Genomic DNA, 122,190 nt, shown 5'->3' with positions numbered 1-122,190 from the left:
CCGTCCCCAGCCCAACAGGTCCCCCTGAGGCCACCTCCCAAGGCGCCTGGCCTTCGGACCCACCAACTATCTCCTCCTTGTCACAGTCTCACTCCTTTTTTACTCACCGTTTTTCACACTCAGAGAAGACCTCTGTTTTCAGTTCTGGTCCTGGCCCTGTGTCACGCACGTTCCATCCCTCTCCAGGAGAAAGCAGCTTTCCATTTTCCTCAGTGCCCTCCCACTTTTTCCAGACAAGCTTGGCAACTATAGCAAGTTCCTCTTCGTTTCCTGCCTCCACCACATCTGCCAAGGTGCCCACTTCGGAACCCTCTTCAGATACAGCGGAAATCCTTCCTTCCACTTTCACAGCAGTTAACACTGCTCTGACCAAGAGTTCTGGATATGATCTCCCCTCTTCTTTCACAATCCTCTCTGAGCCGTCCACCCTCACATATTCAGCATTCACTGCCCCATTCATGGAAGAGACATTCATTTCCTCATCACCTCCTTCCTTCTCTGAGACTACAGCTTTTGAGAGAAAACTTCTTTCTCGTTTGACTCGTGGACAGAAGGAACCAAGCACAGCCCTGGACTCCAGCTCATCTACACCCGGAAAAACACTTTCTTCTCCTTTCCCCACTCATCTTTCAATGAATCCCAAGACTGATGCCACCTCTTCTCTGAAAATATCTGTCCCTTACCACCTTCCTTCTTTCCCGTATACTGAAATCCCCATGAAAACCGTCACCCACTTTTCTGCTTCTCTCCCCATTACAGGGTCCACTTCGGTGACCTCCTCCCCTTCTGTTCCTGTATCTGAAAGTGCTCATCACCTAAGCACAGATATGGTATCTTCCGCTGAGACGATTTTGGCCAACACATTGACACCTTCTCTGTCAGAGTCTATGGCTTCCTTTACCACACCTGGAGTTCCTCGTGCCAGCTCAGCTCCCTTCTCAGTCAGTTCATTTTTTAGGACAGTATCAGGTCTTGGGGATGTTACTATGTCCACCATTGCAGAGAGCCTACCTTCATCAGCTTCAACACCCTCCCCCTTTTCAACCTTCACTACCACTCACTCTTCAACTAGCCCAGTGCTCCATGAGATTACTTCCTCAACTGCTACCCCACCTACAGCGGACACCGACCCCGAGGCAGAGAGCAGTACTGCTGAAGGACCCTTGGTTATGGCCAGCACTTTGGAGACGTCTTCTCCGTCAGTCAGGACATCTTTATCACCCGTTATGGATACCAGAATGACAGAAAGTGTTGACTTGGCAATAGTGACAAGTTCTTCTCAGGTTCTTCCACACTCAACACAGTTGACAAGTAAGGACCCACAGCTCCTATACTCCCAATATTTGGGGCTCATAGGAAATGGTTCCTTTCCTGAGAGGTAAAAAATGAGTTAATTAGGGGTTTATTACTGCACCAGAAACTCTTTTAGCAAACATTTGTATATCTATCCTCAGTTCCAGGCACTGGAAGAGGTACTGGGGAGACAAAGATAAATAAGCAACCAGCTGAATAATTATGGTACCATGATAGATGTTCTAACATTACTAATAATGCTGCTGCTGATAATAATAATTATAACAAATGTTTACAGAGCACTTATTCTGTGTCAAGCACTGTCCTGTTATTTAATTCTCATTTGAATTCACTTGGAAGAAGGGACTCTTATGATCCCATTTCACAGATGAGTAAACTGATGCAGAGACGTTAACAGCAGCTCAAGATCACAAAGCTGGCAAGTGATAAGAACTCAGACCACGTGCCACTAGGAATCCATGTTCTTAACCATTAGTCTATGCAGTACTGCTCAGAGAGGTAGGAGAAAAAGCTAGAGATTCTGGAATCACAGAATCCATAGGAAGGGAGAGTTTTAGGAAGGAGGAATGGTCCGTTCTGTCAAATGCTACAGGACAGCCCGATTGAAATGAGTTGAGAAATTCTTTGACAACGTGTGGGTCCTCAGGGATGCTAATGAAGGGAATAGCAGTGAGCTGTAGAGGGCTAGAACAACACCTAAAATAATACAGAGATACAGGGGAGGGATTCCGCCTTTGAGTTGAGCTTGTTTCTATATTGAGAACAGTGTCAAAGGGAAGGGAAATATGAAAGAAAATGGTGTGCAAATGAAAATCAAGGGAACAAAGTCCTTTTGGACATGGGAGGGACCCAAGCCCAGGAGGAGAAAGGCCACCTCCAAGAGATCAGTAGATGAAGGAGGGATACTATTCTTCTGAAAAGTTAAATTTGATCCCCACTTTTATTCTGGACACTAGTCCAAAGAGACCCTCCAACTATTGCAGCTGCTTCACTAAATATCTGTAGGAGGATGACGTGATTCTCTCTCACACTAGTTTTAACAATTCACAGCAAAGTTAGACACATCGATGGCTATTGACTCATGTCTTCAAGCATGGCTCAGTAGTTGAGTCATGGATGTTTAGTAAGGAAGTCATGAGTTGGATGGTAAGAAGGTAGAAGTGTGGTTGGATGGGTGGAAGGATGAAAGGAAGAATGGAGAGATGGATAAATGAAAGAAGAAAGGCTGGATATATGGAAGGAAGAAGGGATGGATGTATAGAAGGAGGAAAGGATGAAAAGAAGGAGGGATGGGTGGAAGGGAGGATTCAAAGAAGTAAAGATTGAGGAAAAGAGTGATGAAAAGGTGAAAGGAAAGGAGAAAGGACACATAAAAGGACAGATGCATGGTAGGAAGAAAGGATGAAAAGAAAGATGGAACGAAGGAAGAATAGACGGGTAGATACAGGGATAGATGGATGAATCTATGGGTGGATGAATGGATCCATGGACAAATGTGGCCACTTATGGCATATAGCACTGGCTCAAGTCCATACAAATGGACTTGAGATGAATTGAGTTGTACAGTGAATTAAGTGGATCCATTTAGACAGTGCTGTCCTTCTGGATGAGATGAGTTACCGTAGGTTTCTTCCCCGCCCTCACCTGCAGGGACTGATGGCATCATAGAGCACATCACAAAGATACACAATGAAGCAGCACATGGAGGCACCACAGGACCAGTTTGTGTCCCTCCAGCATCGCATCATCTGCTAGTCTTAGAGATAGGTTCAAGTTCACTTACTTCCCAGTAATCCCACTTGTGGCCTATTTCCTATGTTAGAGAGACGAAAGGTTTGTTTATTTAAAGAAAGAATTGTGTGCAGTTGCCATGGGCTTCCCTGTCTTAGCTGGATCTTTGTCTAATGTTTACTAGGTAGATATTACCAATTTTCCTTTTCTCATAGCATGCTGAGTAAGTTTAGTTCAAGGTTAGATATGTCAACTTTACAAATTTGACCCAGTTTAACTTACTGAAAATAGTTATTAATAGCTTTCTGTGTGTTCAAAGAGAAAAATCTGGTGAAGTGCTTTGCCATTGCTCATCATCATCATCAAATACATATGAAGCTCTTTAGGATATCTGCTCTCAGAAATATGGTTTTTAGGATATTCTGAGCAACACAGGGACACTGCTTTATCATCAGAGTCAAAATCTCCTTCATTTTGTCCCTCCCCCTATGCCAATCTCCCGAAGACTCTGTGGTCTTTATAGAGAAGCTCCACGTACTTCTTCCTTCCTCCTGGGAACCATTTTCTGAAGCCCTGGTCAGTGCTTTCTGTCTCAGCCAATGCCACTTGACTCTTCTTCAAGGCTGAATTCCAGTCAGCTTTTGTATTTCCTGGCAAATTCAATGCAGTATAGGTTTATTTTGTAGTAGAAACACAAAAAGTAGAAGCAATAGTAACAGTAGTAATAATATGCAGCAGCAGTAGTAGCGGTAGCAATAACTCCAGTAACAGTCGGTAAGGGTAGCAGTAGTAACAGGAGTAATAACAACAGTGATAGGTGGTAAGAGTAGTAGTAACACCAGTAACGGTAGGTGGCAGCAGTGATAGTAGTAATAGTGGTAGTAGTTAGTAGCAGTGGTGGTAATAACAGTAGCAATAGCAGACAGCAGCAGTAGTAGCAGTAGCAATAACTCCAGTAACAGTCGGTAAGAGTAGTGGTAGTAACAGTAGTAATAACAACAGTGATAGGTGGTAAGAGTAGTAGTAACACCAGTAACGGTAGGTGGCAGAAGTGATAGTAGTAATAGTAGTAGTAGTAGCAGTGGTGGTAACAACAGTAGCAATAGCAGACAGCAGCAGTAGTAGCAGCACTGTCTTATTGTGAGCCACAAGGCACTTTGCTTGGTGCATTGTTATCAGCACACTGAGACGGCCACTGTACCTATCCCTACTTTATAAAAGAAAATGGATGTCGAGCAGGATTTGGTAACATCTATTCAGTGGTGGAGCCTGAATCTTAGTGCAAGACTACCTTATTCCAGACCTCCCCATTCTTAAGCACAATGATACATGATCACTCTTAAGTCAGAGGAGACCTGCCTGTGTATACATCCATCCATGTATTCATTCATTAATTCATTCACTCATTCATTCATTCAAAAAATAGTTGTTGAGAACGTAGTGTATGCCAAGCAGTCAGACATTAATAGCTATTACCAAGAAGACTGTGAGGGGTGGTACAGTACTGGTTCAGACAGTATGAAAAGGAAATATTGAGGAGAGACATATGAATTCTTACATGAATTTGTAAAGGTAAATTTCAGCTGGCATTTGAAAAGGGGCTGAACATAAGAAGTCTGATGAGAAATAGGCATGTCAGGCAGAGAAAACAGCTTGAACAAAGGCTCAGAGGCTGGAGGGGACCAGAGAGTGCTCAAGAATTCATGGGGGAGTTACAGCCTAAGATGAGGCAGGTAGGGCAGGGGAATGGCAATCACAATTCCTTTTCCCATTCCAGAAGCATCGCAGGCACATCCTGGGCGGAGACATTTCTCTCTCTTTCCTCATGTGGAGAAAAAATAAACTACTGCCAGTCCAGTAAGTGGTAATAATTTTGTCTAAATTGTGTGTCCATCCCACAATTCACAGGACTACCAACAGGAGGGACGGAGAGGGCAGAGACAACTGCTACAGCGCCTTTGACCGCCAGAGTCTCTACTCCCACTTTAAGAATGCTGACTTGTCTCATGACTTCCAGTAAAATGGCCAGCACAAGCACAACTGGAGTGACCATCACAACCCCAGATGTTACCCCTGATGTTCCTGAGATGACAACCTTGTTGGTCACCAGACCTAGAGCAGAGACCAGCACAGCAGCTCCCAGGACAATGCCACCTATTTTCAATAAAGGATCAGAGACCATGTCCTCACTGGCCCCTAGTTCTGGGAAAGAAATGAGTTCAGCTGTTCCAACTCTGATTGTTTCCCTTGCTGAGCCAGAGGCCACAACCTCATGGGCCATCTATCCTGCAGAGACCAGCTCAACTGTTTCCAGCACAACTCTGAATGTTTTCCATAGTGACTCAGACAGCACACCCTCAGCAGCTACCAGTTCTGGGGAAAAAGTGAGTTCAACTGTTGCAACTCCGACTGTCTCCCCTGATGTACCGGGGATGGTGACCTCACTGGTTACTAGTCCTGAGGCAGAGACGAGTATGGTTATTCCAACTCTGACTGATTCCCAAGATCAACAAGAGACCGAAGCCTCATGGGTCACCCATCCTGAAGCACAGAACAGCTCATCCATTCCAGCTCCAGCTGTCTTCTCTAGTGTGCCAGGGCTGGTGACTTCACTGGATACCAGCTCTGGGGCAGAGACCAGCCCAACTGATCAAACTCTAACTGTTTCTCCTGGTGAGCTAGATACAGTAGTCTCATGGGTTACCCATCCTGGAGCACAGACCAGTTCAGACATTCCAACGCTGGCTCTCTCCCCTGGTGAATCAAGGGTAGAAATCTCAGTAGTCACCAGTCCTCGGGAAGAGACTAATAGAACCTTTTCAACTGTGACTGATTCTCCACACAAACTAGACACAGCAGCCTCGTGGGTCACCCATCCTGGGACAGAAGCCAGTTCCATTGTTCCAACTTTGGCTGCCTCCCCTGGTGAGCCAGATACAACAGCCTCATGGGAGCATTCCTCAGAGACAAGGACACCTGTTTCCAGAACAACTTGGAGTTTTCCCCGTACCGAATTAGACACTACATCTTCAACAGCCACCAGCCTGGGAGTGGAAGCCAGTTCAGCCATTCCGACGATGACAGTCTCACCTGATGTACCAGCTTCAGTAACCTTAATGGTCACTAGTTCTGTGACAGACACCAGTACAACTTTTTCAACTCTGATTGAGTCCCTGAAAGAACCAGATACAACAATCTCCTTGGTCACCCATCCTGAAGAGTCCAGCCCAATTGTTCCCAGGACAATCCCCAATGTTTCCCATAGTGAATCAGACAGCACACCCTCGATGGCCACTAGCCTTGGGACGGCAGCCAATTCAGCCATTGCAACTCCAACTCTCCCCCCTGATGTATCAGATATGGTGACCTCAAAAGCCACTAGTTCTGGAACAGATGCCAGTATAGTTATTCCACCTCTGACTCTTTCTCCTGATGAATCAGAAAACACAGTATCATGGGTTACCCATTCTGGAGCACAGACCAGTTCAGCCATCCCAACTCCGACTGTCTCAGGGATGGTGACCTCGCTGGTCACCAGTTCTGGGGCAGAGGCCAGTACAACTTTTCCAACTCTGACTGATTCCTCACACGAACCAGAGACCACAGCCTCGTGGGTCACCCATTCTGGGACAAAAGTCGGGAAAGCTGTTACAATGCTGACTGTTTCCACTGGTGAGCCAGATGCAACAGCCTCATCGGTTACCCATCCTGCGTCACAGACAAGTTCAACCATTCCAACTTTGTCTGTTTCCCCTGGAGTATCAGGGGGGGAAATATCACTGGTCACCAGTCATGGGGCAGAGACCAGTACAACTTTTTCACCTCTGACTGATTCCCCACATAAACCAGAGACAACAGCCTCAGGGGTCACCCATTCTGGGACAGAAGCCAGTTCAGCTGTTCCAACTCTGACTGTTTCCTCTGGTGAGACAGATACAATAGCTTCATGGGTCACTCATTCCACAGAGACCAGCATACCTGTTTCCAGAACAACTCCAAATTTTTCCTATGGTGAATCAGATACCACACCCTCAATGGCCATCAGTCCTGGAGCAGAAGCAAGTTCACCTATTCCAACTACAACTGTTTCTTCTGGTTTACCAGATATGATGACCTCACTGGTCACCAGTTCTGGAGCAGAGACCAGTATAACTTTTACAACTATGACTGATTTCCTACATGAACTAGAGACCACAGCCTCATGGGTGACTCCTTCTGAGACAGAAGCCAGTTCAGCTGTTCCAACTCTGACTGTTTCTTCTGGGGAGCCAGATACAACAGTCTCATTGGTCACTCATCCTGAAAAGACCAGCCCAACTGTTCCCAAAACAACTCCCAATGTTTCCCATAGTGAATCAGACACCATGCCCTCAGCTGCCACAAGTTCTGAGGCAGAATCCAGTTCAGCTGTTCCAGCTACAACTGTCTCACTTGGTGTACTAGGGGTGGTGACCTCACAGGCCACTAGTTCTGGGGCAGAGACCAGTACAACTTTTCCAACTCTGACTGATTACTCACATGAACTAAAGACCACAGCCTCTTGGGTCACCCATTCTGGGACAGAAGTCAGTTCAGCTGTGACAACTCTGACTGTGTCCCCTGGGGAGCCAGAAACAACAGTCTCATTGGTCACCTATGCTGCAGAGACCAGCCCAACTGTTCCACAAACAATCCCCAGTGTTTCTCATAGTGAATCAAACTCGACACCCTCAATGGCCGCTAGCCTTGGTGCTGAAGTCAGTTCAGCTGTTGCAACTCCCACCATCTCCCCCAGTGTATCAGATATGGTGACCTCACAGGTCACTAGTTCTGAGGCAGATGCCAGTATGGCTATTCCAACTCTGACTCTTCCTCCTGGTGAACAAGTGACCACAGCCTTCTTGGTCACCCACCCCAGTGTAGAGACAAGCACAAATATTCCTGCTTCAACTGTTCTTCCTCATTCACCAGAGACCACCCCCTCACCATCCATCCAACCTGGGTTGGAGATTAGTGTAGCTCTTCCCACTCAGACTGTTTCCCTCAGTCCACCAGAAACAACATCCTTCACCACACCTGTGACCGAGACCAGCATAATTGACCTAGGTCCAACTGTCTCACTTGCTGTTCCTACGGAAACAGCCTCACTCTCCACCCATCCTGGGACAGACATCAGCACAACTATTTCAACTTCAGCTCTCTCCCCTGATTTACCAGAGACCACAGACTTATTGGTCACCATTCCTGCAGCAGAGGCCAGTACAAGTATCCCAACTCTGACTGTTTCCCCTGCTGTTCTCAGGCCTGCCAGTACCCCTGCAACAGCTGGTGAGCCTCACACTGTAACTTCATGGAGCACAGACACCTCACCACCTGCAACCTCAGTGGGACTCGAAGAATTTACCGAGACTGTGACAGGGGACACTGTGACCTTGATAGCATCACAGACCCCAACACCACCTAAGACCAGTCATGGAGAGGGATCAGGTTCTACTACTATCCTTAAAAGTACAACTGTTGAGACCACTAACTTAGCTTCCACAGGTTCAGGCCCCACAGTGGCCAAGACCGCAACCACCTTCAATACACTGGCTGGAAGCCCCTTTGTCCCTGTGACCACAACTGGGATGTCCACCTTGGCCCCTGTGAGTGTGACTTCAGGAACAAGTAAGAATAACTTTTTTTAAATTGTGGTTGTGTATATATTTAGATAATAATATTTGCCATTTTAAATGTACAATTCAGCAGCATTAATTACAGTCACACTTTGTGCAACCATCACCATTTCCAAAACATTTTTTTATCTAATGGGTAACAGGATCTGTGTACCCATTAGACAATGACTCCCCTTTCACCTCCCCATTCAGCCCCTAGTAATCTGTTTACTATCTCCATGAATGCACCTATTATAGATATCTCACGTAAGTGGAATCATATAATATATTTGTCCTTTTGTGTCTGGCTTATTTCATTTAGCATAATGTCTTCAAGGTTCATCCATATGGTGGTATATATCAAAACTTCATTCTTGTTTATGGATAAATAATATTCCATCTTATGGACATACCACATTTTATCTGTCCATTCATCTATTTATGGACACTTGGGCCATTTCCACCTTTTTACTACTGTGAATAATGCTGCTATGAACATGGGTGCACAAGTCTGTTTGAGTCCCTGTTTCCAATTCTTTTGGAATACCTAGAAAAGGCATTGTTGGGTTGTTTGGTGAATTAGTTTCTTAGGACTGCCATAACAAAGTATCACAGACTGAGTGGCTGAAGCAACAGAAATTTATTGTCTCACAGTTCTGGAGGCTGGAGGGAAGTCCTAGGAGAATGCATAGAACGTGCACCTTGGAGTCATTCCTTCTGGGAGATGAGGGAGCTAGAGTATTTATACACCAACTCCCACCAGTCATTGCCCAGCATGCTCCCTGGGCCTGTTAATTCCTCCACGACAAAGAGATTCAGGTGCTGGCATGAGCTGAAATGTTACCCTTATGAGCCAAAGGGATGTGGAAGTAGGGTGATCAACTCATCCCACTTTGCCCAGGACTGCCACACTTTTAAAACTGAAAATCTGCATACCAGAAACCCACATAGTCTTGGGCAAACTGGGATGGTTGGTCAACCTATGTGGGAGGGTCTTGGACAGTGACTACTCCACAAGGTGTCTCAAGTAGGACAGCCTAGGCCAGACCCCAACTCAGCACTGGAGTTATAGTGTGTCCTCAGAGCCTTATTACCCCCCTGACCCCAGGCCTGACTCAAGACTGGCTTCATTTTACTCTTCCCCACACCCTGCAGCTGCAATTCCTTTCTTGATGCCTTTTACCGTCAACTTCACCATCACCAACCTGCACTACACAGAGGACATGGGAAACTCGGGCTCTGAGATATTCAATGCCACTGAGAGACACCTGCAGCACCTGGTGAGAGAGTCCCCCACCAATGCCCATCTCTCCCCAATCCCACCACACCCTACTGTCTTGGTCCCTCCTGCTCATCTCCTTTTCATTCTCTTCCAGCTCGAGCCCTTGTTCAAGAACAGCAGCATTGGTTTCCTCTACACTGGCTGCAGACTGGCTCTGCTCAGGTGAGACCTCCTCCAAAGCATCTGCAGAAACCCCAGTTCTCTTCTTTCTTGATCCCCCACACCCTGGTCAACCACGGCTACTTGGGCCTTTGCTGAGAGACGGTATATAAGTGGATCCAAAGTGCCTATGTTTGAACCCCAGTTATCCCATTTGCTAGCTGTGTGACCTTGGGCGAGTCACATAACCACTCTGTTCTTCAATCATATTATCTATAAAATAACAACCGCACTTTACTCTTGGGGTTGTTAACCGTTCATCACAATGCCTGGTACATTGTGAGTGCTCAAATAATGGGATCTTGTATTACCAGCTGGTGTAGCATCTTTAACAACTGTGTCCCCAGAGTCCCTGACACTCTCCCTGCTCCAGCTCATCTCTACCCTATTGAGGACAGACTCTACACACTGCAGCTCTGCCCTTTATTCCCTAAAAGTAGGTAGGGACTTCCTTTCCCAAAGAAGTCTTACTGAACCAAAGAGAAAAGCAAACCAAATATTCAGTACAGGCAGTATATATTGCAATTTAAAAACTCAAATGGACCTTAACTCTGCAGAAATGGCCTGTCTTCTCCTCTCTGCCTCTGTCCATCCAGTGTCCTCTGAGGTCAGGGAGCTCAGGACCCTTTCCTTACACTTCATGGACCCTGCAGCCTCTATTTGGGGTCTTCCATCCAGCCAACTCAAGTTGTCCTGCCAGAGAGGGGGCTCCTCTACCCACATGGTTCCAGGAGGAGAGATTTTTGGAGTACTGTAGATAAAAATTGTCCTCAAAGGAGATGCACCACCACACCGGCCCTTATCACTCCATAAGATGGGGAAGCTGGGGGAATCAGTAATAATAATATTGCCCACACTACATGCTGCCTGATAATCTAAGTGGTTTACATGTTTTCATTCATTTCAGCCTCAGAACAACACGATTATTATCCCACCTGGCAGATGAGAACACTGAGGTTCAGAGTAGTCAAGCTGCTTGCTTGAGAGGAGCCAGGATTTGAACCAAGGTGTTCTGGCTCCAGAGTCCCTGCTTTTAGCTGAAATAGTAGCAGAAATCAAGCTTTCTGTGCTCAACAACATTTACATTCTTAGAAAAGTACTCAGAACTCCAAAGAGCCTTTGGACTTGGAGGTTATATCTGTCCAAATTTACTGTATTAGAAATTAAAACTGAGAAATTTTATAAATATTTATTCATTAATGATTAAAAATAACAAACCCATTACATGTTAACAGAAAGAACATATTTTTATGAGCAATAGCTATATTACCCCCCCCCAAAAAGCATAATGAGAAGAAGGCCATTGTTTATATTTTTGCAGATCTTTTTAATGTCTGGCTTAGTAGAAGACAACAGGATATCTACTTTTGCATTCAGTATTTTACAATATTCCACCTTGTGGCCTCTGGAAAAAATTTCACTGTATATTCCTGAGAGAATGAAAGTGAAAATAATGTTTTAGTATTATTTTGAAAATATATTTTACTTGGTGGATGCCCTGTAAAAGTTTTGTGAACAGGGTCCCTGGACCACACTTTGAGAACCTCTGCCCTACACTATATGGGCATAAAATGGGAATTCTTTGAATAGCATGGATAATAGCAAGCAGAATTCCCAGGCAAGAGAAGAAGGGGATCTTTCTCCGTACCTGTAAAGCCCTCGCTTTGGGTGAATCACTGTAGGATCAGCTCAAATTCAGGGTGAAGATATTTTTGAACCACACTGTCCGCTTGTTACTTCTTAACTCATTTTCTCTGTTTTTCCCCAAACTTGGTTGCCTGCCCATAATGTGTTCCCAAATTGTTGACCTCAGCCTTGAGATCCACCAACTTGAAATAAAGTCCCTGTTTCAGGCCCCATGATGGTTGTTGACAGCATCACAGCCAGTTGTGGAAGTGATTCACTCACCTTCCCCAAGGTCTCCAACCTTCCTGTTTTTTCCCTTCCACATGCTTCCTGGCCCCAGGATTCTCAGGATTTTCTTCACTGGGAGCTCCATATGCCCAACCCCATGGCCCAAGCAGGACTCACCTGTTACTGGAGTGGACACCATGTATATTTACTTTCATGAGTGGACAAGGAGCATTCTATGGGCTGGTAGTGGGAAGAATGAGCTTGAAACAATTAATAAAAAGAATGGGGAGCAGCAAAAGAAAGCTAGCTAAGGAATAGCCCTGGTGAACACTGCATTTAAGAAGATGAGGGGTCTGAATACCCACATGAGACAGAAAAGATGTGTTCAACAAAGCAGATGAGACCCAGGGAACAGCTCTGACATCGAAACCAAGGGCTACAATAGAGGAAGGAGTTGTCAAGAGTATCCAACTTTCTGATGTCTCTGCATGTCCCTATTCTCATGTCTCTCCTTCCTCAGGGCTGAAAAGGATGAAACAAGCACCAAAATGGACATGGTTTGCACTTACCGCTCAGATCCCACAGGCTTCAGGCTGGACAGAGAACGGCTGTACTGGGATCTAAGCGAGCAGACTCATGGTGTCACTCAGCTGGGCCCCTATACCTTGGACAGGAACAGTCTCTATGTCAATGGTGAGTAGTTATTCTGCAGCTTGGGTCTCCTCCTGTTTCCCAGATGGGGTCTTCTTGCAGTACAACTCCTCTTCACTCATGTTCATAGCTCTAGACCAACCTAAAATTTCCATGGGGGATCAGTTCTCTCTCTTCGTAACATCTAAAAAGCACCTTTCAAGTTCTGGAAATGAAGGTTTCCCCCATAGTCTTCTTCATTTCAATGGCCATTCACAGAATCCCCAGTAAAGCATGCAGACGTGAGAGAAGGAAGAGGGTAATGCATGCCCATGATGGCCATTGGGGTTAACTCTCCCACAAGAGGCAATGGGTTCCCAATGCAGTGACTGTTCCATTTCTTTATCTTCTTTATGGCAGCATGTGGTCCTGTACCCATTCTCCAAGGGCCAGCTGGAACCACATCCCACCTGAGAAACAAACAAAGCTGTTAGTAATTTTTTTTAGCAATAAATTCCTTTGCAACAATGCTCTTAGCAACAGCACCCACAGTAATACCTATACTGAAGACTAATATTTTTTGAGGGATTCCTATAGTCCAGAACATTATGTATATTATGCCTGACTAACCCTGCCCAACACTCTGAGGTATTATGTATATTTTCCAGAGGAGCAAACAAGGCTTAGGGAGGAAAATCCATTTCCCCAAGATTAGGCAGCTAATACATGTGGTAGAGTTGTGACTCGAACCCTCAATTGACTCTAAAATCTAGGCCCTCTAACTGCTAGGCTATACTGCAGACTAACCCAGCTAGAGCGAGCCTCAAATCTCAGGATGGGAAGTCATATCAAGGGACCTATAATGTACAATTTCAACTAAAGCTCAGTTAATTATCTCCACTATATCACATTGGACATTTTCTTTCTACCTGGATTAAAACTTGTTCTGTATTTCAACAGTCCTTGGCAATTACTTTAAAGCAGTAGTTACCACTGTGGGTTTTGGTGAATTACAGGTCTTCTTTAATTAAGCCCTAGTCTTGCCTTTTTATCCTATGTGGCCCTGAACAAGCCTTGCATCCTCTCTATGGTTTAGTGTCCATTTTCAGAATGGAATTTTTTAAAAAATCACCTGAGACTAGTGTGAGAGTCAGATGAGACAAAACCCAAATAACTCAATAGATCACAGAGTTCTACTTGGTCCAGCCTCAGATAAGACTTTCATTTCAAGAAACCCAGTCAGACCATCAAATATAAAGCAAGTCTAAGTTTTATTAGCATTACTTACATAGCATCAAAGACGATCCAGTCCATGATCCAGAACCATATTTATTCAAATACTCCTTTCCCCATTTTCTCTTATTCTCCAACTTTATAATCTCTGGCTGACCTCTGAGTCTTTCCCCTCTCCGTAAATCATTCCCTCCCTCTCCCTCTCCCTCTCTCTCTCTCTTTCTCTCTCTCTCTCTCATCCAATTCAACATTACAGAAGTCCAAGAACTACACTGTCACAGATCAAGCTGTCTTTGGAGAGTTGGGTGTGGGGAGAAACTCAGAGAGCAAGGACAAAATTATAGTCAATGGAAGAAAAATAAAACAAAAATAAGGCTGGAAAGACTCACGTAAAATTGTTGTCCTATTATCCATTTGATGAGGTTGATACCATTCCAAGCACCTAGTAAACCCCACGTGATTGAGAGTGCTATGATCATTATTGTCTTTGTGGTTAATGGTAATGAGGATGAAATACTGTGAGCATCAGAGAATGAGGCAGTTAACTCATATGGAGTAGCCATCATTATTTATTGATGAATCTCAGAGAAACACTCAGGAAGGTCTATGCAGTTGTGCTTCTAGTCCTACCTCATCACTCTTTTCTCAACCTTCTCCTATCATCTTACTCTTCCTCTCTGCCTCTCTCTGCAGGTTATAACCATCGATACTGGATTCCCACCACTAGCAGTAAGTAATGAGGGTGAATGTCTCTTCGCCCCTGGGGCCCTTGTTCCCTAAGCTTGCCCCCCTGGGAGGAAGTATCCCATATGCCCCAGGTTCGCAGTCCCAGATGCCCAAAGTCTCAGGCTAAGCCAAGCTAGAGATGCAAGTTCCCATGAACGGCTCTGCCATCTCATTGTTTCATGATAGGGTTCAACAATTTTTATACATGTTGAATTTTCTTTCAGCTCTGGTGACCTCCACATTCTCTCCAGGGCCCCCAGCATCTTTGACATCCACCCCCAGCTCTACAGGTAGGAATCTAATCTGTGAGTCCCATCAACTGCCATTCAGTGGCTGATGAATTCCTACATGGTCTGGACCCTGATGCCAACCCAGCCTCAGTCTGTCACACTGTCTACCTTGCTCCCTAATCTCTGGCCACACCAGCCTCATCTCTGTTCCTTCAGGGCTCAAACATCTCTCCATGCTCAGGGCCTTTGTACTTACTGTTCTTGAAACCCAGCTGTGCCTGCTTCCTCCTTGTCCTCCAAATCTCAGCTCAGCATGCTCTTACTCAGAAAACCTCCTATAAAGTAGCATTTCCTCATGTCTCACACAGAACTAATCTCTATGACCATTTCCCCCATGGAAATTACTACCCTTTGGATTTCTTGATTGCTCAAGTATTTGTGGTCCACGACCTGAGCCCAAAAGGTCTTGGTCCCTCTCTTCCCACCAAAATGTCCGTGACTTGTCAGCCTTTGGACACTCTTGGGTGAGACGGTTGAGGTTCCCTTTTAAGCTGACATCACACATCTAAAAACGAGGTCCCTTGTCCTCCCACAAGCAGCTGGCGAGGGAGGGATATCCTCAGTCGGATATCCCAGGCCTCACTTACTGGAGACTATGGACCAAGAGATGGCATTAGTCCCTTTCCCCAATATTCAGATCAGGCCTAACACTGTGATGGGTCTCCTCTCTCTCTCCCTCCAGCAGCAGATGTTGGTCCAGCCTTGGTGCTGTTTACCCTCAATTTCGCCATCATCAACCTGTTCTATACATCAGACATGGGGCACCCAGGCTCTGCAAAGTTCAATTCCACCGAGAAGGACCTGAATCACCTGGTAAGAGTCTGTCAGTGCCTATGCTGGCCTGCCTTACCCTTGTGCCACCCAGTCCCCTCAGCTCACCTCCCTCTCCCTCTTCCCCAGCTTGATCCTTTGTTCAAGAACACCAGTGTTGGCTCACTGTACTCTGGTTGCAGACTGACCTTGCTCAGGTAAGACCTCCCTCCCTCACAATATGAAGGGCTGTACTGTCACAGGCAAGCTCACTTGGAGGTGAGGATTTGAAGATGACAACTAGAAGGCAAGAATCATAAATGATTGGAGCCTTCCAGGAATTCAGATGTGGAAGGTTTCCCCTCCGGCTGAGTGCATCAGAGAGGGCTTCCTGAAAGATGTGGCTGTCAAAGGTCTTAAATTATTTGGATAAGCAGATTTGCAGAGCATTCATACTCATTGGTGAGAAAGGGCAGCAATGACTCATTCAGAAAACATTAAATGAGGCACTTTAGGCCATGTTCTGTGACAGGTGATAAGGGCACTGAGAAAATCAGTCATGGGCCCTTCTCTCAAAGTGCCCACAATGTAGAGAGAACAACAGCCATATGGACTTAAAGCCGTAATATGAAGAGGGTTAGTACAATAATACAGCACTACACAGGGGCCATAGGAGCCTAGAGAATGGACTTTGAGCTCAACCTGGGGGAGTGGAGTGGAGGCTGTCTGGAGAAAGTGATGCCTGAGCCAAGTTTTGACAATGAGGTGTGCATTAGCCAGAAGAAATGCTGCCAAAGATATTTTAAGGGGTGGCATATCTTAAGTAATAGGACAAATGTGAGAAATATCCCAATACATGAGAAAATTTCTATGAAATTGGAGTGTGGGGCAAACAGCAATTGAATGAAAGAAAGAGGGAGAGAGAAAGAGAGAGAGAAGGGAGGGAGGGAGAGAGGGAGGAAATGAGGCAGGGAGAGAGGGAAGGCAGGAAGGAAAGGAGAAAGGAAGGAGGGAAGGAAGGAAGGGATGGAGGAAGGAAAGAGAGATATAAAGGAAGGGAGAGAGGGAGGGAAGGAAGTTGGTTGGCTGGGGGACTGACTGAGTGATGGATGGGTGTATGGGCGTGTAGTTGCAAGAAAGGTGGATAAATTGTGGGATGACTTTGGAGTAGTAGATATCGCCAAGAGTTCAGTTGGAGCTGAGGTCAAAGGCCATACTAAGGAGTTTTCATAGTATTTTGCACAGCAAAATGTTAAGCATTAATGGTTACAAGGTCCACATGCGTGAAGTCACATCCCGTTTCTGTCACTAGCCATGTGATATTTGGTAAGTTCTATATGACTTTGTTTCCTCAACTATAAAGTGGGAATCGTATCAGCATCTATCTCATAGAGTTGCTGAAAAGATAAAAAGAGATAGCAAATGGAAGAGTAGGACATCTTGTACATGTCCCATGAATATTATCAACCAGTAGATGTTCCGTAAATATTAGTTATACTTATTCAGAGCTGTGGGAAATCATGGAGCTGTTGTAAGCAGAACCCTGATATGATATCATTTTAGGTAGAGTGCTGGTAGGTATGGGGATGGAAAAAATTAACATGATGATGGGACAGGATATGGGGAGACCTGTGAGATGTTGGACTGGACCTGGATATTGCTTAGGTTGGGGTATAATGGTTGGAGAAAGGTCCAGGAAGCCTACTACATCTCTGGCTCTGGCACTGATGTGGAAACATGGGAGGAGGAGCAGGTTCTGTGTTTTTAGGGGGGAAGGTGATGAGCTTAATTTGGGATATACAGAATGTGATAGATCTGCCAGAATCCCTGAGGCTGTCGGTCACATGGCACAGAGCTCAGGAGAGAAGTCTTGGATAGAGAGAGCAAGACTGGATCTCATGATAATAAAGGTGGCAGCTGAAACAATGAGTATGAACACAGGACCCAAGAATAATGAAGGGCAAAAGGATAAAAGTTGGCTGAGGATGAAGGAATGGAGATAAACCACTTTATGGAGTAGGAAGCTACCTAGATAAAGAGGACCCAGAAAAGAATGTGCCTGAGAAATCAGACAAGGCCCAGTAAAGAGAAATGTCATAAAACCGAGGGTCAATTTGAAGGAGAGAGTTGAACAAAGTATATAACTCTCCCACATCTCTGGATGCCCCTATTCCTATGTCCCTGCCACCCTAGGACTGAGAAGAATGGGGCAGCAACTGGAGTGGATGCCATCTGCACCTACCATCCTGATCCCGTGGGTCCTGGGCTGGACAGAGAAGAATTGTACGAAGAGCTGAGTCAGCTGACTCGTGGTGTCACCCGCCTGGGCACCTATACTCTGGACAGAGACAGTCTCTACGTCAATGGTGAGTGCCTGTGCTGCAGCTGGGTTCTCCTACAGTCCCATGTCTCCCTATACCAGTAGTTCTCAACTGTGGGAGATTCTGTACCCCAGGGGACATTTGACAATGTCTAGAGACATTTTCATGTCATTACTGGAGGGGTGCTAATGACATCTAGTGAGTAGAGGCCAGGAATGCTGCTAAACATCCCACAATGCACAAGGCAGCCCCCTACCATGAAGAATTGTCTAGACTAAAATATCAATAATGCTGAGTTTGAGAAATTGCTGTATACAGATTCATAGTTCTGGTACAAATCTAGAATTTCCTTGAGGACTTATTTTTGAATGCTTAACACACCATGGGAGGCCCATTTCCTTTCTCTTTTCACCTCTTCAGATGAAATGTTTCCTCTTCCATATTCCCACTGCTTCCCGTAGGAGTCCAACTGGAGTGTGCAGACTCTGGGGAAAGATGATGCAGGGCCCTGTGTTTGTCTTCCTGATGGGCAGTGGGTGCCAAGTTCAGCCCTCACTCTACTTCATTCTCTCCGTCATGACAACTTAGGGCAATTTTCGAAGTTTCCACAGGCAAGCTGGAATGACACTGACTTCCTGAAACACCACCACACTTAGCAAACACTCCATGAATAATAGCTGTTTACACAACACTGTTGGTGACAGTGCCCCTAACAGGAATGCTAACACTGTGACTAATAACTATAATAGTGGCTAATTCTTATCAAAAGGTTTTTATATGCCAGGAATTTTGATAAGGTCTTTGTTTGTATTATTTCATATTAATGTTACCCAAAACCCTGTGAAGTTATCATCCTCATTTTTACAGAAAGCTATTATTCATTCAGGCGGGAAATCATTTGCCCAAGATAATACAGCCATTATGCATGGCAGAGTCAAGACTCAAACCCAAGATTGAATCTAAACTCCAAAATCCTAACCACAAGGCAACACTGAAGACCATTCAGATAGAGAAAGCCTCAAATCTCAAGACAGGAAGGGGCATTGACGACCTCTAGCCAAGCAATCTAACCTAATGCTTGATTAGTTATTTCCCCTCCATATCAACTTAGAAACTTCCTTTATACATGGTTTGAAATATATATATTGCTTTGTGTTAACAATATCACATCCTATTTTGTGTCCATAGAAAGTTTAATTCAAGGATTGGGACTAACTTACAGCAGTAGTTAATGTATGGGGATTAATGAGCTGTTCTGTGTGATGCTGGACAAGCCATGTCATCTCTCTAGGTTTTAATATTCCATTTGTAGAATGGAATAAACATATATACCAGGCAGGATTGTCCTAATAATCAAAGGAGATAATTCAACAATAACCCAAGTAAATCACAGGGCTCCTTGGGTCTAGTCTTTACTCACATCTTTCACAGAGCATCAAAGGAGATGCAATCTAGGACCCAGAGAAACAGTCATGGAAAATTATCTTTTCCCTAATTCCTTTAAGGCTGAAATTTTTATATCATCACCTGACCTCTAAGTCTCATCTCTTTATTACTATCCAACCTCATCTCCAGATTTTCTCTGAGATTCCAAACCACATGTACATTTCCCTCTCTCCATCTCACTATATTTTCATTTCCACATACCTCATCTCTCAACCTGCCACAATTTTGTCAATTCTATATCACAAAGAAACAGAAACTAAACTAGAAAAATAAAATCACACAATAAAATTTTGTAAAGGGAGAGGAGCTGAGCGAGTAGGGATAAAATTATCTTTATGGATTGAGAGAACGTGGATAAAGATGGAACACAAAGTAATTCCTAAATTTTCCCCATTACCCTTATAACGTGTTCAGCATTATTTCTGCATGGTACATTCCCAATAAATAAGGGAAGCTATTATTATCATATTTTGAATTTGGCAATGTTAGCGATGATGTTCAACACTATTTTCAAAGGACAAGGGACATAAGAGGCACCACATAAAATGTAGCTGTTGTGGTTCCTTCATATTATTGATTGATAGTATTCATTATAGATATTATTCATTATTGAAATTGTTTTGAATCTCAGAAAGTTTGTTAATGACGCTCATTTCTAGGTCTACCATCCACCACTTCCTTGACTCTTACCCATCATAACAATCCTTCTTTACTCTTTTCTTCCTATTTACAGGTTATAATCGTCGGTACCGGACCCCTACCACCAGCAGTGAGTATTTAAAACTGTGAAACTTCAATGCCCACTGGACCTTTATTCCCCAGAATGCCTTCTTCAGGAGAGAAGCTACCAGTGCCCCCTCCCCAAGTGCTGGGCCGCAGCCGCAGAGCAGCTCCTAATCAACCCAAGGTCTTCCTCTGAGTCAAGAGAGAAGCCCAAGTTCCAATGAACAGCTTCTGCCCCACATTCCTTCAGGATGAGACTCAATCATGTTTCCTCTGTTTCTTCTTTCTCAGCTCCAGTGACTTCTACATTCTCTCCAGAATCTTCCACATCTCTCTCACCCATCCTCAGCTCTACAGGTAGGAACCTGCTCTCTGGGACCTATGCAACTTCAACACTGTATAGTCTGGTCTCTACTAACCCCCCGCCTCAGCCTGTCCTACTCACTCTCTCCCTTACTCACTAAACTTCGGTCACATCAGATACTGGTTTGTTCTTCTAGTGTCCTAACCTCTATCTGGCCTTTATACTAGCTCTTCCTGGAGGTCAGCTATGCCTGACGCCTTATTGCCTTTCAAATCTCAGCTCAACCATCACCTTCTCTGAAAGCCCTTCCTGACCACCTTGTATGAAGTAGCACCTCTGAATACGCACCTGGCCCACAGATTTTCTCTATCGTATCACCATGAGTATTTCTTTCATGGAATTTACTACTATTTGCTTTATTCAGTCTTTATGTATTTGTCTTTTTGGAGCTGAGCACCTAGTCCACATTCACTTTATATTTATTGCTTGAATGAATGGATGGATGTAGCAATCTCTGTTTTTGTCCACATTTGCAGATTCTATTTGAACACCCAGAAAATCATTGAGGGTCTTAGTCATGAGTTTGATTCTTGCCTTGTCTCCTCAACTTGTCCAGATGTGGATCTGAGGGCTCCTGAGTCTCTGGGAACATCATGCAGAAGCTTGATTTATGCCATAAAAGCTGGCTTGTGGCTAGCCCCGTGGTGTAGTGGTTAATTTTGGGACACTTTGCTTCAGCGGCCCAGGTTCGTGGGTTCAGATCCCAGGTGTGGACATACACCACTCATCAGCCATGCTGTGGTGGCATCCTGTATACAAAATAGAGGAAGATTGGCACAGGTGTTAGCTCAGGGCGAATATTCCTCAACAATAACAACAACAAAGCTGTCTTACCCATGCCCTTAAGATTTATTGTAAAAGCTGAGTCTATGGCTCTTTTTCATGCTAATATCATGACCCAGACTGGGCATCTCTGGCCCTTAACCCTGCCTTGTGAGTCTGGAGTTATGAGATACAAACTGGTGTTCTGTAATTAGAATTCTGCTTTCAAACATTCTGTGTTTTGTAAGTCAAGACACTGCACACTATCTATATGCTTTAGACAGGATGCACACTCCCCCTTCTGACTGCTCCACCCTGATCAATTCAACCATTTATGCAACATGACTGGCTCCTGTAGGCTTTTAAATATGTGACATGTGCTATAAACCAAATCATTCCATGACTGGTGATGTCTTTTTTCTCTAGATACTTTCACGACTTGTTTTTCATCTTTGGTTTTCAGCAGCTTGATTATAATGTGTCTGGGCATTGCTTTCTTTGAGTTTATCCTGTTTGGGATTTTCTAAGCTTCTTGAATCTGAAAATGCATGTTTTCAAGAAATTTGGGAAAGTTCCAGCCAGTATTTCTTCAACTTATTTTTCTACACCAATTTATTTCTCTTGTTCTGGTCCTCCAATGAAATGATATTGTCACATGAGTCCCTGAGGCTCTGTTTATTTTTTTTATCAATCTTCTTTTCTCTGTCCTTCAGATTTAATAATTTCTATTGATATATCTCTAAAATCACTGACCCTTTTCTCTATCATCTCTATTCTGCCCATCAAGTGAATTTTTTTTATCTCAGATACTGTATGTTTCAGTTCTAAAACTTCCATTTGTTTTTTTTTATTGAGGTCATAATAGTTTATATTGTGAAATTTCAGTTGTGCACTATTATTTGTCAGTCACCATATAAACATGCCCCTTCACCCTTGTGCCAACCCCTCAACCCCCATTTCCTCTGGTAACCATTTCATTCCTCTTTTATAGTTTCCATTTCTCTTCTGAGAACTTCTATCTTTACATTTATTTCAAGTGCGTTTACCTTTAGCTCATGAATCATGGTTACAACAGCTGCTTTAAAGTCTGTACATGACCATACCAACATCTGGTCACCCTGGAGTTTGCATCTGTCAGTTGTCTTTCCCTTGAAGACTGGATACATTTTTTTCTGGTTCTTAGTATGTCATGTAATTATGTCACAATATATTGTGAATATATATTGTGAACGTTATGTTTGTGTATACTCCAGTTTCTATTAGCAGGAATGTTTTTCTTGTTCTTGTTTGTTTGTTTTAACAAGTAATCATATCTCCTCTATGGCCCACAGGAACCCCATTTTCTAGTTCCATTTGGTCAGAAATACAGGGTTTCTAGGATAACTTTATCTATCTATTCCCTCATTCCCTCATACACAGTTCTATGCTAAGATCTGCCTTCCGAATAAACTTGTGAGAGAAAATAAGGATGAAAAGAGTAAAACTCACCCTTGTTCAAGTCACTTCAAGTTTTGACTGCCCTCCACAATTTGCCTGTTTTTATTTACTTTTCAGCATCCGGGGTAATTGATTTTTGTATTTTGTCTAAATGTTTTGATTGTGATCACTGTGGGTGATGGGCTGTAATGAGCTTATTCCACCTTGACCAGAATTTTAATTCATTTAGTCTTTGCCCAAACCCTAGCAGGAAGCTACTACCATTACCACTATTTTACAGAGGATGAAATTGAGGTACCGTGTTATTAAGTATTTGTCCAGTAAACCATCTAGTGAGTAGCAGAGCTGGCATTCAAATGCAGACAGTCAGGCTCCAAGGCCAAACTCCCAACCTTTACGTCATAGGGGAGATGTGGATTTTCTGGGGAAAATATATTGATTTTTTATGTATATTGTTGTTTCTTAAAATTTTTAATTGTGATAAAATACACATAACATAAAATTTACCATCTTAACCACTTTTCAGTGTATAGTTGAATAATGTTAAGTATATTTACACTGTGAAACCAATCTGTAGAGCCTTTTCATCTTGCAAAAATGAAACTCTATACCCATTAAACAGCAACCGCTATTCCTCTTTCCAAGCCCCTGGTACCCACCATTCTACTTTCTGTCTCTGTGAATTTGGCTATTCTAGATACTTCATATAATACTGTATGTGGAATGATACAGCGTTTGTCTTTTTGTGACTGGCTCATTTCACTTGGCATAATGTCTTCAAAGTTCATCCATGTTGTAGCATGTCAGAATTTTCCTCCTTTTTAGGGCTAAATAATATTCCACTTTATAGATGCATCATATTTTGTTTATCCATTCATCTGTTGATGGACACAGGGTTTGCTTCCACTTTTTGGCTGTTGTAAACAGTGCTTCTACGAACATACGTGCACAAATAGAAAGATACCTATTTTTGAGCCAAAAAGATATTGTAGCTGGGCCATTTCTTTGTCTTCGGGACTTCGGAAAATTTATTCTGTCTAATCTTCGTTTCCCTATTTGTAAAACAGAACTGGTAAGACTTACCTCTCATGACTGTGGTGAGGGTGAGCTGGCATCCTGTGGATGACGTGCCCAGTACAAAGGCTAGCACATAGTTAGTGCTCACACATGAAATATATGGAGGGTGCAATCACCCAGCTCAGACATTTGGCCTATTAATTCTTCATATTCTAACCCCAGGATGACCATTCAGGTTTGGTTTTGTTTTTCCATCTTGGGGTGCTTTTGAGACAAGAAGGGGGGTTGCAATGAATATTTGCCTGAGTGCAATGTGACAGTCCAGGGAAAATCAAGAGATGTGATCACTCTATCTAAAATCCACCTTCAAAGATGGTTAATAAAGCTGAGGCAGGGGCCATTCTTATGAGAGGAACAGGCTTGACCACTCAGCAGTTGCACATTTTCTCAAGGAGAAGCCAGAAGTCTAAGGGAGAACTCTGCCCCGGGGGCAGCAGAGTGACTTTGCTTCCATTCCTCCCACCAAATGTCTGCCAGTTGTTTGTCTTCACATATATTCAGCTGAAAAGAGTTGAGGTTCTTTTTCCAGCTAAAATTATCCATCCAGTGTGGAGGCCCCTCTCCCTCTTTAAGTTTGGCTGGATGCAAGGGGGACACAGGTGGGACATCTCAAACCTGATTCGCTGGACACTAAGTCTAAGGACAGCCTCAAACCCATTGCTTACAGCCATTCCAGCCAGAGATCATAATGAACTCCCTCTCTCCCTTTCCAGCTGCAGGCATGAGCCCTTCTCTGGTGCCCTTCACCCTGAACTTCACCATCACCAGCCTGCACTACACAGAGGACATGGGGCCCCTGGGATCTGAGCTATTCAAGACCATGGAAAGGATCTTGAATCGCCTGGTGAGAGCCCCTCCAGTGTCTGCTCTTGTCCTGCCCAGCACCTTGGTCCATCTACTCACCTCCATCTCTTTCATCCCCAGCTCAAACCCTTGTTCCAGAACAGCAGTATCGGTCCCCTCTATTCTGGCTGCAGATTGACCTTGCTCAGGTGAGACTAGACTTTCAGAGTAGACACAAAGGCAATGTATGGGGGAGGTTACCACAAACTGGGCCCTAACATCCTGCACCCACTATCCCAGGGACAGCTGACCACCAGCTCCCACTCTGCCTCACATTGTGTTCTGGACCAGAAGATGCAGAATCCTGTTAGTCTCTCCATCCTAGGAGATAAAGTTGAACTTTTCAGAGAGATCTTTTTTCTGGAACTCATCAAGAAAATAATTAGTCAGCCATGTCTGCTTCATCACAACAGAGCAGTAGTTTTCGATCAGGAGTGATTTCGCTCCCCAGGGGATATTTGGCAATAATATCTGGAGACATTTTTTGTTGTCACAACTCAAAGGTGGGTGTTGCTGGCAGTATCTAGTGACTGATGCCAGGGATGCTACTAAATATCCTAAAATGCACAGGATGGTCTCCCAGGGCCAAGAATTACGTGACCTGAAATGTCCGTGGTGCCAAGCCTGAGAAACCTTCCTCTAGAGGATTCATAATTCTCTCTCCAGCTTTTCCTAAATTTTGACGAATGATTGGCCTGTCTGTTATACCCAGCAAGCCCTCCCTTCTCCTACTATCCTCCAATAATGACCAAATCTTGCTTTCTGATCAAGCAGAGGTGGACTTGGGATGTCTGCCCACCCCTAGAAGGATTACTGAGCCATAAAGCACGGTGGTTATACGATTTTATTTGGAGTCTGACATGCCTATGTTCAAATCATAGCTCCCCTGCTTCAAGGCTGTGTGACTCTGACAGGTTACTGAACATCTCTGCACCTCAGCCTCCCCACCTATCAATTGGAGGGGCTCAGTTTGCTTTTCTGCATAACAAATTCAGCCCACAATTCTGCTGGATGGTGATTTGGGCCACATTCTACTGAGAGGTTCTCCTGCCTGGGCTGGCTCTGCTGATCTCAGATGAGGCTCCTTCATGTGTCTGCAGTCAGCTGCTGGCTGGGGGACCTTGGTTCTCCTCTACAGTCTCTCATCCTCCAGCAGGCTAGCTTCAGCTCTTTCACATGCTCAGAGTTCCAAGGGCAGCAAGTATTGGCAAGCCCTAGGGCACATGTGCTTTCCAAGCCTCTGCTTGCATCATGTTTGCTAATGTCCCTTGGTCAATGCCAGTCACCTGGCCAACCCCAGATTCAAGAGATGGGAAAATAGACTTCACTTCTGATTGGCACAAAGAATTTGTAGTCTTTTTGTGAACACAGTGAGGATTAAAATTAAATATGCTTAGCAATGACCTAACATATAGAGAACATGCAGTGAATTATTCACAGCCCTTCTTAGAGCCAGGTACTGAGAATGACTCCAGCATGTGGGAACCCCCACACGTGCACTTGGGTCACCTTACCCGTGTGATCTCTCCCAGTTATGGACCTTTTGTCTGAGGATGGAATGCCCCCAGAGCCAAAGATACTCACCAGTGTCCTCTAGCCATGTTGCTATGTTTTCCCGTTTCCACTGGCCCTGAGATGTTTCTGGCTCTGGAATACCACACAGCCCCATCCCCACCTCCACCCTAGGCTGCCTGCTGGCCTCAGTGTTGCCTTCAAAAAGCTGATCTCTCTCATTGCAAGGTCTATTCACACCAAGAATATTGGTCTTCTTAATACCTGATAAATATGACTCCGTTTTATTGAGGCTTACTAGTGCTGAGTGCTGTAAGATCTATACTGTTACCTCATTTGAGAGATGAAAAGATGAGCCACAGCGAGACTGAGAGACTTGCCCAGAGTCATCCAGCACTTGAGTAGCAGAGCTGGGCTTTAAGTAATTTGACGTTGTCTTCTTTCACCTTGTCAAATTCCCAGATTCCTTCCTTCCACCTGTCTGTCATGCTTCTGTTGTTAGGATGTGTGTAGCCTTGTGGCGATTGACATTTTAAAATTTGGCACAAATGTCAACATTTGGAGGTGCTACATCCTCTATGTTCAGGGACCTTGACTGTCCTATTCATTTCCAACTTTCCCCAGCACCAAGGCCATTCTAGGCTGCCCAGCAGGCCTCCTACTTTCTGTGTCTCTTCCCTCAGTGAGGCCTTTCAGGGCTCCTTCCAGAAGTCCCCACCTCCCCATCCCTGTGCTCCTCCCTGCCCAGGCCTGAGAAAAATGGAACAGCCACTGGAGTTGATGCTGTCTGCACTTACCATCCTGAACCTGTGGGCTCTAAGCTGGACAGAGAGAGGCTATACTGGGAGCTCAGCCACGAGACTCATGATGTCACCCAGCTGGGCTCCTTCACGCTGGACAAGGACAGCCTCTATGTCAATGGTGAGAATCCTTTTAGTAGGTACAAGTTGAAGCTCAGAATCTGCCCACAGAAAGGATGTGGACTCTCCAGTTTTCCCCAGGACCCATCCTATGTAGCATGTTCCACCTGAGCAATCTCCCTGATGACTCAAGGGCCCCCAAGGCCCTCCACTTTGCAAATCCCTCTCTTCCCTTTGCATCTCTGCATCCAGGGACATGATTTGTGCACTTGTCTGAGGAACTAAAGCCTTTCTCGAGACAGATAAAAGAGAATATCCCTCCGTCTGAAGCCAAAGGCAATTCAAGAATCTGACTATTCATCTTTCTCCCTGCCAACATTTCAAAATCCCCCTTAGATCCTGAGAAACACAGTTAGCAAACCCATGTTCTGGAAATGTTGGCATAGTTATCTTCTCAAGTAAATTGCAAGCCCATGAAAACAGGGACTGGATCTTTGATTTCTCAGATCTTTAGGAGCAAAATATAGTTGCTCCTAAATCATAATGATTGAACTATCTAGACTCAAAGTCTCAATTGGGGGTGGGGGCTAGTGGGTCTTGGGATGTGTCTTGGACATGCCTCCCCTGCTTGCATCCCAATTCTGTCCCCTTTTCTCATTGTAGGTTACACCCATCGGACCTCAGCCCCCACTCCCAGTGGTGAGTATTCAGGGCACTGATGACCATGCGCTCTGGGCCCTCTTGTGGACAGCAACCTATCCCCCGACTCCAGGGCCTCCATGGGAGAAGAAGCCAGAGCACCTGTCTGTCTTATTCAACCCCTCTACATTCAATGGCTCAGGCTGGACAGAAAAGATGCACACAGCAGCATCCATACCCCACTCAGAATCCCTATTCTCACTTCAGATCATTTCTCTTCAGCTACTGTGACCTCCGTGCTCTTCCCACGGACCTCAGTGGTGCCAGCGCACTTCTCCAGCTCCGCAGGTAGGTGACTTCTCTCTCCAACACAATCTAGGAAGTCAAGGTGCTCAGCCTCAAAACTAAGACCTGGGAGTTGCAGAGAGAGGCTGCCATGAGGGAACCTGGAGCTGCCACGGGCACCCTCTGCTCTGCTCTAATCTCCTCAAGAACAGGGGACAGGACCTCCTCATCTGTCCAGCTCTGTTGACCTTGGGCAATTTACTCACCCTCTCAGTGCCTCAGTTTCCTCACCTGCCAAGTGGGAATAATAATACTCCATAAAGTCATTGTGAAAGTTAAATGAAAACGTATGTAGCAACCCAGCACAGGGACTGCCAGGGAATTTAGCTTGACAGATATTTATTGGGCACATGTTCTGTGCTAGGCAGAGGGGACAAGATGTTAAGTCCGGTGTGTCCTTCCCCTCATCAAGTTTACAATGTATTGAGGGAGACTGAAATTGAAAGTGCAATTACAATGGATAATAATTTAAAAAGATACCCATGTCGTTTGGCACTTACTATGTGCCAGGCTGTGTGCCATTCTTTCTTTTTTAACTTTTTATTTTGAAATAAATATAGACTCACAGGAATTTGCAAAAAATAGTACAGCATTCCCTGTATCCTTCACCCAGTTTCTCCTCAATGGTTAACATCTTGCCTAACTGTAGTATAATATCAAAACCAGGAAGTTAATCGACGTTGTTAAAATCAAAGACTTCAGACCTCAGATTTCATCAGTTTTACATGTATTTGTGTATGTGCGTGTGTGTAGTTTTATGCCATTTTATCATATAGGCAAATTTTTTTGTAACCACTACTGCATTCCAGATACAGAACTGTTCCATTGCCACAAACATCTCCCTCATGCCGCTCTTTTATAAATCACACTCGCCCAGCCCAACCCCTGGCAACCGTTCATCTGTTCTCCATCTCTATAATTTTGTTATTTTGAGACTATCAATGGAATCACACAACATGTGACCTTTGGGGCTTGGGTTTTTTCACTCAGCACAATGCCTTTAATAAATAGTCCTTTAACCCTCATAATTTCCCTACAGAGTATGATTCTCCCCATTTTGCAGTTGAAGAAATGGAGGGAGAGACAGATTGAGGAACATATCCCTGGTCACATGGCTGGGGAGGGGGTGAGAGGGGATTTGAAACCACCATGGAATTTACCATTGTAACCATTATTAAATGTACATTCACAATGCTGTGCGACCATCACCACTATGCATTTCCAGGGCTTCTTTATCATCCTAAGCAGAGACTCTGTAGCCATTAAACACTAATTCACCTTAGCTCCCTCCCCCAGCCCCTGGTAACTTCTAATCTACTTTCTGTCTCTATGAATTTGTCTATTCTAGGTACCTCACATAAGGGGACTCATACAATATTTGTCCTTTTGTGTCTGGTTTATTTCACTTAGTATAATGTTTTCAAGGTTTATCCACGTCATATCACGTATCAAGAGTGCATTCCTTTTTATGGCCGAATACTATTTCATTGTATATACCAACTTTTGTTTATTCATTTATCTGTTGATGAACACTTAGGTTATTTCCACCTTTTGGTTAGTGTGAATGCTGCTGCTATGAACATTTGTCTTCAAGCATCTGAGCCCCTGTTTTCAATTCTTTGGGGTATTTACCTAGGAGCAAAATTGCTGGATCATATGGTAATCTTATGTTTAACCTTTTGAGGAACCACTAAACTGTTTTCCATTGCAACTCCACCAGCCTTCCCACCAACAATGCATAAGGGTTCCAATTTCTCTACACCTTTGCCAATACTGTTTATTTCCCTTTTTTTTTCAATAATACCTATCCTAATGGACATGCCCGCTACCGCACTTAATAGCATCTCACTTTGCTCCTTATCTTGCCTTCTGTCTTTGGTCCTAAGGTAGCCCACCTGCCTACTTTGAACCCCTGCTTCCTCAGATCTCGACCCTCCATCTCTACCCCCAGAAGTTGCCTTAGAGCCCAGCCCAGGTCTGACTCAGGCGTGGCCTCCTTTTTCCCTTCCCCCCTGCAGTTGCAATCCCTTTCTTGGTGCCGTTCACCCTCAATGTCACCATCACCAACCTGCACTACGAGAAGGACATGCAGCACCCAGGCTCCTGGAAATTCAACACCACAGATAGGATCCTGCAGGGTCTGGTGAGAGTCCCACCCACTGGTGTCAGCCCCACCCACTTCACTCATGACCCACCCACTAGCGCAAGCCCCACCCCCAGCTGTACCCCGCCCATACCACCTCCTCCTCATTCACCTCACCAATGCCCCAGCTTCTCCTGGCCTCCCTCGAGGGTTCCTTCTCACCTCGCTTCTCCTTTCTAATAGCTCAAACGCTTGTTCAAGAATAGCAGTCTGAGATTCCTCTATTCAGGCTGCAGACTAACCTCGCTCAGGTGAGACCCTCCCCAAGAACACAGCTAACAGGTGGGTGGATCCTAACCTATGGGCTCCCTGCCTTTGTCCATACTTAGAACAACTACTCCCCATGGATACCAAGCATCAACAGCAACAATAATACCAGCAGTGAACAATTATGGAGACTCAAAGCACTGTGCTATTACTTTGTATTTAATCTCATCAGTCCTCACAACAGCCTCATGATACAGGAAAAGAAGGTGAAATTAAGGCTCAGAGGGATTAAGTAGCTTGTTCAGGTCACACAGAACAACCTCAGAATTTTGGGTTCTAGATCCAAACTCCTAGCCCTCAAGCAGCGCTGCTGCTCTGCCCCCATCATGACCTTGCAGGGTGTGGAAAATACCAATCTGACAACTTCTCTAAAAGAACTTGCCAGAGAATCTAAGAGGGGAGGAAAAGCAAGTGTTAGGTGAGGTGAATGGGGCGGAGGTGGTGTGGGTGGAGCATGGGTGATATGGGCGGGCTGGGGCTAGTGGGTGGGGCTTGCATCAGTGGGCGGGGCCATAGGGAAGCTTTGAGGATTACATGCTTTGCTTTGAGGATGCTTTGAGGAATATAGCCCATAGGGGTGCTTTGAAGATTAAATGACCTGATCGTGAATACAAAGTGCAGGGCATATCACATAGTAAGTATTTGATATTGGTAGTTGTTATTATGGGAGGTGTTCCATCCGTGGCCCCAGGGCATGGGAGCCCCTTCTCTCCAAATAATAGTGTGTGACTAGGTGGATGGGTAGGCGGGTCGATGTCCTGTAGCTGGAGACGGGAGATGAGACACGGAGACTTTCCTTTGGACAAGTCATGCTTTCAGACACCCACCAAAAAGGCATCTCTCTCAAGCCATTTAGTCTCTTGAAGTCTCTTTCAAAATGTCCCAGCCCTGCTGGTACACAGGATCTAGAGAGGATGACTAGCTTTCTGACCCCACCATTTGAAAGCCCCAACTCTCTGCAGGAAAACGTCACCAGCCATGCCCTGGTCACATGTCATGGGACCACTGTCACCCATTACAGCATGACCCTAGGCACCTTGTTGTGTCCATCAAAACCTGTGACAGGATTTGGATGTCGTGGTTTCATTTGGCGTCTTCCAGGATTGTTCACCCCCCTCAATAGTACCTTCTCTGTATCTTTCATACACCCAGTGATTTCAGAGGCTTCTTGCCCAGGCATGCAGGAGGCTTGGAGTTCTGTGGTTTCCTAGTTATTTATGAAGGGCATCTCCCTGAAGGCAGCAGCTCCCTTGGAAACCAGGGCTTCCTAAGATTCTGCCTTAGGGACTGGCAGAGAGAGGGAGAGAAGGATGAATAGATGGAGAGATAGTTGGACCAACCATGTGGAGGTTTTTACCCAGGCCTGAGAAGCACGAGACAGCCACTAGAATGGATGCCATCTGCACATATCGCCATGACCCTGAAGGCCCTGAACTGGACAGAGAGCGGCTGTACTGGGAGCTAAGCCAGATGATGCATGGTGTCACCATGATGGGCCCCTACACCCTGGACAGGAACAGTCTCTATGTTAACGGTGAGCAGCTGTGATTTGGTCAGAGTCTTTTCCTCCTCACTGAGCAGCCTTTGCTCTCTAACTTGAGATCACACCCCATCTGGCTCTTAGCGGCCCAGCTGTGCTCTCTGGATGTGCTCATTCAGGTGTGGACCTTGTGGTTTCTTCTTCGTCTTGGGCTTACTTCATCCTCAGGGCCTTGTTTCATGACGTGAGGGTGCTGATGGAGAATCCCCCACAGCCTCTGTCTCGTGAAACCCCCTCCATTGCACCAGGGTAGCCCTGATCCCTATTTGGTCCCCCACCTCTCCCTTAACTCTCATCCACTATCATCCCTTCTTCTTGCTACAGGTTTCACCCATCTGAGTTCTGAACTCATCATCAGCAGTGAGTATCCCACTGATGCCTAGTGCCCTCCACCTCAGGCGGGGAAGGAGCGGACCCCTCCTCAGGCACAATTATGTCCTCTCCAGGAGAGAAAGAGTTCCTGGGAGGGTACAAGTTATTTACCCTCCCCTCTTCCCCAGTTCCAGAGAGAATTCCAGCTCAATCCCCACATACAGCAAGCCCAATACATAGTCTGTCCTTCTGGCATTTCTGCCATGTGATGCTTTTCTGTTTTCGCTGATGAGGGCTTTTCCTCAGCTCCTGGGACCTCTACAGTGGACCTGGGAACCTCTGGGACTCTAGCCCCCTTCTCCAGCCCCACAGGTGAGTACAGTCGATGGCACATCTGTTAGAGAGTGCCTGAGGAGTGTGAACATCTCTGACATTAATCTCTCAAATAAAGATGAAAAGCTGTAGTAAATCTAGTGATAATGAGTGAACCAACAACCTTTATTGAGCACCTACTCTGTGCTAGGCCATGGGGATATGGCAGGGAACATAGAACAGAAAAACATCGCTGTCCTCATTGAGCTTATATTATCGTGATGATGATAATAATGATGGTGGGGTTGATGATGAGGACGATGATGCTGGTGGTGGTGCTGGTGACTGATGAGGATTTTTAGCCTGGTTAATTTTAAAACTGCAGATGAGAAGCAGGCTCTGAGGAGTGGAATTTGCTTGCCCCTTTGTTGGGAAACATTTACATTTCTAAGGGAAACTTCCATCTGTAAAGATGCCTTCCTCTCTGTGCCAGGAAGAAGGGGGATGGCCTTATCTCTAGAAACTCTTAATCAATGCCAGAGGCAAGAACTTAAGTTGTTTACTGTCTGGCAACCTCATGTAACTGACCCCCCGCCCCAAATCCTCCTTTGTCTTTAGCTGAGGATAATATTCAAGCAGTGACTTCTGCCATTTACTTATTCCGGTTTGATTCTTAACTAAAAGTTGTGGGACCGCCCAATGGCCAGACCATATGGGCACTGATACCATTTTAACGTTTTTACATATTCTTTGTCTTGTAAAGAGATAACTCACATACCTATGCTTTAAATTTAGCTCTAATCCTCAATTTGGGGCAGCAGAAGCGGCAGCAGCAACATGCTGGCAGCAGCTCTGCCTGCCCATGGGTCCTGTCCCCATGCCAGCGGTGGCAGCAAGCAGCTCCCCATGCCAGCAGCATCTCTGACTGCCCATGGGTCCTGTCCCCATGCTATTCTATACTATTCTCTAAATAAAAGAGCACTACTGCCAGATCTTGAGAGTCTAAGAAATCTTTCGTTTGACTCCTCGGCTCACCGACCCCACATCAGTGATGATAATGATAGTTGTGTTGATGACATTAATGTTAATGATGATGGTGGTAGTGGTGATGGTGATGACAATAATCGTGGTAATGGTGACAATGATGATGATGGTGATTGTGAAGGTGATGATAGTGGTAGTGACAGTGATGATGATGGTGATCAGAAAGAAAACAGGCAATATCTCACATTATTGAATACTGCATACAAACCAAATGCTATGCTCAGCATCTAACTAGTATTATTAAATATGCTTTTTAAAAACTTTCTATCATTATAGACAAGGAAGCCGTGGAAACCTTTTATTTATCACTCACTTTAAATCCTGTTACTTATTTTTAAAAACAATTCTTACATTTATTAATAAGTACAGACTCTTAGATTTTTTTCTGCTTTTGAACATTTTGTTTTCTGTTGATCCCAATGTTAAGTAAACCTGCCACATGGAGCAACTGTGTCTTACTCCTCTGTGCTTCCTTAGTGTCTACCACAGTGCCCTGTGCATGGTAGGTCTACAAGAAATGTGTAGATTCTCCCAGGAAAGGAAGGAATGAATATGCTTTCTTGTAATGTGTGGTAACAGTCCATTCCTGTCCTGGTTCAAATGTTTAATGACTCTGTTAGATTCTAACCAGGACAAATGTATGGCATCTGTGCCACCACTCCTCTCATCCATGGCAAACGTCACTAATGATAATGGCATCCATTCCTTCTGAGCTCAAAACATCTCCAGAATCCTTACCAATAAAACACACCAGGCAGTCGCTACCAATTCAACTGAAGTTGTCACAGGATTCTGGGAAAGAATTCCAGGAAATTTGGTCCCTTGATGATGAGCAAAAGGCTCCTTGGTTTTCCTGGAAGGCATCTGTGAGTTGGAAGGCTCAACTCAGGCTCAGCTGGGTCATGACTGAGAACACCAGTTTGATCCAAGCTTGATCACACTAGCTAACTAACTTCCTATTAGGTTCAGCCAATAGGAGGCATTGGTAGGACAGTGGTGGGTGGGGCAGGAGAAGAGCCAGGATATTTCTTCACCTCTGTGAGCTTCATACAGCATCTCCAGCAGGGGCTGTGTCTCCTCCATGGTCTCAGCAATCTCAGTATGCCACTCTCTCATCCCTTTGTTCCCTCAGCCCCACAGGGCTAGAGGCTTCTTGATTTTGCTAATCTCTGTGTTACCTTTTCAGGGTTTTTTTTTATATTACATTATTCTTATTGAAATACCTGACATAAGTTCTATTTTCCTAACTAGAAATATATGTGCCCAGTGCCATGGTGATGCCTCACACATAGCTGGTGCTCAATAAATATTTATGCAACAAATGAATGAATGAACTCAAATTGTAACTAGGAACCTGAGGCCTGAGTCTGGTCACATGACTGGGCCAATATAGAGGAAGCCTGGGGGTCACATTAGGTACCGCAAAATCAGAGCTCCTGGGAGAAAAACCAACTCCGTATACTAAGAGCTGTTGGGCATGACTGAAATAGTGGTCCCTGGCTGCTTTGGATTAAGAACCAAGCTGGATGGAGCCCTCTGGTGGAGAGAATGAGAGCTCATGGGTGTGAGGGCCCAGGGAGGCTGGAAGAGGGACTGGACAGAGAGCCATAGCAAGCTCAGGACAGGTTCTCTTATCTGCCTCCCCTGCTGCAGCTACAAGCCCTACCCTGGTGCCATTTACCCTCAACTTTACCGTGATGAACGTGCAGTACATGCCAGACATGGGACATCCAGGATCTGCAAAGTTCAACATGACAGAGAAGGTCCTGCAGCACATTGTAAGAGCCCCGAGATGCCTGATGCCCACTCCTCCTCATCCCTTCAAGGCCCCGTCTCCTTCTCCTCCTTACCGCTCTCTCCTTCCTCCCCAGCTTGGTTCTTTGTTCAGGAGCACCAGTATCGGCCCATTGTATTCCAGCTGCAGACTGACATCACTCAGGTGAGACACCCAGGAGTGGATGCTCACATCCCATGCCTCTGTCAACTAAAAATCTAATTCTCCTGTTATTTTACCCTCAAATAAGTTTATTCAGGAATAGCCAAAGGGATTGCAACTAAGGATGTGCATGCTGTGATGAACCATAGGCAAATCCAGAGAACAAAGGAGGGATGCTGCCTTTATAGAGAATAACGGAGAGTAGAAAGGGGCTGTTCTAATAGAAAGTCCGTCCGGGGAAAAGTATCAGTTCATGGTGGTTTCTCATTGGCTGAGCTGTGTTTCTCATTAGCTGGGCTGTTGCCGGGTAAGGAGAGAAATCTTTCTACAGCAGCAAAATAGTTGCACTTGCCGTCAGAGGTGCAAGTGTTTGTCTTTTTCTGGTTGGAGTAATTGACAAGGTGTGTTGAGTGTGAGGGCTCCCCCTAGAGGCCTTCCCCACTCCAATTTAGTTGAGGTTTCCCTTACTCATTTCACACCTCCCAGATTCACTTCCTCTCCTCCACCGCATACATGTTCCCCACCTGCCCAGTGTAGCAGGCTCTGGGCACCTGTGATGCTGCATATACTGAGCCCTCTGCCAGTTCCTGTCTTCTTAGACTTCCTTAAAGTCCCAAACAAGGTATAGAACATCTCCCAGGAGTTAGTGCCTTGCAATTTCCAAAATTATTCTGTAATTTTTAAGGCAAAAATGAACAGTCCTTGGGGCATGCACATTTCTAAACCCACATTTAAGGTGTTCAAAAGAGATGCAAGATTTTGGGGTTGTGCCCACTTTTTTCTTTTTTTCCCCTTGGACCAATCTGAGTGGGATGGTAGGAGGCTGGTACGTGGATGATGAACAAACATTGTGCCAATCCGAGTCCTAATTCACCTTCTTCATCTACTGATCTTTTATAAATTCTAGATATTTTGTCTCCTTTTTTTTTTTTTTTGCCTTCCAAAGAAGGTGATTTCAACTTTGTGGCTTTTCCAGGTATTGTCATTCTTGCAAGTCGCCCTCATCATCAGTCCTGCATATGACCCCATCCCTGTGTTCCTCCCTCTCCAGGCCCGAGAAGGATGGATCAGCCACCAGAGTGGATGCCATCTGCACCTACCGCTCTGCGCCCACAAGCACTGGGATACACAGAGAGCAGCTGTACTGGGAGCTGAGCCGTGAGACCCACGGCATCACCCAGCTGGGCTCCTTCGCCCTGGACAAGAACAGCCTTTATGTTAATGGTGAGTGAAAGCGCTGCAGCCCCGGTCTTCTCCTGCTTCCCCGTGGGTCTCACTGCAGGCAGTGTGCTCTGGGTTCATGACTCACATTCTGGATCTCCTGTCCTCTCCGGTGTGGGGAGGATTTGAGCTTGTCCCAAACTGGCCTTCACCTCTAGTTCTTTCCCTCAGGAAAAGGCATACATTCACAGCTTTTCTGGAGATATATTGAGGGATCAGACACTCAGAGAAGGAGGAGGGGACAGATGGCAGAGGGATAGACCACGGATGACCTGATATAGAAATTCTTCCCTGTGCTCCAGTGACATTCTTTGGGGTTTGTGTATAGGATCTGCACTTTGAGGGTGTTGTATAAATATTACTTAAATAATAGATTCATAGAAACCCAAAGAGCCCCAGATTTTTGCCACTTCCTCCCATCCTGCATCCTTACAAGTTCTCATCCCCTCTCTCCATCTCTTTCTTCAGGTTACACCCATCAAGCCCTGACCTCCACTCCCAGCAGTGAGTAGTAATTTGGGTCCTAGTGTTGCGTTGCCTTGGGGCCCATTTCTCCTCTCTGCTGTCCCTACTCTGGTCTTTCCCCACCTTCACACCCTGGCTCAGAAAAGACAAGCCCAGCACAGACCTGAGGCTGAACAAGAAAATGGTCTTAAGGTCCCATGATGAGTCCTCTTTGGCTGAGGAAGCCCTCCCTTCTGCCATGTTTGTCTCACTTTGTTTTCTTCCCAGTTGCTATGGCCTCTACCATCTCCCCAGCATCTTCAGCGACCCCAGTCACCGTATCCACAGGTAGGAGCTTTCTTTCTGGGATTCCCTCCTGAAAGGTCTGCTGCACTTGGCCAGTGGGAGGTATCATGTGGAGAGCCACACTCATTCATTCATTCATTCATTCAATAAGTATTTATTTATCACTCACTGTATAAAAGTCCCTGCTCATGCAGCAGTAAACAGAATAGAAAGGGCCCTACTCTTTGATGAGCTTCCATCAAGAAAGACAGAGAATGAACTCTTGAGTGTACAAATAGGTATTGAATTACCATCAGCATGGTCTTAGGCTAAGTTTTGCAGATATGCATGGAGGGCTTCTCTCTCTCAGGTACTTAGTTTTCCTTTCCAGGAAAGAAGGGAACAGCATGAGCTACATATGTACCTAGAAAATGCCCTCTTACAGGTCCTGGTCAGAGACTTGAGCAGACTCTGATTGGACTAAGGGTCAGCTTCCCATTCCTGGCCTCCCACTGACCCATGGTTGATTTCCATACCACCCATCGACCCTGCTGAGGGTCCTAGATGAGCCATCATTACAGCTGTCTAACTGGAGTCTCTAGTCACTTATCCTCTAGGGCCTCCTGAGGGCATTCTGACCGCTGACCACTCAGGCCCAAATGAGCCGCCACTGTAGGTGGGACCTGCCCATGGTCCCAGGTGGAGGGTTAGTGGCACAGACTCTGGGACCACAATGCCTGGGTTCAAACTACGCTATGCCATTTATAGATTATGTGACTTGGGGTAAATTATTTAACCTTCCCTGGGCTCAGTTTTCACATCTGTAAAATGGGGATAAGAATATTATGTCCTTCTGAAGAGTTTGGTCCAAGGTTTAAATGTAAATGAAGCACTTAAAACAGGGGCTGACCCATAAAAATGCAATGTAAGCATTTCTTCAAAAATTTTAAAAATCAATAAAGAGGTGGATCTCAGAGAAACAATTGGATTAAAAAAAAAAAAGAAAAACCTCAGGAAAAGAGCATGCATGTATAGATTTTAGCCAGCCAGAGGGTCAGATATGCTTGATTCCTGCTTGATGATGCATTTACGCCCATAGTGCAATTTTCCATACTTAGCCCCAGTGCCCCTCAGTTAATGCTGATGTCTGGGATCTCCCTATGGAAACTGCTAGTCTTGGAGGAAGACCCTCCCAATGCACGTAGACAGGCATGTGAGATGCCCCACGCTTAGGCTCACTCAGCACACAGTAGGTTCAGTGGGCGTCTCTCTCCCACCCCTACTGCAGGCACTGGTCCTCCTCTGGCTCCCTTTACTCTCAACGTCACCATCACTAACTTGCACTTTGAGGAGGTCATGCATCGCCCTGGTTCCTGGAAGTTCAACACCACGGAGAGAGTCCTGCAGAACTTGGTGAGAGCCCCTCCCACAGGTGCACGCCCCGCCCACTTCTCTGCCACGCCTACCAAAGCAGAACTCACCTACCAGCCTTGTCCGCGTAGATGCAAGCCCCGCCCATTGATCCCAGCCCTACCCATCTCACTTCTGCCCTGCCCACAATCCATCAGACTTCTTACTCTCCCTCTTCTCCCTCCACCTCAGCTCCGATCTTTGTTCAAGAACACCAGTGTGGGCACCCTGTACTCCGGCTGCAGACTAACCCTGCTTAGGTGAGACATCGGAATAGCCTGCTAGGGCTCCTTCAAGTGCTCCCAGACCCGAAAGTTTGTTCCACTTCCTTCCTGCTCTTCTGCTTCCTTCCTTATTTCTCTGTCGAATCCTCAAGCAGAGGTGGAATTCAGGAGGCGCTGACTCCAAGACCAACGCCTCTTCTGATTATAGCCCTGCTAAGTGTCTCCGGATCCGGCGAAGCCCATCAGCAGGATTGGGCCTCTCCTCTGGTCATCCTTCTAAATTCCCTCCTCCCCTCCCTTTGACCAGTGAGGACATTTCCTTCACGTTTTCAGTTCTGTCCCCAGGATTTCCCTAAAGAAAAACGTGCCTTTTCCACTAGCTTTAATCCCAAATTCCAGCTCTTCACTTGTCTTAAATATGAGCTCTCCTACTCCTGTGCCTTGAGGAAGCAGCTTTCGAACTTGCAAATTAATAAAAATTATCCCACCTGCTTACTCTGCTCATGGTCTCAGGGTGCCTGGAAGTCAGGGCACTCAGAGGATCTAAGGCTGGCTTCTCACCTCTCTAGCAGCCTTCTCATTTCCTCTGGCCCCTTCCTGTCTTGCCCCTAGGGATCTCTGGACCCCTCCCTAGGGACTTTATTTATTGTTATCCCCCTCACCCTCCCTTCCCAGGCCAGAGAAGAATGGGAAAGCCACTGGAGTGGATGCTGTCTGCACTCACCGCCCTGACCCTTTGGGCCCCGGGCTGGACAGAGAGCAGCTGTACTGGGAGCTGAGCCAGCTGACACATGGTGTCACTCAGCTGGGCCCCTACACCCTGGACAAGGACAGTCTCTACATCAATGGTAAGGGATTGCCGTCTTTTTTTTGCATTTCAACACGTCCCCCATCCTCCCCCTCCAATCTTCCCTTTCTCTCCTCCTGCACCCCCTCACCTTATCTCCCTCTACCTGTGCAGGTTACACCCGCAAGACTCAGGCTACCACCCCCAGCAGTGAGTATTCTGAGGCTTCAGAAGTCTCTAACCCTGTAAGTCCCAGCACCTAGGAATGGAAGAGGCCAGGAGCCCACTGCCTCCACTTTGCACCCCTACTGCATCCTAGCCTTGGGTGAACAGGGACCCCACACCCAAGAAATCCCCAGGCACGGCCACCCCTCCCTGGTGTCTCCAAGGTGATGGTTCCCCACCCCAGGCTCTCAGGGTTTTTTCTCTCTCCAGCTTCTATGGTGGTCACAGTTTCTGCAGGGATGTCAACCGCCTTCTCCAGTTCCGCAGGTAGGCATTCTTTCTGAAGATGCTCCCAGTAACTCCAGTTGAGCTCTAAACACAGGATGTAGGAGGAAGGGTGGAGTATGTGGCATCTCTCGGAGCCTAAACCTGACTCTGAGGATCTGATGAGACCTACCCAAGTTCCTGGGAATTTTTTTAATACCAATCCCAGCCCCAGCACTCAGAGTCCTAAGCCATTCTCTGGAACCACGTTTCCAAAACTTGTAGGTGGCCCCTGATTTCCGAATCATCCAGCAACCCTTGGTAGAATGCAAAGCAGACCTATTCACTGAGAATAGATTTGTCCAGTGGCCAGGGTGCCAAAGCCAGCTCAGCAAATGATCAATTCCCCAGTTTACCCGATTAACCAATCCACCAACAGCTTGCTTTAAGGAATATTCTTCGTGAATATGCTGAATAGATATGACTTTATCCTTCTTTTAATGTCTTTATGAATATTTTCCTTGTGAACATATGTAGTCTGTCTTACTACAGTCAATGCATACAGCCATTTTATTTTAGTGGCATTTTAAGGAATGTTGGATCTCTCAGAGTCTAGAGACCATGGGCTCATTTCAGCATTTCATGAATATTTTGTGTGTCTGTGTTTTCCCCCCACTTTTTATTAAGAAAATTGTCAAAAATAGCAGAAACGTTGAAAGAATAGGGCAAGGAACATCCATCTGTCCACCACAGTCATTGACACTTTGTCTCATTTGCTTCCTGCACGTTGCAGTGCTGCTGTAACGTGACACAGGTGTTCCTAACATGTGCTGTGCAAAAATCACACAATGAAAACCACAGGGCTTATGAGAAAAGTGAGATTTGGAGTCAACCCTCAAAAACCTTGTCAGTGACATAAAAATTAGGCATCTAATAAAACAACAAAGTTTTGCATATGTTAAATGGTTAGGAAATACATAAATGCTACAATAAATATAGCATTTTACCCTGGCAGAGGCCTGACATTTGCTTGTGGAAGGATTGAAGCTTGTGAGTTATTGTGAAGAGGTTTGAAAGGAGGGTTACCTGAAAGCATACAGAAATTTAGAACCCAGCATGGATATGGGTATCCCTCATAACACCTGAGGGGCCCCTGATGGAGCTGGGAGATGTCTGAGCTGTGCGCATGCGTTTTGTGTATGCCTGTGTAGCTAGGTTCAGCTGGGTGCAGTTTTCTGCATTGACCTAGTGTTTCTCTTGTGTGCCTTGCAAAAGATTTTGCACATAAGCCAATATGAAATTTATATTATGTTCAAATTGTTCCCTAATGTATCAATGCCCCCGGAAAAGATCATGTTTTCAAAAGAGGCATTGTAGCAGAACTGACTGAGTATAGAAGTAGACATAATTTTTTTCTGAACCATTTAAGAGTTGCACATATCATGATGTTTCACCTTTAAATATTTCAGCAAGAATCACCAAACATCAGGACTTTGCCAATGCAACCGTAATTCCATTACCACGCTTCAGAAAATAAGGATACTTTGGGGGCTGGCCCTGTGGCTGAGTAGTTAAGTTCCAGTGCTCCACTTCGGCAGCCCAGGGTTTTGCTGGTTCGGATCCCAGGTGTGGACCCAGCCCCGCTCATCAAACCCGACTCACGACATGGCCTCTCCTCCACTTCCCCCCCTGCAGCTACTGGCCCTGCTCTGATGCCCTTCACCCTCAACTTTACCATCACCAGCCTGGGCTACACAGAGGACATGCAGCCGGGCTCTGCCAAGTTCAACTCCACAGAGGCAGTCCTACAACACCTGGTGAGAGGCCCCTCCTCCATATCCCTCCTTTCCAACTTCCTCCCCACCCTCTTGAGTCTCCGTGCTATGCTGTTGGAGGACACAGAGGGCTCAGGAGGCAGACAGGCCCAGATTCAAAACTTGGTGCTGCCACAGACAAGTGACTTGACTTTAGAGTAGTGATCTCGCCTTTTGCTACTGCTTCCTCGTCTGTAAACTGAGATAACAAAAGCGCTTATCCCAAAGGGTCCTTTTGAGATAAATGTGGGATGAGATGACTAGGGAGCTATTGTTTTATTCAAAAATACTGTGTCTTAAGTGATGAATAATTTTACATTTATTTTCCATTCACCCACTCTTTTCCCCTCAGCTCAAGTCCTTGTTCACCAGCAGCAGCATCGGTTCACTCTATACTGGCTGCAAACTGACCACGCTAAGGTGAGTCTTGCTCTTTGTCTTGCTTTTATTGGTATAGTAAGTGTGGGTGTGTTGGGTTGGCCAGGGCCCAGACTAGGGTGCGCAAACAAGGTGCCCAGGGCACAAAATTTATTTAAGGAGGTGCTAACTCTGTACTTGCACAGCCCTGAGACTGAGCACTCCTTAGAGGTTGTATCTAGGTCTTCGCTCACCTCGCTCGCGCTGTTCCCAGCTCTGGGGCTAGTCCTGCGCACTGCCCTCTGTAGCCCATCTTAAATGCAGTCAGACAGTCAGACTCTCCAGACCTGAGTAAGCCATCCATGATTTCAGTTTCACCTAGAAGGATATGGACAGAAAACGGCATACCAGCAGGACAGCACTGACATTTATTTTTTGCAAGAGCCTTCTGGGCAGCCCAAGGGCTATATTTTTGGCCTCCTGAGTGACAGTTCACGTGCAAGGAAATTAAATCTCAATGGATAGGTACTGAAGTCACCCTGGGTTAGATGCCCCATGTCCCAAAGAGGAACCAGTCCTTTATGAAAGAGCTGCCCAGTTATCAGGGTCACCACACATGCAAGGAATCCCAAAGCTATAGCTTCCTGCCAGGTATTGATGTCTATTTACAGTCTTTCCAGAAAAGATGTAGGTCCTCAACAAGGATCATTTTCAGCATAAGCAGCATCACTGGGCATAACAACTGACACTGTGCCCTCGTCAAGTCTCTAGGATGACAGAACTAGTGCGGAAGTAGCTCAAGGCTGCTTCCATCCCGCTGAGGTGCAAGAGACACTCCATTTCTCCACTATAATGCTCTCTGGCAGTGCCACCTGCTACATCTCCCAGGTTATCCCTTCAGGCCTCGTTTCTCCTGCTGCCCCAGAGAGCTGTTTCTGCAAGAGGCAGGTGGGCAGTGGGTGGGGATCTCTGCCATGCAGTATTTCATGCTCAGACGCTCAGATCCAAAGACTGGGTTGGATCATCTTTCTGAGAGCTGATGAGTCTCTTTTGAGAGCTGCTATCCAGTCTTGCCAGGCATTGTGGCTGCTCTGTAAACATTTGTTTAATTAAGCAAATAATTAATTAACGAGCACTTATCATGTACCTGGCACCAGGGCTGAGTATTTTATGTCAATAATTTCTGAATCCCATCACATTCCAACAAAGTGGTTACAGCATTATCCATGCTGCAAAGATGGGAGAACGGAGTCAGAGAAGCTTACGTGGATTAGTCAACAGGTGACAGAACTAAGGTTTGAACCAATGGTCACCTGACTGTAAACTCCACTCTGGTCTTTTGTGACTTGAAGATGCTCCTTTTCTTGTGAGCGGCTCATGCCTGGACCAGGAGAGCAGATAAGCAGGCGTCCACATACAAGTGGGCTGATGAAAGGATGTCCTACCAGACATGCCCTTCTGTCCTAGCCCAATACCCATGTCCTTCTCTCCCCAGGCCTGAAAATGGTGGAGCAGCCACGGGAGTTGATGCCATCTGCACCCACCGTCCTGACCCTGCAGGCCTCAGGCTGGACAGGGAGCGGCTCTACTGGGAGCTGAGCCACCAGACCCATGGTGTCACCCAGCTCGGTTCCTACATCCTGGACAGGGACAGTCTCTATGTCAACGGTAAGTGTCCGGTGGGGGCAGGGGTCTCCTCCTGTACCCCAGGTGGCTTCCTCTGTTGCTGCTCTGAGCTCTGACCAGAGGAGGCATCCATGTCTGCTTCTAGATTTCTCTCTCCTCAGTCTTTTCCTTGTGAGGTCCTCTTTCGCCACCAAGGCCTACATCACACACATAGAGAGATAGAAAGTCAGAGAAAGGTTATAGGAGGCACAACTCACTGTCTGGAAGAGACACAACCTCCTGATGGCATCCATTCTTCTGCCAATGGCCTAGCCCCTTCACCCCGTCCTTCAGCCTTTCAAACATCCCACCTCACTCTCACTCTTACCCACTCTCTGCAGGTTACACTAGACCAGCTTTGACCTCCACCCACAGTGGTAAGTGTTCAAACCCTAAGTGGCCCCATGCCCCTCCAACACCTTGTGGGGGCAGCTAGTCCCTCCTCCCCAAGTCCAGGGCCTCATGGAGGAAGGGTCCTGGTTACTCACTTACCCCCACCTCTGCCTTCTGTGACTCAGGCTGGGCATCAAGCCCTCTCTCTCTGGCATCTCCAAGGTGATGAGATGGCATCATTCTCATTTCTGGTGCTCTCTCCTCAGTTTCTGTGGCATCCACACCCTCCTTGAGAACATCCACGGCACCAATCTCCCTCTCCAGCTCTACAGGTGAGAACCTTCTCTCCATGTCTCCTTCCTTCCCACCTACTTGCCTCCATGTTTAGCAATGAGAAAGACAAGAAAGTACATACAGGCAGGTCAAAGCAAGGGGACAGGGTAGGGAGGATGAACCTTTGGGGCCACACCCTCCCCACAGACCAGTCCAAGGCCATCCCTGGGTTTGGAGAGCTCTGTGACTCCAGGTGTTCAATCCTAGACTGAAGGAGTGGCTCCTAGTAATCTTCTCTTGGCTTTCTGTTAAGGTTTTGTATCAGTTAGCTTGCTTACAAACAACATAACCAATGACTCCCAAATTTAATGGATTAAAACAATCATTTGCTGCTGCTCGCTAGTATATTGGTCAGCTGGGCACTCCTCTAGTCTGAACTAAGCTTCCTTATGTATCTACAATCACCTGCAGATTGCTAATGACTCTGCTTCTGGAGGATGCCTGACTGATGGTTAGGGTGCCGCAGTTCTCCTTCACATAACCTCTCATCATCCAACAGACTGGCTTTGGCTGGTTCAGATGGTGGTCATGGAGCCCCCAACACCGAGGAAGGGCAAGCCTCAGTGCACAAGCACTTTTCTCACCTCTGCTTGCATCACGTTTCTCTTGTCCCATTGGCCAAAGCAAGTCATGGCCAAGAAATAGACTCCCACGTCTTGGTGGAAGGGGCTGCAACACCACACTGAAGGGTGTAGATGCAGGGAGGTGAAGAATTTGTGGCTATTTTTACAATCTATTCCAGGTGACCTACCAGGGACCAGCTTGTGACCATGTTGGCCTTAAGGGACCTGGAGGGGTCAGTTAGTGAGAACAGACCCAGCAGTGCATTCTAAAACAATTCCCAAAGCTTCACCTTCTGCAACAACTGAATGGGAGTAGTCAAGGGTAAACCCAGAACTAATTCCCAAAGGGCAGAGACTAAAGGGGTCGGCAGAGAAAGTAGACACAATGGTAACAATGACAACAAAGCAATAACAGCAGCTTTCATTGTCACATAACCGAGGCTCTTCTTTACATGTATGACCTTCAACCCCTGCAGGTAGACACTGCTATTTCTCCATTGAAGAGAGGCATAGAGTGGTTCTTGGCAAGCTCAGTGATTTTCTGAGGTCACACAACCAATAGATGGGCAGGACTCAACTCTAAGTCATTCAAACACTAGAGTCAGAGCTTCTGCCCTAAAATAGCTGTGTGATGTTGGGGAAGTGATTTAACCTCTCTGAAGCTCATTTTCATCCTCTGTCAGTTGGGTATAGGTAACAGGACTCACCTCCAGGGGTTGGGTGAGGGGTGAGGAACACATGAGATCCTGGATGGAAAGTGCTACATAGCACAGAGTGTAGCATAAACTAAGCTCTTAACAAACATCAGCTGTTATTATTGCTGCTATTTTTATTGTCATTTTTATTATCATTACTATTAATAGAATAATAAAATAAAGCTTCCCATTCTTGGAGGAGACATTCTGAGCTCTTGCACCAGATGTGAGTGCACTGGGCAACTGAGATGTGGATCCAGACTCTCCTTGATGACCCCTAAATCTAGCTCAGGTGGTGACTCAGGGTGTGACTTCTCTCCTAACCTCACTGCAGTCTCTGGACCTGACCTGGTTCCCTTCACCCTTAACTTTACCATCATCAACCTGCGCTACATGGAGGACATGCAGCCTCCTGGCTCAGCGAAGTTCAACAAAATAGAGAAGGTTTTGCAGCGCCTGGTGAGAGTCCGCCTCTCCCCTGCCCCTCCCACCTCTCCCTGCCTCCCAACTGATGCTGGCCCTGCCCACCTCATCCTGGTCCTGCTCTTGTCCTATGCAGTCTTTCTACTCACCTCTCTCTCCTTCAACAGCTCAGACCCTTGTTCAAGAACACCAGTGTTGGTCCCATATACTTTGGCTGTAGACTAACTTCGCTCAGGTAAGACCTCCAGAGAAGACGGCCCGGTGACACATAGTGGAGATTCTTACCCACAGTCCTCTAGGGCTGGGGCCTCCCATTAGCCTCAGTCCTTTGCAACTCTCCACCTGGGACAGCTACTGTGCCTCAGGCTCCTGACCCCCAGGCCCTGCTCTGGACCTTCCCATCCTCTTGAGCCTCAAATCTCCCATGCATTATTGACTAGGAACAAAACGACAAAATGTAGCACCCCAAAAGTATGCACCAAATTCCTTCATAAAGGACACACCCACAGACTCCCGTGCCTCCAACCCCACACAGCATATAAACATTTCTGAAGGCTAACATACAGCGAGCACTTAGTATGTGTCAGACTTTGGGGTTCTTGACACACAGTCACTATTGACATTCTGGGTTAGATAAATAAAGTTGTGGATGGCTGTCCTCTTCACTCTAGGATATTCATCAGCATCTTGGCTTCTGCCCACTAGATGCCTCCAGCACTCCAGTTGCTCAAAGTTGTGACAACCAAAAATGTCTCCAGGCATTGCCAATTGTCCCCTGAGAGTGCAAATCCAAGGGGACAGCTATATGGTTCCCATACATCATCTCCCTGAACTCTTTTAACATCACTATTAATATCCTCATTTTACCGTGAAGCGTTAAGGCACAGAGATGTTAAGGAACTTTCCCAAAGCCAGTAGTTGCCCATTGGTAGAGCCAGGATTCCAACCCTGTCTCCTCAGAGCCCATGCTTTTTCTGCTAAGCTTTGCCTCTTTCCTTTTGGAAGAACCATAGGTTCACATCCCTTCCCCATGAGCCCAGCCTGCAATTCTCTGCTCCCTTCTGGTGCAGACTTGTGGAACTCCCTAGTTCAGCTAGTGATGGGGGTTCCAGAATATGAATAGCCAGCTCCATTCTGAGGTCTCTAGAAGGTTTAGCTTCAGTGGGCATCTCCCTGGAATTTTCTCCATGCCTCCAAAATTAGAATTTGAGAAAGGATTTCCTCCCTGAAGTGCTAGGAGAGAGAGAGATGGAAGGAAGTCATCTTTCTTAGAGCCTAGCCTAGGATGCTGATGCACCCACAGCAAAAGGGGCCTCCCCACTCCCCTGGCCTGGAGTTCCACAGATTTTCTTTCCTTGCACAGATGTTGCTTGAGCACCTGCTGTGTCCAAGCTCTGCTCAGCTCTGAAAACTCGATGGGGGCCAAAGCGTAGACTCTGCCCTCAAAAAGAGTGCATCATGTTAATGATCTATAAATGTATGCAAACATATGTATACATATTAACTAATAGTAAACATATAATTAATAGTAACAATAATGGAAAATAAAATAATAGCAGCAGACGCTCACTTAGCACTTAGGATGTACCAGATACTATTCTAAGCACATTACTTCTATCCATAGATTTAATCCTCACAAGATACACGTGGGTACCATGATTACACCCATTTTATAGATGAGAAACCAAGGTCCAGAGAGACTTGAAGTGCTGAGAGGTGAGGGAAGTATAGTGGATCTAGGAAGAACTGAGATGGGAGCTCATACCTGGAGAGCAGTAGGCGATGGCCAGGAGACACCACTCCATGCCGGGAGGAGTGTTTCAGGGAGAGGGAACACAGGTGGAGAAAGCAGTGGCTAAGGTAGAGAGAGCATGCAGGACAGAAATACTCAAAAGCAAGGGGAAGGCGGAGAGGTGAGCCGGGCAGGCCTGGATGCCGTGTTGTGCTTGTTGGGACGTTGGGCTTCACCCACAGCCAGTAAGGAGCCAAGGAAGGATTTCAGCAAATGTCTGTTGACAAGAGCCCCAGCACTTTCCAACTTTCCCTACGGTCCCCCCCACAACATTCTCAAGGACCTTCCACAGATGACTCCTCATTGTCTCTACCCCTGTATCCCTCCCTCCACAGACCTGAGAATGATGGAGCAGCCACTGGCGTGGATGCTGTCTGCACCCACCACCCTGACCCCGTGGGCCCAGGGCTGGACAGAGAGCAGCTGTACCGGGAGCTGAGCCAGTTGACCCAAGGCATCACCAAGTTGGGTCCCTACACCCTGGACCAGAACAGTCTCTATGTCAATGGTGAGCAGTGGCCACCTTTGCTTTGCTGAATTATTGAGCCTGCATTCTCACCCTCCATGCCTTCTTTATTCCTTCTCCACCTCCAGCACCTTCTCTCTCTCTTTCCCTCTCTCTCTGCAGGTTACACCAACCAGACTTCAGAAACTACTCCCGGTGGTGAGTACTCAGTGGTCTTCTGAAGGCCCCCACCAGGGAAGGAAGCAGCAAGGCCCTGTCCACATCTCCAGCTGTCAGGGAGGGAAAGAGTCCAGGACACAGGCTGGGAAATCATTTCAATGAGTCATCTGTGAATCACCTCTGTGTTATCTGCTGAACACAGAAAAGTGGCCACTAAATGTTGGTTGGGTGGATGGATGGAGGAAAGTAAGTGAACAATTGAACTGAATAAGAATGGTGGGTTGTAGACGGTCTCCTTTAAAGCTTCATAGCTTCCAAATCTTTCCCTCTTTCCCCTGAAGCATTTGATGGTCTAACATTGTCCATACTGGTTATTCTGGCATCACCCCAAGCACCCTCAGCCATCGCTGTGGTCTCCAGCGAGATGGCTGCGGTTCTCAGGGCTATGGTGCCAGGCCCTGCCCCCATTCAGCTGGACTCAGCATGGTCTCTCCTCTCCTTCCCCTGCTGCAGCCACAGAACCACCCCTGGTGCCTTTCACCATCAACTTCACCATCACCAACCTGCACTATTTGGAGGACATGTGGCTTCCAGGCTCTTTGAAATTCAACACCACAGAGAAGTCCCTGCAGTCCCTGGTGAGAGCCCTGCTCACTCCATCCAGCCCCACCCATTGATGCCAGCCCTGCCCGCCTCACCTCTGCCCCACCCATTGATGCCGGCCCCACCCAGGAAGCCAATTCCACCCACCTAACCTCCATCCTGCATACTGATGCCAGCCCTGCCCACTCATGACCACCTCTCAACTCCTGCCCCATCCCCTGGTGCTAGGCTCACCCGCTTCACTCTTGCCCCACTCATCAGATGACCATCTTGCCCTGGCTTTCAACCTATCTATTTGCTTCCCACTCCCTCATCCACAGCTTAGACCCTTGTTCAAGAACACCAGTGTGGGCCCCCTGTACTCCGGCTGCAGACTGACTCTGCTCAGGTGAGACCTTGGAATAACCAGCCAGGGCTGACTCCAGTGCTCTCAGACCTGAGGAGGAGTTTGGTTTGCTTCCTCCCTGACCTCTCTGTCAATGTCCTCCACAGAGGTGGAATTCAGGAGGCACTGACTCCAGGACCAACACCTCATCTGATTGTAACTCTCCCTGCTAAGTGTCCCCAGATTCTGCAAAGCCCATCAGCAGGATTGGGCCCTAGCCTGGTCATCCTTCTGAATTCCCTCCTCCTCTCCCTTTGACCAATAGGGGCATTTCCTTTAGGTCTTCAATTCTGTCCCCGGGATTTCTCCCAAGACAAGCATGGCTTTTCCACTGACTTTAATCTCAAATTCCAGCTTTTCACCTGTCTCAAGTATGAGCTCTCCTGTCCCCCTGCCCTGAGGAAGTAGGCTTCTGCCTTGCAATTTAATGGTAATTTTCCCACCTACTGACTCGGCTCACAGTTCCAGGCTTGCTGGAAGTCAGCGCACCCAGAGAATCTAAGTCTAATTTCTCACCTCTCTACTAGCCTTCTCATTTCCTCTGTCCCACCCCCAGGGATCTCAGGACTCCTCCCTAGGGACTGCATTTATTGTCATCCCCTTCACCCTCCCTTCCCAGGCCTGAGAAGAATGGGGCAGCCACTGGAGTGGATGCTGTCTGCACTCACCGCCCTGACCCCAAGGGCTGGAGCCTGGACAGAGAGCGGCTGTACTGGGAGCTGAGCCAGCTGACACATGGTGTCACTCAGCTGGGCTCCTACACCCTGGACCGGGACAGTCTCTACATCAACGGTGAGGGGCTGTCATCTTTCTTTGCATTTCAACAGGTCCCACATCCTCTGTCTCCATTCTTCCCTTTACCTCATCCCGCCCCCACCTCACCCAATGTCCCTCTATCTGTGCAGGTTACACCCACAAGATCAAGGCAGCCACCCCCAGCAGTGAGTATTCTGAGGCTTCAGAAGTCTCTACAACCCTCTGAGTGCCAGCCCTTAGGAATGGAAGAGGCCAGGAGCCCACTGCCTCCACTCCCCATCCCCACCTCACCTCCAGGCTCAGAAAACAAGGACCAATGCCCTTTAAAGCCCCAGACGTGGGCACCACCTTCTTGGCATCTCCAGGATGATGAGGTCCCCAACCCAAGTCCCTGGGCTATTTTCTCCCCAGCTTCTGTGATGATAGTGTCTTCATCAATGGTGAAGAGCTGTGTTGGGTGTGGGTCTCCTCCTCCACACTGAGTGGGCTGTGCTGCAACAGATTGCGTGCCAAGTTCACCTCTATGGGGGCCTCACATTTCAGAGTGCTTTGAGCAAGTCTTTAGCCTCTCCGAGGATGGGAGGGTGGATTTTCTCTCTTCTAGGTGAGCACTCTGTCTTCCTTTTAAGAAGCCACAGCTGTGATGGTCCAGCTGCCATCTCTCCAATGGCCGAGTTGCTTCTTCATTGTCTCTCCCTCCCACCTTCCTCAGCATCTCTCCCTCTATTTGCAGGTTACAGTCATCCAGCCTTAGCCACCACCCCAAATAGTGAGTATTTCAGACTTCTGTGCACCTGTGACCACTGTCCTGCCCCCAGAAATGGGAGCTGCTCAACCAGCCAACTCTTCCCCACTGTCATTCACCATCTGGACGGAAAGGAGTCCAGAGGACATGCATAGAAATGTGGGCTGAGAGGTAACAGGACTTATCTCCCACCTCCCACCTCACACAACCGAGGATGATATCCTAACTCCAGACTAAATGGTGCATAGAGAGAGGTGTACATTTTATAACGAGAGCCACCACCACTGCCACCATTTCCTTAAAGGTATAGCACACTTTGGATGCGATTCCTGATTTTTTTTTCCCTCAGCTGCTGTGACCTCCACATCCTTCCCAGTGTCCTTTCTGGCTCCATCCCCCGCATCCTGCTCACAGATAGGAAGGCTCTTACTGGTACCAAAATCATTCGTACAAAATCATTTGTACCAGATCACTTCTTCCCTCGTTGCTCACTCATCTGAGGTAACTCATCCATTTCTGTGGATTTCAGAGATCATCTAGCTGCTCTGAATCCAAACCCTGAGTCCAGCCCACACCACACAGCAGCTCCTGACCCTTGGTCCACCCACCTCCTGGACATCACCCAGTCTGTGGCCCTGGAGTCACCATCTTCTCCCAAACTTGCTCTATCTCCTGATCACCAAAGGCAGGGACATGGGCGCCAACCTGCACCCTCCCTCCCACTCACCTCCCTCATCCATCCATCACCAAATCATCTCTTCTCCCTTTGGGATCTCTCTCGAGTCCTTCCTTTCTCTGCATATGCATCACTCTGCCTTTATTCAGCCACTGCCATTTTTCACTAGGACGACTGCAGTAGCCTCCATTCTGGTTTCCTACAGTCCTCGACACGGCAGCTGCAGCGTCCCTGCCAGTGTACCTATGTCCATATGATTCCTGCCTGATTGACAATCTTTGGATGATTCCACCTGCTCTACAAATTGTTTTCAAACCCCTGTGCTGCATAGTCACTCCCTCCTCTTTTGGGACTCAGAGAATCCCTCCAGCCTCACATCTAGGCTTCCCTGTGACCATAACAAAAGGACTTCAAGTTCCTTGAGTTCACTTGCTCTGTAGTCCTGCTGGGCCTTTACCTAGGCTTGTCCTTTTGCTTGAGGTCTCTTACCACTTGCTCAGCTCCTGTGACCTAACTCTTACTCATGCTTTTGGTCACACCTGAAATGATGCTTTATCTGGGAAGCTTTCCTCAGTCACTGGTTGGCTGCTCCTCCTGGAACTGCCTAGCCCCCAGTTTCCACTGAAGCATAATGGTCTGGTCCACACAATTGAGAGATTATGCTCTATTTGTCCCATAAGAGCCCAGCACCGAGCCTCACATACATTAGGTGTTCAATAAATGCTCACTGAGTGAATGAGTGAAGGTTCTCGATATCTTTGGAATTCCATAATGTTCTCCTTCAGGTCCTGTAGCCCATGACTGTATTTAGTCCTCTGCTGCTGCCCCTTGGTTAGAGCCCCAGGCAACCCTGGTCATTATTATGGTCCCAAGTGGACACCTTTCTCTTCCTCCCCCACTGCAGCCCCTGGCCTCACCCTGGCGTCCTTCACCTTGAACTTCACCATCACCAACATGCATTACACAGAGGACATGGGGCGCCCAGCTTCCTCAAAGTTCAACGCCACTGAGAGGATCCTACAACACCGGGTGAAAACCTCTTGATGACCACTGTTAGCCCACCTCACTCCTGCCCACATAGCCACTCAGCCCTTCTGCTCACTGCCTCCTCTTTCTCCACCAGCTCCGGCTCTTGCTCAATAAGACCAGTATCGGTCCCCTCCACACTGGTTGCAGACTGGCCTCACTCAGGTGAGACACCAGATGGAATGATTCGTTGGATCAGGTGGACCTTCGTTCACCAGCCAGGAGGGCTCAGTTGCTGGGCATGCTCCTGGAACCAGTGGCCTCCAGCACCCACCGTGATCTCTTCATGCCTTCTTCAAGCCTAGTGGATGAGAATGCTCAAGGCTTGGAAATGAGGCATTGTGCTTAGAGTTTATGGAATCCCGATGATATTTAGTTTCAAATGATGGCTCTCTTCTTAGAAGAGGGCTAGCCACTGTATCCTGTCTTCAAATTCTAATTAAAGTGTTTTCTGTCCTTAATTGTGAGGGGTTTGTCTCAGACAAGAAACACTTAGGATAGCCCCTCCAGACATCAGACCGAGCCCCTCAGCATCTCCATCAGCCTCCTCCCTTCCACTCTTGCTTTCCACACCCGGAAGGACCCCTGCTCGGTATCCCACATCCCCATCTTCTTCCTTCCCCAGGCTTGAGAAGGGTGGAGCAGGCACCAGAGTGGACATTGTGTGTACTTTTCACTCTGACCCTGCGGGGCCTGAACTGGACAGAAAGCAACTCTACTGGGAGCTGAGCAATGGGACACATGGCATGACGCAGCTGGGCTCCTTCACCCTGGACAAGGAAAGCCTCTATGTCAATGGTGAGGGGCTATAGCCATGGTCTCTCTCCTAGTCAGAGATTTATGTTGCCTCCATTTCTCTGAAGTAAGCTATGATCCATCTTTTTCTCCTTCTGGTCTGGGTTTAATCTTCCCGTCACAGGGTGATCATTAAGTCCAGCCACCTTCTGACTTGTTGCCTCTCTTAAATGTCCCTCCACTGCCTCTTCCATTCTGCTTCTCCCACAAAGGTCCCTGAATCCTCCCTCTCCCTTAATCCTTTGTGTTCACTCCAACTCTTGCTCAGCTCCTCTCGCCATCTCTCTACAGGTTACACCTATGGAGCTGTAGCCCCAACTACTACCAGTGAGTATTTCTGGCCTTATCTCCTGGGCTCTTTCCCCATTTGGGGTTGAGGAGCAGTTGTTCTCCTTCACCCCATGCCTTTGGTGAGGGAAACTCCCAAAGAGCCCCTAATTCATCCCTTCTCTCTCTCCCGGGTTCTGGTGGAGAGTCCTAGCCCAGGGTGAGAAAACCTTAGACACAGACGTGTTCTCCGCCCCATTCTGCCCTCACATGGTTTTCACTTTAATTCTCTTACAGCCCTGCCCTTGGTCCTCCTTTCTTCTCCTTTTATTCCTATCTCTGCTTGTTGATCTGAGAGGTTCTCCACATCAGTGTTGTACCAGTTGTGGTTGGATTTCCAGTGAACATTTGTTGAAACTGACCACCTTCCAGGCACCATGCTAAGTTACATACTGTGTTAGTTTGCTACGGCTGTCGTAAAAAAATACCGTATGCTGGGTGGCTCAAACAACAGAAGTATATTTTCTCACAGTCTAGAGGCTGGTGTCCAAGTTCAAAGGACCATCAGGGTTGGTTTCTCCCAAGGCCATCTCCTTGGTTGCAGATGACCGCCCTCTTGCTGCCTCTTCATGTGACTGTCCCTCTGCACACACATTCCTGGTGTCTCTCTGTGTCCTAGTTTCCTCTCCTCATAAGGACATCAGTCAGAGTGGAATAGTGCCCATCCCGCAGCCTCATTTTAACTTACTTACCTCTTTAAAGGCCATATCTCCAAATACAGTCACCTACTGAGGGACTAGTAACTAGCTCTTCAAAATATGACATTTGGGGGTACACAATTCATTTCAGAACACATACACTCCACCCTTTAATTCTGACTGCAACCATGTCACTTGGCTCCATTTCACAGATGAGGAAACCCAGACTCAGAGAGGCTTTCAAGTCACACAGCAAATAAATAGCAGAACCTGGAGTTCTTATCACTCTCAAATTTGTGATCCCACTCTTGATGCTTTTCACCATCAGTTAATTTATTCCTAAAGATATACTGATTTTAGGTACACACCTATTATATGCAGGAACTCCCTTTGCATCCCCAGCAAACCCTTGTAGGTTTTCAAGGATTAATTGCCCTTGCATTAGGGGTGTGTTTTCTCAATCCCCTCAAACTATCCCTGGGTCAATCACTGGCCTTTTACATCAAAGCAGCCTCTCTCACTCCTTCCAACCACAGCAGGGTTCTGGGCTCCTGTAGTCCAAAAACAGGTGTCTTTTCCCAAATTATAGGAAGAAAAATAAGTTAAAAGTCAGCTCCATTGACTCCTTTGTTTACCACTGTCCAGTCCTTGGAATAATTTCTGAGCATTTTAGGACCAAGTCAATGTCCATGGAGGGAAAGCAAGATGGACGGATAGAAGGAAGAAAAGATGAATGGAAGGAGAGAGGGAGAAAAGATGGATGAGCAGATGGAAGGAAGAAAAGATGAATGGAGGAAAAAAAAGAGGAGAAAGGGAGGAAAGATGTATAAATAGATGGAAGGACAAAATAAGGATGGGAGGAAAGAAAAATGGATGGATAGATGGAAGAAAAGATGGACAGAAGGATGCATAGAGGGAGGTATAAAGGGGAAGAAATAAAGAAGGAAAGGAGTGAGTTAGGAAGGAATGATGGATGGATGAATTGATGAATGAATGGATGGATGGATGGATGGATGGCTGATGGGATGGATAAAGGATTGGATGAAAGGATGGGTGGATAGTTAGATAGATGGTGGAAGAAAGCAAGGAAGGGATAGAGGGAAGAAGAAGAAAAAATGAATGGGTAGGAGGAAAGATGGAAGGAAGAAAGGGGAAAAGGAAGCTTGGAAGGAGTGATGAACAGAAGGGAGGAAGAGAGGGGAGTTTTTCTCCCAGAGTTTTGTCTTGACTATTTAGCTGCTGCATTGCTTATCTTTACTAGAGTCAGGCCACAGGACTTCTGGTCTTGCCTCAATCATTTGTTCTACTTCCCCTGGGCTCTACACAGGTCACCCCAATTATTGAGCACTGCGCCAGAATCAGTCTGAGCAAGAGCATAGCAGGTAGCAGGAGAGTTCACAAGCAAGGACTCGGGGGTCAGAGGACCTGGGTCCAACCAGACTCTCCCTCCCTCCAGTGATGTGACCCCGGGCAGGCGACCATTTCTGTACTTTGGTTTCCTCCTTTGTTTAATGTGGGTAATTCTAGTACCCAGCATATATTTATCTGTGTAAAAAGCTCTGTACATACTAAGTGATCAAAAAGCATTTGCTTATTTATTTTATGTAATAAACCCTTACACAGTGTTTACTCCATGCCCAGCACTGTGCTTAAGTGCTTTACAAATATTAACTTGTTTAAACCGCATAACAACCTTTGAAGTAGGAATCATTATGATCTCATCTTACAGATGAGTAAATTGAGGTGTGGAGAGGTTGGTTATAGCTGCTAGGATTGTTGGCTTTTCTAACCAAATGCACATAAGATTGGCATACCTAGTTATAAGGGCAGGAAAGATAGATGATAGGCTATGGTTGATAGGTAGATAGATAGATAGATAGATAGATAGATAGATAGGTGATAGATAGATAGGTGATAGATAGATAGGTGATAGATAGGTGATTAGATAGATAGATAGATAGATAGATAGATAATAAATAGATAGATCTCCTCTTCTGATGACCAGATATGCCAACCTTCTATGCAGAGGTCTAAAAAGCCAACAATCCTGGAAGATATAGATATAGATCTATCTATCCACATAGAGAGAGAGAGAGAGAGACCAAGGCACCGAGAGACAGAGGTAGACGGGTAGAGCAGAGAGAATGTGGTTGAAAATCTCTGGGGTCATCAGTTCTGCATCACTGTGGCAAATTGGAGCTTTTCCTCCTGGGAAAGTACAAGCCACGAGTGTTTTCACAGAGCCCTCCACTCCTGCATCTGGGAGGGAAGGCCATCTCAACCCCCCAAATCATTAGCCCTGCCATTACTTGCTACTGGAGTGTCTCCATTAACAAGTGACCCTCAGGCTTATGTGGAGGAGGATGTGAGTCTTTTGAAGCCCCAATCTAGGGTGGACGTAGGGCCCCCTGACCTCCCCTCGAGCCTCTCTCTGCATTTACCATAGCTGGAGAGGTCAGTGAGGAACCATTCACAGTGAACTTCACCATCGACAACCTGCGCTACTCAGCGGACATGGGTCGCCATGGCTCCCTCAAGTTCAACATCACAGACACCCTCATGCAGCACCTGGTGAGAGGACTCTTCCCCCTCCCGCTCTCCGTGACCCATCCTTGGGGCTGTTGCCCACCCCTGACCACCACTGGCTCTCGCTTCCTCTCCAGCTCAGCCCATTGTTCCAGAGGAGCAGCCTGGGTCCCCGCTATGCAGGCTGCAAGGTCACTTCCCTAAGGTGAGAATGCTCCCCCGCCCCATGACCCACCACCAAAGGACATGGACTTCTGACTATGGGGGCCACCCCCAGTTGCCACAGGCTATTCTTGGAGGGTCTTTTTCTGCATCCATTTTTTATTACATTATTAATTTTTGAAATTGTGAAAAAATACATATAGACATAAAATTAACCATTTTAACCATATTTAAGTATGCAATTCAGTGGCATCGGTTACAGGCACAATATTGTGCATCCATCACCCCATCTAGTTCCAGAACTTTTGGTCACCCCAAGCAGAAACTCTGTACCCACTAGGCAGGTACTCTCCCATCTCTGGATCAGGTTGCGTTCTGTCGGGATTTATGAAGCACTTCTCCATTCCTATTCTCATTCCGCTGATGCCGATGGTACAGCTCCTCTGAGGCAGGTGGTGAGACCCACAGGGACAAGACGAGTACCACCCCTTCCCTCATCTAGTGGAGAAAACAGATACTAAGCAGGAGAATAAATACCTGTGTAAGGTGATTTCAAATGAGGTAAGGTGATGTGGAGCATAGATATAGAGTGATGGGAAAGCAGCTTAACCAGGGGACAGGATAGCGTCTCTGTGGAGGTGACTTCTGAACTGTGACCCAATTGGTAACAAAGATTCAACAATTAAAACTGTTCCAGGCAGGGAAACAGCATGTACAAAAGTCCTGAGATGGGAATGAGCTTGGCATGTTCAATGAACAGCAAGGATGCCAGTGTGGCTGGAGCAGAGAGGGAGAAAGAGAGGGGGAAGAGAGGGGATTTGAGATATCAGCAGGGTCTACACCGCGTAGAGTCTTGGAGGAAATTGATTTTTTGTATCCTTTCCTTTTTTCTATTTTATTGAGGTCATAATGGTTTACAATATTGTGAAATTTGAGGTGTACATTATTATTTACCAGTTTCTGTATAGACTGCATCATGCTCACCACCAGAGGTCTGATTTTTATCCGTCACCCTATATATGTGCCCCCTTACCCCTTTTGCTCACCCCCCAGCCCCATTCTGGTAGTCACTAATCTGTTTTCTTTGTCCATGTGTTTGCTTATCTTCTATATATGAGTGAAATCATGTGGTGTTTGTCTTTCTCTGGCTTATTTCACTTAACATAATACCCTCAAGGTCCATCCATGTCCATCCATGTTGTTTCAAATGGGATGACTTTGTCTTTTTGTGGCTGAGTAGTATTCCATTGTATATATATACCACATCTTCTTTATCCACTTGGGTTGCTTCCACATCTTGGCTATTGTGAATAGTGCTGCAATGAACACAGGGATGTGTAAGTCTCTTTGAATAGTTGATTTCAAGTTCTTTGGATAAACAACCAGTAGTGGGATGGCTGGGTCATATGGTATTTCTATTTTTAATTTTCTGAGAAATCTCCATACTGTTTGCCATAGTGGCTGCACCAGTTTGCACTCCCACCAGCAGTGTATGAGGGTTCCCTTTTCTCCACATCCTGTCCAACATTTGTTATTTTTTGTCTTGCTAATTATAGCCATTCTAACAGGTTTAAGGTGCTATCTCATAGTTTTGATTTTCATCTCCCTAATAATTAGTGATGTTGAAAATCTTTTCATGTGCCTGTTGGCCATCTGTATATCTTTGGAAAAATGTCTGTTCATATCCTCTGCCCAATTTGTGATCTGGTTGTTTGTTTTGTTGTTGTTGAGTTGTATGCATTCTTTATATATTTTGGAGATTAACCTCCTGTCAGATGTATGATTTGCAAATATTTTCTCCCAGCTACTGGGTTGTCTTTTCGTTTTGTCACTGGTTTCCTTTGCCTTGCAGAAGCTCTTTAGTCTGATGTAATGCCTTTTGTTTATATTTTCTTCTGTTTCCTATGTCTGAGTAGACATGGTATTGAAAAGATGCTACTAAGATTGATGTCAAAGAATGTACTGCCTGTATTTTCTTCTAGGAGTTTTATGGTTTCAAGTCTTTAATCCATTTTGTGTTACTTTTTGTGCATGGTATAAGATAATGGTCTACTTTCATTCTTTTGCATGTGGCTGTCCGGTTTTCCCAGCACCATTTATTGAAGAGACTTTCCTTTCTCCACTGTATGTTCTTGGCTCTTTTGTCAAATATTAGCTGTCTGTAAATGTGTGGTTTTATTTGTTGGCTTTCAGTTCTGTTCCATTGATCTGTGTGTCTGTTTTTGTACCAGTACCATGCTGTTTTGATTACTATGGCTTTATAGTATATTTTGAAGTCAGAGATTGTCATGCCTACAGCTTTGTTCTTTTTCCTCAGGATTGCTTTTGCTATTCGGGGTCATTTGTTGTTCCATAGAAATTTTAGGATTCTTTGTTCTAAGGAAATTGATTTTTTAAATTGTGGTAAAATATACATAACATAAAAATTACCATCTGAATCATTTTAAGTGTCCTTTTCAGTAGTATTATGTTCACATTGCTGTGCAACCAATCTCTAGAACTTGCAAAATTGAAACTATATCCCTTAGAGAACGACTCTCCAGTTCCCTCTATCCCCAGATCTTGGCCACCACCATTCTACTTTCTGTCCGTATGGACTTGACCACTCTGGGTACCTCATATAAGTGAAATCATATGTATTTGTCATTTTTTTACTGGCTTATTTCACTGAGCATAATATCCTCAAGATTCATTCACGTTGTAGCATGTGTCAGAAGTTCCTTCCTTTTAATGGCCAAATAATATTCCACTGTGTGTATGTATCATCGTTGGTTTATCCATTCATCAGGACTTTAGTTTTTACATGGAGAAGTAATGTACTGGAGGCTTGGGCTTCAACATGACAACAGTGAACTATGCTGTTCCTTTACCTGACCACATGGAGATCACCATCTGGAGGAAGTAGTGACAAATAATATATGCTCACACAGTGGGTGACCAGGGCTGTGATGGGGGAAGCATGGGCACTGTGGGAACCGGAAGAGGCCCCTGAACCAGCTGGCAGGGTTCTTAGAGGAGGAGGAGGAGGTGTCTAAGCTGAGACCTGAAGGATGAGCGGGGAATTACCCAGGTAAGGAGAGAAGGGGAGAGACTTCCAGACAGAAGTCACTGTATGTGCAAAGATCCTGGGGTGAGAGAGTATGGCCCAATGGAGAAACTGTGAATGGTTCAACAAGGCTGGAACACACAGTGTGAGATGTGTAGTGACCACAGCAGGAGAGGTGCCAAGTGGGCTGCATTCCCCTAAAGGTCAACCTCTCCTTCTCCAGGTCTGTGAAGAATGGTGCCAAGACAGGAGTGGACATCCTCTGCACCTACCGGCAACCCCCTAGTGGCCTGGGTCTGCCTGCCAAGCAAGTGTTCCATGAGCTGAGCCGGCAGACCCGTGGCATCACCCGGCTGGGCCCCTATTCTCTGGATAAAGACAGCCTCTACCTCAATGGTGAGTGGTTCTCAGCCTACCTCACTGGGGCCACGCCTGAATCCTAGAAGGCTCTTCATTTACCAGTCAGTTCTCTAGGGGAAAACTTGGGACAAACTCAGGTGTGAATCTCGACTCCACACTGACCCCACACAGCCACCCTGAAAGGCTGGTCCTTGATTAAACCCATTTTGCAGATGAAGAAACTGAGGCTCAGGAAGGTTAAGTAATTTGCCCAAGTGGGTGTAGCTTGAGAGTGGTACAGCCAGGGCATGGGCCCCAGTTGTCAGCATCCAACGCTGTGCTCCACTCGACACATTAACTCATAGAAGAGTCTTTGAAGGGGGCCCTGGGGAGAGCAAACCCAACATCTCTCTCCCCTCCCTGCTTTCTTCTCAGCCTCAACCAGGGATGGGCTTCCCTCCTGGGTGGGGCCCTGAGGCCAGGAGGGAGGCAGGCTCTCTGAACATCTGAAGGGCCCAAGCTTTGGACCTACTGGACATTAGCCTAGAATCCAGGAAGGGACAGCATTTACGATGGTGACTCTCATTTTGGGCTCTAAGATGCAGAGTTTGGCCATGGGGAGGTTGATTGGAATGACTCAATTTCCCTCCTCTCTGTGTCCAACCTGGTAATGGCATTTGGCAACTCACACTGCCTTATCTCCATAGCCCCATCAGTTGGGAGGAAACGATCCTGGTCCTGTATGACCCATTTTAGCAAAGAGGGAGATGGAGGTACAGAGAAGAGAAGGGACCTGACCACACCCCCAGGAGGTCTGTGGCCAGTCTGGGTCTTGATGTTCTGAGTTCACATCTGTTCCCATCACCTCGGCCACTGCAAGGGCCAGTTTAGGATTTTCTGCTCGTAAACCGCACAATGTACATGCTTCATTTTGTTCACTCATTCAGCATTGACCAAGCATCTACCATAACCCAGGCCTTGTGCCGGCACAGGGACAGAGGTTGGCTACACGCACAACAGTCCTACTGTAGCTCCAGTGAGGCAGAGACTGTTATGTTCAGTGCTGTCTTCCCCAAATGTAACGGAACCTGGCACATTGTAAGCTCTCAATAAATACTTATTGGATGGAGGGATAGACTGGAGGGAGGGTGGAGGGGCAGATGGTGGGACGGATAGATATGTTGGGGGATGAATGTGTGAACATAAATATGACGGGAGCCTCTTGTTGGGGGCATGATGGAGAGGAGGGTAGGGAAAAATAGTTTCCAATCAAAAGATCAGGAAAGCCTTTATTAGTGGAGATGATGTTTGAGTCTGATCTTAGAAGACATGTAGATGAGCACGTTGTACAGAGGGAAGGGCATCCAGGCAGGAACCCCACATGGACAAAGGCATAGAACATTTGAGATTGTTTTGCCATCTCCCCTTAACATGTGACTTTTTGGTTTCCAGGTTATAATGAACGTGGTCCGGATGAGCCTCCTACAAGTATGTATCTTTGCCACCAGTGCCCATTTCAGCCTCAATGGGTCTTGACAAAACTTAGGCCTCTCTTCTGAGTGTCAGTGGGAGGAAGAATGCTGAGTCCTTGGCCTCTGTTTGGACCTGCAGCCATGGTGTTGGCTTTCTGAATTTTCTACATCCCTCTAGGTTAGAAAAATAAATTTGAACAAGCGTTCCCTATAGGGATAAGGGTTGAGGTCAGATAATGACCTTGTAGTCCATGCCCCCTGAAAGCAAAATCTCCTACAGGGACCACAAAAGCCATCTCTGTCATGCTGAAAATTCTGGTGGCCCTTCATTTGTTTGACCAAATTTTCCCATTCATTCTTTCAGGGGTCCATTCATAATCTTTTAACCTATCCCTTTTTCCATCCTCCCAGTTATCCCTTCTCTTGGACTCCTTCCTTCCTTCCTTCATCCATCCATCCTTTCATCCTTCTATCCATCCATCCTTCCAACCATCCTTCTGCCCACTCACCTCTTTGTCCTTCCTTCCTGCTGTCCTTCCATCCTCTTTCTTCCCATCCCTCCAACTGCTCTCCTTGTCTTTATTCTTCTTGCTTCTCTCTGACCCTTCATTTGTCCATTCTTCCTCCATCCATCCAGGTATCTCATCTGTCTGTCCATCTTTCTGCTCATCCATCTGTCTTTCCTCTGTGTTCAGTCTCTCTCTTGTTCACCCATCTCACTTTCTTGGGTTCTTCTCACCCACAGGCTTGCTCATCCCTCTACTCACACTGTCACCCCTTCCCTCACTCTCATTTATGGTTCACCTGTGAATGGTGGTCCTGGGAGACCACTGCTACAACCCAGGTGAGCCTGGGGGCTTCTCCCACTCTATCCCTCCTTGATGACAGCCTTTTCCACAGCTCCTGAGCCGGTCACCACGTTCCTGCCCACTTCCTCATTACCTGTGCAACCAGAAGCCACCACAGGTATCTGGGGTGCCCCTTTTATTTCCCAAGAGAGGCTCTCCAGCCCCACACCTCCACCTGCCAATTGTAAACCAGGATCTGGGAAGCCAAGGTGTGAAATTATGGTTTTAAGGCAATCATGCTAATCACAAAGATTATACCAACAATGAAGTCTGACGCCGTCCCTCAGAGAGCCCCTGGTCTTGTGAAATTAGCACACTATTATAACACAATGTGGGACGTTTTGAGGAGAGGCACCTGGCATAATTTGAAGAGGAAGAGCTTGCTAGAGAAAGTTTCACTGGAATGGAGTCTTCAAGAGTGAGTAGGAGGGATCCAGGTGCATAGAGGATGAAGACTTTTCCTGGCAGAGAGGATTCCATGAACAAAGGCTCAGGGGCCAGAAACAGCATGGTGTATGGAGAGGATTGAGAGCAACGTGGTTTCCATGAAGCATAAATCTTAACCCAGAGTAGATGGATAAACTGAGACTGAAAGGTCGGCAGGAATGTGCTTGGGAAGGGCCTTGAGTGCCAAGTCAAGAAGCTTGAACTTAATACTGAAGGCCGTAGGGAGCCATGGGTGGTACTAGAGCAGTGGCAGCCCTAGTGAGATTTTCATTTCAGAAAGATTTTTCTAGTGTTCCGTGTACAGAGCATCCTTTAGACAAAGCATCCAGTGAGCCTGCTGGAGTTTGGTCCAGGTAAAAGAAGGTAAGACCTGAGCTGGGACAGACATGGAGAGCAGGAGTATATGTGAGGACCACTCTGCAAGTGGAATTGGTGTTGCTGGGAGGGAGGAAGAGCTGAGCACATATGCTGTTTCTGACTTGGATGACCACATGAGTAGGTGGTGTACCACTGGGTGTGAAGACAGCAGATTGTAATGAATCCAGGACTCTGATCTGGTCTCAGGCCAGCTGTCACTGACAGCCATAGCTTTCCCTCTCTTCTTGCAGCTTTGGGACACAACCTAAAGACCCTCACAGTCAACTTCACCATCTCCAACCTCCAGTATTCAACAGACATGAGCAATGGCTCAGCCATGTTCAACTCTACTGAGAGGGTCCTGCAGAGCCTGGTAAGATGCTGGCCCCAGCAGCTCCTGGTAGGATAAATTCTAGCCAGCCCCTCCCCCAGCCCCTGTCCCTCCTGCTCACCCTCCTCCCCCTTCCTCCCCAGCTTGGATCCTTGTTCAAGAAGAGCAGCCTGGGCCCCTTCTACTCGAGTTGCAGGCTCATCTCCCTCAAGTAAGACCTTTTCCTGAGCATTTGCCAGTAACGACCTCTTTTGTGACTGCCCCTCTCTCAGTATTCCCACTGTCCTCCCGTTTGCTCCTCCCTCCTTCTGGCCCCCACCCGCAAAGGTTTCAGGACCTCTCTCTATAGTCTCCACATCCCTCTCTCCCCAGGCCTGAGAAGGATGGGGAGGCCACCAGCGTGGACGCTGTCTGCACCTACCACCCTGACCCCGTGGGCCTCGGGCTGGACAGAAAGCAGCTGTACTGGGAGTTGAACCAGCTGACCCACGGTGTCACCCAGATGGGCCTCTACACCCTGGTCAGGGATAGCCTCTTCGTCAATGGTGAGTGTTCATGTGGACTTGGATTCATATGATCACTACTTGTCCCTGTTCTATTTTATTTTCTATTTAACAAATCAGCCCACGTTCTGGTTGGGGGACACCCTCCCCAAACCCCCATGGGGAGGGTCCCTGCTATCATGTCAGTCAAACAGCATGAAATTCTTTGATCAAGTAATGTAATTAATTTTAATTCAAAACCAAAATCTCTGACCCATGGGGTCTCTTGGGACAGCGAGTCTTCTCTGTGATGTTCCTCGAGGCCAGTTTCTTACCCAGGGGTGACTCTGCCCCCAGGAGATAGTTGGAAATGTCTGGAGACATTTTTCATTGTCACAGCTGGGGGAGGGAGCTCCTGGCATCTAGTGTATAGATGCCAGGGACATTGCTATTATCTTCCAATGCACAGGACACCCCCTAGGACTTATACAGCCCCAAATGTCAGTAGTTCTGATTGTTCTGCGAGTGAAAGACCTCACTGCACGTGGTCCCCCAGTTCCTAAATGGGCACCAGACCAACACTTACCACACTCCACTGCAATTAATTGTTTAATTATCCAACTCCCCCCTCACACTCTGAGCTCTACCACATTAGGGACATTAGGTTATGTCTAGTGAGGTTCTATATCCTCTGTTCATAATATGTGGGTTCATCATGGTACCCAATAAATGAGTGAAGGAATGATCAAATGAGAGATGAGTATCTTAGGCCCTCATATTTGGGAATCCATTGTAGCTCACATTCATTCATTCATCAAACACATATATATGACCATTCTGTTCCAAGCCATGTGCCAGGTACAGAGTTAGAAGATACAGGTTCTTCCCCTGAAATTCACAGTGTAAGTGAACTAAAGATTTTTTATGGACAAAAAAAGGGCATAAACACTGTTATTAACAGGGTGCCATGGAAGTTGGGAGGAGGGACAAGTCAAGGAGGGCTTCCTGGAAAAGGATTTTATGTTCCCTAAACTGCTGCACGCTGGGACATGGCAAAAACAAGATAGATGAGTCCCTACTCTCATGGGGCTCCATTTCACTGGGCTCCTGAGGCATGAATAGGAGCTTTCCAGGAAAAGAAGAGGGTAGAAGAGCATTCCAGGAAGCTGGAACTGCATCAGCCCAGCAGAAAACCTCAGCTCAGGAGAATTCTTGTAAAATTCCAGTTCTCCCCCACTTTGGGGTGACTTTCCATTTGGAAACCCTCACAGCCCCCAGCTTGTGGGCTTGATTCTGGATGATTCTGACAGTAGGCAGGAGCCCCCTGGGCCACCATGCTTCTGTGCTGAAAGTTGAGAGTCTCTGCCTGTCTATTCTTCCTCTCGGTGGCTGCAGGCTATGCCCCCAAGAGTTTATCTATCCAGAGAGAGTACCAGCTAAATTTCCGCATCATCAACTGCAACCTCAGCAGCCTGGAACCCACGTCCTTGGAGTACACCACCCTGCTGATGGACATCCAGGACAAGGTGGGTGTCTCCCCATCTCCCATCTCTCCTTGCCCTGGAGGCCCCTCTCATTCTTCCGTCTGACTTACATTTATTAAGTGATTGTCTCAACTCTTCACTTTCTCTGTGTGCTCCGGGTTCTCTCAGGTTCCAGAGACAGTGCCCTAGCTGCCTTCCCCATTCCTCAGAAGGGTAAACTGAAGCTAATAAAGGGGAGCTGTGTGCTTAAGATCACACAGTGAGTTAGGGGCAGAGAAAAAATGTGAACTCAGGTCTCCTTTTCTACAAGGCCTGTGATCTTTCACTGGCTCTAGTGGTCCCCTGCAGCCCCAGGAGAACTCCATCTCACCCACTCTCCTTATCCTTTGTTCTAGGTCACCAAGCTCTACAGAGGAAGCCAGCTACAAGACATATTCATCTCCTGCCTGGTCACCGACTTGACGTAAGTTGAAGAGATTGGAAGCATTGGCTGATCTGGCAGCTGTTGGCTCTGCAATGATGACATTGACCATGGTCAGTCTCCTGCTGAGCACTTTTGTGCAAGATCATCTCATTTAGTTCTCACAACGGCCCCCATGAGGTGGATACAATGATCATCCCCATTGTGCAGGTGGGAAAACTGAGGCTCAGAGAAGTGAGGTGAATAGCCCAAGAACTGTCACAGTTGGGTTTGATCCCAGGTCTCTGAGGGTTGGATGGAGGAACTAGGACGTCTACACTTGGGCAGAAGAAGGTCATAGGACACAGTGCTGACTTTGAGTATTTCCAATCTTCAGTTCCTTCATCTTTAACATGAGGATAATTGTAACAATACCTTCCACCAGCGTGATGGTGAGGGAATGTGTAAGTCAATTCTTAGAGGTGCTCCATAGATGTTCATTATTTTTCCTGTTATTGCTTCTGTCCCCAAGTCCTGGAAGCCTTCCCTTTTTGGTCAGGGTCTCTTCTCTAGCCTGGGGGAAGAGGCAGCCAGATAATCCCCCACTGCTTGCCCCTAGGTGTCTGGTTGTATAAAGCAGGAACTGGGGAGACACTGCTGGTGTTGCGTGCTGTCTGACTTCATGTGGTCTCTGTCTCCAGGTTGGATTCCATGTTGGTCACCATCAAGGCACTGTTCTCCTCCAATCTGGACACGAGTGTGGTGAAGCAGGTCTTTCTAGACAAGACCCTGAATGCTTCATCTCACTGGCTGGGTGCCACCTACCAGTTGGCGGACATGCATGTGACAGGTGTGAGATGAGGGGGCTAGCTTTAAGCTGGAAAATATTAGTCTATGCAGATGGATGGGACTTCTGAGTAACAGTGGAATGGATCGAGGCTCCAGAGGGAAAAAGGAGGCTTTCTGGAAGCTCATCTTGATGACCTATGGCAGTGTGTCATCCAACAGGAGGCATGAAGAAAAAATGTAGCAGTTGCACCCAAGGGAATGGTTACTTTTCACATGTCAATTTTTCCAACCCCAAATGTGAAGGATCCTGGGTTTCCTTCTTAGGTCCCCAGTTATGAGTTATTGATTGATTGATTGATTCATTCATTTATTTATTCGTGCATTCAACGAACAGTTAATGAGGGTAAATAGGCACTGGTGATACATTGTGTTAATTGCTGTAATGGAATGTCAAGAGCCCGTGGGAACCCCAAGGAGGGGCACACAGCCCTGTCTTGGAAAGTTTTATAGAGGAAGTGATGAAGAAACTGAGATGTGAGATGTGATGGAGAAAAGGACCTAGCCAGAGGGAAGAGATGAGGAATCATGCTACATGTGTCTGTAATCTAGAAAGTAGATGGATCATGGCATATTTGAGGAAGCTGTGAGAAGTTTGGTGTGGCTGGAGCATACACTTTGACATGGGAGAGGTGACAGTTGAGGCTAAACATGTGGGCAGGGAATTTCTTGGGCATTGGAGTGGTTTGTGGAGGAACATGACACACTCAGAGTTCTGCTTTAGAAAGCTCATCCTCTGATGCTGTGTGGAGAATGAATTGGGAGGGGGAAGAAGACCAGAGGCAGAAAGACCCATGAGGAAGCTGGGTCAGCAAAGGTGTATGACAGATGCCCACTGGGGGATCAACACCTGCGCTTGCCATCTAAGCCCCAGAGAGGCCCAATATCCTTTTCCCCACATCCTAGTGAACTCATAATGCTTGGTGGAGAGTTGGACAGGTAGACGAATGAATGGATTCAAGGTGGACAGGCAAATGGAGGGTCTTCTGTAGCCCACTTTTAAAAACCCAGCTCAGGTCACATTTCCAGGAATAAGTAGACTGGCTGGAATGATCCATTTGTTAAAACCTTCCCCAGATAGGGGACTTTTGTACTTTCTTTTCTTTTATTGTAGAAGTGGAGCCGACAATTCATCTACCGACAGACAAGCCAACAAGTAGTCCCAGCTCCCAGCACTTCCAGCTGAATTTCACTGTCACCAACCTACTTTATTCCCAGGACATTGCCCAGCCAGGCACCAGCAAACACCAGCAGAACAAGAGAAGTATTGAGGCTGCGGTGAGCATGGGGTTGTGTGTCCACTCTGTTCCCAAATAAAGACTGACCTGTGGATACTTGGGAGTCAGGGGGTGACTGTTCATAACAATTCATAAAGACAGGTCCTTATTCCCATTTTATAAATTAAGAAACAGACACAGAGAGCTTCAGTAGCTGGCCCAGGGTCACATAGCTAAGTCAAACCTTAGAACAAGACATCCTTGGCTGGACTAGCGTTTTTGAGACAAGAATGAATAGATGGGGAAGTGTGCTCTGTGGCAGAAAACTCTCTGATGCCACTGGACCCGGGATTCTGACCAAGGAAGTGTTGCCCTGTCTTTCAGCTCAACCAGCTCTTCCGAAATAGCAGCATCAAAAGCTATTTTTCTGACTGTCAAGTTTCAGCATTCAGGTGAGTTCCAACTCAGGACCCAATCACTCTGGAGACTTCTGTTATCCTTTAAGTAAAAGTGTCTCCATGCCATAATCTCCCAGTACCTATCTCTTATGGAAGAGAGCCCTAGGAATACGAAGCTGTTACCTAAAAAACGGCTTCTTCCTAAAGCAGTGAGCACAACTGCCTGAGAGACTCGAAAGACCTTCTGTAAACCTTAGCAAACATGGCAATGCCTGGTGCTGGGAGCCATGGAAATGGTGTATAGAAACACTGCCTCAAGACATCACCTACTACAGTCAGGATCCATGGAAGGTGGGGGGCTAGAACTGGTTGCCATAGAATCCGGCAGTCTAACTCTGCTGTCCAAGAGTGGAGCCACTAACCACTGAGGCAGTTTAAATGTTTTATACTCCTATTGAGATACGATTCACATACCGTGTGTGTCTGTGTGTGTGTGTCTGTGTATTTATGATTTTTCTATATACAATATTGTGTCATCTGCAAAAAGAAATAGTTTTTCATCTTCCTTTCCAATCTGGATGTGTTTTATTTCTTTTTCTTGCCTAATTGCCCTCATTAGAACCTCTAGTACCCATGATTAACATATGAGATGAGGGCAGACATCATCGTCTTGTCCCTGGTCTTAGGGGGACATTTTTGGTCTTTCACAATAGAGTATGATGTTAGCTGTGGGTTTTTCGTGAATGTTGTTTATTAGATTGAAAAAGTTTTCTTCTATTCCTAATTTGTTGAGAGTTTTTTAGTTATGAAGGATGTTGTATTTTGTGTAATTCTTCTTTGTCCGTGTGGATCAAGATTGTGTGGTATTTGTCCTTCCTTCTATTAATATGGTGTGTTACATTAATCAGTTTTTCAGATATTAAGTCAAGCTTTCAGCTAGAGGTGAGAGATAGAGACCTTCTCAAGTCCTTCCTGGGCGTGCACACAGCCCTGAATATTTGTGGCCTTCTAGATCTCCACAAATGTGTTGGATATTTTCAAAGTTACTCATGAATATCTCGTTCCCCCAATTTTTCTTTAATGTTTTTGGCTCACCTCTTGCCTGCCTCAACTGCATCACTCACTCAGGGAGCTAGAATGTAAAACAATTACCACTGATTGTTTTTAGCAAGTGTCCTTGGAATGGACTTTCCTCACTGAGCAAGCTCTGAGTTAATTATGGACAAGCCCTGAACACGGGGCTCTTTCAAGGAGCTGCCAGGCAGGTCAAATAGTGACAGTTCAATGGGGATAGGTCTTTTGGGAACTTCAAACCCATTATGGCTGCTAGGCTGCTGGTTTTCACAGCTGGCATGGTTCTGAGACTGATGGCTTTCAAAGATATGGAGGATCTTGTGAAAGCAGGCAGGGAATAGTGCAAGTTATAATGCCACAACGTTTTCTGCCTTTAACAAGATGCCACCGTTTTTCTTAACTCTGTTGCATGCCTTTGATGAATTTCTAGACTTCTGAAAAAGTTGATTTTGACCATTTTTGCCAGTGTTCTTGTTGTTTTAATGCATTTGCAGAAGTTCTTACTCCAACATTTCAAAAATGTTGTCTCTGGGGCTATTTATTTATAAACTAATTACATCAAATTAAATTCCATGATGGGGCTAATAATGACTGCATTGGACAATGCAGACACAAATGTTTTTAACCTTGCAGAAAGTTCTCTTAGACAGGACTTAGAAGCAGGGAATCTAGAATCAGGGTAGAATTCCAGACACCCTTGTTCATCCCTTGTGCGCTTCCAGGTCTGTCCCCCACAGTGACCACACTGGGGTGGACTCCCTATGTGCCTTCTCACCATTGGCACGGAGACTGGACAGAGCTGCCATTTATGAGGAATTCCTGCGGCTGACCCAGAATGGTACCCAGCTGCAGAACTTTACCCTGGACAGGAAAAGTGTCCTTGTGGATGGTAAGGCTCCTTGGTCACTGGGGAAGAAACCGACGCCTTTCCTGGGAATCTGGAGGCCTGGGGCTGAGACAGCATTGAACTTTCTGAGGCTGGCAGATGGCAGGCTTTTACCCATCATTGGGAGTGAGAAAAGGACACCCAGTAGAATATAGGAGGTCATTGCCTTCTGCTGGACAGCTCTGTGACCTCAAGCTGATCAATTCTCCTCTCTGGACTTCTGTTTCCTTATCTCTGTGCTGAAAGCCACTTGGCCAGATGGTCAGTGAGGGCCTCCAGCTGTGTGTACCAGCTTTGGCAGGTGTAGGGTGTGGACCTGTTTTCTGATCTGCAGGTTGTATAAAAGCAGACAATGGGCCTGACTTGGTCCACAGCCTGTAGTTTCCAAGTCCTGCTCCAGATCAGCACCATACACTAGAACTTCCTGCAGTGCTGGAACGTTCTATATCTGTGCTGTCCAGTGCATAGCCACATGTGGCTGTTGAGGACTTGAAGGATGATACTGTGACTGGTTTTTATGGTTACTGAGTTTTAATGCTGCTGAGGTACCAGATTTATTTTATTTAACTAAGATTAATTTTAATTTAGAAAAGCACTTGCTGCTCCATATCAGACAGCGTATCTCTAAGAGATTGTCTAGGGAGAGGGTGCACAAATAGCGGAACATGCAACCCTCCTCCCGTATCCATTGGCTGCTGTGTGGCCCTAGCCTCCTGGAGCTTATGTTGTAGTTGGCCATAACAAGAATAAGCAACCGGAAATTTAAATTATTTGATGTGAACCAATCCATGCTTGGGGTGGTAATCAGAAAAGTCTTCCTGGAGGAAATTACATTGCAGGTGAATCCTGGATAATGAATATAAAGCAACTCAGTATAGGAAAAGGGGATGAATGTGTTTGTAGGCAGAGAAGAAAGCATTTGAGAATTTACAGCTTTAGAGAGATCCCATGTCAACTATTATGACCCATTCGCCCCCTGACCATCATTAGATGGCACAGCCCAATTTCAGTCCTCCATGCCTACAGGTGTGAATTTGATTTAATTTATTGCACTTTTGTAGTGTGATAATGGCCTTGGATTATATAGCAATGTGTCCTCATTTTTTAGAGATGGAAAGTAAAATGGGGTGAAATATCATGAAGTCTACTTTAATATTTCAGTGAAAATATGGGATGAAGCAAGAGTGGCAAGTGTTAGTAATTTTTATGTTGGATGAAATATTGTTTTAAGTGAATGAAATATACATTGTTAAATCTAGGTCATGGACGTTTATGAGATTGTTCTCTCCATTCTTTGTGCTTGAAAAGAGTAAAACACATTCACATGCATTCTTCATTTCATTTGCTTCCAGGATATTCTTCCAACAGAGATGACACCTTGACTGAGAGTCCTGGTAAGCCTCCAGGAAGCCCCAGCCCAGGGTGGGGAGGGAGCATCTTGATGCTGTGCCCCATCAAAGAGAACCACTCGCACGGGGTCTTGGATAATGATGAGGGCTGGCCAACCCATGTCAAGCATTGTCGAGGCACAGTGGTGGGACGGGAGAAGCTCTGGGAGAATGACAGGAGGTGGCTCATCCAAGCACTTGTCTCCCCAGACCTCCCCTTCTGGGCCATCATCCTCATCTGCTTGGCAGTACTCCTGGTGCTTGTCACATGCCTGATCTGCTGTCTCCTGGTAAGCCAGGAAGTGTTGCCTGTCTTCTTACTATTGGGTTGTAAGAGCTCTTTACATATTATAAATACATGTGCTTTGCTAGAGGTATGTTTTGCAAATATTTTCTCCCACTCTGTGTGTGGCTTGCCTTTTCCTTTTCTTAACAACATCAGTCATTTGGAAAATGCAAGTGAAAGTCATAAGGTGATAACACCACACCTGAGAAGAGCTAACATTAAAAAGACTGACTATAGAAAGTGTTGGTGAAGAAGTCAAGCAACTGGAATTCTCACTGGTGCTCGTGCAAAAGAGCTTGGGTGCATCTTTAAAAATGACATGCACCTAAGTAGCCATTCCACTCCTAGGAATCCATCCAAGGGAAGTAAAAACATGTGTCTTTACATAGACTTGTACACACATGTTCATAATAACTTTACTTATACTAGCCCAAAATGGAAAACAGCCCAAATGTCCACCAACAAGTGAAGGGATAAAGAAAGTGTGGTGTATCCCCACAATGGCTTACTATTCAGCCATAGAAAGGAATGAATTCTTGATACATGCAATGACATGGATAAATCTCAAAATGATTAGGCTGAGTGAAAGAAGCCAGATAAAAATGAGCACATCTATAAACACCTCCTGGAAAATACATGTGAATCTGTAGGGATGGATACCAGACCAGTGGTTGCCTAGGAATGAGAATGTGTTTGCAAAGGGCAGGGAAGGAGGAATTACAAAGGAGCATGAGGAAATTTGGGGAGGATGGGCGTTCCTTGTCTTGATTGTGGTGATAGTTCAGTGTCATAATCAAAACTTAAATCATTTACTTTAAATGTATAAAGTTTATTGTATGTCATTAATACCTCAATTAAGCTAGAGCTTGTGGGCTAGGGAGAGCTGAAAGAGGGAAAAGGGAAGGACAAGAAGGACCAAGAGGGGGGCCGGCCCGGTGGCGCAGCGGTTAAGTTCGCACGTTCCGCTTCTCAGCGGCCCGGGGTTCGCTGGTTCGGATCCCGGGTGCGGACATGGCACTGCTTGGCAGCCATGCTGTGGTAGGCGTCCCACGTATAAACTAGAGGAAGATGGGCACAGATGTTAGCTCAGGGCCAGGCTTCCTCAGCAAAAAGAGGAGGACTGGCAGTAGTTAGCTGAGGGCTAATCTTCCTCCAAAAAAAACAAAAAAACAAAAAAAAAGAAGGACCAAGAGGGAAAATTAAGTGGAAAAAAGGAAGAGAGGGACACAGGAAGCATCAGGTCTCTGTGTCTTTGGTATCTCCTTGCTCTGGAGTCTCCCATACGGGGCAGCTGACTGGTCCATTCTGATGCTTGATCCTCACTTCACAGCTCACCATCTGCCGGCGGAAGAAGGAGGGCGGCTACCAAGTGCAACAACAACGCCTGGGCTATTACCTGCCCCACCTTGACCTGCGGAAGCTGCGATGACTAGATCTGCCTGAGACCCCCTTTTCCCAGCTGGGGTCCAGAGGAGCTTGGCTGGAACAGAAATAAACCACATTGGTCAGACACAGCCTTCAGGCTTTTCTAAACTTGACCCCTGACTGGTTCACAGGGGACTCAGATAAAAGGTTTCCCCTTCTTTAAGACCTGAAGGCAACTGAAACTTCTGTCCTGTGGCTTCACACCATTTCATCCCTCAGGGACACGAGAACTGGTGAAACTGGCACAGAGATTGTCATCATATACAATCAAATCCCCACCTCAGTGCGAGGTTTCCTTTCTCAGGCAACTTTGGAGCACTCTCCCCTTGCCTCTGTGCCAGCCATCACACCCCTCTCAGTTATTCCGTATTTTCCCATGCCCTTGAAGCCTTGGCAGTCTCAGGTTTCCAATATCTGCTTCATTCTCTGAAGCTCAGGTTCACCAAGACTTCCAGATCCATCTGCCTCGGTGGCTCCTCTCCCTGCTCATAGGTCCTTCAAGATGGGAAACAGGCCAAGATGGAAGGAGTGGGTCAGACGTGACTCTGCAGTCACATTGGGACCTGGGAGCTGAAATAACTAGGTGTCTGGGAAGCCTGAATCCCAGAGTAACACCAAGGCTCTAGAAGGAGAGTGTCTGCTTTGGATGTAAAAATGAATAAAACTCTGCTGTAAAAATCTGAGGGAAAAGAAAGACAGTCTTTTTTTTCATCTTTCTCTGCACAGAATCCATCTAGACTTACAGTAGATGCTCCCCAACAAGCAGCCCAGAGCATCCCAGGCGTGAGGCAGGCTGCACTGTCCTGTGGTGGGTTTGCAGGAATCAATTATTTCAACTGTACACGCTTTGCAGACCACAGCTGAAGCTCCCCAAGGGCTAAGAATTAAAATCACTGTCATGCCAACCGCTCAGTCTTCAGGGTGTGAGCTTCACATTCTCAGTCTTAAGCAGTCATTCTCTTGAGAATACACTCTCTGGAGATTATAGTAATAATAATAGCTCTCATTATCGACTATTTAATGTATGCTAAGCAACATGATCGGTGAGCTCTGTGCCTTCAGTCAGTTACGCTCAACATTTTTAGGATTTTATTCCTATTTTAAGCTAAAGATATGGAGGCTCAGAATTATTAAATAACTTGACAAGGGAGGAAAAAATATTACTACAAAGCTAAGTTAAACCCCTAGCCAAACTGTCTGTCAGAGAAAGAAAGACATTATCTGACATACAGGCAGACTCAAAGTTGACTTCCCGCAGGCTTCAGTGAAAGAATCGACAAAGAATGTACGTCAGGAAGAAGAAATGTGAACCCAGGACAACATAACAGGAGTCATAAGTAAAAGAAAAATATAGGGCATCTAATTTAGTATTAATTTTTTTTGAGGAAGATTAGCCCTGAGTTAACATCTGTTGCCGACCCTCCTCTTTTTTGCCGAGGAAGACTGGCCCTGAACTAACATCTATTCCTATCTTCCTCTACTTTATATGTGGGACACCTCCCACAGCATGGCTTGACAAGCAGTGTGTAGGTCCACACTCAGGATCCGAACTGGGGAACTCTGGGCCGCCAAAGCAGAATATGTGAACTTAACTACTGTGCCACCAGGCCGCCCCTCCCCCAATTTAGTGTTAATTTTAAAACAATACATTAAAAACACACTCTAGCCAAATTCCAGATGATTGCCACATGGAAGAATAGAAACGAGAAGATTTAACTAAAAAATAACTGATTATTTAGGGAAGATATAAATACAAAGATATTCTATTATTGTTTAACACATTGCTCTCAGAAACTGATAAATCTGTCAGACAAAAGTAATGATAGAGGATTTGAATAATACAACATAGTTGATCAGCCAATAGACAAATTCCAACCCACAGTGGCTTATTGTGAGATTTATTGCTGAAAACAGTCTTTCTCTTGATAGCATGATACCCCAAATACATGTCAATTTTCATGAATTCGATTTCTAACACATATAAATCTAAAATACCGAGGGAAGTCTGGTGTTTCATTATATGCAACTATGAATCAACGTGCAACAAATAACAGAAAAACAGAGACCCAAATACAGATATCTTTTTTGAGAACACAGATGTGACAGCTCTTTAATGAAATATTATGTTGGAATCTGTTGGAATATTACACAAAAAAGATAATCCACTTGGCCTAGGTAGGTTTACTCTGACTGTGAGGGCAAAACTCTAAAGAATCCTATGACTTTGAAAACTCTCTGTTGACCTTAAAATACAAATAAATAATATACTTACAAAAGGAAAATGAGAGAACAACATGAAAAGATCTCCTTTCTCTCCCACCTGAAACCCAATCTCTCACCTCAAAAGGATCACTGTCTATACTTTCTATGTCACACCAAAGAACTGAGTGAAAGAAAAGTATTGGTATATTCTAAAGTTTCTAGAGCTCAAAGCAAGAAAACATTAGGAACACTGCAAAGAGGCATCAATATCATGTGGTGTTCCATGTCATCTGCGCCATCTTCTCTTTTTTTCATAGTGTTTGTCAGGATGTCCTTCTTGGCCCCTCACTCTCTCCGCCTCACTAGCAAGTCTGTCTGAAACCAACGTCATTGTCAGTCTCTCTCTTGCCATCTTCACTTTCCCTTCCTGTTTCCTGATATCTTCCTCAGTCACCAGAAATTGTTTACAGAGTTGCTGGGGGATGTCCAGACCAGCTCTTGGAATCATCTCTGCAAAATCTAAAGACCTGAAAGGGGCAGGCATGGGACTGGAGTTCAGACCACCCGTGAGCACGCCTGGCAGGGATGTGCCTGTGCAATTGGGTGTAAGGTTGTGCAAGGCTTTGGCAAGATCCAGAGGGCTTAACAGTTCTCCTGCGCTGCTGCAGGCCTGCAGCCCTTGCAGTCTCTTCTGCGAGCAGACTTGTTGGGACCGCTCCAAGGTTTCTTCCCATTGATGACATCTGACCTCATTGCCAGGATGGGATGTGATTCTAGTAACTGGCCTCTGGAAGATGTAACTGGACAGCCTCAAAGGGATGGAGGTGCTTAACCCAGGCTTTGGTTTGGATTGGTTCCTCTGTGAAGACTTGACCATCATACTCATTTTCCTCTTACCCTGTAAAAATAAATTGTGAGATTGGATCAAAATGATAAATGAGGGGCTGGCCCTGTGGCTGAGTGGTTAAAGTTCCACATGCTGTGCTTAAGAACACTGGGTTCATGGGTTTGGTCCTGGGTGCGGACCTATTCCATTTATCAACCATGCTGTGGTAGCATCCCACATACAAACTAGAGGAAGATTGGCACAGACGTTAGCTCAGGATGAATCTTTCTCAGAAAAAAAAAAAAAAAGCACACCAGTACTGAATACGCATTAATAGTAATAATTAAAAAAAATAAATGAAACCTGCCTTTTTGGGACAATTATCTCAGCTCTCTTGTACTTCCACCATCCCTCGCTCCGTGTGGGGATAGATCTGACCTGTGTCCTGGGACATCATCAAAGAGATGTGGGTCAAGACCAGAAAGCTTACAGTCAAAACTCAGGACTACTCTAGGTCATTTCCCCTCCACCATCTCGTAAGAACCTCTCCTTGTTTGAGTAGGATTTTACTCTTTTTTTGTCCTTGTCACTCTCAACTGCACTATCCCTGGTGCTCCCTCTCAGGACACATGATTCCCAGTCTTTTCTAAATCCTAAATCCCACCATTTTTCTGTGCTATATGACTATTCATGTGATTAACCCATTGACCGCTTTATGTTTGTAGCTCCTTTAGAGCGTAAATCAATAGAGAAATTAGCATCTGCCCCACTCCTAGCCACTCACTTTCATATCCCAGATGTTTCCATCAACCCAAATGGTCATGTTCAAAAGTAAATAATTCAGAAAACATATTCACCCATCACAAATTCCCGATTTCTGGTTTTTTTACTCAAACATTCATACAATAGATACCAGTCCCTCAGGATCAGAAGAGATGCCAGATCCCCATATCCTCACTTTATCTTCTCTTCTCCTGTTCCTATCCATGCTGGATTGTATGGTCTATGATCTCAGTAATTCCCTCGGAATGATCCAAAATTCCTTACCGCTCATCATGTCTGCTTTGTAAAACTTCAAACCCAGAAGATCCCGATTATCTGCCATACCTTAGCTACTGCTGGTCTTATGATAACTGCTAGGAAAAGCATACAGTGTGACATTTTGGTTCCACTGTCAATTCAAAGTCATCTGAATCAACTGGGAAGCATACATAGTGTCAGGAAATTTTACTTTCTTTTATGTGTGGCATATTTACTCCTTGATTTTTCACAAAGTTTTTTTCAAATGTTCCTCACATTTCTTTTTCCTTCAGAAATATTCAAGGCCCCTTAGCTTGTCCGATATTTCACAGATAAATTGCTCTCTCTAATGTTTCCTCACAGCTGTGAACCACCGAGAAAAGGTCATCTACATCGTGTGTCTCTGTGGCCTCACCTCCAACTACCTCCTCAGACCACCCCACACTCCATCTGCCCTCACCATTCTATGGTGCTTCCTGTATAAGCTCACAGTAACTCCTTTGTTACCAGACCCGATAGTAACTTTTCACTAGTCATCCAACATGATCTTGAAGTGGAGCATTTTTAAGTATACTTGGAACAACTTGTTACAGGCTCTTAACATCAGCCCTGATATCAGTCCCCCACATTGAACCCAGCGTATATGGGGTTAAAACTAAAACCCAGCACCCCCTTTCCTGCTTCTCTAGCTCCACTCATATGTAGATACCTGTTTCTTTAAACTTGGATTCCTTAAGCTTTACAACTAAATGGGAGTTACAAATCGTTAAAAACCCAGGTGGCCTGGTGTTGGAGGCACACTAAAGTTTAGCTAATCATGTGTCCTTGAAGTTTGCCAGGAAAGCTGCTATCTCAAGAGTATCACGGAGCGGAGGCTTCCCAGACCTCAACTCCTTGACTCAGGCGCTCGAACCAGCCTCAAACAGGAAGAGGAGACAATGGCGAAGGACGCCCAGCTGCCATCCTCCTGTCTCACCCTCCCCCCCACCACCTTGCTGCAAGCAGCCTCTCAAGGCCAAAGGCAGGCTGGTGGGAAAGCACAGAGCTGCACAAGCTACATGTTCCCCCTCCCCTACCCAAAGCCCCAAATAAAAATCCCTACTCATTCCTCATCGGGGAGGCAGCAATTTTTGAGGCATGAGCCCTTGCTTTGCTCCCTGTGCCTGGCATGGTAAAAACCTTTCCTCTTCCACTCAAGACTCTGTTCTCGTTATTTGGATTGGCATCGGGTTCAGAGACCGAACTTTCGGTTACAAACTCAGATATGTGAATCTTATTTTACAGCTGGGAATGTTATAATATCTCAATACAGAGAATGTATAACTGAAAAAATTCAGCTTACAATTTCAGATGGTGCTGTAAGTGGAAAGTACAAACTGGATTTGTGGAACCCAGCAAAAAATGTAAACTACCTCATTGTTCATTTTTATATAGACTGCACGCACAAATGATAATATCTTGGTCATAATGGGTTAAAATATACGATTACAATTAGTTTCACCTGTTTTCACTATTTAAAATATGACTACTGGGGCTGGCCCCGTGGCCAAGTGGTTAAGTTCGCGTGCTCTGCTGCAGGCGGCCCAGTGTTTCGTTGGTTCGAATCCTGGGCGCGGACATGGCACTGGTCATCAAACCATGCTGAGGCGGCGTCCCATATGCCACAACTAGAAGGACCCACACGAAGAATATACAACTATGTACTGGGGGTTTGGGGGAGAAAAAGGAAAAAATAAAACCTTTAAAGAAATAAAATAAATATGACTACAAAAAATTTGAATTCCATATTACAGAGTGCTTAATGCTACTGTTGGACAGTGCAGGGCAAGTCATGAGTGAAAAGAAAGCAGTTAGGAAATTTTTTTCCCACAGAAAGGAGTCTATGCCAGTCCACAGGGCAAGATTCAGCACTCACACACACACACACACACACACACACACTGAAAGAATGAAACAAATATTGTCCTACAGTCCCAACAGTACTTCTCAAACAGTGTGAGGTTGCACTCCTACATAGTCCTAAGTGCACTAATCTCAAGAAAGAAGTTGGAAGTCATGAAAATCTAAAACCAGACACTAAAGGTCAAGATTTTTTGTGAATTTCCCATCATGGCTTAATAACCATCGTGGTTATTAATTCAATATGTCAGGGAGACTTTTTCATGGAAGGTTGTTTTAAATCTCACTTTATCTTTACTATTTAAAAATACGCAAGATATGTAAAGTATAACAACTCTAATCAATGAAAAGGAAATGATAAAACATGAATGTCATTATCTTAAGTCACTACTGGGTTAGTGAGTCAGTCAGGGAACAGATGACATTGGGTTTATTTGGACCTTAGTAGGCTGATTCTGATTGCATGACCATTATTTTGATTATATTATGCTAGGACCTGTGAAATGTGCCGGCCTCCCCTACTATTTACCTACCAAGGCCTGCCAACAAGACCAGTCCTTGCTGACAAATCCCCAGGCTCCACCTCTTCTGATGACACCTGGAGGATGTTCCCCAGATCGCACTCTGTCTCTTCCACCTGCCTCAGGTCGGGGAAACATTTTCTCCAACACTCATGCACTATGTGTACCCAGCTCTGAGATGACATTTCTCCCTTGAGTGAAGAAAAGGATCAGAGCGCAGACCCTGTGAACCGCAGGAATTGGACAGGACTGGGGTTTGCTGACAGAGAAAAGAGAACTTTTAGTGGACGTGGTTACCAAGGTCCAAGAAATCTCAGTGATTCCTGGATAGAATCAAAGAAGATGTTGCAGGACAGAGCAGGTATGCTTGTGTGTGACTTGGCTTGGCAATACCTATAGAATGACAGAGGTGACATTGGTAATGCATTCACCAATTTTGTACATTCATTTCTTCATTGTGTGTCACGGAGTGCTTTCTACACACATCCAGGCAATAGTCTGACCCTCTGGGGATTATGGACAGCGTCAGGAGAATTTTTAAATTTAATTATAATAGGTAGATATAGTGCTTCTCTTATGCTTGAAAAATAAGCATTTTTTCAAACATTAACTCCTTTAATATTCTCTATGAGCTTACAAAGTAGGTATGCTTATCGTCATTGCCACATGACAGATGAAGAAACTGAGGCACCAACAAGGTAAATAACTTGCCCAATCCTAGTATCTAGTAAGGGATTGAGCTGGAATTTGAACATAAGGTGTTGGCTCCATAGTCTCTGCTCTGAACCATGATCTTTGCTGGCTAAAGACTTCACATCATGAAAAACTGTGATCAAGTATCCATTTTCTTGCTACATCCAACAGCCACGCTATTTTGTCTGTGCCTGAATAATATAATCCCTGCGTAGAAACTATTGCATATATACTCTCAAATTACTCCTGCCAGTATTCCCAGTCCCTAAAAACTAATGCAGAGGATATTTCAAAATATTGCTTGTCCAGGCTGGGAGGGCTCTGAGGAAATATCATTGTTCATCTAATAAGCCAAGGGCAGGCTGGGAGTTGGGTCTCAGGGGAAAGGTGGCCTCAGGAGAACCACTGAATTAGAAAATTGATGGGAGGGTCTCAGGAGCAAGTGAATTCAGGATCTTGTGGTGTTTCAACCTGGGTGCTCATTTTCTGGCTGTGGGTTTAGGGGTTGGCGCTGCAGTACAGGGAGAGGGGGTGGCTCATTGTGTTCCCAGGGGAACCAGACCCACGAAAGGGAGGGAAAGATACTTTCCTTAAACAATGGACTTGTGGTGGTAAAAATTCAGGCTGAAAGAGACAGTTGTGTGTCTGGTGGAACCAGAAGGAGTTGCATCTTCTTCAGCCAAAGCAGAGAGCCCTTCCTCATGGACTGCCTTTATCTCAACGGGATCAAGAAGGAGGCAATAATGCAATGCTCTTCTGGATGTGAGATCTGTGATGGTAGAGACTGTGCTAGCAGGTTCTGAAAGGCCTCACTGAGGTGACATTTGCTTAGCCAGAATGACAAGTGTGAGCCATCCTTGCCTATGTCTGGGAACAGTTAGTGTGTCAGGGAGAAGGCACTCCTGGTTCAGAAACTTATGGGAAGAAGTGAGTTTCACCAGAGGAGGTCAGAAAGGTGACCAGAGTGGATGGAGGGAGCCTGAGAAGAGAGAAGAGGGGAGAAAGGAGGGTGATAGGGCTGGACCATGGGACGTGGTAGACTGCGTTAGTTTCTGTTACTCTGTGACAACGTTACTCCAAAAGCTTTCACCTATAAAGAACAAATATTTAACATCTCACAGTTCTGTGGGCCAGGCATCAGGCATAGCTTAGCTGGGTGCTCTGCCTCACAATCTCTAGGACACAGGGGCTGCAGTCTCAACAGGGCTCGACTGGGGGAGGATTCACTCCCAAGTTCACTCATATGAGTGTTGTCAGGATTCATTTAGACAGATTCTGAGTTCTTGTCTGTTGGCTGGGCACCCCCTCAGTTCTCTCCTATGGAGCCTCTACACAGGGCAACTGAAAACATTAGCACTTGCTCTCTCAGTTCCAGAGATAAGACAGAGAGAGAGAGCTGGAAATAGAAGGAGAGAGAGAAGAAGGGAATACAAGAAAGCCAGTAAGAGGGGAGTGACAGATATTTTGTAATTGAAACTTGGAAATAACATCCCACCATCTTGGCTGCATTCTGTTGTTCAGAAGCCAGTTACTAACCACTTAGTGGTTATACAAGGGCGTGCGCTCCAGGAGGGAGGGAGCCATTGTGGAGGCTGCCCACCACATAGGCCAACATGAGGCACTTGGGTCTGATCCTAAGTAAAACAGGAGACCATGGAAGGTTTAATGCTAGTAGATGACAATAACTGACCTTCCTCTAATTTCAGCCCCTTAAAGGTACAGACATGAAAATGAGGCCCAGGTGAGCAGTGACTGTCTCAAGATTATACACCTGGAACCCAGGGAAGTTTTATGTGGTATTCCACGTTACATCCTACTCCTTCTTGTAACCCTTCCATCTCTAAGTTTCTGTATCACACACATGTGACATTAGCCCACAGGTGTTATAGGTATTATTACACATACCCCTGACAATGTCCCTAGGAAGCTGTTTTTAGTACCATCCCCATTATGCAAGTTGGAAGACTGGGGAGATCTTAAGAGGCACAATGGCTTTTGCAGGACACAGAACTGATAGGAAAAAAGAGGTCTGGACTCAGCTGTGTCTCCTCAAAGCTTGGGCCCTGGTTCCACTCCCAAGGAGCTGTGGAAAGAGCAGTGATGAATATTTATGAACAGTGATGGAGATGACACGGGCAAAGAGGGAGAGCAGTCAACAGCTGAGAGGTGGCTTGGGTGGGTATGATTGAAGGAAGGGGCCCAGGTAATGGAAACTTGGAGAAGTGACTTTACTTCCTTGGTGACAGATGCCAATAGAACTCAGCATTCTGGTTACCAGGCAAACACATTCTAGACACAGCCTCCTGTCCAGCTCACTTGAGTGGAGACACTCAACACAGCAGGATGTTCTTATGCTGTTCCCCAACTTTCTGAATCTTTGGCTCCTAGAAAGCTGAGAATGAGAGCCTCTTCAGTTGCTGTAGACAATGGCTCAGCTCTCACATCCAATGTCTCTGGCCATGTGGCAGGAGGAACCCTCAGGTAACACAGGGCAGCCCAGGGCAGGCTACTCCAGGTCAGGTCACAACTCATCCCACCTGCGCAGCTCCAAACCACTTGACCCTCATTGTGTGTGTTGGGGGGGGGGCGGGGTGGAGTTAGGGAAGGTTGGAATAAGGGGGTACCTACCCTGGGCAGGAGCAGGTAGTTAGGTGTTGGAATCCCAGTGGTGTATCATGTTCATACCCCAGATCTTGGCAGGAAGGATAGGAAGGTGAGTGCTGGGGACCAAGCTCCTTTATCCATATGTGAATCCCAAGCCCTTACGGTGTCATTGCATTGGTGGAGGTCTATGCAGATCCCCTCTGAGCCTGATCTGTGGTGGGGGTTCCCCTGGTGGTGAAATCCAGGCAGGCCCCTGATGCCTCCTGAACTGCCAGGCACTGTCTTTGCAGAGCTGCCCCAAGGAAATGGTCGAGGAACTGGTGGATGGTTTCAACTACACCACCTCCCTGGACAGGAGGCAGGTGCACCAGGCCACCAACAATGACCAAGGTTGGTCTGAAGTGAGCATGGATGCTGTGGGGTCTTCAAACCCGGGACTCTGACATGACCGAGGCAGTACCAGCATCCAGACTCAAATCTGAGATTCCCCTGGGACCCTCCCAGTGTTTTCTCTCTGGAGTGTCCCACAGCCCCACTCCCAAAGGAATCATGACCTCCCCTCCTACCCCCCAGCTACATAGGCAGGAAGAAAGTCACCTCAATCCTCTTGGTGGTTCAAGGTGATGCCACTGACTGTGTGTCCCTCCTCCTTCCACCCAGTGTGAAGATGACCCCACTGTGAATTTAAATGAGACCTGCAGGATGCGTGCCCTCCAGGCAGGCCCAATGGAGACTCCGACAGAGTCCATGGCACCAGCCTTAATGGGTAGAAGCATCTCAAATGTCACCACCTTTGTGTTCAACTACTCAGCCTTCAACATATCCACCTGGTCTTGGACCAGCTGTTCACTAGGTGAGTGCCTGCCCCCCTCAGCACAGTGGTGATTCTGCCCACTGCCGACTATGTGTCTTGCAAATGTCACTGCATCTCACTGAGCCTCAGTTTGCTCCTCTGAAGAGTGGGGTAGGAGAGGATAAATTTCATGGGGTTCTTGTACGGACTAACGGGATCAGGCATGGCGGGTGCTTACCTGGTGCCTGGCTCTGCAGATGGGGCTGTGGGGTGAGCTGTGGTTGTTCATCGTTATTATTGCTTCTTCCCCATGAAAAGTAAAAGTAGTCTGTCTCACTCACCTCTGTGAAATGGTCTTTCTGAGTTTGGCAAAGCACAGGGGAAGCACCCTGTCAAGGATTTTGAGATTCCATCCAGCTGGTCCTGGGCCTTGTGCTTGGTGGAGCCAATTAAGGATCTCTGGGCTTCAGAGGGGCCCCAGGCCTACTCATATCTGGGATGGTTCTGGTTAGACTTCAGCCATTTGACCATGTATATTAAACACCTACTACTTGCAGGACATTTGGAGGCACTTAGTATAACTCAGTGAATGAAGCAGAAAAAATCCTTGGGCCTCAATGGTAGTCTGAGAGTCAAACAGTCACACTAGACATCTTTCACAAGTCCTGTCCTCCACAAAACATCCCAAGTGATGCCTTCATAGCCTCCTCTACATGTGAAGGCATCTTTCCTTGTTCCAACCAAGAGGGCAGACCACCGGACCACCCAGAAAATTGAGTGGTCTTTGGGTCCAGAAGGAGGGCTCCCTATCTCTGCAGAACAGGATAGGGGTAGAGTATGGGGGCTGTGGCTGAGGCAGGCCTGGCAGAACCCTGCATCTCACACATATTTTGATTCCCATGGGAGGGCTTAGGTCTGATGGCTTCCACTCCAGGTGGACAGGAGTCAAAAAGCTGTGGATCCCAGGACTCCTGGGAACCAGAGTGGAGGCTGGGCTGGGTTGTCCCCTAGAGACCACAGTCCCATCTTGATCTGCCTCCCCTCCTCCACATCCACCTCTTCTGACCACCACCAGGCCAGAAGAGGTGGCGTGTGAGCAACTTGCTCACAAATTGGCCTCAGTTCTCAGTCCAGTTGCACAAGTGCGTGGGGAGCTGGGGCAGGCCTTGTACAGGCCCTTTGAGAAGAGAATGTTGGTGGAAAAAAGAGATTCACAACAGACTCTGTGCAACTTGCTGGATGAGCAGGCCTGCCACCACCAGGACAGCCACACAGGGGTCAGGGCTGGGATGGTACTCTCCTCTGGATGGGAATGGGCAGGCAAAGGGCCCAGACCCAAACAAGAGTGGTTTGCGTGGGCAGTGTGGAGGGAAAGACCAGGCCTCTGAATCTGTTGCACAATTGCACCCCAACCCAGCGCCATCTCTACTCTGATGGGAACCTGCCTGCAGGTTTTCCTGCCATGCAGGATTTCTGGAAGCCTCTGCACTTCAGGATGAAGCTGGCCCATGTACATGTGAGCTCGCCTGCCTCAGAGCTGGAGGGCCACGCCTCCCTCCTCCAAGTCCAGCTGGAGGCTCCAGAGCCCGTGGAGGCAGAGCTGAAAGGTGAGGGCCCTGCAGTCTGGGAAGACGATTTGCAGGAGGTTCACAGGCTGGGTTCTCTTAAGGCAGTGGGGTCCTTCCTGTCTTTGGAAAGCCTCAGGGGAGGTCATCTACTTGATGATACTTTTTCTTTATGCTGCTCCAGGACCATCTCCAGAGCTCCCACCAGCTCCAGAGCCAGAGCAGGGGCCAGCTCCATGGCCCGGGCCAGCTCCAGCTCTAGTTCTACCACCTGTGCTAGAGCTGGAGCAAGTGTCACCTCCATCAGCCCCTCCAGGGCCAGAGCCGTGCCAACAACAGCTCCAGCCCCAGTGCCAGATCCAGCTGGAGCCCGCTGGACCCTTGTCTCCAGGGAGAATTCTACCTCCATGTGGAGAGAGAACATCAGAGCCGGATCCAGCCCCAGAGCCCACCTGCCCCCGGGCTGTGACCACCAAGAGCCTGCTGTGGGAGGAGAAGCCTGACTTCCTGGGGTTCCCTCCCCAGCTGATTGCAGAGCAATTTACACTGATGGATGCGGTGAGCAGCGGGGTTCTCAGGGCAGGTGGGGCCGGCCTTCCCTGTGCCATCAGAGGCCCAAGACCTGCCGTTTCCTGATGCAGAATCTCATGACCTAGGTCCAGTCTCAGCTTCCCCACTTACGATCATGTGCCCTGGGCAACCTCTTAACTTCCAAGCCTTTGCTCTCCTCATGTGGACACTAGAGATGGACACTAAGGGCATCTGCCATGCAGACTGGCTGTGCAGATGAATGAGGCGGAACAGAGAGGAAGTTGGGCAAAGTCAGGCCCTTGGGTCGGGGAGAGGAGTTCACTGAAGTGCTGTCAGGTCCTTGGGTTGATCATCTATTTGCACAGGAGGCCTCAATAGCCTCAGCATTTATTAGGCACCTCATGTGTACATGACTAAATGGGAGACAAACAAACATAGCCCATGGTTGTCACTGTCTGAGAGGTATGTGCAATTGAGTGGGGAGTCGCGCCCCAGGGTGATCAGAATGGGTGGACGAGGCCCCTTATGATGGTCAAGTATCAGCGGGGTTCTGGTGCCTGGAGTAGTGAGACTGGGCTGGGAGCAAATGCCACTTTCCTTCCCCACACTATTGGTCCTGGGTCATCCTGTGCTGGGTGCCCTCAGTGGACATAGACGAAACCCAGGGACCCCCACAAGCCCCAGGCCACATCCTCAGCTTCCTGAGCTCCAGCTCTGACCACTGTCCCGGCCTGGGACTGTGGGCTGTGGATGCTGAGCAGGGATGCGGCAGGGCTGGGTGACACTCCCTGCTTCCCAGGGGCTGTTCAAGCAAGTGATGCCCCGCCACTGCCTGGACCCCATCTGATCCCCATGGGACAACATGGGCAATGAGCACCTGGCACCCACCATCTGTGCCACTGTCACCCAGTTTATCACAGTGGTCAACTGTGTTGTCACCACCTGCCTAGGAGACCTGAGCATGACAGCCCAGGACAGGGCCAGGGTGGTGGAGCTCTGGATCCAGGTGTCCAAGGTACCTTCTGGGCGGCCCAGGGAGCCCCTCTCTGGAGTCATGGAAACTGCCCCTTCTCCTTCCTCAGCTCTCAGGATTGAAGTCTGTGCTCTGATCCCTTGCACAATCCCCAGGCCCCTCCTGCCAGGGCCTCACTGACCTTGAATCCTGGTCCCAGTGTGGGAAGCTCACTTCTTCCTGGGCTCCTTCCTTGGGTTGAGCTCAAATCCTCCAGTCTGGGAGTGTTACTCATCAGGTCCCAGGGGTGCCCTCCCCGGGTTCCCTGAACATGTGTCTCATCAAGGACAGGAGATATCCATGAGGGGACAGAAGCCAGAGGCAGCAGGGCTCCAGCTCCCCTCACAGCTCCTTCTCTTCCCTTCCTCAGGTGTGCCAAGGCCTGAGGAAGTTTCCTTCACTCCACGCCATCCTCTCTGCTCTGCAGAGCTGCACGATCCATCAGCTCAAAAAGACATGGGGACACGTTTCCAGGTGGGTAGGCCTCTCTCCATATGAGCAACACCTGGATGGACCAGACACCCTCCATAGGGCTGGCATTGCCTCCTTGGTTGGCTGGGACCTCCCAGGAGACAGCCCACCCTAGCACAGGGACTGACATGGTTGGGGGTTGAGTCTCTTCAGAAACTTAAGCCAGTGGTTCTGCTTCAGGAATCAGTTTCCCTGAATGTCAGATCTTGGGTTGAGGCAAATTGAATATTCTCAAGTATTTGCTTTGCAACAACAGAACTCTCTGTCCAACTGAAACCACGAATGTTGAAAACACATCTGCTCAGTAGTTATAGGAACAGAGGCCCCAGGCGACACGAGGAGAGCCCCCTCCCCAGTCTCATGGAGATCCCAGGGCTCAGAGGACCCAGGGAAAACCCTCATCCAGGATGTTTGGATATTCTGGGTTTTCAAAGAAATGGGATTTACTTTTAATACACCCAACAGGTTTTCTTTCCTTTTTCCCCCCTCAGGAAGAGCTCTCAAAAATTTAAAAAACTGCTCATAAAAGACCAGAGTGTGAGCAGGAAGCTGCTCATGGAGGTGAGTGGAGGCTGCAGATCTGGAAGGAGGGGAGGGGAGAGGGGAGAAGGGAGCAGGCTGGATGTGCTTGGTTTAGTTTTTCCCTTAAAGTTTCTCTGAGGAATAACCGTCTATATTGTTCTGATTGACAGGAAGAGAGGTGTTAGCTGCGTGGACGGGTGGGGGCAGTTAGGGGCAGGAGGCCTTGGTCAGGGGGCCCAGGGGTGCTGGCTGGACTGTTCCAGGAGGGTGAGGAGCAGGCAGGATGAGCAGGTCTCTGGTTCTCATGCGGATCCATCAGCTGGGACTTGACTTTCTCCAGGCTGTGGGTAGATGGAGGGGGCAGGGACTCTTTTCTTCCTAAAGCAGCCCAGTCTGTCCTCAGGAAGCCAGGCCCCTGCTGCTCCTTCTGTCTTCACTGCACCTCGAAGGACAGGGCACCCTGCCTGCCCCAGGGATGGGCACTGCGCGGTCCCATGGGCCAGGTGGACATGAGGGCTGCCCAGCCTTGGGATGAATGGTGGACCTGGGACAGAACTGTGTGCTCTCTGGGACTCCCCACTGTGCCCTGATAGTGGTCACTGCTGACACACCCAGTGGGATTCTCACCTGGTGCCCTGTTGGCAGGGCACGTGCCCCAGATGGCAGTGAGAGTATCGGGGGATCCAATAGATACTTCATGGACCTTCCTGACTGGATGTTAGAAGTTTCCAAGAACAAAAGGAAGCAAATGTCACCATCACTCAGTGCCCTGGTCACCCCCTACACCGTCACTCAGATGTGCCACTGTGGGTCCCCTTCCTGAGTGGATGAATAGAGAGTTCTGTTCAAGGGAACGTCCTGAGGGATCCTAGGGAGCTGAGGCCTTTGGCATGGCCTCAGGCCCAGCCTGGGGTCAGAGAATCCCAAGGGGCTGGGACAGGCAGATGTCACTGGGACAGGCCCCTTGAGATAGCCTGCCCATCCCCATATATGGCTCAGCATAGCTGAGGGCCTTGTTAAACCCTGAGAGTCCAGAGGACATGACCTTGTTCAGAGCTGTGTCTGTAGGTGGGGTGAAGGCAGGGGGACAGGGCCTCTGGCTGGGAGGGGAAGTGGTCTCTCCTCTGTGGGCCTCTGAGCAAGTCAAGCCCCTCTGTGAGCCTCAGTCTCCTCATCTGGGAGATGGAGGGAGGTGATCTGTGGTACAAGCCCCACAAACGGGGGATGAGGTTCAAGGGAGGAGAGGAATGTGCAGGAGCTGTGTGCTGCCTCCTCCTCGAGGGGTGAGGGGAGAGCAGTGATGACAGTCAGATGACACTGAGTCCTCAGGAGGCCCTGGGAGGCAGGTGGAGTTCTCCTCACACTTTCCAGATGAGGACAGAGGCTGAGGGGCCTGGGCAGACCAGAGGCCACAGAGGAGTTAGTGTTGGAGCTGGGACTGATCGAGAATCAGAGCACTCTAGAAATGGCAGCAGCCACACACACGAGATGTCCAGGGTCCAAGATCAAGGGCCTGGGAGACATGTGGAAGGGACTGTGGCATCCCTGACCCTTCTCTTGACCTTTCAGGAAGCAACCTCTTTGTTGGAGATCCTGGAGATGGGCCCCTGGGGAGCCCAGGTGAGGCAGCAGCAGCAGGTGAGGGTGCCTGCAGGTGAGTGGTCCATGTGTCCGAGGAGAGGGTGCTCCACCCTCACAGCTGGAGGCCTCCACCAAGAGAGGAGTCCCACCTCCTCCAGCCCAGCTCCTGGCCCCACAGAGCCTGAACTGCCTGCATTGGAAGTGAGCAGGAGAAGGCCTGGCAGTGATAGGCCCAGGAGGGACTTGGGGTGGGGAGGGGCAGGGACCATGTTCCCTGGGATTTGCCAAAAGCCAACCCTGGGAGGTGATGGGGGAGATTGGTATTCCTGGAGGGGGCTCCTGGGGGAGACTGCGGAGGGTTCTGGCTGCTCTATGTTGGAGTCTGGGGTGGGCAGGAGGCTGGAGTGAGGGTTTTCGGGGGAGGGTCCATGGGGACACTTGAGTGCCAGGATTCACCATGCCCACCCTGATGGCACAGTGTGTCATCCCCTTCCTGTGCTCACTCCTCCATTACCTGCAGCTGCTGGACACTGAGATGGAGGATTGTCTGCAGGTGAGTGAGGCTGGAGGCGGGGCCAGGAAACAGGATCCTGAGGTTTGGGAGGTGAGAGCCCCACGCTGGGTCCTGAGGTCTCAGCTCTTGGCAAACCTCCTCTCCTGAGAAACTCCTGGCCGCCCCTGGAGCTGGGGCCTCAGGCCCATCTTAGTGATGTGGGAACCAAAGCTCCACATAAGCCCCCCTCCAGGCTCCCTGGGCTGGGGGAGCTCAGAGCTGCCTGACTGCAGAGCCACAGGAGGTGGTGTCAGAGCTGGACTCAGCCTCTCCCTCAGGTCCCACCCCTGGGGGAGTGAAGACAGCCCCTGCAAGTCAGGAAGCACATCCGTGGTCCAGCTGTCCCTCCCTGCACGAGGCCTCAGTCTCCCTGTCTGTCATCAGAGAGGGTTGGGCTACAGTCTCTGGCCTCAGTGCCCCTGTCCCCCCTGCGCTGGAGCCCAGAGCCTGGCCCAGGTTCAGGCTCTCCTTGTGGCAGTGTCTGCCCTCTGCCAGGCCCTGGCAGTCCTGCAACCTGGGAAGGGGTGGGCTGGGGGCTAGTTATGGCCCAAGGGGGCTGTTTCTGATGGACATTGGCTGTCTGCCTTCGAGGGAAATACGGTGACCTTCCAGAAATGGAGTGAGGTGAGCAGCCGTGCCCTCGATGCGGGGAGGGTGGGGCTGTGGAAATCAGAGACCTCCCCTGGCAAAACTTTCTCTGGCCTCATCCTTTATGTGTTAGAGAGTTAGATACAGGCAGCTGGGAATCCCATCACATTGGTGGGTGGGAGGAGGGGCTGACATCAAGGACACCTTCCTGGATGAGGAACTAGTTCAACCCAACTGTGAGAAAAGGCAAGTCCTGAATGGAGTGGGAGGGAAGGAGGGTTCCCAATGAGCAAAGACCCCAGAGCCGCTCCTCACTACCCACAAGTTCCTGGCTGGGTTCCCCACCCAGGGCCTGTCTGCATCCTGTCCTTCCTCCCAGAAATTCAAGGTCATTAAAAGGATCCAGCTGCTCCAAGAGGCTGCCAATGAACGCCACCTGAAGCCTGAGGAGCAATTTGGGGCCTGGTTCCAGGCCATGGAGCCCCTCCGTGAGGATGAGAGGTGAGGGCTCAGGAGCTGGGTGAGGGCAGGGCAGACTCTCTCTGATGGCCAGCTCCGGACCATGTGCCCACGGCTCTCTGACCAGCCCCAGACCTTTTTGCTTGGTGATCCCTGGGGAACCAAGACTCCAGCTGCTGGCAGGCTCTGGGAGGGACACCTGAGGTGTGGCTCCTGGTAGCTCACAGGTCCACTCTGTCCTGTAACTACAGCCTGTCCTGCCAGCTGGAGCCCCCAGACCTGAAGGTGAGCAAAATGTGAGGCTTCTTCAGGACCAAGAAGAACCGGCCATCCTCAAGATTGGGGCTGAGTGAGTGTCTGGAGCAGCAGGGACTGAATCCAGGGGCTCATAAAGCTCTGGGCTCAGTCTGTGCCTGGATCCCAGCTCCACTGCTGACCAGTCCTGTGACGGGCCACTCTTTTGTCCTCTCTGGGACTCGGTTGCCTCCTCTGAAATGGGTGATGCTTTATGGTACCTGAATGTCAGGGACAAATGGGGTGCTGTGGTTGCACTGAGCACTCAGCACAGGGTTTGGAGCACAGAGTGCAGTGGGGGCAGGGAGGTGGGCCATGAATCTCAGGGAGGCACCCCAAAATAGTGTGTTTCTTCTGTTCAGCTGCCATGCCCTTGGCAAGGAGCCGTCACACTCAGGAGACCACCACCAGTTCAGCCGCTTCTCCAGCAGCAGGGACACAGCTGGGAACCTTGGAGTACACTGGGCCAGCTTGTAAGCTTTTTCTTGGTTTCCCCTAAAGCCCAATGGGAAGGGGGTGACCCCCCAACTCCCTGACATGTCTACTTCAGTGCCTATTTACCTATTAGTGTGCAGCAACATTATTTGTTTAATTGTGAATGTTAGATTTGAATGTTATATTAAAATCGTGTTTCTCTTATAGCCTGGGAGTTGTGGTGTGGTTTTCACTTCTTGTGCTCATGTAAATGAGACACAGAATCTCATCCATCCGTGAATTAAGAACTCATGTGTGGTCACAGCTTATTGTATGTGAGAGAAGGGAGGAAGGTCAACCCCCTCCCTAGCTAGTTAAGGACCCCCCAAGTCCCCGTTCCTCAGAGGACAGGTTCGTTTCAGTGTGCTTCCCCTGGGGCAGGAGCAGAGACAGGCCCTCAGGTCCCCTTGGATTTAGAGGCTGGAGGGACTGTTCCAGCAGAGCAACCAGCACAGAAATGTGCATGTCTTCCAGATGGCACTTGCCAGGACCACGTCCTGCCCGGGACAGTGGCTGCCTTTCTACAGCTTTTGAGGCAGAAGGAATGTTTTCTGCTTCTCTTGTTGAGCTTTCTTTTGATCAATTATTGGAACGTGTAGTTTTGTAGTCAATCTCTGGAAATGCCTCAATGCTAAATGGGGAAAAATGTGAAAAGATAAATGTTTGCACATGGGAGAGAAAAGGCCAGAGGAAGACCATTTGCAGACGGACTAAGGGCAGGCAGGACATCCCTCCACAGGCCGCCTCTAGGGGCTCCCTGTTCACCCATTACCTGGATTGGACTACTCCCGGGATCCTGGTCCATGAACTTGCAGGTCCTTTTCCTGCTTGTTTCCCATCCAGAGGGAAAGATTTGTGATGCAGCTTTTAAAGCTACAGCAGGGCTTTGTTCCATAGTCATCACTGCTCCCTGTGAACTAGGATTTCCAGCATCCCTGCACTTCCTTCTAGAATTATTTTTGGGCAGAAATTCCCTAAGACCCCCAGCCTTTCTGTCAGGTACATTGTGGCCATTCCTCCCTGGCTGGGCCTGACGGAGCTTGAGTAAGATCAGGTTTGCCAGGATAAGGGACCTTAATATTGGCCAGTGAATGACCCACACTCTCCCTTGCTGCCCTGGGTGATGTCTGGGCCCATGTGGTTCTGAGGTTCATGGTCTCAGACAATCACTAATTTACACACTCAGTCGTGTTGACCCCAACTTGACCTAAAGGGCCAGCTGGGCCCAAACCTATGGAGCATGTAGTCCCCAGGATGGCTGTGTTCTTTTCCCCAGTCTTGTGCTGTGGTTATGTGGTTATGTGCTATGGGGATGGGGAACTTTTCTGTTGGGAGTTTTGAAAGATGAAGCATGAGAGGAGCAGGGACAGGCGTCCAGAAGGGGAATGTCACCAAACTGATGAACATGGGCCTACGCAGACACAACCTTACAAATCAAAATACTGAAATGCTTTCCATGTAGGTAGTGAATTGATACTGCTCTGAGCTCACCCTGAGAACCCACCCGATGACCAGGAGCTAAAATGTTACCACCCGGCATTTTGAACATCATGCCCTGGAAACACCCTGCAAGACAAGGGTCACGTGAATGCCTTGGTAGAACTTCCCCCTCCTTTCTGAAGATTGCACGTGTCAACCAGGGGCAGAGTATAAACGCTGTTCCCCATAGCCCAGGCCCTTCCTGACAGGGCCCAGCCATCCAGGAAAGAAATAATTCACACAGTGGTGTAGACACATAAACACACACAAGCATATCCCACCCAAAGCCCAAGATGCATGAAATATAGAGATGAAAAGTGACTTCAGAAACAGATCAACCAATTGCAAATGAAGATCATTAAGATCCTGACTCAAATAAAATGTAAAACCAAGAAACAGCCTAGAAAAAACTGGGAGACCTTAAATACTGACTAGATAGTTGATTATAGGAATGACATTTTAATTTTTGTGTGTGATAATGTACTTGTGTTTGCGTTCCAAAAATCTCTCATCTGTAAGAAATACTGAAATATTTACACCTTAAATGATGTGCTCTCAGCATCTGTAGCTGGTTAATTGTGGGGGGGCAGGGAATGTGAAGATAAAGCCAGGTGGTTTATGAGTTGACAATCTTTGAAGCAAGTGATGGGTTCACAGAGGTTTATTTTTCTCTTCTCTGAGATTTGGACATTTTTTAAAACTTTCAGAACCCATTTTAATAAAAATAGTACATTTGCTGTTCACATTATAATGTTAAAAATTAAAACATTGCAAATATAAATGAATCCTTCTCCTTCCTGACCAAGGGAAGCTCTGTCTCAATCTGGCTTCTGTGAATGACCTGATGATGCCACTGATTATTCATTTATCCCATGTTTATGGAGTAATTACTATGTCTTCGATGCTGCGAGCAAGGTGAATGCATTTCCACATCTTCAGATCTAGTGCGGGAATGAAGGCACTGAGCCGGCTGCCAAGATTCTCTAAGTGGCAAATAATGCCCCACGGAGTATGCTCATTGCTAAGATTCCAAAATCAAAGCTAGACAAGTTTGCCAGGGAACAAATCAGAGGTACTTAATTTATGATATAGAAATTACCTATGTCTGAATTAACATGTGACAAAGACTGATGGATTTTATGTTAAAATTAGATGCAAAATCATAATTTATGAAATCATATTTAATATAACATAGATAAATCTCATTTGAATGGGTATTATCTCTTCATTGAGGGCAAGTACTAGAAAAAACAAATGTAAGTTCAAAATGCCAATTCCTCAGCCTCAATTATCCTATTGATTTTAATATAAAAAGGAAGAAAAATCAGGGGTCAGCCCCATGGCTGAGTGGTTAAGTTCATGCATTCTGCTTCGGCGGCCCAGAGTTTCGCCAGTTCGAATCCTCATCAGGCCATGCTGAGGCAGCATCCCACGTGCAACAACTAGAAGGACCCACAACTAAAAATACACAACTATGTACTCAGGGCCTTTGGTAAAAAAAGGGAAAAAAAATAAAATCTTTTAAAAATAAAAAAAGGAAGAAAAATCATGGTAAATAAAAATCGAGGTTTACCATGAACAGTAAAGATCATGTTGGACGTTACAAAGAGATGCTGTGAGGGTCAAGGCTGTCTCCTGGCGAATTTCTCACTGCACCACTCTCCTTTTCTCCAGCACCAATCTTGCTTTTCCCACTGTGTTTTCAGGGTGCCTTTCTTGGCTCCTCATTCTCTCTGCCTCCCTGGCAATCTCGTCTGTCCTCAAGCCAACAGTCCGTCTCTCCCATGCTGTTCTTTCTGCATCTGTCTCCTGATATCTCCAGAAGTTGCCCGTTGCCTATAGAGGGGCTGTGAGAGACCCAGACCCATTCCTGGACTCATCTCTGCCCAGAATGGACACTGGCTTAGAGCTGGTTTGCAGATCCCTCAGCTCCAGTCATGACCCAGGCATTCACCTAGACCACCCAGTGCAATTATCTTTAAGGTATTTGTGAATCCAAAGGACTTAAGAGTTCTCCTTCGCTGCTGCCAGCCTTGAGGTCCTGCAGTCTCTCCTCTCCACAGACTCACCGGGGCTTCTCCAAGGTCTCCTCCCACTGACGGCCCCTGACCTCACGGCCAGGATGGGAAGTTATCCTAGTACCTGGGCTCTGGAATATGCAGCTGCTCAGCCTTCTGGGTGTACAGAGCTGCAGGTTTCTGCTTGGTTTTGGTTTCATGGTCTCGTTTCCACCATGAAATTGGGGCATATTTTTTTTAACTTTCTCTCTAAAAATAAAATGTGAAATTTGAACAAAATGGGGGATGAAGACTACCATCCATGGAGAATGTTCTCAGCTAACATCAAGAAAATGTAAATTATATGTTATTGATACAATGAAAACGTAGATGAAATTCACAAATTCCCAAGAAAATAAAAGTTATGTGGGGCCGGCCCCATGGCTGAGTGGTTAAGTTCACATGCTCTGCTTCTGCTGCCCAGGGCTTCACCGGTTTGGATCCTGGGCACGCACATGGCACCGCTCATCAAGCTATGCTGAAGCTGCATTCCCACATGCCACAACTAGAAGGACCCACAACTAAAAATGCACAACTATGTACCGGGGGGCTTTGGGGAGAAAAAGGGGAAAAAATCATTAAAAAATAAGTTACCAAGCTGTCTCAAGGAAAAATGAAAACTCTGAATAGTATTATATCTCTTAGAGAAATTGAGTTATTGTTTAAAATACTCCTATGAAATTTTATTGTGGGATATTTCTTTGATAGAACTGGTGAATCTTAGCAAACATTCAAGAAATAAATAAAACACACTTACTCAAACTCTTCCAGAGAATAGGAAAAACAGAAAAGCTTTTGACTCATTTTGTGAGAATAGCTTAAACCAAAATCTAACAAAATAATAACAGGAAAGGAAATTTACAGGCCACTCTCTTTCATGAATTAAACTCACGTATCCTAAAAAAAAAAAAAATCCAGCCGTATCTTATAAGAAGGGCATATCATAACCAAATGTAGTTCATGCAATGTAATTCAGTACACTAGTCCCTGAAGAAAAAGAAATCATAATCTCAATAACCGCAGAATAAACAATAATAAAATTAAAGACCCATTCATGTTTTAAAACAAACAAAAATAACTATTACAAAATGAAGACTAGAAGGAAACTCTCTCAATCCCATAAAGAGTATTTACAGAACCAAAGATGAAAGCCCAGTGTTGGAAGCAAGGATGAGAGATGAATGTTCAGTATTACCGATGCTACTAGATATTACACTGGAGGCCCTCCCCAGTGCAATATTGGCGGGAAAAGAAATATTTTATTGGAAAGGAAAAAATAAAATTGACGTTATCTCCAGACAACATTATTTTGTAAGTATAAAATCCTGATAAGTTAATGAATTAACTGAGTCTTGTGGTGGCTGAAAACAAGGCTAATATACAAACAAATTTTTATTTCCATCTACCAATCATAAGGCATTCAAAATTTAAATTTTAAACAGTGACATTTACAACAACTTAAAAGTATGGAATATCTAGAAATAAACCTAATGAAAATTTTGAAAGACTTTGGTCCATAAGTTTACAGAACTGGATTTAGAAAAATAAAAGAAGACTGAAAGAAGAGGACAGGGGCCGGCCCAGTGGTGCAGTGGTTAAGTTCACATGTTCTGCCTCTTGGTGGCCCGGGGTTCGCTGGTTCAGATCCCGGGTGCGGACCTGGCACCCCATGGCACGACATGCTGTGGTAGGTGTCCCACGTATAAAGTAGGTAAAGATGGGCATGGATGTTAGCTCAGGGCCAGTCTTCCTCAGCAAAAAAAAAAAAAAAAAAAAAAAGAGGAGGATTGGCAGTAGTCAGCTCAGGGCTGATCTTCCTCACAAAAAAAAAAAAAAAAGAAGAGGACAGATAAACCATGTTTGTGTCTGAACAGAGCCCATATTGTATAGATATCAATACTGTCCAAATCGATCTACTGACAACATAAAATTGCAATCAAAATCCTGATTGGTTTTGTTGTGGAAATTATGCCTTACAAATTCATATGGAAATGATAAAGGAAAAGCATAGATAGGACTTCAAAAGCAAAGAATAGGGTGGCAGGACTTACTCTCCCTGATATCAAGTAGTATAGCATCACAGTAGCGTAGCTTGATGGCAAGGATAAACAAGGAAATCAATGGAAGCAAATGGCAAGTTCAGATACAAGCTGGTCACACAGGGACACATATATGCACATCTGATTTATGACAAGGAAACACAGAGGAGTAGAGGGAAAACAAAAGTCTTTTCAAAAATACCTGTTGGGCAAATTGACTGTATGCACGGAGAAAATAATGACTCTCTAACTCACGCGCACCATCCATAGAAATTATCAGGTAGATGGTAGATGTAAGTGTGAAAAACTAGCGATTTTAGTGGAACATACGGAAGACGGAGCAATGTCTCAAGCAGGAGGAAAAGGCAGGCATTGATGCCTACAGGGCTGAGCGGGCATGGGACAGTTTGAGAACTGCATGAAGATTTGAGAATCTTAAAAATCAGCGGTAGTAGAGATAGGCAAGACCAAGGTTATATAGCATATCTGTGGTCTTTCTAAGAATTTGTGGAATGGAAGTTTTTAGTGGAGGATAAACATGATCACATTTACATGTAACATGACTTCTGATGCTGGGCTGGGGGAGGGAACACGAGTAGAAAGTTCTTGTGATAACATAGGAGAGATGAGACTAGACTCTTAACGGAAGTAGTGGACGTGAAATCGAGATGAAATGTAGTGGAAATCATTTTAGATGGAAGAAAGTGCGTCATTTTGAATGTCTCTAGGAATGAGGTCTATGACTTGTTCGTCTCTATTTACCTAAAACATAGCATATTATCTGTCATGGTGGTTTTCCAATAAGTGCTCGCTCATTGAAATAATAAAAACAGGCCACAGGGTATATGAGGATAACTGAGTGACACAGGGATGTCTTCTGGTTCTCTTCAGAGAAGAAAGTGTTCTGATGAATATGCAAGATAAATACAAATAACACTAAGACCTTAGTTACTGAACCATAAAGAAGATGGGCAATACTAACTGGGAATCATTACCTGCAGAGCGTTCTTTTACTTGGTGTCTAGAGCAACAAAGGAGGACAATTTCGCTAAACTTGTCCAGTGCCCTTCTTTGGGGGCCTGTGAATGACAGAATTACTGAACCTGGGCTGATGACAGTTTGCATTTCTCCCCAGACATGGATCAGTGTGTCAGGTGTCCGGACCATCAGTATGCCAACAGAGAGTGAGACCGCTGCCTCCAAAACGTTGTGACCTTTCTGGCTCATGAAGACCCCTTGGGGACAGCCCCGGCCTGCACAGCTCTCTCTTTATCTGGCCTAATGGCTGTGGTCCTGGGGGTCTTTGTGAAGCACCGAGACACTCCCACAGTCAAGGCCAATAATCAGACTCTCAGCTACACCCTGCTTGTCTCCCTCACCCTGTGCTTCCTCTGCTCCTTACTCTTCATCGGTCGTCCCAACACAGCCACCTGCATTCTTCAACAAATCACATTTGGAGCTGTTTTTACTGTGGCTGTTTCTGCCGTCTTGGCCAAAACTCTTATTGTGCTTGTGGCCTTCAAGGTCACCGCTCCAGGGAGAAGGATGAGGCAGCAGTCAGTGTCAGGGGCACCTAACTTCATCATTCCTATCTGCTCCTTTATCCAACTGAGTCTCTGTGGAGTCTGGCTGGGGACCTCTCCTCCCTTCATTGACATAGATGCGCACTCTGAACAAGGCCACGTCATCATCGTGTGCAACAAGGGCTTGGTCACTGCCTTCTACTGTGTCCTGGGATACCTGGGCTCCTTGGCCCTGGGCAGCTTCTCCTTGGCTTACCTGGCCCATAACCTGCCTGACACCTTCAATGGAGCCAAGTTCCTGACGTTCAGCATGCTGGTGTTCTGCAGTGTCTGGGTCCCCTTCCTCCCCGTCTACCACAGCACCAAGGGCAAGGTCATGGTGGCTGTGGAGATCTTCTCCATCTCGGCCTCCAGTGCAGGGCTATTAGGCTGAATCTTTGCTCCCAAGTGCTTCCTTATCTTCCTAAGGCCAGAGAGAAACACATCAAAAGTGTTAAGGAATACAACACATCTGGGGGGAAAATAATCAAAATATATTTTTCTTAAGTCTCATAAGAACTTGCATACCCCTGAAAAATAAACTACTACAATTTGCAGGCCTACTCTAAGTATCAACTAAATTTACCACACCTCTCCAATTAATTTAATGGTTTACAGTTCTTTTGGCTTTATACAAAGATCCTGAGGCATTTGTAGGGGAGGAAGACATTTCCTCTTCCCAAATGTGGGTTCATCTGGCTGGAGAACAAGTTAAATTCACATGAGACAGAATAGCAAGAGAAAATTAAACACAGCTTTATGAGGAACCATGGCCCGGGGCCTTTCTTGCCGAAGGAAGAAAGGGCACCGAAGAAGTGGGGTGCACATGATGAGGATTTTAGGCTGGTTACTTTTAAAATGGCAGATGAGAAGCAGGCTCTGAGGAGTGGAATTTTGCTTGCCCTTTTGAGAGACATTTGCATTTGTGAAGGAAGGGGGGATGACCTTGGAGGGACCTGAAATTGGCCACCCCAGGATATGTCTCTTTGGCATCGGGATTGTTTGGGGCTGATTGCTTTTGATAAACTGGGACAGGGAAGGAGGCTCTGAGGAATGGAACTTGCCCTTGTTGGGACACATTTACATTTGTAAGGTAAATCTCTATCTGTAAAGGTGCCTCCCTCTCTGTACCAGGAAGAAGAAGAGAGATGACCTTGTCCCTACAAACTCTTAATGGGGAAGGCAAGAACTTAAGTTGGTTGCTGTCTGGCAATCTCATGTAACTGGTTTAGGGTGGTGGCTTCTAACCTTTCTTACCTTTACTTAATCTGATTTGATTCTTGTCTAAAAGTCATGGGATCACCCAATGACCAGACCCCACTGGCACTGATGCCATTTTAACTTTTTTCATATTCTTTCCTTTGTCTTGTAAAGAGGTAACTCACATACCTATGCCTTAAATTTAGCTCTAACCCTCAACTTGGGGCAGCAGAAGCTCTGACTGCCCATGGGTCCTGTCCCCATGCTACACTATTCTCTAAATAAAAGAGCACTACTGCCAGATCTTGAAAGTCCAAGAAATCTTTCTTTCCACTCCTTGGCTCACCAACCCCGCATCACACAGAGTGGTTATATACCCCCAAACAGGATGTTTCACATGTGATTGAAATGTCCCTCCCACAATAGTCACAAGATTGCCCTGTCGGCACAGCGCTTGATGGACACAGCAGGTAGTGGTCTGCTATCTCGGAGGGCGTAGCAGGAGGCAAGTCGATTGTCTGGAGCTGGGCGGTCACAGGTGAGGGCAGCAATCAGTTCCTAGCCTAAGGAAAGATGCTTAATCCTTAAAGAAATGCCAACGTTGGGAGGGGGAGGGAAGTCAGTTGCAGGAGGTTACCAGACAAGCACAATAAAATGCAGATTTTAAGTCTTTGCCTTTGGTATTGATTAAGAGTTTCTAGAGAGAAGGTCATCTCCTTTCTTCTTCCTGGTACAGAGAGGGAGGCACCTTTACAGATAGAGATTTACCTCACAAATGTAAACATGTCCTAACAAAGGGCAAGTTCCATTCCTCAGAGCCTCCTTCCCTGTCCCAGTTTATCAAAAGCAATCAGCCTCAAATAATCCTGATGCCAAAGAGACATATCTTGGGGTGGCCAATTTCAGGTCCCTACACATTCAAATGCATGAATACAGATATGAATATTACCTCAGATTAATTTTCCTCTAAAATTATGTGTGGTAGTTTGCAAAAATGGCCACCCATTAGTCGTCTCCCTCCATCTGTGTGTGTGTGTGTGTGTGTTTTTAAAGATTTTATTTTTTCCTTTTTCTCCCCAAAGCCCCCTGGTACATAGTTGTATATTCTTTGTTGTGGGTCCTTCTAATTGTGGCATGTGGGACGCTGCCTCAGCGTGGTTTGATGAGCAGTGCCAGGTCCGCGCCCAGGATTCGAACCAACAAAACACTGGGCCGCCTGCAGCGGAGCACGCGAACTTAACCACTCCGCCATGGGGCCAGCCCTCCATCTGTGTGTTTTGGTAGTGCCATCTCATTTTGACTCTGGGTGGGCTTGGCCTTGAAACTTGCTTTGGCCAATGGGACACAAGCAAATGACACAAGCAAAGGCTTGAAAAACACTTGCTCCTTTGTGCTTGTCCTTCTCTCACTGCTCTGGGGAAACTTGTGACCAACAATATGGGAATGAGTGGACAGACTGCACATTTCTATCTCTCCAGGTGACTTCAAGTCAACAATCAGATATGTGAGTAAGGCCATCCTAGACCATCCAATCCCAGCTGAGCCACCACACATAGGCCCAAACCAAAGGACTCCCCAGGTAATCCACAGAATCATGAGAAGAGTTAAATTACTCTTATCTTAAGCCACTACATTTTAGGATGGTTTATTATATAGGAGAAACTAACCAATACATTATGCTATTATTTGAATATGTCCTCTCATTTAATGGTTAATTACTAAGGATTTCTATTCTTTATTGTATATTGTACATTGGAATATTCTCAATATTCAGTTCCAAAAGGAAAATCAGACATCACATCTTCTTCTATTTTTATTTTTTTTACTTCCTTTTTTTAACAAGATGTCTTTAAGCACATATATTAAGAATACCTTTACTAATTTTAAGATTTTGGATATTCTCCTATCTTATCATGTACCACTGTTATATATGGGGGCTTTTTACTGTGAATTTTAGCACTATAAACCATTTGGAGTGTTTTTATTTGTGAATAATGTTAGTTAATGATCCAATGTTTATTTCTGCAAAATTTATCTTATTGCCTAAAAACAATTACTCTATCATTTTAAATTTTTATTTTAAATACATTGAATCTGAATAATGTTTCGAAAACTGGTATCTTTGAAATACTCATTCTTTTCATTTGTAAATGTAGTATATTTCTCCATTTAATCAGAGTTTTATGTTTTTGGTATATCTTCATAATCTTATTCATATAACTCTGGCATAGCTCCAATTATTTTTTCTTGATTCTTTTAAACAATTCATTGCTCCTACGAGTAGAATAATTATTTACATGTTTAATCTAGTTCTTGCTCATATAAAGGTATTTTTTTTCATGTAACTCTCTAGTATCCTTTCCCATTACTCAACTTATTGACTAGCTCAACCTTATATGTTATTTCACACTAAAATAATAGATTTTCTCTCCTTACTAATATTATTTACCTCTTATTCTTTCCATTCTCATTTTTTAATGACTGGGATCTCCAGTGCCACACTGAATCCTAATAATATTTCCCAGTAGCATTTTTCTCTTCTTAAGGATAGCATAAACACCAGATAAATTCCTTCTCAGGGCAGAGCAGGCATCTAAGAAGGGGAAAGTAAAAATGTGATGGGGAATGGTTTCTACCTAGAAATCAACAGACTTCCCTCTCTTTGCTATTTGATGCTAGAGATGTTATGACAATGCGGCCAGCTGAGAATGAGAGGATCTCTCTCCAGTCCCAGGAATTAATCTTGGCCAAATCCCGTAACCTCTTCAGACCTCAGTTTCTTCATCTGTAATATGAAGAGTGAAATATCTTTTTGAGTTCAAAAGTTCTATGATTCCAGAGCAACATTAGCAACATAGCAGAGTGAGTGGTTTTCTTTGTCTCTCTCCTTTCTAACTATACAACTAAATGGCCATTCACTGATCAATGGTGGATTCTCACACAGCACCTCAGGACCCCCGAGAGACCGTGCTGCTTTACATAGGAAGGTGGATGACTACCCCCGGGGAGGAAGTGGAGATAGGTGAGAACTCTCTGGTCCCCAGACAGCCTAGCACCTGTGAGTGACTCTCTCCCAGCTGACACTCTCTTAGCACCACCCAGCCCTGAGGACAGGTGTGTGCATCAGCACAACTGTGGAAACAGGTGACTACAGCCTTAAGCCCCCCCATGATTGCTCTGTGGGCCAGAAGGAAAATCCACGTGATGAGGATTTTAGGCTGGTTAATTTTAAAATGGTTTATGATGAGGATTTTTAGGCTGGTTAATTTTAAAGCTGCAAATGAGAAGCAGGCTCCTAGGAGTGGAATTTGCTTGCCCCTTTTTTGGGAAAGATTTACATTTCTAAGGGAAACCTCTATCTGTAAAGATGCCTCCCTCTCTGTGCCAGGAAGAAGGGGGATGGCCTTATCTCTAGAAACTCTTAATCAATGCCAGAGGCAAGAACTTAAGTTGTTTACTGTCTGGCAACCTCATGTACCTGACCCCCCCCCCCCCCCCCATCCTCCTTTGTCTTTAGCTAAGGATAATATTTAAGTGGTGACTTCTGCTATTTATTCAATCCGGTTTGATTCTTATCTAAAAGTTGTGGGACCGCCCAATGGCCGGACCCTACGGTCACTGATACCATTTTAACTTTTTTACATATTCTTTCCTTTGTCTTGTAAAGAGGTAACTCACATACCTATGCCTTAAATTTAGCTCTAACCCTCAACTTGGGGCAGCAGAAGCTCTGACTGCCCATGGGTCCTGTCCCCATGGTATTCCATACTATTCTCTAAATAAAAGAGCACTACTGCCAGATCTTAAGAGTCTAAGAAATCTTTCTTTTGACTCCTGGGCTCACTGACCCGCATCACAGGGTCCCACAGCGGCCCCAGGGAGAGTCTCTGCTCAGCCCTAGTGGAAAGGCCACACCCACCAAGCACAAAGACTGGGTGACCTTGGAGCAGAAGTGGTACAGCTGGGTGAGCTACCTACCCGCCAGCTACATTAAACATCCATAGATCTGCAGTGCCCCGAGGGGGCAAGTGCGATCCACTGAGACCATGTGAGTGGGCAGAGACAATCTGGAGCCCCAGTGTGATTGCTCGCCCGCAACTGGGGTGCCCACCCCGCTTGGCCCCGCCCCCACCTCGCCCCCGCCTCAACCTGGAGCCCCCAAACGGCTCTGCCCTGTAGGCCCGCCCGAAACTCTGAGCTGCTCGCCTGAGACCGGAAGCGAAAGCCGGGACGGTGCCGAGGAAGCACCTGGGTGTGTCTGCGCGCTGTGTCCTCTCTTCTCGGCGCGGACGGGATTCCCGTGGCACGTGCGCCCTAGGGAGGGGACGCGGGGAGCGACGGTTGGGCTGGGTTCCGATGGGGCTCCAGGGAGGGGCCTGGGCCGGGGCAGCCCCGTTAGGGCCCGGCCTCCTCCGTCGCCCCGGAGCCCCGTTTCCCCCGGGCTGTTCCTTCAGGTCGCCGGAGCTGCTGTTTCCTCTGGGCGCCACCATCCCCTCCTCACCGGCCTCGTCCCCGTGCTCCGTGGGATTTGCCCCGGGGGCTTTTAGCCTCGTCTGGAGGCGTTGTTACAATTGGGGGCGCCTGGCACCTGGAGGGTGGAGGCCGAGGATGCTGCTCAGCATCCTCCACGGCACAGGACAGCCCACGACGCAGAATTATCTAGCCCAAATGTCAGCAGTGCCGAGGGTGGGAAACCCTGCCCCAGGGCCTTAGACTCTCCCGAGCCCTGAACGGACTGTGGAAACTGTTCACAAGTCAGCCGAGCCGCTTACAGGGCCCCTAAGTGACAAGCTTGTTTAAAGGGTCTGGAGTCACCAAAAACTCTCTGTCCAGCCGAGTGAGGTGAGCAAGGGAAACGCACACAGCCCAGGGATGCTTTCTCCCAGCTGGGGGAGCAGGTGGCTGTCTAGGAATCGGGGAAAGCCAGTCACAGCCAACAGTTTCCGTTAAATCAGTAAATACAGAAAAGAAAAGGGAATGGGGTTTCCTTTCCCTCCAACTGTATTACAGTCTATAAAAGGCCTCAAAAACTATCCTTGTGTTGTTTTCCCCCTCAGACAAGGACAGCATCCATGGAGCTCAAGTTTGAGTTGAAACCAGGCTCAAGGTCCGCCTGTCCTCACTGATGGTGGATTTCTGTGTGAGCAGGTGAGCGCCACGTGGACTCGTTCCAGCAGGTTCCAGCAGCCCCCGCTGTGCAGAAGAGCTGCCTGTGGGCTTTCCTGGGCTCGGGGTGTCAACACAAGGAGCCACTAAGAGGGAGGGTGTCTTAGGAAAAACTATTAATGTTTGATAATATTGATGGGAAAGAGTAAGGTGTGTGTGGTTCTGTGTGTAAACAATTCAGAAAATACAGTTATATGCAAATAGCATGTTAAACAAACATGTAAATAACTGCAAATACGTGTGCAGTAGAGAAATATAGATGTACTTGCATTCCATAATATTAAAAATGTCAGGGGCTGGCCCGGTGGTACAGTGGTTAAGTTCGCACATTCTGCTTCGGTGGCCCAGAGTTCGCTGGTTCGGATCCTGGGTGTGGACGTGGCACCGCTTGGCACGCCATGCTGTGGTAGGCCTCCCACATATAAAGTGGAGGAAGATGGGCACCAGTGTTAGCTCAGGGCCAGTCTTCCTCAGCAGAAAGAGGAGGATTGGCGGCAGATGTTAGCTCAGGGCTAATCTTCCTCAAAAAAAAAAAAAAAAAGGATTTTATGTATAATATGTGAATGTTTTCTGTGTTTACGTAGTATTACAAGACATCCCATTAAATGTTAGCAGCAACACTCAGCAACTTTCCTCAGACCCATTCAGGTAGACTTCTAAAGCCCTGTAAATTCTCCACAGAGATTCACAATATAGGGACACCTGGGGAAAACGATTATTTGAACTTCTTTATATTAGTAACAGAAATTTAAAATGGAATTGACCAGCAACTAGATGTATTTTGAGCAAGTAGGTTTTTATTCTTTATGAGATTTTGCATCATCTGGAGGAATGTTAAGCGACACCTTGTAGATTGAAGGGTCGGGACTAGTCTGCAAACAGAGTGTCTGCTACACCTTGCCTTCTACGGGGAATTGACTTTGTTTCTTGAAACTTTTCTGAGGTAACAGTCTGGTGATCCACATTGAGGGAATGATGTTAAGTAATTTTATATTTAATTGTTGGCTTCTACTAATTGTGAGTGTGGGGGTGTGTGTCTTTCTCATTCTAGCTTGCCTGTGACATTCTTGAGGGGAATATGTGCTTGTCATGCAATAGCTATTCTGAGTGGACAATTTATGGTGACCAGCCATCCTCATTAATTCAAGACTGAGGGGTTTGCCAGGACACAGGACATTTAGCGTTCAAACCAGCACAGTCCTAGACAAACCAGGATGGCTCATCATTTCCGTGAGCCAGGCCCTGGGCCAGATGCATGGGGACCCTGGAAAACCGAACAGACCTTGTCCCACCTCCATAGAATTTATATTCTATTAGGGAATTTGGATTTTGAATGAGTGATGAACCAGCAGGAACTGTATCAGCCCAAGCACAAGCTCAGCTCAGGAGAGCCTTGTAAAATTCCAGTTTTCCCCTCTTTGGGGTGACTTCCATTTGGAAGTCCCCACGGGCCCCAGCTTGTGGGCCTGATTCTGATAGTAGGCAGGGCCCCCTGGGCTGCTATGCCTCTGTGCTGAAAGCTGGGAGTCTCCCTTTGCCTGTTCTTCTTCTTGGTGACTCCAGGCTGTGCCCCCCAGAGTTTATCCATCCAGAGAGAGTACCAGCCACATTCCCGCATCATCAACTGGAACCTCAGCACTCGGAGCCCACGTCCTCAGAGTACACCGCCTGCTGAGGGACATCCAGGACCAAGTGGGTCTCTCCCCATCCCATCTCTCCTTTCCCTGGGGGCCCCCTCATTCCTCCACCTGACTTACATCTATTACGTGATTCTTTCCACCTTTCAGTTTCCAGAGGCGGTGGCCCAGCTGCCTTCCCTGTTTCTCAGATGGGTAAACTGAGGCTCAGAAAGGGGAGCCATGTGCCTAAGGTCACACAGTGAGGTAGGGGCAGAGTCAGGATTTGAACTCAGGTCTCCCTTGCTCCAAGGCCTGTGATCTTTCACTGGCTCCTGTGGTCCCTGAAGCCCCAGGAGACCTCTATCTCACCCATTCTCCCTACCCTCTGTCCTAGGTCACTGAGCTCTACAGAGGCAGCCAGCTACAAGACATATTCCACTCATGCCTGGTCACCCACTTGACGTAAGTTGAGGAGATTGGAAGTATTGACTAAGCTGGTGGCTGGTGACTCTGAGCTCCCATGACACACCCTTGATCTGGAAGTTGCTGACATGGTGCCCATTCTCCCCCACATCCCTGTCAGCTGATCCTGCCATCTCGTTCCATAGGTCTTCGGGGGATGGGAAAAGTGTTAACCTCCTGAGGCCACCAACCCGCAGCATCCACCACCTTCTCCTCTTCCGGACACTTTCAACAAATTTCACCCAATAATGACATTGACCATGGCCAAGCTCCCTGCTGAGCACTTTCGTGCAAGATCATCTCATTTCATTCTCACAGCTTCCCCCAGGAGGTACATACAGTGATCATCCTTGTTATTCAGATAGGAAAACTGAGACTCAGAGAAGTGAGGTGAACAGTCTAAGAACTGTCACAGTTGGGTTTGATCCCAGGTCTCTGAGGATGGGTGAGGGACTAGGGCGTCTACACTGGGGAGGAGGAGGATCATAGGGCACAGTGCTGACTTTGAGTATTTCCAAACTTCAGTTCCTTCCTGTTTAACGTGGGGATAATTATCACAATACCTTCCACCAGCGTGATGGTGAGGGAATGTGTAAGTCACTTCTTAGAGGTGCTCCATAGATGTTCATTATTGTTCCTGTCATTGCTTCTGTCCCCAGCTCCTAGGAGCCTTCCCTTTTTGGTCAGGGTCTCTTCTCTAGCCTGGGGAGGGAGGCAACCAGATAATCCCCCATTGCTTGCCCCTGGGTCTCTCGCTGTATAAAGCAGGAACTCGGGAGACAGTGCTGGTGTTGGGTGCTGGCTGAATTCTTGTGGTCTCTGTCTCTAAGTTGGATTCTGTGTTGGTCACCATCGAGGCACTGTTCTCCTCCAATCTGGACACCGGCATGGTGAAGCAGGTCTTCACCAGACCTAGATGAGACCTGAGTGCCTCATCCCACTGGGTGAGTGCCAGCTCCCAGTTGTTGAACATGCATGTGACAGGTGGGGGGGGACTGGTCTTACGGCTTGAAGAGATGGGGCTTTGAGGAAGGATGGGGCTTCTGAGTAGCCGTGGACTGGATGGAGACTGTCGGGAAGGGGACTTTCTTGGAGGCCCATGTGGATGACCCATAGACATGGGTCATCCAAGAGGAGGCAGGAAGAGAACTTGCAGCAATTGCACCCAAGAGAATAGTTATTTTCACACATAAATTTTTCCATCACCAAATATAGAGGATCCTGAGTTGCCTTCTTAGGCCTCCAAATATGATCCATACATTGATTCATTCATTAATTTATTCAACAAATATTTAATGCAAGTAAATAGGTACTGGTGATACCTTGTGAGGAATGGTATAATCAGGGAACATTAACAGCCTGTGGGAACCCCAATGAAGGACTCACAGCCCTGTCTTAGAAAGTTTTCTGGAGGAAGTGATGAAGAAACTGAGATGTGCTGGAGAACAGGACCCAGCTCAGGGAAGAGATGGGGAATCATGCTATGTGTCTCTATAACCTAGAAGATAGAAGTATCATGGCATGTTTGGGGAAGCTGTAAGAATTTTTGTGTGCCTGGAACATACACTTTGACATGGGAGAGGTTACAATTGAGGTTAAAGGTATGGGCAGGGATTTTCTTGGGCACTGGAGTGGTTTGTGGAGGAGCATGACACACTCAGAGTTCTGCTTGTCCTCTGATGATGTGTGGAGAATGAATTGGGAGGGGGAAGAAGACCAGAGGCAGGAAAACCCATTAGGAAGCTGGATCAGGAAAGGTATGTGACAGATGCCCACTGGGGAGTCAACACCCTACACTTGCCAGCTAAGCCTCAGAGAGGCCCATTCTCCTCTTTACATCCTAGTGAACTCATCATGCTTGGTGTAGAGTTGGACAGGTAGACAGATGAAAGGATTCCAGATGGACAGGGGGATGGGGGCGTCTTCTGTAGCCCAACTTAAAAAACCCAGCCAGGTCACATTGCCAGGAATAAGTAGACTGGCTGGAATGACTTCTTTGTTAACATCTTTCTTTCATAGAGGACATTTATACTTTCTTTTTATTCTAGAAGTGGAGCCATCATTTCATCTACCAACAGACAAGCCAACAAGCAGTCCCAGCCCCCAGCACTTCCAGCTGAATTTCACTGGCACCAGCCTACTCTGTTCCCAGGACATCGGCCAGCCAGGCCCCACCAAACACCAGCGGAGCAAGAGAAGCATTAGGGATGCGGTGAGCATGGGGTTGTGTGTCCGCTCTTTTCCCACGTAGAGATGGCCTCCCAACAGTCAGGAGTCAGGGGGTGACTTTTCATAAAAATTCATAAAGACAGGTTCTTATTCACATTTTGCAAATTAAGAAACAGGCACAGAGAGGTTCAGTATCTGCCTCGGGTCACATACCTAAGTCACACCTTGGAACAAGACTTTCTTTGATACACATGCCTGGGCTAGTGGGGTTTTTTTATTATTGTTATTGAGTTCATAATAGTTTGCATCATTGTGAAATTTCAGTTGTACGTTAATTCTTGTCTGTCACCTTATAGGTACTCCTGTTCACCCCCTGTGCCCACCCCCCATCCCCCTTCCCCTGGTAACCACTGAACTGTTTTCTTTGCCCATGTGTTTGTTTATATTCCACATATGAGTGAAATCATATGCTGTTTGTCTTTCTCAGTCTGGCTTATTTTGCTTGGCATAATACCTCCCAGGTCCATCCATGTTGTTGCCAATGGGATGATTTCATCTTTTTTAATGGCTGAGTAGTATTCCATTATATATATATATGGCACATCTTCTTTATCCAATCATCAGTCGATGGGCACTTAGATTGTTTCTATGTCTTGGCTGTTGTGATTAGTGCTGCAATGAACATAGGGGTGCATATGTTACTTTGGATTGTTGATTTCAAGTTGTTTGGGTAGGCACCCAGTAGTGGGATAGCTGGGTCGTATGGTATTTCTATTTTTAGTTTTTTGAGGAATCTCCATACCGTTTTCCATAGTGGCTGCACCAGTTTGCATTCCCACCAGCAGTTTATGAGGGTTCCCTTCTCTCCACACCCTCTCCAACATTTGTTATTTTTAGTCTTAGTGATTATAGCCGTTTTAACAGGCATAAGGTGGTATCTTAGTATAGTTTTGATTTGCATTTCCCTGATAATTAGCAATATTGAAGATCTTTTCATGTGCTTATTGGCCATGTGTATATCTTCTTTGAAAAAATGTCTGTTCATATCCTCTGCTCATCTTTTGATCAAACTGTTTTTTTGTTGTTCAGTTGTTTGAGTTCCATATATATTATGGAGATTAACCCCTTGTCAGATATATGATTTGCAAATATTTTCTCCTGATTGGTGGGTTGTCTTTTTGTTTTGATCCTAATTTCTTTTGCCTTGCAGAAGCTCTTTAGTCTGATGAACTCCCACTTGTTTATTTGTTCTTTTGTTTCCCTTGTCTGGAGAAGACCTGGTATTCAAAAAGATCCTTTTCGATTCCATATAAAGAGTGTACTACCTATATTATCTTCCAGGAGTTTTAAGGTTTCAGGACTTTTCTTCAAGTCTTTGATCCAGTTTGAGTTTATTTTTGTGTATGGCATGAGATAATGGTCTACTTTCATTCTTGTGCATGTAGCTGTCCAGATTTCCCAACACCATTTATTGAAGAGCCTATCTTTTCTCCATTGTGTGTTCTTGGCACCTTTGTCAAAGATTAGCCATCTGTAGAGGTTCAGTTTTATTTCTGGCCTTTTGGTTTTGTTCCATTGATCTGTGTGCCTGTTTTTGTACCAGTACCATGCCATTTGATCACTATGGCTTTGTAGTACATTTTGAAGTCAGGGATTGTGATGCCTCCAGCTTTGTTCTTTTTTCTCAGGATTGCCTTAGCAATTCGGGGTCTTTGGTTGCCCCATAAAAATTTTAGGATTCTTCGTTCTATTTCCATGAAGAATGTCATTGGGATTCTGATTGGGATTGCATTGAATCTGTAGATTGCTTTGGGTAGTATGGACATTTTAACTATGTTTGTTCTTCTAATCCATGTGCATGGAATATCTTCACATCCCTTTATGTCATTATCAATTTCTTTCAATAATGTCTTATAGTTTTCGTTGTATAAGTCCTTCACCTCCTTGGTAAATTTATGCCTAGATATTTCATTCTTTTTGTTGAGATTGTAAATGGAATTACATTCTTGAGTTCTCTATCTGTAAGTTCGTTATTAGACTATAGAAATGCAACTGATTTTTGTAAGTTGATTTTGTACCCCACAACTTTACTGTAGTTGTTAATTATTTCTAATAGTTTTCCAATGGATTCTTCAGGGTTTTCTATATATAAGATCATGTCGTCTGCAAACAGCAAGAGTTTCACATCTTCACTCCCTATTTGTTTTCCTTTTATTCCTTTCTCTTGCCTAATTGCTCTGGCCAAAACCTCCAGTACTCTGGTGAATAAGAGTGGTGAGAGTGGGCATCCTTGTCTTGTTCTCAGAGGAATGGCGTTCAGTTTTTCCCCATTGACTATGATGTTGGCCATGAGTTTGTCATATATGGCCTTTATTATATTGGTGTAATTTCCTTCTATCCCCATATTGTTAAGAGTTTTTATCATAAATGGCTGTTGGATCTTGTCAAATACTTTCTCTGTGTCTATTGAGATGATCATGTGGTTTTTATTCCTCATTGTGTTAATGCATTGATTGATTTGCAGATGTCAAACTATCCTAGTGTCCCTGGTATGAATCCCACTTGATCGTGATGTATGATCCTTTTGATGTATTGCTGTATTTGGGTTGCCCATATTTTGTTGAGGAATTTTGCATCTATGTCCATCAATGATATTGGCCTGTAGTTTTCCTTTTTTGTGTTGTCCTTGTCAGGCTTTGGTATCAGAGTGATTTGACCTTGTAGAATGTGTTAGGAAGCATTCCATCTTCCCTAATTTTTTGGAAGAGCTTGAGAAAGATAGGTATTAAGTCCTTTCTGGAAGTTTGGTAGAATTCTCCAGGAAAGCCATCTGGTCCTGGTCTTTTATTTTTGGGGATGCTTTTGATTACTGTTTCAGTCTCTAACCACATGAAGCAATTGAAATTTTTTATACACCTTTTGGGTATTATTCACATACTGTGTGTAGGCATGTGCTTATTTCACAGGGTTTTCTATATACAATATCATGTCATCTGCAAAAAGAAATAGTTTTACATCTTACTTTCCACTGAGGATGCCTTTTATTTATTTTCTTGTCTAATTCCCCTCATGAGAACCTCTAGTACCTGTGATTAGCATGTGAGATGACGGCAGACATCATTGTCTTGTCCCTGCTCTTAGGAGGGAATTTTCACTGTTTCGTCATTGAGTGTGATGTTAGCCATGAGTTTTTCATGGATGCTATTTATCAGGTTAAGTTTTTTTCTATTCCTAATTTGTTGAGTTTTCTTTCATAATCATGAAGGATGTTGGTTGTATTTTGTGAAATCCTTTTTTTTATCTGTGTCAAGATTATCTGGTATTTGACCTTTATTCTGTTAATATGTTGTTACATTAATCAATTTTTCGGATGTTAAGCCAACATTTCAGCTACGGGTAAGAGATTGAGACTTTCTCAAGTCTTTCCTGGATGTGCACACAGCCATGCACACTTCTGGTCTTCTAGATCCCCACAGATAGATTGGAGCTTTTCAAAGTCCCCTATGGACATCTCAATCCCCAGATTTTTCTTTTAAGTTTTTGGCTCACCCCTTGCCTGTCTCACCTGGGGTCACTCCTTCAGGTAACTACAGTGTAAAACAGTTACCGCTGATTGTTTTTAGCAAGTGCCCTGAGGATAGGCTTTCCTCACTGAGCAAGCTCTGAGTCAAATAAAGACAAACCCTGAACATGCGGCTTTTTCAGGGAGCTGCCACACAAGACAAATAGTGACAGTTCAATAGGGATGCGTCTTTTGGGGAGCTCCAAACCCCTTATGGCTGCTGCACTGCTGGTTTTCACAGCTGCCATGGTTCTGAGACTGAAGGTTTTAAAAGCTACTGAAGATATTGTGACAGCAGGAATGGACTAGTACAAGTTATAATGCCACAAAGTTTCCTTCCTTTACCAAGATGCAATCATTTTTCTTAATTAAACTCTCTCAGATTGTTGCAAGAGCCTTTGATTAATTTCTAGACTTCTGAGAAAGTTGATTTTGTCCATTTTTACCAGTATTCTTATTGTTTTTGTCTATTTTCAGAAGATAAATACATTCCAACAACATTTCAAAAAGAATGTTCTCCCGGTGGCTACTTATTTATAAATTAATTACATTAAATTAAATCACATGAGAAAATCAGTTCCTTCCTAGACACATTTTCAGTGCTCGGTAAAAACATGGGGCTAATAATGACTGTATTGGATAGTGCAGACACAAATGTTTACATTGTTTCAGTAAGTTCCCTTGGACAGGACCTAGAAGCAGGGAATGTAGAATCAGGGTAGAATTCCAGACACCGTTGTTGATCCCTTGTGCACTTCCAGGTCTGTCCCCCACAGTGACCACACTGGGGTTGACCCACTGTGTACCCTTTCACTGTTGGCGCAGAGATTGGACAGAGTTGCCATCTGTGAGGGATTCCTGCAGCTGACGCAGGGGTACCTAGCTGCAGAGCTTCACCCTGGACAGGAACAGTGTCTTTGTGGATGGTAAGTATCCTTGGTCATTGGAGAAGAAAGTGGGGCTTTTACTGGGAATCTGGAGGCATGGGCTGAGAAACACTGAGCTTTCTCAGGCGGACAGGAGATGGCATAGTTCCCCAGGCTTTACCCACCATTGAGAGAGAGAAAAGAACACCAGTGGAATATAGGCGGCCCTCACCTTCTCCTAGGCATCTTTGTGACCTCAAGCTAGTCACCACCCCTCTCTGGACTTCTGGTTCCTTATCTCTGCACTAAAAGCCACTCCGCCACATGGTCAGTGAGGGCCTCCAGCTGTGTGTGAACCAGCCTTACAGGTGCTGGGCGTGGCTGTGTTTCCTGATCCACAGGCTGTAGTTTATGAAGTCCTCCTCTAGATCAGCACCGTGGATTAGAACTTTCTGCAGTGGTGGAAATGTTATATATCAGTGCTGTCCAGTGCATAGCCACATGTGGGTATTGCATTCTCGAAGGATGGTATTGTGACTGTTTTTTATGGTTACTGATTTTTAATGTTACTATGGTATCAGATTTTTTATTTTATTTAATTAAAATTAATTTTAATTTAGAAAGGCACTTGTTGCTGCTCCATATCAGACAGCACACCTCTAAGACATTGTCTGGGGAGAGGTTGGACAAGTAGGGGGACCTGCAACCCTCCCCCCATGCCCAATGGGTGCTGTGTGTCCCTACCCTCCTGGAGTTTATGTTGTAATTGGCAATAACAACAATAAGCAATTGAAAATGATAAATTATTTGATGTGAACCAATCCATATTTGGGATTGGTAATCAGAAGGCTTCCTGGAGGAAATTACGTTGAAGGTGAATCCTGGAAGATGAATATAAAACAACTCAGTAAAGGAGAAGGTGAGGAATGTGTTTCTAGCCAGAGAAGAAAGCTTTCAAGTGGGAATTTACAAATTTAGAAAGGTCTCATAGGCTTGCCAACTGGGATGACCCATTCTCACCCCACCCATCATAAGATGGTCTGGCCCAATTTCAGTCCTCCATGCCCAGAGGTATGAATTTGATTTGATTTATTACACTCTTGTAGTGTGATAATGGTCTTGGATTCTGTAGTAACGTGTCCTCATATTTTAGGGATGCAAACTGAAATGGGGTGAAACATAATGATGTCTGCTTGGCTTTGATATTTCAGTGAAAATGTGGGATAAAGCAGGGTGGCAAGTATTAATAACTTATACATTGGATGAACCTTTTTTTTTTTAAACATTGGCACCTGCGCTAACATTTGTTGCCAATATTCTTTTTCCTTTTCTTCTTCTCCTCCCCAAAGCCCCCCAGTACCTAGTTGTATATTCTAATTGGGAGTGCCTCTGGTTGTGCTATGTGGGATGCTGCCTCAGCATGGCCTGATGAGCGGTGCCATGTCCCCGCCCAGGATCCGGACCGACAAAACCCTGGGCCGCCAAAGCGGAACGCGCCAACTTAACCACTCGGCCACCAGGTAGGCCCCTGAAATATTGTTTTAATTGAACGAAATATGCTTTGTTAAATCTAGGTGATGGAAATTTATGAGACTGTTCTATTTTTCTGTGTATTTCTTAAAGGTTGGCACCTGAGCTAACAACTGTTGCCAATCTTCTTTTTTTTTTCTACTTTTTCTCCCCAAATCCCCCCAGTACATAGTTGTACATTTTAGTTGTGGGTCCTTCTAGTTGTGGCCTGTGGGATGCCACCCAAGCATAGCCCGGCAAGTGGTGCCATGTCCATGCCCAGGATCCGAACCAGTGGAACCCTGGGCTGCCGAAGCAGCGCACAAAAACCCAACCACTTAGACACAGGGCTGGCCCCTTTTCTGTGTGTTTCAAAAGTTTATTGAAAAGAGTAAAACATACTCACATGGATTGTCCAATTCATTCACTTCCAGGGTATTCTCCCAGCAGAGATGACGCCTTGACTGAGAGTCATGGTAAACCTCCAGGAAGCCCTAGCCCAGAATGGGGAGGGAGCATCTTGATACTGTGCCTCATCAAAGAGAACCACGCATGCAGGATCTTGGATGATGAGGAGGCTTGGCCAACCCATGTCAAGGATGGTTGAGGCACAGTGGGGGCACAGAAGGAGCCCTGGGAGAATGACAGGAGGTGCCTCACCCCAGCACTTGTCTCCCCAGACCTCCCCTTCTGGGCCTTCTTCCTCATCTTCTTAGTGGGACTCCTGGTGCTCATCACATGCCTGATCTGCTGTCTCTGGTAAGCAAGAACCTGTTGCTTGTCTTCTTACTATTGCATTGTAAAAGCTCTTTATATATTATATATACAGTGCTTTGCTACGGATATGTTTTGCAAAATTTTCTCCCAATTTCTGTGTGGCTTGCCTTCTCCTTTTCTTAACAACATCAGTCATTGTGGAAATGTAAGTGAAAGTCATCGTGAGATTCCACCACACCTGAGAATGGCTAAAATTAAAAACACTGACTGTAGCAAGTGTTGGGGAAGATGTCAGGCAACTCTCATAGAGTGCTGGAGAAGAATAGCTTGGATGCATTTTTAATAATTATATTCATTTACCCAGGCATTTCACTCCTAGGAATCCATCCAAGGGGAATAAAAACATATGTCTGTACACAGACTTGTACACACATGTTCACAGGAACTTTATTTATACTAGCCAAAACTGGAAAACAACCCAAATGTCCATCAGCAGGTCAATAAATAAACACACTGTCCCACAGTGGCATATTATTCAGCCATAAAAAGGAATGCATTCTCCATACATGCAATGACATGCAGAAATCTCAAAATTACTATGCTGAGTGAAAGAAGCCAGATAAAAATGAGCACATAGTGTATGATCCCATTTATAAACACCTCCTAGAAAATGCAAGCGAATCTATAGGGACAGATATCAGATCAGTGGTTGCCTGGGAATGAGAATATGTTTGCAAAGGGCAGGGAAGGAGGAATTACAAAGGAGCATGAGGAAATTTGGCGAGGGTGGGCGTTCCTTGTCTTTTTTTTTTTTTAAGATTTTATTTTTCCCTTTTCTCCCCAAATCCCCCTGGGACATAGTTGTATATTTTTAGTTGCGGGTCCTTCTAGTTGTGGCATGTGGGACGCCACCTCAGCATGGCCTGATGAACGGTGCCATGTCCACGCCCAGGATCTGAACCAGCAAAAAACCCTGGGCCGCCGAAGTGGAGCGCACAAACTTAACCAGTTGGCCACCAGGCCGGCCCCCTTGTTTTGATTGTTGTGATGGTTCAGTAAGTTCTAATCAAAACTGATCAAGTCATTCACTTTAAATGTATGCAGTTTATTAGATGTCATTAATACTTCAATTAAGCTAGAGCTTGTTGGAGGTAGAGAGGAAGAGAGAACTGAAAGTAGGAAAAGGGAAGGAAAAGAAGGACCAAGAGAGAAAAATTAAGGGGAAAAAAGGAAGAGAGAGACGACAAGCATCGGGTGTCTGTGGCTTTGGGATCTCCTTCCCCTGGAGTCTCCCTCATCGGGCAGCGGACTGGTCCATTCTGATGCCCGCTGCTCCCCTCACAGCTCACCGTCTGCCTGTGGAAGAAGGAGGGTGACTACGAGGTACAGCGACAATGCCTGGGCTATTACCTGCCCCACCTTGACCTGCAGCAGCTGCGATGACTAGATCTGCCTGAGACCCCCTTTTCCCAGCCGGGGTCCAGAGGAGCTTGGCTGGAACAGAAATAAATCACACTGGTCAGACACAGCTTCTGAGCCTCTCTAGATGTGGCCCCTGACTGGCTCACACGGGACTAAGATAAAATGTTTCCCCTCCTTAAGTCCTGAAGGCAATTGCAACTTCTGTCCTGTGGTTTCACACCATTGCATCCCTCAGGGACACCAGAATTGGTGAAACTGGCACAGACATTGCTATCATATAAAATCAAATCCCCACTTCGGTGTGAGGTTTCCCTTTTAGGCAACGTTGGAGCACCCCTCCCCTTGCCTCTGTGCCAGCTATCACACCCCTCTCAGTTGTTCCGTGTTTTCCCATGCCCTTGAAGCCTTGGCAGTCTCAGGTTTCCTATATCTGCTTCATTCTCTGAAGCTCAGGTTCACCAGGACTTCCAGATCCATCTGCCTCGGTGGCTCCTCTCCCTGCTCATAGGTCCTTCAAGATGGGAAACAGGCCAAGATGGAAGGAGTGGGTCAGACGTGACTCTGCAGTCACCTTGGGACCTGGGAGCTGAAATGACTAGGTGTCTGGGAAGCCTGAATCCCAGAGTAACACCAAGACTCTAGAAGGAGAGTGTCTGCTTTGGATGTAAAAATGAATAAAACCCTGCTGTAAAAATCTGAGAGAAGAGAAAGGCACCCTTTTTTGCATCTTTCCCTGCACAGAATCCAACCAGACTTACAGCAGGGGTTCCCCAACAAGCAGCCCAGAGCATCCCAGGCGTGAGGCAGGCTGCACTGTGCTGTGGTGGGTTTGTGGGAATCGATTACATTATCTGTACATACTCTGCAGACTACAGCTGAAGCTCCCCAAGGGCTAAGAATTCAAATCACTGTCATGCCAACCGCTCAGTCTTCAGGGTGTGAGCTTCACATTCTCCATCTTAAGTAGTCATTCTCCTAGAGTGCACTCTCTGAAGATTATAATAATGATAATAGCTATCATTATTGAGTACTTAATATCTGCTAAGGAATGTTACTCAAAGTTCTGTGTGTATTAGCTTAGTTACATTCACCATTTTATGGTTTTATTCCCATTTTGTAGCTAAAGAAATGGAGTGTCAGAAATATTAAATCTCTTAATAAGGAAGGAAAAAACTAAAATAAACTAACTTAAACACCTAGCCAAACTCTGTCAAAGAAAGAGATAAAGACGTTTTCTAACATACAGACAGACTCAAAGTTGACCTCCCACAGGCCTTCAGTGAAAGAACCGGTAAAGAGTGTACATCAGGAAGAAGAAATGTGAACCCAGAAAAACAAAGCAGTCATGAGGAAAGGAAAAAATAGTGTATCTAATCTGGAATTTGTTTTAAAACCAGACATTAACGTCTTCTTACTAACATCCCAGATGATTACCACATGGGAGAATCGAGGAGAGAAGATTCAATTAAAAAATAGCTCGTTTTCAAGGGAAGATGTAAATAATAAGACACTCCATTATTGTTTAACACATCGCTCTCAGAAACTAATAACTTTGTCAGACATGAGAAAGTAATGATAAACAGCATGCGAATAATAGGACAGGCTTGATCAGGCCGATCGACAAGTCCCAACACACAGTGGCTTGTTCTTAGACTCATGATGCTGAAAATAGTCTTTCTCTTGATAGAAAGATGCCAAATGACATGTCAAGTTTGCAACACATACAGATCTAAAAATGAGGGGATGTCTGAGATTCATCATATGCAACTGAATCAATGTGCAACAAAGAGCGGAAATGCAGAGCTCTCAGAGTGGATATCTTGTTGGAGAACACAGATATAACAGCTCTTTAGTGAAATATTATGTTGGAATCTAGTGGAATATTACACAAACAGGAGAATCCATTCTGACTACGTAGGTTTTACTCTGTGACTGTGAGGGCAAAACTCTAAAGAATCCCATGACTTTGATAACTCTCTGTTGACCTTAAAATACAAATAAATAACATACTTATAAAAGGAAATTGAGAGAACATGAAAAGGAAAGATCTCCTTTCTCTCATCACCTGAAACCCAATCTCTTGCCTCAAAAAAATCACTGTCTGTATTTTCTATGTCATGCAAAAGAATTGAGTAAAAGGAAAGTATTGTTATATTTTAAAGTTTCAAGAGCTCAAAGCGAGAAAACATTAGGAACACTGGAGAGGCATTAATGTAGTGTGGTGCTCCACGTCATCTGCACCATCTTCTGTTTTTTTCATAGTGTTTGTCAGGACGTCCATCTTGGGCCCTCACTTTCTCTGCCTCGCCAGCGAGTCTATCTGCAATCAGTGCCATCGCCAGTCTCTCTCTTGCCATCTTCACTTTCCCTTCCTGTTTCCTGATGTCTTCCTCAGTCACCAAAAATTGTTTGCAGAGGAGCTGTGGAATGCCCATACCAGCTCCTGGAATCATCTCTGCAAAATCTGAAGACCCGGAAGGGGTGGGCATGGGACTGGAGTTCAGACCACCCGTGAGCACGCCTGGCAGGGATGCGCCTGTGCAACTGGGTGTAAGGTTGTGCAAGGCTTTGGCAAGATCCAGAGGGCTTAACAGTTCTCCTGCGCTGCTGCAGGCCTGCAGTCCTTGCAGTCTCTTCTGCCAGCAGACTTGTTGGGGCCGCTCCAAGGTTTCCTCCCATTGATGGCATCTGACCTCATTGCCAGGATGGGATGTGATTCTAGTAACTGGCCGCTGGAAGATGTAACTGGACAGCCTCAAAGGGATGGAGGTGCTTAACCCAGGCTTTGGTTTGGATTGGTTCCCACAGTCATGTTGCTTCCTCTGTGAAGACTTCACCATCATACTTCTTTTCCTCTTACTCTATAAAAATTAATCACAAAATTGGATCAAAGTGATAAATGAAGCTTGCCTTCCCAGAAAAATTATCCCAGATGTGTTGTACTTCTGCCCTCCCTCTCTCCCTGTGGGGATTAACCTCACCTGTGTCCTGGGACATCATCAAAGAGATTGGGATGAAGAACAGAAAGCTCACGGTCAAAACTCAAGACTACTACAGATTATTTCTCATCCACCATCTTCTAGGACACTCTCCTTTATGTGTATGACTTTACTCTCTTGCTGTCCTTGTCACTCAACCGCACAAGCCCTGGAACTCTCTCTCAGGACGCACGGTCCTGAGTCTTTTTCTGAATCGAATCCCATCGTTCTTCTATGCTATATGACTGTTCATTTGGTTACCCCGTGGACCACTTGGTGTTCATAGCTCCTATAGAGCTTAAATCAATAATGAAATTATCATCCACCCCACTCCTAGTGACTCACTCTCATTTCCCAGATGTTTCCATCAACCCAAGTGGGCATGTTCAAAAATAAATTCAGAAAACATATTCACCTACCACAAATTCCTGATTTCCATTTTTTTTTTACTCACTCCTAAGAGTAGATGCCTGTTCCTCAAGACCAAAGTGATGCCAGATGTCCATATCTTCACCTTAATTTCTC

The 122,190-nt window shown here is 46.4% G+C and overlaps 3 protein-coding genes across 3 annotated transcripts; 1 reads left to right on the top strand and 2 right to left on the bottom strand.

Moving 5' to 3' along the window:
* The first annotated feature begins 632 nt into the window (after positions 1-632).
* Positions 633-74,540, top strand: MUC16 (mucin 16, cell surface associated). The gene is made up of 66 exons (XM_046638305.1): positions 633-1,311; positions 2,965-3,103; positions 5,063-8,700; positions 9,834-9,958; positions 10,055-10,122; positions 12,494-12,666; positions 14,530-14,565; positions 15,535-15,665; positions 15,753-15,820; positions 17,796-17,968; positions 20,103-20,138; positions 20,384-20,449; positions 24,446-24,576; positions 24,657-24,724; positions 26,836-27,008; positions 27,611-27,646; positions 27,869-27,934; positions 29,950-30,074; positions 30,258-30,325; positions 31,703-31,875; positions 32,206-32,241; positions 32,500-32,565; positions 35,203-35,327; positions 35,421-35,488; positions 36,537-36,709; positions 37,175-37,210; positions 37,439-37,498; positions 38,724-38,848; positions 39,038-39,105; positions 39,745-39,917; positions 40,031-40,066; positions 40,292-40,348; positions 41,981-42,102; positions 42,452-42,519; positions 43,952-44,124; positions 44,463-44,498; positions 44,721-44,786; positions 46,380-46,504; positions 46,636-46,703; positions 48,596-48,768; positions 48,889-48,924; positions 49,399-49,523; positions 49,809-49,876; positions 50,493-50,665; positions 50,779-50,814; positions 52,955-53,079; positions 53,174-53,241; positions 53,702-53,874; positions 54,163-54,198; positions 57,283-57,407; positions 57,500-57,567; positions 60,794-60,966; positions 62,362-62,397; positions 63,282-63,347; positions 64,285-64,406; positions 64,508-64,575; positions 64,737-64,909; positions 66,242-66,372; positions 66,726-66,793; positions 67,432-67,580; positions 68,691-68,854; positions 69,178-69,245; positions 70,988-71,154; positions 72,504-72,545; positions 72,750-72,829; positions 74,156-74,540. Exons 1-66 carry the CDS (start codon positions 633-635, stop codon positions 74,252-74,254), a joined length of 10,665 nt encoding a protein of 3,554 aa, XP_046494261.1. The 3' UTR covers positions 74,255-74,540.
* A 2,198-nt stretch (positions 74,541-76,738) lies between these two features.
* LOC124225670 (methyl-CpG-binding domain protein 3-like 1) lies at positions 76,739-77,329 on the bottom strand. Its single transcript, XM_046638304.1, has one exon. The coding sequence runs from the start codon at positions 77,327-77,329 to the stop codon at positions 76,739-76,741; it is 591 nt and encodes a 196-aa protein (XP_046494260.1).
* Positions 77,330-120,918: 43,589 nt separating this feature from the next.
* On the bottom strand, positions 120,919-121,527 carry LOC124225668 (methyl-CpG-binding domain protein 3-like 1). Its single transcript, XM_046638303.1, has one exon. It carries the CDS (start codon positions 121,525-121,527, stop codon positions 120,919-120,921), a length of 609 nt encoding a protein of 202 aa, XP_046494259.1.
* Between the last annotated feature and the right edge of the window lie 663 nt (positions 121,528-122,190).

This window comes from Equus quagga, chromosome 14 (assembly GCF_021613505.1).
Source record: "Equus quagga isolate Etosha38 chromosome 14, UCLA_HA_Equagga_1.0, whole genome shotgun sequence".
In the NCBI taxonomy this organism is placed as follows: domain Eukaryota; kingdom Metazoa; phylum Chordata; class Mammalia; order Perissodactyla; family Equidae; genus Equus; species Equus quagga.
This window is presented reverse-complemented; position numbering and strand designations above follow the sequence as displayed.

Bases quoted from the DNA above. Each gene is read 5' to 3' on its own strand.
- LOC124225670 (XM_046638304.1), bottom strand. From the start codon at position 77,329: ATGGTCAAGTCTTCACAGAGGAACCAATCCAAACCAAAGCCTGGGTTA.
- MUC16 (XM_046638305.1), top strand. From the start codon at position 633: ATGAATCCCAAGACTGATGCCACCTCTTCTCTGAAAATATCTGTCCCT. The intron at 27,935-29,949 runs GTAGGTGACTTC...TCCCCCCTGCAG, and splicing joins GCACTTCTCCAGCTCCGCAG to TTGCAATCCCTTTCTTGGTG. The intron at 72,546-72,749 runs GTAAGCCTCCAG...TTGTCTCCCCAG, and splicing joins CACCTTGACTGAGAGTCCTG to ACCTCCCCTTCTGGGCCATC.
- LOC124225668 (XM_046638303.1), bottom strand. From the start codon at position 121,527: ATGGTGAAGTCTTCACAGAGGAAGCAACATGACTGTGGGAACCAATCC.